The sequence below is a fragment of the Sturnira hondurensis genome, unplaced genomic scaffold (assembly GCF_014824575.4).
Source record: "Sturnira hondurensis isolate 20B ecotype Veracruz unplaced genomic scaffold, ASM1482457v3 Scaffold0024152, whole genome shotgun sequence".
Classification (NCBI taxonomy): Eukaryota; Metazoa; Chordata; class Mammalia; order Chiroptera; family Phyllostomidae; genus Sturnira; species Sturnira hondurensis.
In genome coordinates this window covers 7882802-8026665 of record NW_028096783.1, presented here as the reverse complement: position 1 = coordinate 8026665, position 143864 = coordinate 7882802, and positions in this window count along the sequence as shown.

Below are 143864 nucleotides of genomic sequence, written 5' to 3'. Positions count from 1 at the left end.
AGACACAGGGTTTGCTTCTGCCCCAGGAGGAGGGTCTCAGAGTTGCCAGGTCTTACCATTAACATAAGTACATGGAGGGGCCCCTGCTTGGTGCTGAGTCTAAACCCGAAGGACTTGGCTTTCATGGTGTGAAGGAGGCCCCCAGGCTGGGAATGGCGCCGGTGCCCGCGACTGCCCGGGGCCTGACTCGGCCTGGCTGGCATTTCCTCTGCACTGTCTCCTCCTTTGCACCACCCCTCTGCCAGGCATCTGGCCACCGCACCCTGTCTGAGCTGCGTTTCTGGTCCTCCTTTTTCTAATTCTCTCTGTCTGCCTCACAAAGTGGAGAATTCAATTTAGTTCCATGAGAAAATCAGATTTGACTTAGCTTCATCCATTTCTACAATTGCTAACTGTCTCTGTGAGGAGGGAGAGGCCAACCCAGGTACTTCCAGTGGGGGAGGGGCGCAGGGCGCACCTGTGCCTGAGCCCCTAATCCGGCATGTACCCAAGTGGAGACTCTGCAGGCAGCAGGGCGCCGACCCACACCCGATAGCTCTGTGAGAAGCCGAGCAACCCATGTCCTGCCTGGCAGTGGGACCCAGCACTCTGTATGGGATGGGGCACATCAGAGCCACAGAGATGGACAGGGTCACAGGGGCTGGTGGGACAGGGTGATGATGCTGCAGGGCAGTGCTACCAGGGACAAGGCACCACCATCCCATCAGGGACGCCGGCCCCGTGAGATAAACAGGACTACACAGGCGCAGGGCCAGCGGCTGAGCCCCCCAGAGCGGAGCCCCTGAGCCTGCCACCCCCTCCGCAGAATGGGTGTGGGGTGCTCCAGGGACTGCTGCCCTCCTGTGCACACCGCCACTGCGCACGCCACACTTGCCCCCCAACTAAAGTGGGTGTTGGGGCTGTGTCTCCCCACGAGGGTGCAGCCCCCAGAGGGACAGGTTGTGCCCCTCCTCCTGCTGTATTCAGTGCGGAGCACCTACTGCCCGTATGGAGCTCAGCCGCCTTGGCTCACCTGAGTTGAGATGATGTCTACTACGCTGCTTGCCACCCCGGGCAGTTACTAGTCTCCAGGCTGAGTGTCCGACCTGAAGCCTGGGACCAGGAAACCCTGGACTACCTGGACTTTGTCTTGGGTGGGGAAGGGAGCCGGGGGGAGGGAGCCCTGAGTGTTTACCAGCAGAGCGAGGTGGCAGGCTAGGTGGGGTAAGTAACGTGGCCCCCTAGGACAGAGCCCTATGTCCTCAGTCCCTGCCGCCTCTGTGCTGAATCCCAGGCCCCCGGCCCTGGGGTGCTGTCTGTGTTCTGGGAGCAGAGCCCAGGCTCAGAAGGTTGAGGGGTGGGAGAGAAGGTTGAGGGGTGGGTGTGAGCTGTCCAGTGGCTGAAGGAACACTGAGGGAGGTGGCTTGGGGGCGAGTGTGCACCCTTGTAGGCTGAAATGCGGCCCAGGCATCGGCAGCACCCCTTTGGCATTGCTGGCGACATTTTGGTGGCCAGGATGAGTGGCACTGTGGCGTCGTGGGGTGGAGGCCGGGATGCTGCCGGACGTGCTGCAGCGCCCAGCGAAGCTCCCTGTGACTGAGTTAACAAACAGTCTGAAGTGGCACACATGCAGCGCAGAGGCAACCCTGGCTGAGACACTGCCACACTGTCCTCGTTGCCGGCGGGTCTCCCCTCAGCCCCTCCCGTCACTGCTGCCTGTGAGAATTCCTCACTGACAAACACCTCCGTCTGCACCTCTCCACTCCCCAAACTTCCTGGCATAGTTTGGGATCTCCCCATGGTCGAGCGCCTGCCTAGCGCCTCCCCAGCCCCACCTTCCGTTTCCCTCCTAACTCTCCACTCCAGAAATAGCAGATAATCTTCACTTCCCTGAGGACATCCCACTCTTCCATCCTTCCAAGCCTCAGTTGACCTGGCCCGGTGCCCACCCCCAGCCCTTACGTAATGCTTTAAGGCTCAGCCCAATGTCACCTCCCCCGTGACTTGTATGTATTCTCATATCTACTGCTCACATTTCTGTGGTCACCTCAAGGTCACGGATGGGATTTCATTTATCCTTGGAGACCCAGATCCCTGCACCGTGCCTGGTGAACGACCAGGTAAAGGATGTCGGCTTGGCCAAACTCCACCTCCCTTGTTGCCAAAGAAACCAGGATCGGCACTCCAGCCTCTGAACTCCAAGCTGGGTTTTGCTCACTAGATCTGAGGCCACTTGCAGGTCCCAGCCACTGGACCCCTCTGGCTCCCAGCTGGAGAAGGACGAGGCACCAGGGGGCCTGGCTGCTGCTGCCTCCCTAGCTGCTCCCATTTATTCACAAGCTGGGAGATGAGAGCCGGGCCCCCCTAGCATATGTTTGATCAAAAGCAAAGAACAAAAAAGACTGTGGAGGAAAGATGCTGGGAAAAGTAGCTACTTTGATGCAGGCACCTCTTTGAGGAAGCAACGGAGGCCTGAGTGCGCAGCAGGGGAGGAGTGGCCACCCCAAGGTGAACCACATCATTACAGGAGGGAGGGGCCTGTGGCTGCTTTCCAGTGAACACCAGGACAGGGGGACCTCATTAATCCCAGGGCCTTGCAGCCTGTTCCATCAGGAGACTGGGTTCCTACAGGAACGGCCGTCAGAGCCAGAGGTCTGGAGAGAGAGGAGGATTCTAAGCAACAGCTAGAATAATAATGTCATTCATAGGAGACTATTGTTAATAATAAAATGATTTCACAGTTTATTATAATGCAGTCATTTAGTCCGTTATTATATTGAGGCCAGGGATGCAGGAATGACCAGATGGACCCTGTCTCCTTGAAATAGTCGCTTCTTATGGGGTCACCCTGAGAAATACAAAGTCACTGGGGCAAGCTAAACAATGCTTTACTGCTGGCCGGGCTTGAGCTCAAACTCCAGAGCTCTCTGGGCAGCTTGATGTGACTTCGCTGTGCGACGCAGATGTTGCCTAAACAGTGCTGTGGCTTAAACAGCCAACCCAACACACCAGCAGCCCGTGAAAGTCGGGTCCAGAGCCACAGAGACAGGAAGAGAATGAGCCCTTCTGTCCAGTCCCTGGTCTGGAGTGGCCCTGGGCAGCCTGGCACAGGACGAGGACGCCGTCTTGGGTGTGGCTGCCACCTGGGAGAACACAGGAGAGGAGAGAGGACACACTCTGAGGAAGGTGACCTTGTGCCTGAGGAGAACCCCAGGGAGCACTGGGACCTGGCCCCGGGGGGTGATGGGGCAGAGCGGGCAGCAGTGGGAGCCTCTATCTCACTGGAAAAACAGGCAAACGGAAGTCCGCCTGGGGCTGAGCCGGAAGGGGAAAAAACAGCGCTTCTGTGTTTCCGTTTGGGCTCTGAGCAGCTGGCCTGCCCACTGCATTCACAGGCCATGCGGTGAACTCCGAAGCAGAGGAGGCAGGTCGGCCCCTACGGCGAATGTGAAGCAATGACCCCTGGGCTCTCGAGGCTTCTTGACATATTGGGGGCATTTCGCCCCTGCAGCAGGAGGGCCACCTTCCCACCCCGCTGTGTCATTTCTAGTGACTGTCTTGAACAGCCAGCTATGGTGCTTTGCGGTGTCACTTGGGTGTACACTGCTGAACTTCTCAGAAACTTTAAGGTCAGGAGAGAATATTTTTAGAAATGGCGAGGACTCAGGGGGCCATGAACCTGCAGGAGCTCAGCAGGTGTCTCGCATGAGAAGGACGAGGGCCACAGTCAGGGCTTCGGCGCCCTGTCCCAATGGCCTCTGCATCTCCCACGGCAGGACAGGGCACGAAGCCCAGGACGCCTTCATTGTTTCCCCCTCCCCTGAAGGGGACGTGGTGCTGGGAAGATCAAAGTGGCTTGCTTTGGTCTTTGGAAGTTTCTAGAGTCTTTTCTTCTCCCTCTGAACTGTCACTTGCTGTAAAAATGATCATTGATATTCAGCCATTATACTTCCATAATTATTAACATTCTTAAAAGGCTCTTGGAGACACACTGATACAAGGCTACAGGATCAGTTCCTACATTTACTTTCAATTTAAATCAGGGCTGTAGCCAGAGTTTTGATGTGCTGTTTACTTTAATTACTGTCCTCCCTCTATCCACGTCTCGACACAGTGTCATGTAGCGTTTTATGAATTTCTTTTAGCTCACTTTTCCCCTGATATGTGCAATTCTAAGGCGCTGCTGACACAATTTAAAAAAAAACCCAAACTTGCAGTTTTAACTTTTCCGAGGCTGTCTCTGTAAACACGACGTGGCACGTCTGTGGAGCCTCTTCCCCTGGTGGTAACGGGAGGGAATAAATAAACCAGCAGGTGGTTGCGTTGCCAGGCCGGCACCGGGATGCCAGCATGTTCGCCCTGGTGGGGGCTCCGCCCCACAGCCCAGCAACTTCGGGCGGGGCAGGATGCTGCCCCCGAGAAACCAGAGACGCTTCTCAAAGTGTGGTCTGGCATCTCGGTCTTGGGGAGCACCTGGGAGCCCCCCAGCAAAAACACTGAGTCAGAATCTGCATTTAAAATTAAAAAAATGTTTATCGATAAGAGAGAGAGAGAGAGAGAGAGAGAGAGAGAGAAACAGAGAGATGCAGAGAGAGACATCAATGTGAGAGAGAAATATTGATTGGTTGCCTCCTATATTCTCCCCGGCTAGGGACTGAACCTTTAACTGAGGCATGTGCCCTGACCAGGAATCAAACCCCCAGCCCTTTGCTTCATGGGACGATGCCCCAGACAACTGAGCCACCCTGCCAGGGCTCAGAATCTGCATTTTAACAAGATCCCCAAGTGATCTGTGTGAATGGTAAAGGTTGAGAAGCGCATTACACTAAGGGAAATCAATCACTGGGTAAGAAGAAAGTAGGCTTTTCTCTGACTCTCAAAATTCCCATGGATGGGGTCGGGGGGCTCCACTTTCAGGGTCTATGGCGGATTCTCAGAGCCTTGTGGAAATAAGTACTGTAAATGTTGTGTCTGCTATGTGCCCCAAGGTTTCCCCCCCATTCACCCACTTGTGCTGGGAATTACGAAATGTGAGGAGACACAGAGTGGTACCCGCTGTGACAGACAGGTGTGCCTCGTGCTAGAGACACATGGAGTGGGGGCAGATGGAGAGGTCACAGAGGTTTTCACTGACGCAGCTGACTTGTGACCTGATTCTGGAGGGAGAATAGCAGTTCTCCAGGTGGGAGGGAGGGTGGTTGGGGGGATACTGTGACTGGGGGTCACGGGAGTGATGTTTAGTGCCAGTGTTCGGGGTGGGCCTACGGCTCGGATGGCATCGTCTCCACGCCACAGGTGTGGTCCAGCTCCACTCCCGGAGCACACAGCCTCTGCAGCAGCAGGGCTCCTGAGGGGGTGTTTTCCCATCTCGGGAAAGAAAGGATTTTCCCATCAGGACCCTGGTCGACTATTCCTGGAGAGAGGAACCAGCACTGGGGACTCAGAGTTGATGGTACCCCTTGCCTCTCTAAGATCTGAGAAATGGAATCCTGGGGGTTACTGATGAGAGAGAACATGGCAAAGAAGCTGGATTTGAGCATGAATCTGAGGCTGATGAGTACGAACAGGGAGGTGAATAACAGCGAAGACAAGGAGGGGAACAAGGCCAGGTGAGCGCCTCTGGGACCTGCGCGGCTGGGACCTAAGGGACGACCAGCGGGAGAGAGAAAGGGGGAGTTCCCACCGGCCCCACGTGCAGCCTCCTCTGCCCGCTCTCTTGGTGCTTAACACAAAGCTAGGCCTGTAACCAGCTTTGGGTAAATACTTCCGCTGAAGAATAAACCTCTCATGGGGCTGCCCAGGCCAGGAAAACGATCTCAGGGGTGGGCCTCGGGGAACGAGGGCTTCCTGCGGAAGGTGGCTTTGTGGGTGACAGACAGCTGTCAGGCCTCAGCGAATGGGAAAGGAGAGGAGAGGAAATCACAACCTGTAACTCAGGTTTGAGGACAAGTCTTACTTCCCTGGCTCTTTCGGTAGGAGCTGAATTGCTCTTCAGGCAGAGCCCAACCAAACAGCAGACAAGAACTCATTGCCAGTGAACAAATCCAGCTGTAACTCACGCTTCCATGTTCTTCCCTTCTCACCTATGCTATTTATCGTGGGTAAGATGAATGGATGATACCAACTGACTGGCAAAGGGGAGGGGAATCACTCCCAACACGGACGGCACAAACTATCTCTGCCCTTCTGGGCATCGGCACGCTGACAGGGGTCCAGGTAAATCGTCAGACCCCATTGCGTCCATTGGCTGTGAGCGCCGCAGAAGTTCCGGGCTTCGCTTACAGATGTTAAGGAAACTGTGAGCATGTATGTGGCATGGGACAAATGTGTCATACACGTGTTAGTTTGTGTCATCCCCAAACTGCCGCATCTGGCTGGCTGCCAGTGTGTGAGTCTGTGTGAGTGTGGTCGCTGTGGAGAGAAAGCCGACGGTCTGGTTTACTTTCATCATCATTGCGACAGTACAGCATCATTCACTGGGTGGTCTGCTGGGTGCCTGAAGTTTTATATACTTTTTCTCATTTAAGCCTCCAACCCGCCCTCTGAAATAGGCACTGTTATCTCCATTTTGCAGACAAGCAAACTGAGGCTCAGCAAAGTGAAGCAGTGTGACCGGGTGTAAACGCTGACCTGTGCCTGCCAGAGCCCCGGTGGGACTAGGGCTCACCCCCCTGCCGACGCACCCGACCCCAGTTCACGTCACCTTCTCAACGGAGGGCTTGGGAGTTGGGAGCTGTCAGAGATCAGCTAGGCCAGTGGTTCTCAGCCAGGGGCCATTTTGCCTGCAGGGAACATTTGACAATGTCTGAAAGTCTTGTATTTCAGGCTGTCACAGTAGGTGGAGAGTCAAGGTCAGGTGCTACTGGCATCCGGTGGGTAGAGGCCAGAGATGTTGCTCAGTATCCTAGAGGTCGGTCCCCACAACCAGGGGCTATCCTACCTGAAATGTCAATCATGCTGAGGCTGGGAAAGCGTGTCTGGTGAGAGTCTGCTGAGTGGGGGTGTGCTTGCCGAGGGGAGAAAGGGCGTGTCCTCCTGGCTGGGGGCGGGCTTTAGAGACAGTGGTGGCTGTCAGCCCACTGAAGCTGGGGTCCAGGAGCGAGAGGAAAGCAGGGCAGCTTCAGGGCACAGCGTGTGCGGGCTGTTCAGGGCTCTGGCCACAGAGGGAGGGCGAAGGCAGGACAGCATGGGAGCTGCCCCTGTAGCTCCCTCATCGCCCGTCACTGAGCGTTACCACCCAAGCAGCCCCCACGCTCTGGGGGTCTAGAGGAGGGGCAGGGGCATCTGGGTTACATGTGGACCCTGGCAAAGGACCTGTGTAAGGTTTCAGTGTCTCAAATCTCAGTTTCCCTCCCAGTATAATGAGGGCAGCCTTAGCGGTGTTGGACATGAAGAAGTCATAAGAACACTCAGCATGGTGACGTCACATGGGGCATATCTGTGCATGCTAGCTTCTTCCCCATCTCAGAACTCTCCCGAGGGTGAGGGGCCTTGGGGCACCCAGTGACCTAGAGGGGGCTCTGTGTGCGGAATGTTGGTCTGGGCAGGACGTTTAAAATGCACTGTATGGCCCTGGCCAGAGTGGCTCGTTTGACTGGATCGTTATCCCATAAACTGAAAGATCACAGGTTTGATTTTCAGTCACTGCACGTGCCTAGGTTTCGGGTTTGGTCCTTGGTTGGGGTGCATGAGAGAAGCAACTGACTGAATATCTCTCTCACATCGATGTTTCTCTCCTTCTCTCTCCTCCTCCCTTCTCCTCTGTCCAAATATCAGTAAGCATGTCTTCTGATGAGCGTTAAATATAATAACAAAATAAATAAAATAACAAAATAAAACAAACTACACTGCATACCTAAGGCGTCCTGTGTGCTCGTTACAAAGTGTGCCAGGCCAGCAGCTACGCCCAGGATCAAAACCAGCGCCTTTCTGTCCCTGGGGCGAAGCCTCCAATAGCACCCTCTTTCCCTGCGTCACCCCCACATGACCTGGCTCCTGCCTCTCCTCGGGGCAGGGAGCTCCTCTCGCCCTCCCCAGCCCTGCAGCTCCAGGGCCCCCGAGGGAAGCAGGAGTGCTGGGGGAGAGGGGCCAGGCAGAGCCTGCCTGGCTGTCCTGCCCACAGTGCCGCCACCCAGACACAGGTGAGGCAGGGTGTGTGTGGGCCTGGTGGCAGCCCTTTGCCTTCAGGCTGGTTTCCTGGGTTTCCCGGGCCCAGCATGGCGGGTCAACATTTGCTGGGCGGTAATGAATAGCAATTCACCTGTAAACCGTGAGCTTGTTTCTCGTTTGTTATGGAATAAAGTCAGCATAGCCCCCCGTGTGTGGGGCTTCTTCCCTCCATCCCTTGCAAGAAACATCCTTCCCTGTTTTAGCCCTAGCAGGTCTTAGGAGCAGGAGGCCAAACCAAATGAAACCCCCAAAAATAAAGCCCAGAAAGAGGTTTACTTAGGCAGCCACTGGGAAAAAAAGTTTGTACAAAAAGAGGAGAAGTAAACCCTGCCACCCCCGCCGCTGGCCTGATCTAAGGAGCCCCTGCAGGCCAGGCCTAGCTCCTGCCTCCTCCTCTGTCAGGTGGCATCTGGGGACAAAGCGGCTCTGAGACAGAGCTACCATTTATTAAACGCCCAGTGCGTTCCAGGTGCCTAAATGCACATTGCATTTAACTCGAATAACACCTCAGCAATCTTGAAAGGCAGGGACACATCATCTCCCTTGTACAGGTGAAGGAAACCGAGTTTCTGGAAGTCCCGGTAAGTTGCTCGAGGCCACACGGGCAGAAGGCGGCATCCTGGGCCGACCTCCGGTCCAGACTGGTCTGGCTCTAAGGCGGGCCCTTCCCGCTAAAACTGGACTCCCATCTGTGTGAGTTGTTTGACTTCTGCCTATGGCTGACCCACGGAGGATTAGATGATACTTGTAATAATATCAATTTGACCTCATATTGACAATGGTAGTGGGCTGCTCCACAAATCACTCTATAGCTGTGTAACACCCTTGAGCCACAGACTGAGCAGGCTTTAGTGGATTACTCCCTTTTCACAGATGAGGAAACTTAGGCTGCGAGGCACTGAGAATTTTGCAAGGTGGGGCAGCTCTCGAGTAGCATTTTTATGCTACTCAGGTGCTTCGTATGATAACTTACTAGTAATGTCTGGAATTGGGGGCATGGCGAGAAGAAGCTACTGACAGTGAAGGGCAGGTGGGGTGCCCCACAAGTCCTGCTCCCCCGTTTCACGATAGCAAACGCCGACAGTGGGAGCATAGCCGACGCAGCAAACCAGGCACCATGTATCAGATTTGAAAAACCTCAGGGAGTTTAGGGCCAGCAAATAAAATGCGCTCCATTCTGCCAGAGCTGAGGGGCCTGGGCAAGAAGGAGCACTTAGAATTTTGACACTGCACTTTGATCAGTTTGACGGGTTTAATATTATAGAAATATTTCATTGTTTCAGCAGAGAGGAGGAAATCTAATCATCCATCCAGCTGAACTCCAGATTTGTCGTGCGCCACTGGAGGGGGGGGAGGCGCAGAGAGAGGAGGAAGAAAGAGAAGAAGAAGGAGCTGATTTAAAATCCAGCTTGACCTGAGGGAATTTGGCCCATTCCTTCAAACCGTGGCCCCTCCTTCCTTTTTCAAAGTCAGTGCTCTGTTTTCGAGATATTATTTGTAAAACGTGGCATCTCGTGATGCTTTCCCCCCACATCCCTTTGGAGCAGGTAAGGAAGCTGCCGTGGGGAGCCCCACTGCGGCTCATGGGTGGAAATGTCCATGGGGTCGCTCCCAAGGGCCGAGTTAGACGGGGTTTTGCAAATGGGAAGGAAAGGAACTAGCGTGCTCTGCTGCTGAGCTCAGCGGCGATGGTCGTCATTCTGCTTCCACTCCTGCAGTCGTTTGGGTATCCAAGCCCGCCTGGATATCCCGGGCCGGCCTTCAGTGGGCCCCACGCACTCTGATTTGGGGGTGACGCAAAAGCCCCCACTCAGATCTCTCTCCCCCTGGGAAGCGCTTGGCTTAGATTTGTGATTCATTCCCTTGAGGAGAGCACTGCTCTCTCCCCCAGCGTCCTCTTCTATCTTGGGAGAAGAGACTGACAACACGGTCATCCTGCAGCTGGACTGAGAGTACATGGTGGGGTGGAGGGAGCGCTCGGGGCCTTGAGGGAGTAGGGGGGCCAGGAGCGGGTGAGGGGTAGGGCCGCAGCAAGGGGCTGAAAGACGGACTTAGACACATTCTTAAGTCTTCCTCGCCAGGCTCAAATATACGTTTTTTCTTTTCAGGAGTGGAGACGAATGCTAGATTTACACTGAAACCAGGTCACGCTACCTGGAAAAAGCCAGACTTGTCGAGCAGAAGATGTACACTGTCCCATGAGAATATCTCACGGGACAGCCAGTGACAAGGCTGTTGGCAATATCAGCAGACAGGGCTCACTTCGGCGCTGGGTCAGAATGTGGTAAGTGGCAGGCCAGGGAGAGGTGGCCACCACAAGGAGCTCATCTCTGCGGGCACTGAACGGAAGGCCACCCCTCAGCACTGAGTGACGCGGGCCAGCCCTGCTCATGAGAGCAGGGAGAGGTCATTCGGGTTAAAGTCACAGTGTCCTTTCCTACACAGCAGCCTCTTCTCCCTTCCTGAATTTCATTGCGTGCTCCGTACCCTCTCCCCATGTCCACTTTCACCAGCCCCTTGGAGCACAGGTCCAGCTCAGACCCAGATCCCCCGATGCTCCTCACACACCACCTACATGTGCACATGAATATTCACATGTGTGTAATTTCACTATCACTTAGTCAGCGAGCTTCCACAGGACGAGCACAGTGATGCTTCCAGGGGCTCTGTAACACGGCTGCAGACTGCGCTCTGAACTTGGGTCCCTGACCAGCGTGGGTAGAGGGTGGCCAGTGCTGGTGTCTTACATCTCACCAGAGTGCAAAAACTGCATCCAAGTTCCTCAATGAGACCCCCTGAGAGCCCACAATGGGGGCCGTCAGATGAAGGGGAAAGAGTTCAGGAGCCTGGAAAGGCAGTGGGAGTTGAAAAGGGACCCTTCTGCGACAAGCGGAGAACCTTGGTGGCAGAGAGAAGAGATACTTCCAGGTGATCTAGCCTAGTGTTAGCACACCAGGGCACACACCAGAATTACTTGGGGGGCCCATGAAAAATTCGGAGGCTGAGGCTTCCCTCGTGGAGACGATCATTGAGTAGGTGCAGGTGAGAAGTCCGGAATCTGCTTGTCAGGCATGTCCAATGCCGCCGACAGTGGGGACCTACAGAGGGCCTGGGTGTTCCCCAAACGAAGAAGTGGAAACCCAGGAAAAGTGACTCCTCCAATGCCAGAAGGCTAGTTAAAAGCGGGGAGAGTAAGGTTACCGTTCCCTGGTCTTTCCGTTACTCCTAGCTGCCACTAATTAGGGTTTCACGGGTAGAGAACCTCTGAGGGTCTGAGGACAGCAAGGGGTTGAAGGGAAGACAGTTGGGCTAAGAAGGGAGAATGACTCAGAACACATGTGAAACTATTTACACCGAGCTTTGAAACGAACTTCACATTTCCAGCTTCAGCTTGCAGAATGCAACCTTAATCTAGTTCATTTGCATAAGCTTTAAAATAAGCCTTTAGAACAAATGTAAATGGATGTTCGAAGAACAATATTATGATGGGTTCAGTGTAAATGACTCAAAAACATATGGACAGCATTTCTGGAAGATTTCACAGAGAGTCATGCTGTCTGTCTGCATGCAAGAGACTTTCATGTTCGAGACAAAATCGGGGTTTGGGGAGGGTGGTACTCATGGCAGGGTCCGCGCCCTAAGGTCTCAGTCGTTCTAATGTGTTTTCACGCCCCAGTGGGCTGCACCGACAACTTGGCATGGCCAACTCGAAACGGGGCTGAGCCTCTTCCTCAGGCTGGAGACTTGCCTCATGGGAACAATGCACACCCCAGACCATGGGGCACAGCACACGGATGTCAGAACTGGAAGAAACCAGACGTTTTCCCATTAAACCCCCCTCACAATAGGGATGAGGAAGCTCAGGGTCAGAGAGGGCAAGTGACTTGTCAAGATCACACCACTAGTATGTGGCTGGCTGACTTGCGACATCAACTCAGGTATGTCTAACTCCAAATATTATTTTCCTTTGAATGTATCACCCAGCTGCTAAGGCATCAGTGGACAGTGGCTTGTAGAACCAGACAGACCAAACCCAGTTTCAGGCAGAGGTCAGGAGCCGGAGCTTCTTTGGTCAATGGTTTTACTACATCAATGACACATTGGTTGCCTGGCAACGGGGCTTCTCTCTGAGGAGCCAAGAGGGAGATTCCAAAGATGATGGATCTGCCTTAAGCAAAACCCAATAATGAGGCCTTTCAGGTCAAAGACTTGGTTTGCTGTGGTTTGGAGTTTCTAGGTCAGCTGCTCAGAGGCCATCCCCTGCTCAGCTTATCTGAGATGAGGCCCTCGGTAAGGACCTCCTCAGAGGCGAGAGTCAGAAAAACCAATTTAAGGTTTCCCTGGACAGGGGAGATGGAGATACGGGCTTGTTTCCCACCCGATGCTGGTACCTTATCTCCCAGCGAGGCTGCCCGTGAGAGGGGCTGGCTGAGCCCAGAGAGAGGACATGGCCTGGGGGTGGGAGCTGGGCTGCTAACCTCCAGCAACCATAAACCTCCTCCACTATAACCTCCACTATAAACCTCAGTTTCCCCTTTCACAAAATGGGGTGGGGGTGGGCTGGTTTCGTAACGTCATCAGTGGACAGGTACTGGCAGGTCGCATGCTAGGAAAGTGCCTGGACTCTGTTAACACAGAGACTCCCAGGCTCCGCTTGTAGCCATTGTGACTCAGAAGGTTCGCCGTGGGGCTCAGTGGCAATCCCAACGTTCACTCACTCACTCTCTGGGTTCACCACACACTCGGGAGTCAGTTTGGACTCTGCGGGTGGGGCCGGGGATATAATTATGAATGCACACTGCATGCAGAGCTCTGCAGAAGGCAACTGGGCTGTGTAATTGTTTAAAGAAAAATTCTTGTCTGATGGATGGCTGTGGACTCATGCCTGTGCGTGGTTTGGTCAAAACTGGGTTTGAATCTTGGCTTTGCCACTTCCTAGGGGTATGGCCTTATTTATGCAATCTACCTGGCCTTTTTGATCTCACCTGTCAAGCGGGGCATGACTGTGGCACACACTTCGTGAGAGTGCTGTGATGATGACGAGTCACCTGGCTGAGTTGCTCAGCGCAGTCAGCAGGTGCACACACAGGGCTTCCTGGGGGTCCTCGGGCATGTGTGTGACATGTATGTGAGAGTGTGAGACACACGCAGTCAGGCATGTGCAGTATCTCTACCCCCTGGAATACATTCAGTGGCAGGAGGAACTCTGCACACCTGCCTGGTGCATCAGGGAAGGCCTCACGGGCGAGGTGACGTTCAATGTGGAATCTTGATAAGCAGAGGTGGGGAGGGGCAGAGGGCCTAAGGAGGCAGAAGCCATGAGTGGGGGAGTGGTGAACAGGCCATTCCTGGGGAGGTCTGGGGGGCAGGGCCTTGAGAGCCTGGGCTAAGGAGGTTGGGCTATTTTTAGATAAGTGACACTGATTAGCATCAGTTTCTTCTCTGAAACACACAGCCTGCCTTTTTGGGACAGGCAAGCCTTTTGGTCAATAGTTGTAGAGTAAGTGGCTGAGGCGTTGAGCAGGAAGCAGCCTTTCTGGCAAGTTCCCCTGGAGGAGGTGTGCAGACCAGAGAGGAAGGGCGGGCAGTGGAGGCAGGGAGGCCAGGGCTGTGCAGTATTCCCAGTATGGGTGACAGGCTGCGGGGGACGATCAGCGCAGCGCCAAGGCTTGATGACTCACTGGGGAGGCGTGTGGGAAGGGGAGGCAGATACCTCGTGTTCAAAGTGTGTGTATCTGGAAGAATAATGGTTCCACTGGGGCCACTAAACGGGGCTGAGGAAGAGGACAAAGTCAGGGCTCCCAGTCCCGTGTCCCATGGTGCTGGCAGTGGTGTCTGGTAGGCAGTAAGCACACGATGAACACCCTTCTCATTACCGACATGACAACGTTGATGGTGTTCTGAAGCTGCTTTGCCAGCATGAGGCAGGCACCGTGTCTACCATGTTGCCCACTGTGACCCCGAGACCTAATACAGTGCCTGCCACGGAACGGAGGCAAAGTAGTGATTGACAAAATAACTGAGAACTGGTTTAGTGAGCAAAGCCTCTGTTCGAGACCTAATAGGTTTCAGGGATGGGCGCTCTCCAGGTGGAAATGTCCACTGGATAGTTGAATATTCTGGGGGAGAGGCCCAGTTTAAAGAGGGAGACCCCCAGCCAGCAGCGGGCGCCCCTGAGCTCCGAAGCATTGCATCTGACTCAGGCCATCCCCTTGAGGGGACCTCATGGAACTGCCCTCACCATCACCCTTTCATTCTCCTTGCCTCATATTCTGGCACCTCCCCCAGAGACCCTTTGAACCTGAGCCGTGGGGATACCTCTGTGACACAGAATGGCCTCTGCCTAAAGAAGACTGTGCAATTGCAGGCTTCCCACTGCAGCTTTGAGGTACACCCTATGGCAATTCAAAAGGAGGAAAAAGAAAAAGAAAAGAGAAGCCTGCACAATTTCCTAGCTCATTAAAAACAGCATTTGGTTCAGATTTCAACAACTGAAAAAAAAAGACAAAGTGGAATTTTCCAATGTGGTCACATGAGCTGAGATCAGTAAAACAAGACCAAGATTGGAAGAGAGGAAAGAAAAATAGAGAAAACAAAACCCAAACAAAAACCCCAGGTAACTGATTGCGTTACCAGAAATTCTTGGTATACTTAGTATGGCCACTTCCAGCGGCTCTTGTTTCTCCTGTCAAATTCCCAGGCACCTGTATGAAAACAAACTTGTAAGGCCAGACCCGGAGAACAAGATTGTAAGAGAAAAGGATCCAGGTACTGAGAGGGTCTAACCGCTGAATGGCCGTGAGAGCTTGGCCTGNCTGGCACCTCCCCCAGAGACCTTTTGAACCTGAGCCGTGGGGATACCTCTGTGACACAGAATGGCCTCTGCCTAAAGAAGACTGTGTAATTGCAGGCTTCCCACTGCAGCTTTGAGGTACACCCTATGGCAATTCAAAAGGAGAAAAAAAAAAAAAAGAAAAGAGAAGCCTGCACAATTTCCTAGCTCATTAAAAACAGCATTTGGTTCAGATTTCAACAACTAAAAAAAAAGACAAAGTGGAATTTTCCAATGTGGTCACATGAGCTGAGATCAGTAAAACAAGACCAAGATTGGAAGAGAGGAAAGAAAAATAGAGAAAACAAAACCCAAACAAAAACCCCAGGTAACTGATTGCGTTACCAGAAATTCTTGGTATACTTAGTATGGCCACTTCCAGCGGCTCTTGTTTCTCCCGTCAAATTCCCAGGCACCTGCATGAAAACAAACTTGTAAGGCCAGACCCGGAGAACATGATTATAAGAGAAAAGGATCCAGGTACTGAGAGGGTCTAACCACTGAATGGCCATGAGAGCTTGGCCTGCAGTGGATTCTTCTGGCCACCTCACTGCTTCCCACAATCTGGCTTTTCTTGGCTTCACAACTCAACCCTATGATACAAGGGCTGTGTGGACGTGCAGGGAAAGACCCATCTGAAAGTTCCAGTAGCCAGGCCCAGTGCTGAGTCTTATCTTTGCACCGGCCGGCCTTATTCCTAGAAGGGACGACGTTGACGGTCGTCATGACCAGCCAGAGCCCCGGTGGGCCTCTCTGTGGCTGCCGCAGCTGACGGCCACCCTGCTGTCCCCGGATGTTCCCCCTCTCTTTTGCTTCCTTGCCTTGTGTCCTCTTGCTTTTCCTCCTCCCACTCTAACTACACACTTCATTGGTTTCTTGACAGTCTCCTCTTCTACCTACTTCATAAATGTCGGTGGTCCTTGCAATTAGGTCTGAACAACTTTTCTCAATTTTGTCTCCATTCTCTTTTCTCTTGCACTTACTCAGCACAGCGTTAAAGAACCTCATCACATGTGTCAGGCACTGTGCTGGGCCTTTGGGGATGGGAACAGGATGATGGATCCTTGCCCTTCATTATTGGCCTGTGGTCTCGTAGAAATGTAGGTACGTGAGTCAAACAGACAAACACGGTGTGACACGTGTGTCGTGCTGGTGTTAGGAATGGGCAGAGGAGAACGTGATTAACTCTGCCTGGTGCAGCAGGATCAACTTTATGCAGGGCGAGGTGATAAATCAAGACTCCCCAGTGCATGGCTCTAGCCATGACCTGCCTTTGGTCTTCTAAGCCCCACGCTTCAGTTTCAAATGACTTGAGAGCCTCCGCTGGCACATCCCGCAGAGATATCAAGCTCCAGATTTTCAAGAGTCAGCCCCAACCTCTGTGCTTTGCCATTACCAGCCAGCCAGTCTCCCAAGCTGGAATCCTTAGAGTGACCTTGAACCTCTCTTGTTTTCCCCTCACCCAAATGCACCCTGATGACTGTATCTCTGTAAAAGTCCTGGCCTGCCCCCCTCTGTGTTACCATAGTCACTGTCCAAGTTCAGCCTCTCATTATCTCTCACCTGGAGCATAGCAAATGTTGCAGTTACTTCCCAACTCACTGGGGATAACTACATGCAGACAGCAGAGGAAAGACCACTGTGACCCTCTCTATGGGCTACAGAGTTGTTCTTCCCAGAGGGTCCTCTCACGGGCCCTTGCTTCCTAGGGACCCACGGTCACTCTGACGTCTCCCCAACAGAGGTGCGTGGACCTCCTTTTTGTGCCTCTCCGGCCCTCAACGTGGCCTCCCCCCATGGCTTTCTGCTGCTCTATTTCCTTCCTCCATTGGAGCTACACCCAGCTCTGTGGCCGCTGTCAAAGGCTGCTCTGTTCATAATCACCCCCTTATGACGGATTTATCTGCTCTTGGAATCTGGTGAGGTTGATCTTTTAAGTCAAAACCCGAAAGTCCCCACAAAGCCAAATTGTTCTATGCCATTCCAGTTCTGGTGACTCAAGGAAGGCCCGGGGCCCTCCCACCCTGGGGTGAGACGCTGCTTTGGTACTGTTTGGCCTTCTGGGCGTGCAGTCTTGCTATCTCTCTGTCCACTCTCCTTCCCTTTCCCAATAAGCTGCTCAGGCTTCCGTGGCAGAAGACAGCGTTAGCCTCAGGAAGCTGTGAAAGCAATAAAAGAACTAAATGTTTTCTAGGTCACTGCCTGATCAAGTCCCCGCTTAAACAATAATCTTGTCATTGCATCTGCAAAACCCCAGACTCAGGCCCCGAAAGGTTATTTCATCAATAATTCTTGAGCTTGCCCACGGCTAGAATTATTCCCAGCAGCGCTGCAGACCGCCCCTAGACAGGCTCGGCGGAGGACAGGCCTGGCTCCACTCAAGTGCTTTGGCAGGAGCCATTAATATTGTTGAAGGCGGAGGTGGGGCAGGAGGGTGAGCAAGTGCCTGTGGTGGGGAGGGATGAAGAGGATTATTCCAGAAGGGGGCAGGTAAGGGAGGCCACAGAGGATTGGCCCTTGGTGGGGCGCTGGCTGCCTGACAAGGGAAGCTGCTTTTCGAGTTATAAATGCGGATTAAACAAGGCCAAGTGTGCCATCCAACCTCGTGATAAAGTCTCCCTGACAAACCCAACTCTGCGTGGGGCCTCTGCAGTCTGCAGCCTCCAGTCAGCTCCGGCTCCCGGCTCAGTGCTAAGCTGTTGTTAAGAGGCTCCTTTGATTTACTCAGCGTATTTACCAAGCAATTTGCAAGACCAAGTAATTACTCCTCAGTTCACTGAATCACAGGTGGGGGAACCACTTAGGTCATCCCATCTGACCTCCATCTAGCCTTCCCGGGCCTCCTTGGACCAGTGTTCCTATTAGCATTTAATCTCCTCCCTGCTCCGGCCTCTGGTCTCCTGGCAGCGGTGGAGCGCGTGGCCACTTCCCAGAGAGCCCAACCCTTCGCCTCGTTGCTTCTCTCAAACCTGAACTTTTGACTGCTGCGCCTTCCCCCTCCCTCTCCAGGTGGAGGGCTAGTGCACCTTGTCCTCCCGGCTTTGGAGCCGGTGATTAATTCCCTTACTTCATTTATCCTGTTTTCTTCGTGGAGGTATTTATAGACCATCATTGTGTTCCCTCGGAGCCAGATCCTTTCTCAACTATATAAATTTGGCTCTCTTGCTCTCTCCTGATACGACTTATCTGCTAATCCCTGGAACATTTGTTGGTGTTTATGTCTGGCTTGGCTTTCCACACCTGTGCTAAACAGCACTGCCTCTCATTGCGCAAGCCGCCCGTCCCTGGGTGTTCAATGAGAATCCCCGCCCCCCCATTCTCGTCAGTTTCCTCCTGGGGGCCGCCAGCGGCTGAGAACCAGAAAGATCATGCAAAGGGAGAGAAAGTTAACAGATGGCTCATAATTATATTACAAGAATATCTCCAAAGAAAATAGGATCATTTTTCAAGTGACTTCTGTACCCTGGTACTCTGTTTCGGCTCTCCCCCACCCCGTACCAAGAAGTCCTTCTTAGAAGAAAAGCCAACAATAATTTCTCCAAGGAGGAAATAAAGGAGAACTTCCAAATAGCCTTTACAGGGGAAGGGAGATAAATTCAGGGGAGCGAGGGAGCAGGAACTTGGCTGTTGTGATGGTTTCCACAGCTCCGGCCCGGAGGCGTTCATCGGGCAGCTGAGCCTGGGAAGAAGCCCAGATTTACAGGCACCCATGGCCGGGCCATGAAGGAGCCCGAGATCTTAGTCCAGCCTTGCTTTCTACAGGAGGAAACCAAGTCAGGACCACGACGTGGGACGAGTGCCCATTTTGATGTCATGGGTCTTAGGGTCCAGTGACTGCGCACCCGTTTCCTAGCTATCGGGGGTCCTTGATTAAGTTCCCTAATGTGGCTGAACCCCACTTTCCTCACCTGTAAAAGAAGGCTGTAGTATCTGTGGGCTGATTGCGGACTTTGAAAATAAGGACGGTAATGAATAGATCCCAGGCACACAGTACTTGCAGAAGAGATGAAAATTGTTACAGAGGCACAGAGCTGTGAACTCACCTGCCCAAGGTCACCTTGGCCACTCTGGGGGCCAAATGTGGTTCCTTTACTGCCTGATTCAAGGCATCTACTATGGGGCTCCCTCTTCAACATCTACCCCATGGAACACATTCCTATTCCCCGCAGGTGCCATGGATGTGTTCTCAGGCACGCCACGCTGGCTGTAAAAATGCTCAGTGCTCTAACAGGCAGGGGCCCAGAGCCCACACTGAAGCTGTGAGCGAGGGTAGCCAGAGAGGAGCACCTCTATCCCATTGTATCCTCTTTGGAAACTAGGGCCCAGCCTGGAGAGAGGCTTAGGCATATAGTGTGAACTTGGCAGTGAATCTAGCAGGTAGGCCTTTTAGAGGGCTATAGGGCTGGACCAGAGTTACCAGCTCAAGTGGAAATGGAAGAGGTTCTCTTTTATTGGGAAAGACCCAAGCACCCGGCTGGGTGACTCACAGATGCTACTGAATTGAACCTCCCTCTCCCCATTCCAGGAAGTAGGTGTAATTTCACCTTATATCTGAAGACGTAGAGGCTCAGCAACATCACATGAATTGTACAGGTGAGCAAATGGCAGTGCAAAGATTTGAATGCAGGTTCCCAGCGACTGGTGCACTCCTCTTTCTGTTTCCAAAACACATAGCGGCTGTCACTCTAGACGTGGCTTTCATTTATGTGGCACCTATCTCGAAGGAGCTAAAAACATCTATGGGTTTTTATAAATCCATTAAGTTTGTTATCTCAATATGATCTTGTGTGATACTCCATAGGGATGTGTACACGTGTGATTCGGACGGGGACGTCAGTTTGGACCCTTCAGACCAAACGCATTTCATCTTCTGTCTGGGCTGTGCAATTTGCCAGAAAGTTGATGCAACGTCCACCTCACTTTGACAGTGCAGGCAGGCGGTCTGGATGCCTTCCGTGGCAGGAGAGGATGCGAGCCTTCGACTCAGCTGGCTCAGTCCACTCCCCCAAGTGTGAAATGCCCCGGGAAGCAAACTGTCTTGTTCAGAAAGGTCCTCAAGGACAACCTGCCTCAGTAAACCGTCTCCTCGCCTAACAATTCTTCAGAGCCAGAAAGTTCTCGTCCATAATCAGAATGTCTATTGCTTTGAGCAAACCACTTTGCCTTCTGTTCATTCTTACTAGCAATGAAGAACAGCTGGGAAGGTTTCAATATCTCTGTTATGAACTTGAAAGCTGTTTTAAAAACACTGTTCAAGTGTTTCTTCCCCTGGCTAAATATACTTGATTCGTTTAGTATTTGTCACAGAGAGAGAGAGAGAGAACATTTTCTACACATCTAGCCCTTTGAGAAGAGAGTTGCAATCATTTTGGAAAAGGAGGTGTTGGGGCTAGGATCTTGAGCGCGCTGGATGCAAGCTGTGCCAAGTAATTATTACAATACCTGGCACAAGTGAATTCTTACTAAATATTTTTGTTGTGTGAAAGAGAGAAAAGAGTGAGACCTAGTTCTAACTTCCAGGGTTTAGTTGAATATAACAAGAAGAAAGCCAGAGAGGAAAACAAATTGAAAGGGTAACGTGAAAGAAGATGGATGGGGGAAGGGAGACACAAGTCCGTGCTTCTCTCTCTGCTGGTGTTTATGGGGGAGCGCGGCCGGCAGAGTGTCCCTGTCCGTCAGCACGTGGGATGCAGAGCCAGAAAGAACTGGTTTGAAATATCGCTTCCGCCTTTGTGCACGACCTCGATCAAGGGGCCTCTCCTTGTGGCTCGGTTTCTTCTTTTACAAAATAGAGACCGTAACATTTAACACTGAGCCGTGAAGCTGGATTGAGACATTGTACTCAAGTGTTTCTCGGGCTCACAGGAGGTGCGGACAACACTGTAGCTCTTGGTCTCTGAACCCACACCACCAGCAACAGGTCTGGCTTTTGAAACTACCTTCCGGAGCCCCCTCCCTTTTGGATGGTGTCGACTCCCTTCCCAAGATCTGAAAAGATGGCTCTAAAGAATGTTAGGATGAGTCTGGCGTTCATGCGTTCAAGGGACCCTAGGCGCTGACTGGCTGGTGAGTTAATCATGGAGCTAGAGAATTAAGGTGTTCGTGACTGTGCTAATGATGACGAATGCATCATAACATTGTCCATAGAGCAGAATGTGCCCCGGGGGTGCTGCTCCTGAACGTGGACGCGGAGCTACACGGCGCTGAACCCTTTTCCAGGTTGAGTGCAGTTTACAAACACCTACTGTATGAGTATGGTTGTTGATCTCATGTTTACTATTGCTTCCCCCGAAAGGTTCACATGTCCAGGGAGTATAAATTATATTCTCCAGACAAATAAATGGAAATCCATGGATTCTCCTAGGGGTACTCTAGGAGGAGAATTTGCCAGAAAAGGAGAGTACGAAAAAACAAACAAACAACAGCCAAACAAATGGTCCTGTGTGTTTCCTTGTGGGTTTTAGGGGGAAATGGAGCTGGGATGGGTGGTGTTGGGAGTGGCGATGAGATGTTGGTATAGATAAACCCTCTGCTTTCCCTAAAACATGTTGAAGGAAGGAGCAATGAGCTGCAGAAAACTAAGCTTTCTGTGCTGCTCTGGTCTCCTGTGATAGTATTAAATGCTTGTCTTTAGCAGAAAAGTTTTGGCGTTTTCCTGTGGCCAGTGAGCACAATGCAGTAGCAGAGGTGTGACCCCCCCACAAATGGTTCTGGCCTCCACTAGTCAACATTTAGAAACAGGGAGTGAGTGGACACAAGGAACAGCATATGTTCACGAAAACCACTCTATAAAAGAGAGGAGAAAAACAGGCGGAAATGGTCCACAAGACATGGCATGTTGGTAAGCGTTTGCCTGCCCACTCTCCACGCCAGAGGAGGCCACTCCAATCAGGGGACGCAGCGGCAGAGCACNGCATTTTCCTGTGGCCAGTGGGCACAATGCAGTAGCAGAGGTGTGACCCCTCCCACAAATGGTTCTGGCCTCCACTAGTCAACATTTAGAAACAGGAAGTGAGTGGACACAAGGAACAGCATATGTTCACGAAAACCACTCTATAAAAGAGAGGAGAAAAACAGGCGGAAATGGTCCACAAGACATGGCATGTTGGTAAGCGTTTGCCTGCCCACTCTCCACGCCAGAGGAGGCCACTCCAATCAGGGGACGCAGCGGCAGAGCACCGAAGCATCCCTCAGCTTCCAAGGGGCCTTGGGTCATCTCTCCACCTCTAGGTCAGCAGGCTTTCCAGAACCAGACCTGAGGAGCCACACCCCCACCCTGCCCCGCAGGGACCTGGGGCCAGTGTGGAAGTCAGCTGTCTACATTTACAGAAGCAAATTGGTGGCCTGGATGATTTACGACAAATCACCAACAAAAATGACAAGAAAGGAAAAGAGGCGATCATACTGTGTATTTATTTACAGAATGAAATTAAATAAGAGACAACTGTGGGGTGTGAGTCTTCCCCCCATCTCCCCAGATGGAATGTCTACATTGATTCATTTACTCAGTAAAGAGTCAGTGTTCCTGCTTCTTGGACAGTGCAGACCAAGTTCAGACTCTATCAAGGCCTAGTGAAAGGCTACGGATCGGCAGCATGACCCAAAAAGGCCGAGGGCTGACAAGCTGGGCCTGCAGTCAGACCTCCTGCCCCTCATCCTGGGTCCCCATAGGAGGCTGGGTAGATCCCGTCGCCTCATGTCTCCTGGCCTATGGAACGAGAATCACCACAGCTGTCCCTCTCATGAGGCCCTATGCAGCTTCATTAATTGCTTGGAAACGGTTAGATAGAAGGGTCCACGGACAGTAGGAGTCTTAACGGTAACGGTCTTCATGCCTATTTATGCTGCCCCACAGGGGAGTGCATGGTGTTGGAAGAGTTTGCTTCTATTCCATTTAAGACTGGAAGTGGGAAGTGAGGGGACGCGCCTACCTTGTCGCTTTTGGTCTTTCTTAGTTAACGATGTAAGATATATGATGGCTGCTAAACAATTTGGTGGCAGAACGTTATAAATGAAGTCTGTTTTCCCTGGAAACTGCATAACCATTTGAATTAATTTAATTTGAAATATCAAATTAAATTAAACTGTAGCATAATCCCCAAGGGAGAGCATATTTCATTTGCAATGTCTTTTGATAGAGTGTTCCTTGCCAAAAGTTTTGCTTTGCATCTGGCTACAGATCTAAATTTATTGCATTAGCTTGGAGAAGACTTTTAATAGAAAGTAAGATGAAACAAAAACTGGAGGGAAAATAAAGATGTTCGGTGTTGAAAACAGCGCCCCCAGAACCTGCCCCCTCTAACCTGATGCTCTCAGCATGTCCGCTTCTGGTCTTCACCTTGGCCCATGCGGCTGGGCTGGGTGTGGAGGCGGAGAGCTTCCCTTTGATGGTGCTAATTACCATGGACAGAAACTGTCAGAAGGAGGCGGGCAAAGTACGTGAGTGAAGGGCTGTACCCTGGGTACTGGCGAAGGGGATCGGCATCATCAGACAAGCAGAGCATGGGCATAGAGGTCGATTAAAAAGCTCACCTTCAACATCGTGGGGCTCTGCATGTTTAGTGGTGTCAGGTGACTGTGCTGTGTCCTTCCTGAGTGGTCTCCCTTTCCCAGTTACTCTCTCTCCTCTGAGTGTGTTCTCTATAAAGGCCTTGGGTCTACAGGTTGGAAGGAGGAGATGATGGCGAATCCAATTGTTTCCCAAAATGTAGGCCACCCCAGGTCATCCCTTAGGAGATGACGGGTGTCTTTCACCATCAAGACGGGAGGAAACCGAACCGAGCAGCTCCCTGAAAGTCGACGCAGTGGGAATCATCGAGTCCTTCCCAGGGAGCAAATGCACAGCAGGCGAGGGACCCACGAAGGAACTGTTTGCTTGAAACCCACAAGCCTGGCCCTTTAAGGAAGGTGTGTGCCAAGCTTCCACGGGGCCCAAAGAACACAGATAAGAGTATCTTAATCAAATAATAATAATTAAAAAAAAAGCATTAGGCTTTAATCTCCAGCACTTTGGTTACCTCCTCGTTTGTTTTAAATCTTGATTGGAAGAATTATCCTGACAAGAAAATTAGTAGTAAGTCGATAAGCCCATGGCCCAAAGATAGGGCATTAAGTAACCCGAGGGAAAAAAATCTATTCCAGCTCAAGGCCCTCGGTGGCCCTCAGAACCTGCAGGCAGTCCCTTCCTGATCCTGTGCGCTGTGGTGGGTGGCAGAGGTCATTATGATTTTAGCAAGAAGCCCTGAAGGGCAGGTAATCATCTTTAAAAAGATAAGCGACATGACAAGAAAAAAACCTTGCTTCATGAAGAAATTCTAATTTTCAGCAGTCATGGGTGGGAAATCAATACTACTCTCTAATGCAAAATGAGAACTAGACTTGATAAAGCCACCTCCTTGTGCTCTCTTTGAAAGAGACACACACCAGAAAGTGAGAGAGAGAGAGAGAAAGAGAGAGAGGGAGGGAGAGAGAGAGAGATCACAGAGAAGAAGACAAAGGTGTGCCAACCGGGAAGGGGATGCATACTGAGACTTCCCTGAGCACCTAGCCCCCAGCCCCCACCCCGTGTCTCCCTAACAACTTCAAGTCTCCCTTCTCCCTGCCTCTTATTTTTGCCACTTCTTTACCCCCCACACCTACCACACGTGTGCTTATCATCTGCCATTCGTCGATGGAGAGAGAGACAGACAGACAGATGAACGGAGAGTCTGCCAGGGAGAGAGAGAGAGAGAGAGCCCCTCACCAGCTTTGACGACCCCGCCCCCAATGTTGGCACCTCATTCAAGAATATTAAATCGCAAGCAGTTATTATCCTGACATAAAGGCAAGTTTTGTTAATGGACTAGCCATGGAATTGGGGCTCTCGCGTACTCTGTCGTTAATTTGAGATGGCAGTTTTAGACATATTGGGAGATTGCTGTTTTAATCACCAATTATGTCTTTGGCCAATAAAGCTCATATTGTTCCCATTAATGTATACATATTTATAACTTGATGAAGCTAGACCTAATTAAATAGAATGTTGATAGTAACCATGAGGACACTCAGTCAGATTCAGGTCCCCCTGATGTGGGCCAGCGGCCCACTTCACTCCAACAGTGCCCTGAAAATCGCATGCTGTGGCGATGTCCTGCCCAGCCCGTGTTTCAATGGGAGCCCTTGAAAACAGCCTGCCACATGTAACATGTGGTTCACAGGTTGAAGGCGAGTGTCTTCATGGATTGCACTGAATGCCAACTGAGTTCTCAAAACTCCAGGGTGGGAGGTGTTCTGGAAGAGCAAGGGCCTTCTGGGGAGGTATGGCAGGTCCCTAAGGCAGCCCCCTGGAAGGTTAGGCCAACAGCTGATCGCAAGCCAGACAGATGGAGTGTCAGGCCAAGCCCTCGGAAGGCTGTGGCACTACCTCACGTCCCTGGAAGAGAGTGGAGCCATCTGCCTTGGCTTCAGCCGTTGAATGCAACAGGTTCCCCAAGGAGGAAGGGCTGCGGCTCCACAGGCGGTTCGGGAGACAGGCAGAAGTCAAACCTGTCCTTTCGGTCAAACTGACCTCTGCCTTCCATTCCGCCTCCGTTCCCGCTTGCCTGGGCAGCTCTCCCCTCCCTTGGCTTTGGGCAGTAGTGTGGACTCTGAATTCAGCATGGGATGTATCCGCATGTCCCTGCCGAATTCGCCGGTGGCATCCGTGCTGTCTCTCCTCGGTTAGATGAGAAGTTTTGCAAGGCGCATGCTTCTCCTTCTTTTGGTCCCTGGATGCCTGAGCAGATCTGGGCAGGTACTTTGGGAAGGCTTGCTGAAAGAAGGACTCGAAGGATAAGTGTTCCAGAACTTTCTGGCAGGGAAAGTTGGTGGTGTTGGGATCTGTTTCTTGCAGGTGCGCGTGTACTTGGGGCATAGGCTTCTTGGGTGCCTGGGCAGACACAGCTACTGACACACAGGGGCCTGCCTCCTGCCAAGTGCGTCTCCGATTTCCACCTTTTTATGTGCTGTGTTACTCACATTGTTTCTGCACCTCTTGGAAGCCCATGCATTTCTGAGCATTGGCAATCAAGCATAAAGTTCTGGGGCAAGCTGTGAAATCTCTGAAATGAAAATCAATTCCATCTCCATTTCATGGGGACTAATGTGGCATTTACAACATAAACAACCACTTCTGTTAGGGAGGAAAATTAAAAGCTCTGCTACATAAAGGCACAATGTTTAAAGTTCTGGTGGAAATGAGCACTTGGCTTCGAGATGATTACAAAGGAATTGGAAGAAGAAGGAAAGGAAAGAGAAGAGAAGGCGACCCCAACGACGCACAGGTTTCATAGCCCAGGTTTGCTATGACGGAAGCCATTGCCCTGGGCTCAGAGCTCTGGGCGAATAAAGGAAGACCTTGGGCTTTTCCTAATGGGAGGAAGGTGTTTGAAGGGCTCAGGCAAGTCATGCCCACATCCTTCTCTGAGGGTGTCATAAGGCACAGGGATTTTCTAATGGGAAAAGGCTCCAGACTCACCAAATGACAGTGCGTCCCTCTGGTGATTTCAGAGTCCCCCAAAGGTCTTTTGGATCCTTGACCTGGTGATACATCATTATATCCACCTTCGTTTCCCTGCTGTTATAGTAGGGTCTGGTGAGTTTCTGTGTGCAGAATCTAACCTAAAATTTACTAAAGGAAATTAACATGAAAGGCAGGAAAAAAGAGTCTATAAGAAGTTTAAATGCCTGGGGTCAAGCCTGGTTTTCCCCACCAGCTCACAAAGGAACTCTAGGGTGCTAACCTCAGAAGACTCAGTTTCCTCGTCTATAATTGAGGAACTAGACCTTGTGATCCCCAAAGGAGATTGGCTCTAAAATTTTATTATTCTCTGAGTCTGCCCTGGACTACAAACAACCATTCAGTTGGCCTCATTTGCATGGGTGGTGGGGAAAGACAGAAGCTGTTACCAATCAGGAGGAGCTCATTTACATAATGGCTGTGATTCACTAATTAGCCAGAAAAACTTCTAGTACATCCTTGCAGGGAGGCACCGGGGTTCCCGCTGCGACATTATTTAACCGGGCTCCTGGCTTGGGCTATTAAGACTCCCAAAGTATTAGCCAGTAACGACCTGAGTTTTTTATGAAGCTGCCCAGGCAATTAGGAGCATTAGCATACAGGAATCTTTCTCAACTAGCTAATTTTAGAGTGGGCTGGAAATGCCGTCTTGCAATCTTTTAAAGATTTTTACTACAGTACTCTGCTTGTTGTATCACCGGTGTCACATGGATATTTTCATTCTATTTTTGTTCTGCATCAAATAATTTGTAGTAATTCTATTTTGAGGGGTAGTTATTTTCATACCATTTGAAGAGAAGTTAGATGAATTCCGGTACAGGCAGCCTTCATTAATTCCAAAGTGAACTCAGGACAACCAGGGTCTGGGCTGCATCCGTACGTCAGCCAATCATCCCATCAGACAGCTTGATTTGCAGTGAGCAGAGAGGCAATTTGTTCAACATTCCCTTCTCCATCCCCAAAGTGCTAATCACCTTTTCAAAGGAGAAGACGGAGGGGGAAACACCGCACAGATTGCTTGCCATAGCCCCAAAATGCTAATCGCTTCTGAACATCTAAACGATGACTTGAGACCCTGCCTGAAAAGGCAAGGAAACAGTGTGAGTGCACGCAGAACCATTATTTACCCATGTCAAAAATAACGACCGCATTTGCATAACCGTGGGGCTAGAAGACAATTTCTCCCTCAGAACTGCTTCTGTGGCAGAAAAAGCTTTGACCGATAGGAAGTGTGGCATGTGGTTATTTTTTTAACCCTTACGAAATGGAATGGGACCTCTTAGGGAGAAGCCTTTGAGCACTGATTTGGAAAACAACCTGAAAATGCTTCTGTGATCACATTTCCTTTGCATGCAGTGGGTGCTGTCTTACGTAAACCCGGAAGTCGTTTAACCTTTGGGGTGCAGGAAGAAAGTATTTTACCTCTTAATTCAATAGTGCCCATTTTGTGAGTATGCTTATTAATACCTACAACATGTTAGAACTGGGGTATGTACATATAATTTATGTAGAAAGGCATCTATGTATTCTGGGTGTATGCTAAAACTTTTTACTCACGGAGGTGAGTGATAAAAGAAAAATCCTTTCTTGACAATGAGGAAGAGAAAATACATTGTGGTGCCCGCTGGGAGGATGGCCAGATTTTGAAGAGGATTTTCCAAAAGGAAAAGCTCATTAGCTGTATCCACAAACACACGGTTAGAGATGGTACTTCTATAACATAAAGAAGTCCCACTGTAAGCATTGTACATAAAAACATACTTAGCATTTTATACACCTTTCCATCCAGACTATAAAGAAATAATGCTTTTCTCAAAAACTGCCATTATCAACACGGTCTCTCAAAGTAAAGCATGGTATGGACGCAATTCTCTCTGGGGTAGAGAAATGCATCTGGAGTAAGACAGGACGAGGTGTTTTCAGAGAAGAATGGCAGCGATGGAGAAGGGGCAGGAACTATGCAATTCCAGCTAAGCCAGCCTGAGCACAGGCCTGGAGTCCTCAGGCACCCTACGCTGCCGCCAGCCCCGCCTCGGGCCCCTTGTGTAGACAGAGAGACCTCGTTCTCCTTGTCCCTAATAGCTTCTGCTCTTGCACCTCACTCGTTCAATTGCAAATATTTATTAGAGGTTTCAGATGTGCCAGGCACAGTTCTGACAATCCTGAGATTCTCTTTTCCTCTCTAGTCCTGCCCGGGTCTCCATGCTAAAACATGCCCACTCGTGGCTCCTATTTATCGTTCCCTGCACCCCCACGGAGAAGTCTGGGTCATCAAATGGGTTTCACGCGGCGCTCTAACAGCAGGAGGAGAGGTGAGGACTCAGCGAGAGTGGGCGCCTGCCCTGCCCAGCTGCCTGCGCTGCCCTCACGTCCCGCTGGCAGCTGGATCCTTCAGGGTATTACCTTCCAGCGAGCCTGTTCTTACAGTTGGCATTTCTGCAGACCGTAACAATTATGCCTCCTATTTTTGAGAAGCTCCTTCGTGTTCAGTCTTGAGCTTGACGCTGGAAGGATCCAAATTGGCACCTGAGAGTCAGTGCCTGCTCCCGAGGAGCCTGAGCCACCACGGGAGGAATTAGTACCACACGGGGGCGCTGTCACAGGGCAGCACGTAGGTAAGCGCCGGTGCTCTCCTCGGGACCTTCCGGTAATCGGAGGTTGGGGGCGGGGGTGGGGGGGTGGGGTGGTCATTGAGATGCACTAGAAAAGTCCAGGACTTGAAGTCTGACCATCCCGAGTCCAGTTTTAGCTCCGTCACCTACTAGGTCTGTGACCTTGGGCCAACTACTTCCACCTCTGAGCCTCTGCATCGTCATCAACACAGCAGGGATGCTCACCCCATCGACAGGTAGGGAGCGGTCTCTAGGAGTACAGGAAATAATGGGTGTGGAAATGCCTTTTAAACTTGGAAGTGCTGTATACATTTTAGGAACTCCTGTTCATGGAGGGTGATCACCCTGGTCTGGCGTGGTTAGGGCAATCTTTGTTCTGTTGTCCATGTCATGGACGTGAGGAGCTGAAGGTCACCTCCTCTATGCATTCCTTGATGCTGGACCAGGGACTGGGCACAGGGTGGCCCACTCTCTCCTCCTGCCCCCTTCTTCTGAAAAATCTGTTAGGGCTCGGAACCCCCGTCCTGAACAGCTGGGGGAGGGTGAAAACTGGGCAGAAATGGAGTTGACTGGGGCTCAGGGCCATGCAAGCCCTGCCTGTCAGTCCCCCACGCTCTGCCCAGGCCAGGGCTGCGGACAGGCCTCCTAGGAGGCTCACTGGAGAGTGTCTTACCCACTGACGTCTGTGATGTATGCAGACTTGCTTGCTTGGCACCCACAGAGGGCAGTGTCTAGAGTCTGTGCCTCCTGCTTCCTCCAGCAGCAAGACCACCCAAGGCACCCCCTCGGCTCCTTTGTCCTTCAGGGGGAGGTTTACAGTTGATAATTCAGTGTAAGGGTCAAGACGTACACAAGAGAAGAGGATGTAGAAAGTAAATGCAAGCCAAACTCACAGAGCACGGTATAGGGTTATTATACTGTTATTACCCTAGGACACAGTTACCCTTAATGCTAAGTCATTTTGTAGAAAAGTAATTACTAACTAGGTTCTGTATACCACCCGATCTTATGAGGGAGACCCGTGGGCACCCCACTCAGTCCTTGGGGGCTAGAGCAGAGTCACAATCTGTGCTATTTCTTTTTGGTTTTATCTTCTTTCCCATAAAATCTCTTGGGGAGCCTCCCCAAGAGGTGGCTCCCTGCTTTCAATCTCATTTCCTGATACTGAGTTCTGAATTTCCCGTAATTGGATTGAGCCTGGGTCTCCTGGTTGTTCGTCTTGCCTGGCTCGCCTTCCCTTCTACAGATGCCCTGGAGAGAGCTGTGTCCTGCAGCAGGACCCTCTGGCTGGGGACGCGGTTGCATTGGGTTGCTAAAGCAGACGGGTAGTGTTCGCTAGTGAAAATGACTAGCTGCCTTTTAATATCCGTTCTCTGCTCATTAGCGGTTACTAAAGGACACCTTAAATATTAGTGGAAAATAAGGTTGCTCGAGATAAGCCCACACCCCCCAGGCTCCCTAGCAGCTATGTGATTAAGTACTGGCCAATGGGATGTGAGCAGAAGGGGTGGGTACGACTTCTGGAATGTGCTTTTAAAAGAAAAAGAGAAATGCTTCCTTGGACAGGAATCTGGGCGAGACTGAGGGAGCCGGGGCAGCCACCATGGACCGGATGTGGGAGTCATGCTCTGCCACCCATTTCCTGGCTGGCTGTGACAGGGAAGGGGGCTCTCTTTTGGTCGACAGCGTTGTTAAATTGGGGCTTTGTCACGTGGTCCTAAACGGTGACTTCTGCTCTGGAGATCTTCCGTGGAGGACCCAAGAGTGGGCATCCCTGCCGTAGTCTCCTTCACTAACCTGCTGGGCATGCCTTCTGTGAGCAAAGCTAAGTAGGAGCTGGGACAACATTCCTCTGAGTTACGGGGCCATCGTTGCCACACAACTCTGGCCCCTGCTTGGCCTGAATTCCTCCTCTGTTTCTTCGCTTCCCTTTGGTTGTGGCGAACAGCTCTGGAGACACCTCCGCAGAGCCACACACACTGGGGGCCTGTGGGAATCCAGCTGGCAAGCATGCCACAGCAGGAGGAGGGGGGCAGGAGCCCTGGCGAATGACCCCAACTCCCAAACACACCGCCCTCCTCCTGGCGGCGAGGAGCGAGTGCTGGGCTGAGTTCGGGAGCTGATACTGGCTCAGCCACTCACCAGCTGGGTGACCTTGAACTACTCTCTTCCTCCTGGAGCCAAAGGAGGCAAACAGGCCAGAGAATCTCTAGAATTCCTTCCAAATGCAGCATTCTGTAACGTGACAATTCCATGAGCAGCCTGTGGCTGCAGTGTCATCTTCAATACATGAAGCCAATGACCTGGGGGAGGTCCACGCCTGTGCTAAGAGCTGGGCAGAACGGCGCCACTCACCTCCCATCAGTGCTCAGCACCGAGCAAGGTCTGCAAGGTCTGCTGGGGAGGGCAGCGGGTGGGGAGAGACGCGAGGGGGAGGGGCGAGAGGCACTGCAGAGGTGACAGGCAACAGGGGCCTTCTCTTGAAGACTGTGGTCTCGACATACGCATGGAATCTATGAGAATTGCCTTAAAGTTACTCGGGAGGTGTGCCTGGGCTGAGAGGCCGAAGCACAGGAGGAGGTCGGCAGGGAGTGAGCAGCGGTCCTACTGGTACAGGTCTGAAGCCCACTCTCCCCCAATTCTGGATGTATGACCTTGAGTGAGTTTCTAAGCTTTTGAACCTCAGTTTCCTCACTTGAATAATCAGGATGATAGACTCTCCCCACCCCTCCACGTGCAAAGTGGGGGAGGGAGTGTTTCTAAAGCACACAGCACGAGTGGGTGCTCAGTGAATTCTAGGTCCCCGTTCTCTCCTCCTCATTCCTCCTCTCCTCTGAAAACACCAGCCTTGATTAAGTACCCTGCTTAGTTTCCAGCTGACATCCAACTCTCTCGCCTTCCGGCCCCTGGGTCTTTCCTCTCTTTCCCTTTCTCTTTTTTTCTACAACTATGCACTACCCCCTTCCCCAGCAAATGTCTCCCATCATTCCTCTTTGCAGAGGGCAAGGGAAGGTTGGGTTATCCGCATGCCCAGTGATATTTCAGAAGCTCTAATTAAGGGGAAGATCATGCATGGCATTTGAGTTTTAGAAGAGATTCAAATCAGAATGAATAAAATGCTCACTTCCCCCCTGTCTAACCTACTCGCCCACATAACCCCGGGGCAAAATGAAACATAACTTAGTTTCTCCACAAAAAGCAGGAGACAGCAGGTCATTCTGGTCAATGGGCTGACAGCCGCAGTGCTGATGGTCTTGGCAAATATCGGTTCTGTCCTGCGTCCCGCCTCTCACTAGATATAGATTCCCGTCCTGCAGATAGGTGGCAGTGTGGGCTTGGGCTGTGTGGCCCCTGCATTTGCTCTCTGCAGATGCACCTCTGCCAGAGGTCTTGAGGACCTTTTTCGTATCTATCTCTGATGCCTTCCTCCTTCTCTCTGGTACCCCACTGCCTTAGGAGGGTCCCACCAGCCCCCTGTGAGCCAATGGCAGCTAGATGTCAGTCCCTGAAGCATTTCCTCACACCGTTTATGAGACTTAGTTTAGGTGATGTTTTGCTAGCTCCCTCTCTGTCTCTCTCCCTCTCTCTGTCTCTCTCTGGAAGTGCAGGCCCTGAATGCTGGTTTTGTAAGTTATTTCCCACGCGAGTAGAACATACTCCTTGGCTGCTTTGGGCTTGTTCCGGCAGCCTCTGGGGCCCCAAGAGGCTCTTTCCATGGTCCTTTGGGACTCCCCTTTGGCCTGGCCTGATCCTGGCCTGGTCCTCTTCCCCATCAATACCTGAGCTCTTCCTGTCCAGCACCAGAGTTCCCTGCTCTAGTTTGAAGAACTCGAGAATGTGAACGAGTAGTGTGCCAGTGGCAAAGTAGATGGAACCAGCTTAGACCCGGCACACGGGATAATCACCGCATCCCTAGGCGGAGGCAGGAGACCACTCATAAGATCAGAAGTTAATAAAAAGTGTGTAGGATCTTCAAGCCTCTGGGCCACAGCCTGGCACTGCAAAGCCTCTGATGGTCATCAAACGCTCTGGCCCAACCACACACCATGGGTTCTGCAAACTCTTTCTACAGATGAGGAATCAGTTTTTCCCTCTGTGAAATGGAAACTGTGAGGACGGATGACCTTCTACGGCTGAAATCTTAATGCAGTTGTTTTCAAGTTCATCTACAGACTTATCTGCTTACTAATGTCCCACAGAGCTCAGCGCCTGTGTCCTTTTCTGCTTTCTTACCAGCGTTTCTCCTTCTCAATAATAGACAGCATGGAGCAGAGACAAGGCCCACACTGCCCAGGGAGCTTGGAGCCACGTCCTGGGATCTCTCTCATCCCAGATGCTGGCGAAGCAGTCTTTCAGCCCGACAGCGGCCCCAGCAATCAACTGTGGAATAAACCCTCTTTGAGGTCACCATTATTCACTTCTACAATTCTTTTTATTTAAGAAAGTCCCTTTCCTTGGTGTTCCAGAGAGAGGGCACTACTGAAACTTTCTTCACTGTCTTCCTTCACTGAGGCCAGACGTCAGGCAAAGGGAGTCAGGCAGTGTTAGAAGGATCGGCAAGGCTGCAAAGTCGGCCTCGGCCAGGAGAGTAAATGCTGAATCATTTCTCAGGGCAATGAGTCACTCCTGGCTCCTGCAGCCTAGCTGGGAGGCGAGGAAGTGACTATAGCCAGGTACTCCTATAGCTAAGTTCAACATCACCATTTCTCTCTTTTCTTTTTGAAAATTTGCTCTCTGGATAAGGAGGCACCCCCACCCCCCGCCAAGCCCCATAATGCAGTCCTCTGTAGTGTCCACTGTAAGTTTGCATGGACAGGATCCATGGCCAGCACTCTGGGCCTGGCTGCACTGGACGGATGCTCTCGGTGGAGTAAATTCACCTCTTTGTTTTGCTGTTTGCTCCTAATGTCCACAGCCCTTTGCACTTGTCAGTCCTCCAGGGGTGGCATGGACTGTGCTGAGGGGGTTACAACGATCATCTCCAGGGATGCCTGAACTACCCAGGGTCCCTCTCCCTACACCCCCGCCCCTCGCTTCCTCCCTGTCTCCCTGACGCTGGGCTGGCGGAGAACAGTGGGGGCCCTAACAGACAGCACGTCATCTGGTCCTGACAGCCTCGGCGCTGTGCTGTGGGCCTGCCAAACCCATTACAGTAACGGCAGACTGTGGGATCAGCACGCTCACTCCCACACGGGAAAGGAGAAGATTGGGGAGGCAGGGGGCAGGGTCAGAACCTCTTGCTATTTGGCTTTCTTTTTCTTTATTCCTCCTAACAGATCGTGCGGTTCCTCTTTCACTTTCTTTTATTCCATTAAAAAGATAAGCAAGTAAAAACCATACCCCCCACCACAGCAAACGAGTTTTCAGGGGGACAGGATGGCGTCGCCTGGGTCTCGGGGAACCGTCCAAGCAAGATTATTGTGCCTCACCGTGGAGCCGGCAGCTTCGTTCCGTTATCATTTCCCCACACGGGACGTGTTCACGGACTCTGTTTGCTGGGGTTTCATAAGCTCAGCAGGCACTTGCAGAATTAACTTTGCCTTAGGCAGGGGGCGGGGGGAGTTGCAGAACTTAATGATCTTTCTGACTGGGGATCATAAAGTGCTGTTGATAATTATGATAATTAAAGTGATTTGCTAACAGTAATTAGTCCCTAGGACTCCCTTGCGGAGGTAAGAGAGTGCTCCATCTGGCATCTGGGCAAACTGAGGCACCGAGAGCCGGGCTCCAGGACAAGGCACCAGTCCTGTCTGGTCCCGAGGGACTGGTCCAGGCACAGAGATCGAGGGCTTTGCATAGAGCAAGGGGTGCAGGGTGGCTCCGGGGGTACGGGACAGACTCAGTAGGAGATACACAGGGTATTTAATGAGATGGAGATGTGCCCCCAACAGCTGCTGCTGAGTGTGGACGTTTAGGAGCGAGGCTGGAAGTGTACCAGTGGAAGTGGCGGGTTTTTCATGGAATATCATGTTCCCGAGGGGTGACAGAAGGACCAGGGACACACACTAGGACATAGGAGGTGACGGCAAGCCTAGAATCAGCCTCTTCCTCTCCGGGTCTGCTACCAGGCACCCAGCCTGCAAGTCAAAGGACCTCCTGGAAAGGTCAAGGGTATTTTCTACCAAATCTTACAGGAGGGGGCTGGCGGCACCCTTGGGACGAGAGGCAGAGCTCGTGTCATTAGAGATCAGGCTGCAAGGACGGGAGGGAGTCCGGCCGAGCTCCTGCCTCAGCTGCAGCCACTGAGCCTTCTTCTGTGGGCACTCAGCTTGTTTCCATGGCGTGGCTACATAAGCAATGCTGCAATGAACGAACACAGGGGCGCAGACATTTTTCCTAATGAGCGCTTTTTGTTTCCTTCGGATGAATACCCAGGAGTGAAATAGTTAGATCCCATGGTAATTCTATTTTTGATCTTTTGAGGAGACCTCATACTGTTTTCCACAGTGGCTGCACCATTTCCATTCCCACCAACGGTGCACAAGTGTCCTTTTTTCTCCTCATCCTCACCAGCACCCGTCACTCGGTTTTAGTTTCCTTCTTCTCCTCGTTCAAAGTACTGCATCAGACATTCAATCAGCCAACAGATGCTCCACGAGAACCTACTATATGTTCCATCCAGTGCTAGAGAGGCTTAAGAGAGGAAACTTGCCCTTAAGAACCCAGTAAAATAATGAATATTCAAAGTGTGTAGAATTCTCTGCAGACACTGCTAATACTATGTGGCTGGAAACTACACTGGTGGGCTAGGTTCAGGCATCGGAAACTCTCCTAAGCCAATGCAAGATAAGAGATGGCGAATGTTACCTGGTAAGAATGATGGTTTCCCCGTATCCCCATCAGCGACAGAACGAAGTCCAAATAACCTGCATGACATCCAAAGCTCCCTGATCATCTCTCCACCTTGGAACTTCATGGTTCCTCACTGCAGCCTTATTCCCTGACTGTCATTCATTCATTCCACCTGTCCACCCGCCCATCCATCCATCCATCCATCCACTTATCTCACAGATACTGAGTGCTTATTATAGGTAGGCACTGTGTGTGCCAAGTCTCTGGGGATGTGTGTGAGTCAGTCAGGTAGGCTGAGGATCTCATGAACTTATGGTTTAGTACGTTTAGAAGAGAGAGACAATATGAGTCTAAAGTAAAGAAATAAAACCATAATAGATTCAAGTAGAGAAAGGTGAAGAGAAAGTAAAGCAGCATAATGTGTGACTAGAGGAAGCCTGGAAGGTTATTTTGGATGGGACGGACTCTTGAAGGATATGACACCAGAGCATGACAGTCCTCCCCTCAAAGTGGTGGTGGCAGGGAGTAGGGAGCTGGGGGGTGAGAGGTCCGGGGGGGGGGGGCGGTGGAGCAGCAACTGCGAAGGCCCTGAGGTGGGAATGAGCTGGGTGTCCTTCAGGAAGAGAAGGCTGGACCCTGACGAGCCTGGGGGGACGGGGGGCATGGTGATGTCCGAGGAGGTGGGCCCAGAGGGTGGTGGGGCAGGCCAGCCCTGGCATCAGGATTGCTTTCCATGTCTGTGGGAGCCAGGGAGATATTTTAAGCAGAAAACTAATATGATCTGCTTTGTGTTTCAAAATCTTTTAAAAACGATGATTGCTTGTGGTGTCTGATCCAAAACACCCATTTCTGAGCCTCGGCACAGGCTGCCCCGCGGGATGGCTTCCCACACTGTCTCCTACAGAGCCTTCGAGATGGAACCCAGGCATGTCTCCTCTGTGAAGCCTTCCCCGACCTTCCCGCGGGCCCCATCTCCCGCCAGTCACTCCTCTCCCTTGCTCCTATGCTTCCTATTTCTACTATCCCACAGAGTCTAACACACCGCTGTCACGTGCTTGCCCGTGCCTCTCCTGGTGATGGGCTCAGAACGTGATAGAGGCTTAATAGATTCGATAAGGGCCAGTGTAGTCAGAAAAGCAAATCTTGAAAGATGGATCGAATTTTGATGATCGAGTCCCGAGCGACACAAATCCTGCAGTATCTGCTCACGTCAGCACGAGACATGACTAGAAAGATGCTGTCCTCCCGAAGGGCCGCCCGCAGCAGTGAACCCCTGGTGACCCTTCCCTCTCTCCTCTAGAATACTGGCACAGGCAGTTTATGAGAAGGACAGATGTTGACTTTCGTGTGACAGTCATGCGTTTTGCGTATTTCCAGTTACCATTGAAATGTATGGACAGGCTTCTCAATCCCCCAGTTCTTTCCTTCCTTCCTTTAGCGACTTTTCATTAAAAGTCTCCTGAATATTCGGCTTCATGCAAGGCCCTGCAAAGGGTCGGAAAGTAGACATTGTCTCCGGTGAGCTCAGGCGTTACAGCTCCCAGGGCAGAGGCAGAAGGAATACATACATGGTCTCCCGCCCCGGGACTCTGCAAGCAGGAGATGTGGGTCTCAGTACTCACTCTGACAAACTGATCTTGGGCAATGGACTTGGCCTCCTTGACTGAGCCTTGGTTCTCCCTTTATAAAACGAGGGTAATAATATATACCTGGAAGGGGTGAATCGGCGGGGTGCTGGGCACAGAGCTACAGCTCTAGGAATCACAGCTTCCGGTTATCCCGGCTTCCCCAGCACTTTCTATGGGAGGATTTGCTGATCCCACTGAAGACTTCTGGCTAGACTGTCTAGGTGTGTCCAGCTCCCTTCCCTCCCAAATTCCCAGGTGAAGTCTGAACAATTGCAGCTCAACTTGGAACAGAGGTTGAGCAAGTCGCCAGGAAGCCATTGTTGGGTGCGGGCAATGGCACCGCAGAGCCTCCTTGCCCCCTACCCGTCAAGGGCCACTTCCCCTTGCTTCTCCAGTTGCGAGCAGAATCCACCCGTTTACCTCCTTTCTCTGCTCTTGCCTTAACTATGCCCCAGAGAGACCGTAAATGGATTCCCCCTGGCCTACAGACACCCGGAGAGTCTTCCAATGTGCTCCCCAAACCTCTGCCCTCCCCTGCCAGTCCGTCATTTTCTCAGCCTGTCGCCGCAGCGGCAGCAGCACTTGGGGTCAGGGAGTGGGTTGAACAAGCTCCGACACCACGTATGGTGTGATTCATTTGTGCCAGGGGATTCTGAATAGATGATAATGGTCTGCAAATGGCAATTAACAGAACCTTTTAAAAATGCCTTGATGGTTATAAAACGAAAGGCAAAGCACATCATGCCTCTTGTTACAAGTAATTAAGGAGACGGCCTGTTATGCATAGGTTTTGAACGACCTGATATTTCTGCTTAGTCGTGCCAGACGGGAGAGAGTCCCTTGACTTTCATCTGCCTCCCTCAGGGCTCTGGCCTTGGCTCTGCATTTCATCCCAGGCGGCAAAGGGAACTGACAATCGGCTCCATCCGAGGGCAGAAGGGGCAGAAAGAGACACTAACATTTACCACCGAGTGTCATACACCAAGCCACATGTGCACTGCGTTCACTCTCCTCATCTCAGTCATCCCTAACCAACCTGGCAAGCAAAGGCCCTTTATCCCCTCGTTTTATTATTTTTCAACAGACGAGAAAACTGAGGTCTCTAGAGGTTAAATGACTCGCTTGAGGCCATTTAGCAGAAAAGAGACCTGAACTTTGGAGTGCCTGATTAGGGAGCCCATGCCCTTTCCCACTCTGCCATACTGCCCGCCCTTCTTCTTCACCACGTTTAAACAGTCACTCATTAGCCGTTTGTCTAACTGTTTGTTTGCCTCTTTTCTTGGCTCCGTGCAGGCTTTTCCCAGGGCAGGACGTCACTGTCCTCTCCATTCAGCACTGTGCTGCCACGCCTGTCTCGATGTCTGTGGGCAGTTGAACAATATTTGCCGAGTAAATAACTGGTTTCCTCCGTGGCCATGGATCATTAGGAGTGACCAATGTAAGATCCTCTGGTGGCCAATCGATATCTTTATTAAAAGACATTTTCACGTGAAGCAATAGATTTGGTGCAGGCTAACCCTTGGGATAGACGTGGCTTTTTTACCCCCAATCAAAGGTCTGAGACCCGTGTCTCTACAATTCCTTTGTGGACAGCCATGGGTCGAAAACAGCGCCCTCCCGCCTTAATTATATGCGAATACCCTCAGATGCAGTCCTGCCTTCCTACACCCCTTCCTCTCCACCTGCTTCCTTTGTACGGTGGTGGGCAGGGGCCCTCTATGGGAACCACAGTCTCTCCACCTGCCTGGAGAACGAGAAGGCTCTGCGGACTCTGGGCAGAGAGTGCAGAGAACCAGTGCAGGCGCCCATTGAGGGCTTAGCTGTTAGCTTCCCTAGCCTCTTGAACCTGCCAGAGCAGGTTGGGTGAACTCCCCAAGAGTTAGTTGGTAGAAAAAAGGCACTACAAGTTTGAAACAGAACAACAAGGTAAGATTTTGGGTAGGGGGTTCAGAAGAAAGGGTAATTAATTTCCTTGCTGGTCATGTTCTGGGAAAGCAGAGCCTCAAGCTAGAGGCCACTGTGTCAGTCTCTGGGACAGAGAACAGCAAGCATCAGCGTGCAGGCGGAGCTCACAGCTCCACCCCCAGGGCCGCAGGGTGGGAGGGGCGGGCGAGCAGTCCCCTGTGTGGGTGAGAGAGCAAAGCTGCTCACTGTGTGGGGGAGCGGCAAGCTGCTCACTGATGCTTTTCAAATGGCGCTGCTCTCCTCAGCGCCCACCCCACCACCTCGTGCTTCAGTCTGGGAGGCTTCAGAGGCCAGGCCAGCATTTCTCCAAGTGCGTCCACAGGGACTTGTGGTGAAGTCCCCTGCGGGTTCCTTAAATCAAGTAGCCCCTGGCCCCCCCCTCCTTTCTCCTGCCCTGGGGGTGTTTCTTTCCAGGTCTCAAGTAGCTACTAGCTTGCCCCATAGGTCAGAAGGGCAAGGGTAAACAGCAATGCCTGGGAGGAAGGTGGGGAAAGGGGAAGGGGAGCCCCTGGTACCAAATGCTTCTCTGTGATGGGCACCCTGCTAAGGTACCTGTATGTAGGCTCTTGCATGTAATCTTTATGTCAATGTGAAGAAATAGATAGTAAAGTTTTTTTTTTTAATTAAATGAAGAAGGGGTAGGAAGCAGGGTGGATGTTAGGGACAAATGTCCTGAGTCCTAATCCTGACCCAGAAGAAAAAACAAGCCCCAGGAAGGAGGAGATTGAGGGAGCTTGGTGTCTATGCTGCGGTAGCTTCCATGAATGGGGGCTGATGCCCGGAGCCTGTGCATTAGGTCAGTCTCACGGGCAGCTGAGTGGAGCCCCCGGGGCCTTTGGGCTGGGCTTTGCCCTCAGATACACAGGCAGGGTTGGGGGTTCGCTGACTGCGATGGTAAAATTCTTCTCTGGTCCTCGGAGCTCTGGGCTCCGCGCCCTGGACCCCACCTGTGCCCGCACCCAGGCCTGGTGCCATGCATGTGTGCAGTGGGCTGAGAGGGGTTTGGGTTGCACACGCCACCCCCACCTCCGCATTTATGCAAGCCGCGCCTCCCCCAGGGTGAGGTGCCATGGGGCTCCCGTCAAGTTGTTTCAGCTTTTGTGGCAGAAGTGCCTGTTTGGACAGCTGAGCCCTGGGCTGGGTTGGGTCCTCCAGGGCAGGGCTCTCTGAGAGACGCTGACCCATCTTCTGAGCCAACTGGTCTGTGTCCTCAGTGGAAACCAGGCCGACAGGTGGTGCTACCGCCGGGCAGCTTCTTGGGTCCACCTCTTTTAAAGGTGCTGCCCTGCTCCCGGCTGCTCCTTGACAAATCTTAGGCATTGTTTATAAGCTGCTGTGCCCCATGGCACCCCAGAAGCACCCCCGCTGGACCCCAGGATTCCTAAATGGGGTTTCTCTTAATAAGAGAGTAACAGAGTTTTTCTTTTCCTTCTTTGTTTTTAATCCTCCCCCCAGGACATACTTACTGATTTTAGAGAGGGGGAAGAGAAGGAGAGAGAGAGGGAGGAAAACATCAGTCTGTTGCCTCCTGTATGCTCCTTGACCAGGACTAAACCTGCAACCCAGATACGTGCTGTGACTGGGAATTGAACCCATGACCCTCCAGTTTGCGGGATGATGTTCCAACCAACTGAGGTACCCTAGCCAGGGCACAGAGCTTTTCAACATGCTATTGAAAACCAGTTGTCCACTGGGCTTACGTGTTTCTCAGCAGCGGACATAAACGACAGACACCCCGCTGGCCGGGTCCAAGATCGGCTCTCCAGTCTTAGAAATCACTGAGATCTCCGCAGTTGTTCTACAGAGCACATGCAGGCCACGGGAGGCGAACGGAAGGACCTGTCTGCCAGACGCGCTCACTTAAGGACCCAATCGATGCAAAAATTCAGATGGGTGCGTCGGAAGCTGGTTCCCGGCAGCCACATGGAGTTCTCCCTAGTCCCACTGAGTTCAGTGCCAGGTTACCCGTCTTCCCCAGCAGCGTGGATACCTCTGTGAAGAGTCCACATCAGCTCCCCAGAGGGGACGTGGGAAGCGGCAACGCCTTGACCAGGAGACAAGTATGAGTCCTGGGACTGTGTCACTTTTCTCCTCCCCGTGACAGCCCGGCCCGGCCCATCCTGCCTCCCCAGACTGCCGAGGCAGCGCCGGGCCTGCCTGCTCACTGAGGTCCTCGGGGCCCAGTCTCGTTCCTGGTGCACAGTAAGGGCTCAAGGACCAGTTCCTAGTAAACAACTGTCTTTCAGGTACCAGGTATAGAAAAATATTTCATGTATGTAATTTTAAATTTTTATTTTTAAGCCTAACACGGACCTTGAAGGGGATAAACAATTCTATGATTTGCTTTTTATAGAGGAGGGAGCTGAGCTGGGGTTTGAATTCACCGCTTTTCAAGCCAGGTTTGGAGATCTCACGTACCACACCAGCCACATCCCTGTTCTTTTTCCCTAAAGAACTTGGAGAAGAGGCGGCCTCAAGACGCCTGACTCTGTGGTGTGGGGGAGGTGGGTACCTGCCTCTGGTGGACAGAGCAGCCCTTCCTGAGGACCGAAGGACAGGTGCCCGAGGGTCAGGTCTCCTCCCGGGGTGGGTCCTCCTCACTTCGGGGGCTCTCTGAGTCTCTGCTAACATGGCTGGACTCTAGAAGCTAGTCTGGCCCTGTCCACCATACACGCTGCGGGCAGCTCTGGTCTCTGCCAGGCCCTGCTCCTTCTCCAAGAAGGGTGGAGTGAAGGGCAGTGGAAAGGAAACGTGTGACTCAGAAGGAGTTTGCCGAGGCTGTGCAGCAAGGGTGGGGACAGCAAAGACCTGGGTTTTGGGCTCTGGCTCTGTATCTTCAGCAAAGCCACAGTTTCCTATTGGTGGAATAAGGACGCACTCACTTCTCGGGGTGCCTGTGCGATCCGATGCGATGCTGCAGGGCCATGACAATGCATCTTGGCAGACACGTGGTGTTGCCGGGTCTGCCTCTGGTTTCAGTGCCAGGTGAGCAAATTCTGGGGTCAACCAGGTAGCAATAGATGGAGTCCTGCTCTACTAACAGGCCCTTGCTTGGCCCAGCACAGGACAGCTTTCCTCAATGTGGGGAAAACACGTGCTTTCACTGAAAAAGTGTCTGGGACAAACCAAGGATTTGGAGGCACAGAAGTCAACTGATAGAACTTTGTGGCAGCCCCAACCTGCGTGGGCGTTGTCCTGCAAAGCAAAACTGCTGGTTCGACTCCTAGTCAGGGCACGGGCCTGGGTTTCGGGCTTGGTCCGTGGTTCAGGGCACATACAAGAGGTGACTGATCAATGTTTCTCTCTCACATCTATGTTTCCCTCCCTCCCTTTCTCCCTCCCTTGCCCTCTCTCTAAAAATAAATAGATAAAGTCTTTAAAAAACAACTTTGTGGTAATTTAAACAGAGGGAATCATGCGATGCCCTTTTTTGTTTCTGCCTACTGCTGCTCCTCAGAGGAAGCGTTTTCAGATGAGCCCTGGGTGACAGGTGACACGGACGTACCATGGCCAGCAGCGCCCCAGCCTTCACGCATGGCCTAGAGTGGCCCACCTACCACCCGGGACAGCCAGGTCCCCGTGAGGCCTCCACGACGTCTGGAAGTTAAGACAGATGCCCCATGTAGCTACTTGGGGGATGTCAGCACTGCCACTTGTGAGCAGCACCAAATGCCAAGTGTCAAGAGAGGAACTGGCCTTTCCACAAGGCCCTGGGACAGCGTGAGCAGCTGGACCGCTGTGACGGAATCTCAGTGCCGCAGGCCCGGACTTGGCCTGGACGCTGCAGCCTGCTGCATGCTGACGGTTCAATATGCATAGATTCCCTTCCCCAGGATTCACAAGAGCAGGAACGGGGTGCCCCTGACTCACAGCCACACGCTGGGTGCGTGGGAGGAGCCAGCAAACTCGGACTGAACCGTGAGGGTCGGTCACGGTCATGGTCACAGTCACAGACACAGAGATATTAGTCTCCGTCTATCCACATCCCAACAACTGGTACCCAGGTATGTTAGGCGACTTTTCTGATGTTACTGGCTGGTGACTGCAGTGGTGCTTGACCCAGGGTGACATTGCTGCCAGGGGACTTTTGACGAGGTTGGAGACACTCGGATGGTCTGACTGGAGGGTGCTGGCGAGTGGAGGCCAGGGGCGCTGCATGTGTCCTCCGACACGCAGCATAGCGTGGCCCCGAGGCCAAGAGGGACCTGGCCCAGGTGTCATTGGTCGGGGGGTAAACCCTGGTTCACAGGTAAAGGCAGCAATATGCCTGAAGTCCTCTAGTTGTTCAGGGGTCAGGAAGGTGTAGAGGGCTGTGGCCATGCAGGTGGGAAGCGGGAACGTGGCGCTAATGAAGGAAGGCAGTGCTGGGGGTGGGCTGGGCATGGAGGTTGGAGCCAGAGACAGGTCTCGATCACCAAAGGACAAAGTTTTGCTCCACAGACTCCAAAGCTTTCCTGGATTAGTTGAAGGGCCAGCGGGGAGCTGACTCTTTCCATACGACCCTGCTTCCTCTGCCCGTCACCATGCTAGACAGGACAGAGGCAGGAAGAGCGGAACGCAGCAACCCGATGTGAGCTACTGCTGAACCCGGACAACTAAAACTGACGCCTTGGTGAGCCTGTGCGGCCTTGTAAATATTTCTGTCACTGCTTTATCTGTCACAGCATGTCACAACTGCTCGTCTATTCATCAGTGTCTGTTAGACTGTGGGCTCCTTGAGGACGGCAACCGTGCTGAATTAGCCCTGTACCCCTGGTGCCTTCCATCATGTGGGCAATGTAGGAACATCAACCCTGACGGGTGGATAGAGGAAGGGGTTGGGGAGGGGAGAACAGCCCGCTGCACAGGGTAAGCTCTGTGATGGGTTTCCTGCCCCCGTTCTCTCTCTCTCTCTCTCTCTCTCTTTTAAATATAAGAAATATATGCTTACTGTACCAAAAAAAAACCCAACTAGAGACAATCCAAAAGAATAAAATAAAAATTCTTCCACCCCAAGGATTCCCGCCAGTGACACATTTAACATTTCAGTAGGGAGCTCGCCCCTCTTTCTAGGGCTATATGTTCAGGACGTTTGCATGCACATGTTTTTCTTTTTAATTAAAGCGGGATCTTACTTGGTATGTTGTCTGCTTCCTGCTCTGTCACTTAAAAGTATATTGAAAGCTAGTACAAGGGAGGCCAGGGATTTGTCTCGAAGCTGTGTTTGCATAGCAATCACTCATTTTTATTTAGACTGTGTCTTTGGAGGGGGCAAAGTTGGCGTGAACACCTCTCCTTGCCCGTGAGCACCCTTGCACTGCAGGGCCTCAGGGCTGCAAACCACGCAGCTGTGCACTGGGTGAGCGGTAGTGCATGACACCGGTCCTCAGTTGTTGCAGNGTACCAAAAAAAAAAAAAAAACCCAACTAGAGACAATCCAAAAGAATAAAATAAAAATTCTTCCACCCCAAGGATTCCTGCCAGTGACACATTTAACATTTCAGTAGGGAGCTCGCCCCTCTTTCTAGGGCTATATGTTCAGGACATTTGCATGCACATGTTTTTCTTTTTAATTAAAGCGGGATCTTACTTGGTATGTTGTCTGCTTCCTGCTCTGTCACTTAAAAGTATATTGAAAGCTAGTACAAGGGAGGCCAGGGATTTGTCTCGAAGCTGTGTTTGCATAGCAATCACTCATTTTTATTTAGACTGTGTCTTTGGAGGGTCAAAGTTGGCGAGAACACCTCTCCTTGCCCGTGAGCACCCTTGCACTGCAGGGCCTCAGGGCTGCAAACCACGCAGCTGTGCACTGGGTGAGTGGTAGTGCATGACACCGGTCCTCAGTTGTTGCAGTTTGTTACTTTTATGTTTTCACTATGACAACAATGCTGCAATAATGATCCTTTTAGCTAAATTGTTGCACAAATCCCTAATTTTTCCTTAAGTGGAATCTCTAGAATAGGAGTTGCTGGCTCGAAGTTGCCTATTTTATGGCTTTGGGAAAGCAGCAGGCCACTGCCCTCCTGGAAGTGGTCCTGGTGTGCGGCCCCGTGGCGGTGTACAGAGAGTGCCGCCTTGGCGTGAACGGAAGGGCACAGGGCAACCACGGGAATGCCAAGACTAGCCATTTCCATTCCGTTTTGGGGCCATGCGTAGCAGTTCAGTGCAGAAGGACCGTCCTTCTTAGTCTTTTACCGTCTGCGGGACGTGTGCACTCAGCGTTGGTAGGATGGGCTGTGCGGCTGTCTACGTGCTTCTGCTCACACAGCTGGGGTGACGAATGTAAAGGTCCCCAGCCCTGTGCCCCAGACACAGCAGACACACGACTGGTGCTGCCACCCTCTGCGCCATCCCTGCTGCTGTGGGCGAGCGAGCCTGTGTCCCCCCTTATCCTCAGGGGTTGGCAGTGGTCTCCAGCCGCCTGACTTGGAGACCTATAAGCCGGTCTACACACCTGCCAGAGTGACTCATCAAACAGAAAGATGGGCCCTGGCTGGGTGGCTCAGCTGGTCGGAGTGACATCCCATACATCAACAGCTTAAGAGTTCGATTCCCGGTCAGGGCACGTAACCCAGGTTGCAGGTTTGATCCCCAGTTTGGGAGTGTACGGGAGCCAACTGATTGGTGTTTTTCTCTCACATCGTTATTTCTCTCTCTCTCTCTCTCTCTCTAAAATCAGTACACATATCCTTGGGTAAAGAATTTTTAAAAATTAAAAAAAAGGCAAGGTGGACCATGGCCTTCCTTTGCTCCACTGTCTTTAGATGCTTCCCGCTGTCCATCCGGTAAGGTCAGAGTCCTTGATGAGGGTTACAGGGCTCACGGCCTGGCCCTGGCCCCGCGGCTGCCTGTCCCACGGTCTCCCACTCCTGGCTGCATCTCGGCTGTACTCTGCTTGTGCGTCTCTTGGTGGGATTTGGCCCTTCGTTCCTCTGTGACCGGGAACAGGGCTATTCTGTCGCCCCAGACACGTTTGTTTTCTTTCCTACCTTGTTTGTGTATGACCTTTACTGCCTACCCCACCCAAGCCACGCTGTCCTCTCCTCGCAGAGGCCCAACAGATCCTGTGCAGTCACTGTTCACGACACGTCCCCCACTGTATTGTAACGATTGCTTCCCTGTGTATCTCGTCAACCGCACTGTTGACAATCAGACCCTTGTTTTACTTTATGTCCATATTCCCAATGTCTGATACCAAGATGATCACACAGTAGGTAGTTAATAATGCTTTTTGAACGAGTGTGTGAATGAAATGATTATGTCCTTCCAGTCTTCCTTCCCCCCCCCTTCCATCTGTCCACCACAACACTCACTACGGGAGCAAACTACAGCCATCATAACTTTCTCTTATTCAGACGGTGTTGTGGGTTTCATGAGCTAATGACACGCCGTGCTACTTCCTTCTTAGCATCAAGCAGTCTCGCATGGGAGACAAGGGCTCTGACACCATCTGTACCCTCAGGAGGAGACTCGTTGCTGGCAGGAATGGAGCAAACAAGTTCTAGGTCAGTCACCTGAGCAGGGGAAGACGCTGGGCTGAGTCTGGCTTCATGGCTTCAACAGGAAGCCCGGTGTCATGCATGAACGGGAGGACTGTACTTCTGGGACCAGAATCAGGGGTCACGGAGAAAGGAGGAGATGGAAAGGGATTGGAGAGGGAAGGTGAGCGGGAAGCACGGAGAAGATAGAGAGACAGAGACAGAGAGAGACAGGGAGGGATTCAGAGTCGCAGGAGAACCGGGAGAGACTACAGACAAGAAGAGAAAAACGAGGAAGCAACAGCAGCCCGAGCTCACGTGGGCATGTGCGCGGTGGCCCTGGGAGAACAGTGTCTTCTCCTGAGAGAACGTGAGAGGTGTTGTGCAGGAGATGAGCCATGGGGCCGCACATCGGGACGACTTTTTTTTTTTCTACTCAATGTAATTAATTACTCTGTGGCTTTAAATAAAAGCCGGCTGTTCGTGGGGAAGCCTGACAGGGTTTCTTTTAACTTAATGTTTGCTGAACCAACCTTTCTATCTCACTTACCTGATGTGGAACATACGCGGGGATCAGAGTGACAGAGGATAAATCACCAGATTTGCTTGGCTTCTTTGAAAAATGAATTTGGGGGCTGAGATTTCTCATCAGTATCTATCTTCCCCGAGCAGCCTCCTGACAAGGCCTCAAGCTGGGGGGATGTCCTGTGCAAAGGTAAACAGGTACCCAGAAGTGCCCAGATGGCCTCCTCTGGCAACATATCCATCACCTTGGGACTCGGGTCTGGCCACGTGTCCGAGGCTGGCAGGTGTTTTCCGGGTGAGGTCTGAGAGCCGGCTGCAATCGTAGGCATAGAACATACTTGCATTCTTTACGTGAATTCAACAAGTATATGTGGGGATTTTAATGCATCTGAAACATGTTACAGTAGTGAGGCTCAGGCCAGTGATGCTCAGGTGGGGGCTTTGAACCAGGAAGCCCGGGGTGAGACTTCATCCCAGCTTCGCCACTGGTGGCATGAGTGTGCCTTCGTCTCTTCATCTGCACGTGGGGATGAAGCAACCTTACGGCCGAGTTTGCCAGGAGTCCAAATGTTGGGCATCCTCGCCCGACTCTCCTATTCCCACTCTCACTGTTGGGTTCAGTGTATTGTCAAGTTCTAGCACAATGCCCGCCTTTGTCAGGTGCTAAATAAAAGTTCTTTTTCCCTCCCTAGGGGTGGCCAGAGCTCTCAGGCCTCTGGGCAGACACAGAGGGGAGTCAGGGAAGCAGTTTTAACTGTGGATATTTTGGATCTGGGTAAAAAGGGGGTGCGTGGATGTGCCTGTGGTGTGGCTGCAAGTTAGGTAACGGTGTTTCCCCAGAGCTTGGCCTCCATCTGCTAGACCCTAACTGGACCCAGGGAGAGGAGCACACTCTGAGCCAGCACTTTGGTTCCTGACCTTTCCGTTCAGTATCTGTGTGACGTTGGGCGAACCATTGAATCTCTCTGGGCACTGCTTTCCTCGTCTCTACAATGGGGAGGTGAGTTGGATTGTGTATCTTTTCCATTTTCTTCCTGGCATTTCTGTTCCCATGATAAAAGTCATGGATGTCCATTATAGAAAGCTTAGAAAACACATCAAAGGATGAACCAGATCATTAGAAGCATCCATTTTCCCACCACTCAGAAAAGCCATTGTTGATGTTCTGGTTACTCCACTTTCTCGGGACACAGTATATTGCAGAACGAGATCACACCGTGTATACAATTTTGCATCGTGCTTGCTCTTCCCCTTAACATTAAATCATCATAAGTGCTCTTCTTATGCCATTAGAAATTGTTTGGACCTCGTTGTCAAGGTTCTTTCCGACCTTGAAGTTCTATGAAAAATAGAGCTCGTCTCCTTTTCTAATGAAAACATTTGTTTTCCCACAGCAGCGGAATCCCATGAAGGATGGTGCCCTGAGGGGTGCCTTTTGGTTCCCGGTGGCCCAGGCAGCCACTTGGAGGCCCACACGGGCACCACCACCTCAGCCCCGGAGAATGAAAGGAAATCACAGAGCTGCTTTGAATGAATCATCCACCAGTGATGAAGGTTTTAAAAAAAACTAAATATCATCAAGAAGTTTGACCTTATGGATCAGTAGAGAACGGGGTTATGTAGATGATAAATTTTCAGGGGAAGGGTGAAAATATTTCCTAGATCACCCTTTCCATTCTCCATGGGTACAAGATAAAATTTAAAATAAAACTAATGTTGGGCACGTGAACACACTGACCAGAATTTGTGGAAAGATAAATGCAGAGACCATGCTGCATGCTCAGCGTGTAACCTCCTGCTGTAGGCTCACAGGGAGGCCGTCCCTGCCCAGCCCTTGTGAAACTGGCTTCAGGCCGTGAGACAGTTGTCATGGGCTGTCCCAGGCCTTGAGGAAATCCTGAATGATCTTTCAGCTTTCTCTTGTCTCTGCTTTGGAGAGTGCAAGTTCAAAGTGCTAAAGCTGAAGGGGGAGGAGGGGTGCCCTAGTGGGCCTGGGCATCTGATGTCTGTTATTCTGGGCATCTGATGTGAATAAGAAATAAAGCTTCACTGTGCTGAGTGAAGCTGAGGTTTTGCCACGCATTTGTTCTTGCAGTTTAGCCTAGCCTTTCCTCTCTGCTGTGGAGATACAAATAACCGATAACCGATCCTTCTGAGAGATTAGGTTTGAAAGCAGAGAAGACAAGGGGGAAAGTACAGAGGTTGCCGACTCTTAGGTTTGGCTGGAGGGGAAACCCCGTTTGGAGGGGATGCAGGGACATCCTGGCTCCTACAGCACCTTTTGCGTGAACTGAAAAAGGAGACCCCGGGTTAACAATTCTGAGATGCTACACCTGTACACTGAAGCTGGGCAGTGGAGTCAGCAGGTGGTGGGTGCTGGGAGCTGTTTCTGACTGGGAGGGAGAGGTTACGAGTAAGCAAAGGGGGCGGGCAGCTAGAATATGGAGACAGACCACGTGGTCATGGATTGGAGCTGGAGACAGCAGTATGAATGCATGGTTAGCTTGATGTAGATACAGATGGCTACGTACAGAAACAGTTACAGATATGTGTACACGAGAGGGTCAGTACCAACACAGATATGTCCTTGCCCTGTTTTCTGAGAAGGCCTAGCAACAGCCAACATATCTGGTTGCAACCAGAGCACCCAGTGTCCAGAGTTTGGTTTCTAATCCCATTCTCTCCATCAAAGGAGCCAGGTGCCTCGATGAAATGGCCGGTTCTGGGACTGGGGCAGGTCAGGTGCAAGCTGAGCCTAGAGCTTCTTGCCGTGGCAGGAAATACGGAAGTTCTCTGCGTCAGTTTCCAGGGGCTGCCACAACCAATCTCATCACGCCGGGTGGTCAACACAAGGGGGTTTCTCCTCTCACAGCCCCGGAGGGCAGGAGTCTGAAACCGTGGTGTCAGCAGGGCCACACTCGCTCTGAGACCAGTAGGTGGGAACGCTTCCCCGTCTTTCCCTGCCTGGCCTTGCTGCTCATAGATACGTCACTGCAATATCTGCTTCTGCCATCACACAGCCCCTTTCCTCAAGTGTGTCTCTCCCCTTCTTAATAAGACACTAGTCACGTTGAATTAATGGGCCTCTCTGCTCCAGGATGGCTTCATCTTAACTAGTGACGTCTGCAGTGACCCTACTTCCGTACCTCCGGCCTCCCTGTCCCCCCGGCTAGGCCCTGCTTTGCCGTGAGCAACCTGCATGACCTGAGTGGCTGTCCTAAAATCAGTTACCCATTACCACTCTTTTGCCTTGAGCTTGTCCCACGTTTGAAGGTGCTACTAACTGGTGCTAGAAATAATAATTCCGTGGGTCCACTACCTCCAGAGAGTCACCGGGGTTTCCAGGAGAAAGCCCAGGAGCCACCAGTGAGCATGGAGTCACATTCCAAAAAGTGCCGCCTTCCAAGCCTGTGGAATTACAACTCTGGTTTTCCACCTGCTTGGAGGTGAAAAAGCCAGTGTGTCAAGGGAGATAATAATTCTTACGGAGATGGCATTCTCCAGCTATTTGCTGCCCCCAAAGATCAAATAAGGGGAGCATCTTACATGAAATTCCACTGAACCCCCACGGGGGCAAAGAGGTGTGGAAGGCCTGGGGTGGGGGTGGTGGCCAGTTGGGGAATCTGTCCCGAGCTCTGCCCTCGGAGAGTTGCTTTTCATTATTTACATGTGGCTCCGTGACAGGTAGCCAGGTGTCTCTCTGTCAGGAAATCACTTATTACAGCAGAAACAAGCATTTTGAGTCATGCATAACAAGTCTGACATTAATTTCCTGCTTTTCGCCCTAACAAAGGAACGCACTGGTGTCTCTTCCCGTGGCTGCCTCCACCTGCAACGTGGTCTGGGGACACATTGGTTCCTTCCTTGCCCATCAAGTGCCCTGTGTGTGACATGCTCTAGAGAGCCCAGACTGTCACCACACCAGTGCAGGGCAGGAGGCATGTGCTCCTCAAATTGAACACAACCCTGCTGAGTAAAAGGCCAACAGAACACGGTTAGACGGAGACATGGATTAGAAAGCGACTGTGAGCTCCTGTCAGTAAAGAACGGCTCACACCGTTTGACTCGGCCGCCCCACTCGGGTGAATCTGTTCTGCAGGGTAACTCTAAACACCAAAGGGCCACTTAGTGCAACAGCAAAAACAGCCCGAAGAGTCAACAATCGAGGAATGGTTTAATAAGCTATGGTTCCTAGACTTGACGAAATACTATGGGCCCTGAAAATGATTGTTTATGAGAATTACATAAAATGGAAATTGCATTTGATAACTACGCTAAGTGAAAAAAAGAATGGTAAAAATATAAGTAAAGATAATTATTGCTATGTTAAAATATGCATAAGAAAAGGACTCAAAGGAAATTCACCCAAGTGCTAACAGTGTTTGTATTAGACTGATGGGATTTGAGTTGACTCTTTTCTCTAGTTTCTACATTTTCTATGATGTGGTAATATTACATCCTTATGGAAGAAATTATTTAAAAAATATGTGAAGTCCTATCCCCCATGCATATGGATGGGGTTCCACTGTATTTGTACAGAACATAATAATGGTCATCAATAATAAAAGAACCTTAATAAAAATTAATAACATTAACAAAACACAGCCTGGCAAAGAATGGTGTAAGGATGTTCTAACCCAGTCACACCAACTTTCTCCAGGGTCAGTTTTGGGGTTCTAGTCTTGTCAGAGGGAGAAAGTTTTGCCCAACTGGGCCGACCAGGGGAGCTGCCCTGTGCCCACACTCCCTGCCCCAGGCTCCTTGGCTGGACGATGGAGCTCTGGTTGGGCTGGTCCGCCTTGCAGGGGACTCTGGATGAAGGTCTAGCTTCATTTCTTAATTGGACTGGAGCTTGTGGACAGGTGGCCAGTAGAGATGGAAGGCCCGCCCAGGATGGGGCTGGACTTCCTGAACGAGCAACCAATAGCAGCTGCTCCTGTGAGTGAGGCAGGCCTGAAGGGAGAGGGAGAGGCTCTCTGCACCCCCCTAACGGTAGTCAGAGAAAATCTCGACTGAGGGGGCATGGCGGGCTTTGGGCTTTTGCCCAAATCATAGCAAAGAAAAGGCCGGCATGGGGCCAGTTATATTATCGGTAGGAGGATGGGCCAGAGGTAATTTTAGCTGATCCAGGGGACCACTCACAGGAGAAGGCAGCTGATGTATCGTCAGACAGGCTGACGAAATGATGGTGCCAATCCAGTCCGGCTGGGTGGGTTTGTCTTCCTGTTGCACCTGTGCTTGGGGTTGTCTTTGATTTGCAATGCGTGGACTATGAGGAAACAGCCTGCTTTGTGGATGCGGGCGAGGGGGGGTTGCACAATTAATAACATTACTGGGGCCCATGGCCTCACGGTGTCTGTTATTCACATAAGTCCGATGCTTGCCAAATGCTAAGAATGATAAACTCAAACCCATGCTCCCCGAATCAACACAAACACACCTAAACACACAACAGAACTTTACCGCACGGTTTTCCTCCGGAGCTAAATAAGGGAGACCCAACTTTTTATGCCAACTTCTGGCATCTTCTTTTCATGTTTTTCACTAGAGAAAAAGAAGACTGGCTCTTGTTTCCTGGGGAGATAAATTTTCATGAATATAAATGTTCTTTCAGCTCCTTCGTTTGGTAGAAGGGACGGTCCTGGCCGACCGGCCAGTCTCAGGAAGAAAATGGACTCATTCCTTGTTATTTCCTTTTTTCTCACTGGCGACACATGGATGCTCTTGGCCTGGCCTTTGTCTTCAAGCCTGTGCCCTCAGCCGGCGGTGACAGCCTGCCTTAGAGGGGACACTCCCGATGAACTGGCCTCCCTGGACGGCCCTCTACCATGGAAGCCGGTCTGCCCGGACACATCCGCTCTTCAGCCTGCTTCCTGTGGTATTCACCTAGTGTTTGTCTACGAAAAATTTACCGTGTGCCAAGAACTATCCAATTTCATCCTCTTAACCACCCTCTGCTATGGCTGCTAGCAGTGTGGCCATCGTCATCCCCACTCTACTGGTGGGAGCGCAGTCCTGAGGGGTCACTACAAGACGGACACTGCCATCCTCTCGGCCATGACAATATTCTGCTTCCCCCAGCCTCTAGCGTCTGCCGGGCACTGTGGGTGTAGGGGGTGGCGTGGGGGTTGGGCAGAGATAAGAAACGCCCAGCTGCCACCCCCACAACCTGCAGGGGAATGGCTCTGAGCCAGTTCTTTGCCTTTCCTACAGGACGGCCCTGCAGGCCTCAGCACTTTGCATTCACCTCAGTCTTACTGGGCTTCCATGTCCACTGGCTGACATGTGATTTTTCTCACTGTGCTCATTCACAGAGGGTGTACAAACACATTTTGTGTTTCTGTAGGGTGTGCAGCCCTTGGGTTTGAGCCTGGGGCAGGACTAGGCTCCTTCTCTTGCCCCTCTCCCCAGTCCACAACCTAGCAACAGCTCTGCAGGGGGCAAACACTCCTGTCAAAGATGTCCAAGGGAACAGCAAGGCCACTTCTTAGGATATTGGGTTGGAGGGGAACGTGCGGTGTTCAGCTCACCTTGGGGAGGTCTGCTTCAAAGGGAGGGCCTACCTTCTGCCAGGCCACACTGTAGTTCCTACAATGCTTGGGTTGAAAGCCAATCTTAGCCTCACCCAGCCCATCACCACCGGTTCTCCACACTACCGACCAGAAAAGCCTAACACTCACTATCCAAGGAATGGATTACTTTGATCTGGAGGCAGAGCTCAACGTGGGGCCATCCAGGCAGCGACGTATTATATCATCAGCATTACAGGAAAAGGAGATAATAATAATGGGCTGTTTTATAGAATTCAGTTTCAAAATCATGACTTACATTTGCAGAAAGTCTGAATTCTAAATAGTCATCATCATTAAAGCATAATATCTTTTAAGCACCTATTAGTGTGTGAGGCTGAGTACCTTGCCCAGCAAATCCAGGCCACTTTCTCTGACCCAGGTGGGCTGGGGCGTACCCTGCTCTGCACTGGGTGCCCTGCAGACAATGCCGGCATGTAAGGAGGTTGTAATGCAAGCGCCTGCCTTTCCCATGTGCCCAGGAGCTCTTCAGGGGCAAAGACGACTCTTCATCCCCTTTAAATTCTCAGTGCCTAGCAGCTTTGGCACACAGTAGGCACTTAATAGAGGTGTGTTAAGTGTTGAAGACTCATATTTTATGGAGGAACCAGATATTTCCACCACGCGTCCTGCAAACCCACCACATCTGCATCCGTCTCCTCCTCCGCCCATCACGTTACATTAATGCCTCCTACAGGGAACACCGCACCTTCACACTGAGCCCTGTGCCCCTCTCTTCCTGTCATTTCATCATTTCAAGGAGCCCCTCAGTAACTTCCTCTCTTTCTTGCATTCCGAAGTTCTTTCTCACTTCCTTCGATCCTTTGCATTAGGGCAGAAAGCAAGCAAACCCATACTCAATTATCTCCTGGTCTAAAATCTCCCCTAGATGCCATTCCTTGTTCTGACTATCATCCCATTTCTCTGTCCATTCCAGGAAAACTTCTGAAACAAGGTGTCTATACATGTTAGTTCCACTTTGTCTTCCCCCCATTCAGTTGCAAGCTATTTCTGGTTTATACCCTGTGGTTACAAAAACTTCGTGTTAAGACCACTGTCAGCTCTTAAGTGGTCAAATCCTGGGGTCCATCTGCCTGTCTCCAACTAACCTGAGCTGCAGGAAACATTCCACACAGTTGTCTACTCTCAACTTTTCCAAATATATTTCTTTTCAGTTCCAGCGACAGGGCACTCTCTAATTTTCCACTCACACCTCTCTTTGCTCCTTCTCTATCTCCTTGGTAAGTTCCTATTCCCTAAACATAGGACCTTAACCTTGACCCTTCTCTTTCTGTGCTGTACTCTTCTTAATAATCTCATCAATTCTATCATATATGACCATTCCCATATTTATAAGGAATGTATGGATTTATAGGGAAATACGGGAATACTCCCATATTTATATCTCCAGCCCCAACTTTTCCAAGTTCTCCAACTGCCCACTTGACACTTTCCCTGGAATGTCTCATGGGCATTTTAAGATGACGCCATTCTAAACCAGCCTCTTTAATCTCATTGCTTTCCACAGACCACACCCCTTTTTTTGGTCTTCTTGCTCTTGATACCCGAAATCTCCATCTACCTAGTTGCCCAGGCCGAATTCTGAGTGTCATCTCTAATTTCCCTCACCCACTGTGTTTGCATGGTCCTCTCACTGCCCTACCCACCCACCACCCATTGGTCCATTTGTTTCTTGTCTATCATCTCTTCTCCTAATTTGAGATGACAAAAAACTGCGCTATGTCCGAGTAGGTACAGATTAATCAAATACCTATATACTCAGTAAGTGTATTCTGGATGATGAATGCATAAGAGAATGACTGGACATGAAAAGGAAGACCTGGACTCTTGGATTCCCCACCACACGCTGCAGCCCCAGTCCCAGAAGGAGGCGCCTCTGATAGGTCTGGTGCTGTTGGTCATAGAACTCAGTCTTATTAAGATTCGGTTCCTTGATCTACCAAATGAGACTAGCAACACCTAAGTCCCAGGGTCATTGTCAGGGTCCAAGGGCAAAACACCAAACATAAAGTTAGTGCTCAATTCATGCTTCATTTAAAAAGAAACTTGTAATACACACAACCCAACCATTTGATCAATTATCTTTCTTACTGTTTTGGCATGTTACACCCAGCCCGAGGTGAACCTACACAGCACGAGAACGAATGAATACAAATGAGCACACATTCATGGCCAGTGAGTCAGAAGCAAGAGTGATTTCAGCTCTGACCCCAGATGCAGTGAGAATGATGCTGGCTCGGGTGTGAGTCAGGGGCTCGTCTGGCGTCCCTTTCCTTTCTCCACCACTGGCCCAGGCTCTGCTTCTGTCTCCTGTTCCTGCGCCCACTCCCAGAATGGGCAAGTGATGGATGGAAACATCATAAACAAGAACAATTCTTCTCGTGCTCTGCCTAGCAATGCCCCATGGTCTTTGAAAAATTATGAATAGAATAATATACTGACTAAATCAGGTATGGAGGATTTGCAATTGAGAATGCAAATGCAAATGAGGTCACTTGTTCGATCTGGAGGGAGAAAAACGGTCCAGGAATAGCCTTTTTCTACTGCTAAGAGGGTACAGGAAAACCCATCTTTGTGAACAAAGGATCAGAAATTGCCTCTGAGCACTCTGTCTGCTGCAGTAGAAAGCTCTGTATTTAGGAAGCCTCTTACTGAGGAAAGACTACACTTTTGGGGGACCCGTACTGACAATCTGGTTGTTATTTGTTGACCTGATGAGATGGGAAATAGTTGAAGTACGAAACCCTAAAATGAAGGTAGAAAATGCTATAATAAAAGCCTTAATACAAGGTCCCTGGCCCGGGCCGAATGCAGTCAGCCTCCAGACTTCTGCTCACAGGAGTCTCGTTGGGGCCTCAGTGCATGGGAAGCAAGAGCTGGCCCTTCCTGACATTGATGGCATGGGCAGAAAATTATACATATCATACAGATCTTTTCCTTTTCTTGTCTAGTTTTCAAAAGAAGCCAGTTCTTAGGGCACTTGTGAAAGTGAGGGACTGAGGAAAGGTAGCTGGAGCCAAGGTTTTTGTAGGCACAGGGACCTGGGCGCTGTTTCTGAGGCAGGTAGTCAAGGCTGTGGCTCTGCGCAGCCAACCCCACCCCTTGTCCGTGCTGCTGCCAGGCCCCAGGTCAAGCTGAGGAAGGGCTGACTTTGCCCCTGCAAGCCTCCCTTGATTCCCTTGGACATGAATGCTGAGTCAAGGGTCTGATAAGTTAGCTGGAGGGTGAAGGAAAGACAGAGCAGGAGACAGGAGCCAGCAAGGTAGATCAACCCCAGATGTCACCAGGAGCTCAGCAAAAGGCTCACCGTGGCCCTAGGAGGACATGCTACTCACCTTCAGTGACCACACAGAGGAATTAGTGCAAGGCCAGGGCACGTCCTTCCTAAGAGGGTTGGTGGGGAGGTGCTGCAGGGCGAGGGCGTAATTTGAGAAACTGGATGATTTTATCCAAAGAGACTGAGAGTTAACTAAGGGTCCTGTGTGAATTATTGCATCGGGCCAGGTATACTGGAAGGAACCAAATGTCTGCTCACAAGAGGTTTAGAGAAGGAACAGGTAGATCTGAGAAACTCCAGTTCCTGTGCATGCCTGAACTCTGCTGTGAACAAATTCGCAATCTAAATACATATGTTGCTTCTCTTCACTCTCAGCCAGTCCCTGGGTTTTAATAGGTATGTACTGAAAATCTGGAAAATCATACAAAGTCCTAAATAAATGCATTTTTAATAGTTGAGTTTCCAATGCTGTTGAGAGATATATTGAATAGGGGGAGACTATGGCAAGCTTAACAACTTTAAGAGGCACTAAGCAATGAAAATATCACTGGGTGCCTTTCTGTGTTATTTAAAAAGAAGAACAATCCCAACACATAAAATAATGGCAAAGAAGTTCAACGACGTTCTGATGTTTCCAGGATGGCTGAAGTTAAGGAGCCTCTGGGACATCTCCAAACATACCAACATCTGAATCATAGGGATGCCAGAAGGACAAGAGGAAGAGTAAGAAACTGCAAACTTATTTGAAAAAATCATGAAAGAAAACTTCCCTAATTTGGTGAAGGAAATAGACAATTTCGGAGAGCATAGAGAGTCTCAAATAAGCTGGACCCAAAGAGAACCACACCAAGACACATCATAATGAAAATGCCAAAGGTTAAAGATAAAGAGAGAATCTTAAAAGCTGCAAGAAAAAAGCAGGTAGTTACCTACAAAGGAGTTCCCATAAGACTGTCAGCTGATTTCTCAAAAGAAACTTTGCAGGCAAGAAGGAACTAAAAAGAAGTAGTCAAAGTGATAAAAGGCAAGGACCTACAACCTAGATTACTCTATCCAGCAAAGCTATTATTTAGAATAGAAGGGGAGATAAAGTGTTTCCCAGATAAGGTAAAGCTAAAGGAGTTCATCATCACCAAACCATTATTACATGAAAGGTTAAAGGGACTTATGAATGAAAAGAAAGAAGATAAAAACTATGAGCAACAAAATAACAACAAATTCACTACTATCAACAGCTGAATCTAAAAATATAAATGAAGCAAAAAAACTAAACAGGAACAGAATCATAGATTCAGAGATCATTTGGAGGAATATCATCTGGGAGGGGAAAGAAGGAAAATAGGGAGAAAGGTGCAGGGATTAAGAAGCATAATTGCTATATACAAAATAGACAGGGGGATGTTAAGAATAGTATAGGAAATGGAAAAGTCAGAGAACTTATATGTAAGACCCATGGACGTGAACTAAAGGGGGGAATGCTGGAAAGAATGGGGGTACCAGGTGGAGGGGGGCAAAGGGAAAATTTGGGACAACTGCAATAGCATAATCAATAAAATATATTTTATAATAATAATAATAATAATGTATCAACATTGGATGATCAATGGTAACAAATACACCATACTACTACTGTAAGCCATTAATAATAGGGGAGATGAAATGGGAGAGAATATATAGAAGTATCTGCAACTTTCTGTTCACCTGTCCCACTAAATTCAAAGTAAACCTAAAACCAATCTAGGAAATAAATGTATTAACTGAAAATTAATTACAGAGCTGTTTGAACCACTGGCTCCTCCTCTGCACCTCCCACCCCCTGCATCGAGAGAACCCGCTCTGAGAAGGGACCACGTCAGCTCTCCCACTTGGCCGGCCTCAGCACGCCAGGCTCACCCCCACCTGGGCAGAGACTTCCACAGGCACTGGGAAAAGCATGAATCAAAAATGACAGCCCATATTTCCTGCTGAATTATTACCCTGCCTGGTGATTTTGCTATTCACACTGACAATAATAAGCCCCTCTGCTATCATGTCTTCATTTAATTTGTTACTTAGACTAATCTTTCACTGGGACACTTTAGTATCCAAGGGGGGACACAGGTTTTATTTTATTTTTGCTAATGTAATAAAGTTAGAGTCTTGAAGATACTGTTCAGTCTCTAGAGGTGACTGAGGGAGCGGTGAGGGGGAGGGGAAAAAGGTGAGGCACAAAAAAGACCAGACTGATGATACATTAAAATGAGGAACAAAACCCCAAAGACCTGGTTAAGGGGATAAAGGGGAGGGGCTCGGTCTGGGTGAGCTCCCTGGCTTCCGGGCCCCAAGGGCTGGGCTGGCCGGGCAGGGGCTGGAGAGCCACCTCGGTGGAGGGGTTTCCTTCTGCGGGCGGCCTGTCCTGCAGCCTCGGGGGTGGGCACTGACCAGCGGAGAGGGAGGGAGGCGGTGCACGGTGAGCCAGTTCCAGATGCTGAACGAGGGCACGGGGCAACAGTGGGAGCAGAGCTGGCACGCACCTTTCCCAGACCAGGCTGCCTAAGGGGTGGGATTTGAGAAGCTGCAATGTTTCCATCACTGGGATTGAAATTCTCCCCCCTCCTATGTAAAGCAGGGGCCAGGCACCCACTGGGAAACAGGCCCCTTCATGTGGGCCCCAGGCCAGGTCTCTCTTGGGTTAAGAGCTGCCCTCTCTCCTTCTTTTTCTTTTTTAAAGATTTTATTTATTTATGTATTAGAGAGAGAGGAAGGGAGGGAATAAAAGAAAGGGAGAGAAACACTGATGTGCAAGAGGAACATTAATCAGTTGTCTTTCCCATGCTCCCAACTGGGTACCTGGCCTGTATCCCAGGCATGTGCCCTGACTGGGAATTGAATCAGTGACATTTTGGTTTTCGGGTGGATGCCCAACCCACTGAGCCACGGCAGCCAGGGCCCTCCTGCTCTCGTTAAATGCCAGTGACCCCAAACTGAGCTACAGCTTGGACTGCATGAGTGTCACAGAGCCCTGGACTGAGAAAGGCAGGCCTGATGGTGGGGGAGACCCAGCACGGTGGGGGCAGGGGAAGACAGCAGAGGCCATTTCTGGGGTGGCGTCCTGTCAGGGCTGGGACAGAAGGGCTGACATGGTGCCCATCTGCTACCTGCTGTTGGGGGCAGGAGACAGCGCCTGCAGGGGAGGGAAGAGAAAGTGTCATCCAGAGTCCCTGAGGCCCACATTGAGGAAGGACCACCTGGAATTCACAAACCAGAGCCTGGGGGTGTCACTTCGGCTTTCTGCCACCAAATTTGGGAGGCCACGGGACTGGGCCGGGACTAGGAGCTTAGGCTCTGCCTATCTAACTGAGCCAGATTTAATACCTGACTCTGCCACCTATTTAACGTGACACTCAGTTTCTCATCCACGCCACAGAGCTGTTGTGAGTGTAAAACACGTGAAGTTTGTAGTACAGTATCTGGCACAGACACGCCCTCCATACTTAAGTTTTGATAGCGTGACCGTTGCTGGCGGGAAGACTCTGCGGGTCGGTGTCCTGTGCCCATTGGTCTGTTACCCTGAGGTACCGCCTCACCCTTCTCCCCACTGATCCCCGGAGCAACTCCAGTTTCATTCGTGGCTTCCCGTGGAGCTTAGTCCCTGTCCACCTGGCGGCCTGGGACAGCCAGGGCTGGGGGATGGGGCTGCCCCTCGTGGCAGCCTGAGCCTCAGCTTCCAAGCACAGTCAGCACCAGGCTGATGCGTAGGAAGAAAGCACAGAATCATGCGGTTGAAAAGAACTGTAATTGTAATGGAAATTCAAATCGCTCCATGGAACCGGTTTTCTGCATCACATTTTGTTGTAAGTCAGAAGCACCGGGAGCCATTTGTTTCTAAACATCAACAATTTGGAAGGGGAAAGAGAATGAAATAATTGTATTCTGACTCACTTGAAACAATTCATCTGCATGTACATGCGCATCCAGAGGCCCGTGGACACTGCCGAGTAATGCACGGGTTTGCTCCTGCGTGTCCATCCCCCGAGTGTGCGCAGAGATGAGGAGGGAGGCAGGTGCGTTCCTACTCCCCACTGTGCGAACCTGAGGCTATAGCAGTGATGGCTCATTGCACCCGCCGCAGCCAGGTGAGCAGGGAGGCCTCACTTGTGCTCGGGGCCCTGGGCCAGCATCTGTGCAGCTCCTTTCCGCCTCCCTAATTCATCAGCCCCCAAGGGTGGCCTAGGAAAGCCCACAGTTTCCCCACTCTGGCACTCCAGGTGCACAGCCCCTTCTCTCTTAAAACATGCCAATCCCCCCTTCTCTGTCCCGGCCTTTTTTTTCTTTCCCCGAAAGAACGGTGGCTGCTTCCTGCCTCCTGGGATCCTGAGCCTGCAGACTGAGGTCCAGGGAAGGCACCTCCAAAGAGCCCTGTCCAGGGAGCTGTGCCTGGCCGGCTGCAGGAAGAGATGCTCTGGGTCCCAGAAAAGCAGGGGCAATGAGAGAATCAGGAATTATTATTTTTGGAAACAGTTTGCCATTTGCTATTTTATGAAAAGAATTGGAGAGATTATCATCCGAAAAAGCCGAGCACTGCAGGGGGCGGGTCGTATTAGCTATAAGCCCACATTGGCCTGGGACTCAAGGGGGCTTTATATAATCTTTGAAACATGTAGAGCCCTTAAACATCTCACTCTGGTCCTGCCCTTTTGGGTTCTTAAAAGGCCTTTTGGCTTCTAAGGTTCTAATTGAATGGGTGGGCACATATACGGGATTAGCCGGGGGATCTGTTTAGAGCATCGGTGTGGAGTAGCATTAGCCTAAGAAGAACTTCAGGGTCCAGGAGGAAAGGCTGTGAGAGGAAGGCTCATGGGTTTGGGGTCCAGCGCTGGGTTCACACCCTCAGCACCTCTGTGACTTGAATCACGCCGTGCCTCAGTTTCACCTTCTACAAAATGAAGATTATGGTGGGCCTACCGCACAGGAGAGCCCGTAGGGACTTGTATGAAAGTGCTCTATGAACCCCACAGAGGGCTGTGTGTGTGTGTGTGTGTGTGAGAAAGAGAAAGAGAGATGAAGAGGAAGAAACATTGAATCAACAGCTGCTCCTAGGATTTCTGATTTCTCTTGGCTATGTATGGTTTTGTTGGAAAAACAAGATGACACACCCTGGGAGAAAAGCCGAGAATCCTAGGCACATGAGCCGAGGTGGGTCCAAGTGTTGAGCCAAAAAGCAGGGGAGAATCTGGCGTAGTTCTGGAGGGGGAGCCAGAGGAAAGGAAGGGCTTGGGGAGGAGGAGCGGGAGGGCCGGGAGATGGCAGGGACTTTCCTGGAAGCCTCTCTGCCCAACGTGGATGAATTTCGCAGGGAAGGTGCTGGGCCTGCCTCCGGGCAGGGGGTGGGGCTCATGGGGCAGAGGGCGCTTCGGAAGGCTGGTGCCAACAGGATGAAGTGAGCTGCTGGGTCTTGGGGACAGCTTCAGACCAGTGGTCCTCACTCTGCTCTTCTTTAGAATCACCGGAGTTAAAACAAATAACTATCTGGGCCCCACTCCAGACCAATTTGTCAGGACCTCTGAGCATGGGGCTCCAAGCCCTAGAGTTACTTTGAAACTCCCGCATCTGCCTTCCAGTCTGGGGCCTGGCAGGTTTTCCCAGTAATGCTGAGGCTTGGATGACAGTAATCTGGGTGAGAGAAAGGAGTTTGGGCTGAGAGGAAAACACAGCTCACCAGAGTGTCAGTGTAACCGGCACAAAGGGCAGGGATGCCGGTCTCCGGGGACCGTTCCTCCCTTGACTGACATTCGACCGCGCCGGGTTATCAGAACCCTTATACCTCTTGTATGAGCTGGAAAAACAAGGGCTAGGATTCTGAAATAGCTCAAATAGGCTTCTCTCCTGCTTCCTGCCTGCAAACAGAATGTGTGGGCTTGTGACCTTCAGGATGACCTCAAGACTAATGAGCCCCAGGCACCTTTTCAGCTCCATTAGCGACTGAGATGCAGCACTGTGCCCCCAGCACACACGCAGGCCGCCGCTGGGGGCAGACGTGGACTCTGGGCTCCCTGACGGAAGAGAACTGTTCAACCTCTGGACAATGAGGGGGCAAACGGGAAGCCAAGTACCACTATAGAGGATGCAGCTGTGGCAGGGGATAATGGGATGCTGAGGCAGAGCGGCTGCGTTCTGCGACGCAGCTTAGAAAGCTCCAGTTACCGGGAGGTGGTCGGGGGCCGGCGAGGAGCAGAGATATTCGGGAATGAGGACATCCGAGGGGTCATTACAGCACCTAATGTCTCTGGTGCGTGCCTGCCCACAGACCCGATCCTTGCCACACTTCACATTCAGTCTCACTAGGCTTTCACATTTTTAGGGACAGTTGGATTGATTCGAGGACTTCAAAAGATGGGGATGTATGGCTAAGTTTATTCTGCATAATTGAGGATTACTGCAAACTCCACCCTCTCAGGCCTCACTTTTTATAAACAATCTTTTCTACAAAATACACTTGCTTTCTTTTTGTATCCTAAGAAGTGTCAACGAGTTGACAATTTCAGTCTCTGGGGACGTCAGACATCATCACTGTTCACCGAGTCCTTTATGCAAACGCTTCTCGAGTCTCTGCTTCAAGTCAGACTCCATGCAAGGGGCTGGAGTATGGCTGTCGTGGCCTGGAAGTGGGTGAGGTGGCAGCTGGTGTGCAGCCATGGGGTTTGCTGGGGGGGGGTCCATCCCCAAACCTCTAATAGGTGGGAGTCAGATGATAGGACAACTCCCCCCACCCCCAATATGAGCCATGTCAGCCCTGGGATGCTGTGCAAAGAGGACGAGGTTCTGGGTCAGAGTCCCTGGGTCCCAGTCCTCACTCTGCCACACACCAGTTGTGGGACCTTGGACTGGGGCTTTGCCTCCCTGACCTGTACTCATCTGTAAGACGTGGGACAGGAATAAGGGAGAAACACACATGCCTCACCTAGTGCCTGGCATGGTATATGTGCCTAGCTAATATTTATTTAAAATAAAAGTTGAATCATTCTGAAATCTAAGGGAAGCAGACATAAAACAAGATTCTACTTCACTACCGCCAAACACCCCAAATTTCCAATGGCTCGGTTAGTGCCTGGTGAATTGCTATTCCATGTGCAAATGGGCCACCAGCGTGTGGCCCTGATGGAGAAGAGCAGACAGTAGCCATTCAGAAATTCACTTTCAATGTCAGGCTTATCACTCCCCTTACCTGCTGCCTTGAGCAGCTGCTTGTGGTCTCTCTCGCTTTCTTTGCCCTGGCCAGGCCTCCATTGGAGAGGTTAACCAGCAAGGAGCTGGCCCTAACCGTGGGGCAGGTGGTCAAGGTGGGCGGGAGCAGACGGGAGCAGCCTAGGAGCTGGTGGTGCACAAGGCATGTGGAGGAGTGGCTTCTATGTGGAAGGGAGCTTTGCTCCTGGGAGAGTCCTCACTGGGTATGCCAGGGCTACCTGAGCGATTCCTTCATCCCTCCCAGCCTCGGGGCCTGCTCCATTCTCTAAACGGAGGCACCTATACTTGGCCTTGAATCTTCCTTGCTCACCTTCCCAGTCACACCAGTTCAGACACCCATTCTTTTCACGTATATCCAGGGCCGACTGGAAGCTAAGCACCGTGTCGGGCACTGCGGGACATGGACAAAAAGGACACTCCATGCCCTTGAGGTCAAATGAGGGAGGCGGGCACATAACCAGACACTTAAGACACTAAGCGAGAGTCTGTGAAGTGAAAGTCTGGAATCAGAAATCGGTTCAGATTCTGACTCTGACACCCAGGCAGAGGCTCTGTGTTCTGGGGCGAGCAGCGCGTGTGCCTAGGTTGAGTTTCCCTTTATCATCTTCCTCAGCGACTAATGATGAGGGTTATTTGAGACAATGTGTGTGCATTGACACTTACAGCATCTGACACTCAGTAAGCCTACATAAATGGTAGCTGTGCCTGCACCAATAAATAACCAGGAGACCTCATACAATGACCCTGGACACATATCACAGAGCAGACATCCAGAATAATCTCAAAAGCCTTTTAAAATGCTCAAAAGACAGTCTTGCAAAATCCAGGTGATGGGTGAGGAGAAGAGACATTCCAGGCAAATCTTGGGGGTGGGAAAGTGCCCCGCCGCGCGGGGACCTGTGAGCACGGGGATGTGGCAGACCTCGTGCTGCCTGTTGTGGCGTCTACACATCATGAGGGCGTCCCAGGGGTTCCAGTGTAACTGAAACACATGTAAAATTTTAACAGTTACATGTGTACTTGAATGGTTAAGCATGTGCCCTGGGGGCTGGGGGTGAGCCTGGGGGCTGTCTGCCCGGCTGTGCTCTGCAGAGGGGGTGGGGCAAGGCCGTCTCCCCGGAATTCTCCTTGCTCCTAACAGCGTTCCTACTGCCTTGTGATGCCACGGTAATTCACCTTTGCAATCTGACAGTTTCCTGGGCTGCATTCTAAATGTGAGTTTGAGAAGTTCCCTCCTTAGGTGAGAAGCGTTGGGCTGTATCAGTGGGGGTCAGTGAGGTAAAAAAAAAACACTCTGGCGGAGGTGGGGTCTGGGCTGTCAGGTCCTTCCCCTTCCCATCTGCATGCGATTCCCACACCCACCTACATGCCGGAGAGAGGCAGGACCCTCTCAGGGTCTCCAGGACAGCCTCCCTGCAGAAACCAGGGCAATACCTGATCCTTTCCCAATGATGCTATTCATGTCCCTAAGCTACAGGTGAGGCTCTGAGGCAGAGGAGAGATATATAACGTGCCTGAACTTTGTGCTCGGAGAGCGCGCCACAGAATGAGTTCTGCCCAGGGAGCGGCTGCCAAGGCCGATGAGATGGGACGGCTTCGCTGAGCTCCCTCTCCAGCGGCGGAACGTGACCCCGTCATTACTAACACTGTCCGTGCTCCTTGTCCTGGAACTCCGCAACCTGAGGCCTGAAAAGGACTTCTCCTACCAGACCCCCAGTTTATAGGTGGGGTTCTGCTAGCCCAGGACCGGCGCTACCTGGGGCAAGGCGAGGCAAGGCATGGCATTTGAAGGCAATCTATTCCTCTCTATTATCATCACCATTAGTGCTCGTATTGTTGTTGTGGGTACATGAGGGAGAACATTCTTCATGTTTTTATTATCTCCCCGAGGCTCGTCAGAGCCAAAGCATCAAGACAACAGCTTTCCCTGAAGACCTTAGCTTGCTTTTCATGTTCCTCATTCCCCAGCCTCTCGTTTTCTCTTTTTGCCGTTGGAACTCACAGTGGGATTCAAGGTCTGGGGCGTTTGCACAACTGCTGGGCTGGGGACTGTCCAGGCATTTAATTTGGCACGGGGAAGGTCCAGTGTGAATTTTAAAAATTCGTTGAAATAGTTGGAGGAAGGACTTTGGGACAGACACATTAAGGGCCAGCCACAGAGTGGGTGGCGCTAGGACCCACAGGCCACCCCGCCACCAGCGCTGGCCGGTGGGCTGGTTTGAGCCTCATGCCCTGTGGAGGTGGGGTGGGGGCTTGGATGGAGAAGCCGAGCTGAAAAACTGGAAGGTTGAGTATAGAAATCCTCCTTCCCTTCCTCCTTCTTTCCTTCCTTTCTCCTTCCTTTCTCCTCTGGTTTTGTCTTCCTTGCTTCTCTCTTTCCATCTTTCTCCTTTCCTCCTCCTGTCTTCATTTCTATTGTGAATAAATATTTGACAGCCTTTATATACTTTGTGCTGAGGAGATCAGTGATCACTCTGAAAATAGTCCCTCTTCAGAGGACAAGATGACAGGGTGGAGGAGTATTACTTCATGTAGTCATTCCTGAATGAACAGCCACCTAGAGAGTCCTGTCTGCCACCAGATCCAGGTTTTTTTTCTTTTGATGGGACACCACCCCCGACTAAAGGTCGGAGTCCAGAGCAAAGCCAGACAAAATGGGGTGAGGCTGGTGGGGGGAAGTGTCCCAATGGTGCCCCGGGACCTTTGAGGAAGATGAGCAGAACTCCTGAGTGTTTGAGTCCCTCCATTGAGTGTGGCTTCCAATGGGTTCACCTCCTGTCCCCTTCCAGGTCTCTGTCAGTGATAGGTAACTCTTCTCCTGACCTTCAATATGAGACCTAAATGTACAAACAAGTCTTCCATGGTTCTTAGAACACTCTTCATCGCTGCACTGTTTTATATATTCATCGATGAGGGAATGAATCTGAATACAAGGCGCTGTTCCTGTGCACGCCTAGGTAAACACACACACATGTTTGTAACTCACTACAGGTTAAGACTCAGCCACTAAACCTCCTCAGACCTGATGAACTGTGCTCTTAGAGGATAAGCCAACTTTCAAACCCCAATCCCCTTGCAACCCCTTCCACAACGAAACATCTGCCCAACTCGATCCACCCTCTGATCTCAATCTCTAGCCACGAAAATCTGCCAGTCACTAGGATGTGACCCTCAACCTGTTCTGTATCAGCGATCCACTTGGAAACCGAACTAAATCCTGGAATCCACTCCCTGGAAAATCGCATTCCATGTTGGTGAATGGTCTCATGTTGTCCATCCACTCGGGGTCTGAGCAACCCCAGGTTAGGGGCCCGGCTGGGAAGACAGGTTGGTATGTACCAGTGACTTCCCCTTCCTGTTAGTAATTGTGATCGGTCTACAGTTTTTGGTTTTGTTCAGCCAGCTACTGTCCCATGTCTTTTAAAACAGAAACGAGTGACAGATTAAAGTAGGAGGTACATCTCCGTTTCTTTCTCCTTTATGAAAAGATACTGACCCAAATGCCACCTCCGCCACCTCCTCCCCACCCAGAGACCCGTTTCAGACCCATTTCTCAAGGTGAAGTCCACCAGGGGACTCATTCCCTTCCTCTGACCAATCTGCCTGTAAGCCTCTAAATGGACACTCTCTTCTCACAAGCCAGAGGAGATTTGCCAGAGGAGAGCATATTTTAGTTTAGATGCCCTGCCCGTCTGCCCTCACATGGTTAAGGAAGAAGAGGCCACTCATTTACGCGAGTCAATTGGCCTGTGTACCGTCACGGGCTTCCCCACGCTTGCCTCTGCCGGGAACAGGCCATCCTCAGGCTCCAGCACTCCGCGCGACTCAGTGATCCTTGACAGCAGGAGAGGCGTCTCGTGCTCCTAAACTGTTTTTCCCTTTGTGGATTAAGACCTCAGCAGTCACAGGCTTTTGGCTTCAGCAGGTTTATTTCCTAGAATGTTGCTGGCTATTGCCTGCGATGTAAATTATACCTCCTATGTGTGAAACACACACATATGCAATCACACACACCATCGTGCACACGCATGCACACCTCAAGCACATATATGTACCTATATACATACTTACAAACTCACACAGCCATGCATGCACACACAGACACACAGTGCTTGTTTTCGCCCTTTTCAGTCGGGATAACTTCTATGAACCATGCAGGCACTTTCTACTAGAAAGGGCCCTGTTCCAGTTTGATGTGATTGGCCATTGTCTTGGCAACAGATACAGATGTGTTTTTGGCAGTGTGACCCCCTCCCTCTGGAGCTCTTACCCCAGAGGGCATCTTGTTGATAGCTAAGACCAGGGGCATATACATAAGCAGGTGAGAAAAGAGATAAAGACCCCAGGGGGCAGAAGGTGGGGAGTAGAGGTGACGGCCAGCAATCGCCCAGGGGTGTGTGTGTGGACTGTTGGCTCTGATCCTCCTGGGCCCAGAGGCCTCCATCTGCTCCACTTAGTCATCTATAGGAGAATCTGATAGTAGCCAAATACTACATTTGTATGTATTATAAACCTCACCAGTAGTAGGATTTGTAATGTATCACCTCCTAGTCCTTTAGGAAAAGGTAAACATTTTCTAGCCTCAATTTTCTGTTGACACTCATGAGACTTGCTGCCTCCCATAAAAAGAATCAGGGGCTTTCCTACTTCTGCACTTTGGCATATGCTGTTCCCTCTGTTAGCGATGTTGTTCCCGCCATTCTGTGCTTGGCGGTCTCTGATTCTCACTTCTAGGGCTCAGCACAGTTGTGCTCACCTCTGTGAAGCCTTTGCACATCCCTCTGAACAGAATGGATGTGTTACCCTTGCTCGCACTGTCCCATGGCATTGCGATCGGGCCACTGTGGGGGCAGATGCTCCATTTGAAGAGTCAAACCTAGACTCCCCAGACTGGGTATCTCAGGGGGGGCTGGCGTAGACTCCTTCAGAATCGTCTCTGCTTGTTATCAGACCTGGCATCCTGTCGGGGCTGGCACTTCGTTTTCATGTGCTTAGTGTTTCTGAAAAGCGCAGGATACCAGTGTCGCAAGACAGCTCTGTGCGGGAGGATGTGGTGGTCCTTCCTCCTCGTCCTTGGGGGACAGGTTCCAAGACTCCCCCCTCCACTGGAACCCTGACCGGCATGGCTCGGTTGGTTGGGCGTCATCCCGCAGAGCAAAGGTGGCTGGTTCGATTCCTGGTTAGTGCACGTGCCTGGGTTGTGGGTTCAATCCCTGATGGGGGTGCACACGAGAGGCAACCAATCAATGTTTCTCTCCTTCTCTTTTTCCTTCCCTTTCCCTCTCTCTAAAAAATAAATAAATAATCTCTTAAAAAAAAAGATCCCCCCCTGGATGTCCGAAACTGCAGACTACCAAACAACATGCTGTCATAAAAATAGTGTGAATGGCTCTGGGCCATTACTTAGTAAAATAAGGGTGGCATGAGCACAGGCGTTGGCACACACTCGATCTGGTGGCAGGAACAGCTACTAAGTGACTAATGGGGGCATCTTCAGCATGAAGGCACTTGACAAAGTCCCAGGTGGGACAGAGCCAAACGGTGTGAGATTTCACCATGCCNAGCGCAGGATACCAGTGTCGCAAGACAGCTCTGTGCGGGAGGATGTGGTGGTCCTTCCTCCTCGTCCTTGGGGGACAGGTTCCAAGACTCCCCCCTCCACTGGAACCCTGACCGGCATGGCTCGGTTGGTTGGGCGTCATCCCGCAGAGCAAAGGTGGCTGGTTCGATTCCTGGTTAGTGCACGTGCCTGGGTTGTGGGTTCAATCCCTGATGGGGGTGCACATGAGAGGCAACCAATCAATGTTTCTCTCCCTCTCTTTTTCCTTCCCTTCCCCTCTCTCTAAAAAATAAATAAATAATCTCTTAAAAAAAAAAAAGATCCCCCCTGGATGTCCGAAACTGCAGACTACCAAATAACATGCTGTCATAAAAATAGTGTGAATGGCTCTGGGCCATTACTTAGCAAAATAAGGGTGGCATGAGCACAGGCGTTGGCACACACTCGATCTGGTGGCAGGAACAGCTACTAAGTGACTAATGGGAGCATCTTCAGCATGAAGGCACTTGACAAAGTCCCAGGTGGGACAGAGCCAAACGGTGTGAGATTTCACCATGCCGCTCAGAACGGCACACCACTTAATACTTATGAATTCTTTATTTCCGGAATTTTCCATGTAATCTCTCCAGACCGTGGTTGACCGCAGGTGACTGGAACTGTGGCAACTGAAACCATGGATTGGGGTGGGGGAGCACCACTGTACTTATTTAAAATTGAAATGTCCTAAATTCTTTGGCATGCTCGGGTTTTCGGCAAGCTGTCATCAGAAACAGCTTCCAAGGGGCCCCTTTATCAGCTGGGCCCGTCCTTGCCTCAGGGCAGACTGGCTACCAGCTCAGGCTGGGGTTGGAGAGGTCTGCCAAGTTGAAATAGAGTTATCAAGGCCTTAAAATAAATAAAGTGTTTCATGGGGCTTGTTTTTGCCCGGTGACTTCCCGAGGCAGCAGACTCTCCAGGTCCACTGCAGTCCCCCCAGAAGGCACTGGATGTTCTCGGCGTCACAAATCCACTTAATTGTAACAACAGAAACAGCAGCAGTGGGCGGGGCCCTTTTCTGCACTCTCTAACGAGCTCAAATTAAATGCTGAATTGTATTTTGGGGTCTGAGTTTTGTCATGCAAACGAAGAAAAACAACTTGCTTTCCAATTTCCACATGCAAATATAGAATGAATTGTTGAGACAGAGGATATATTTTGCCATCTCAGTTGGTTCTAGGAAAGATAAGGGGCTCTTGCAAAAAAGTTCTGCAATTTGTCAGCTGGCGGCTTATTAAATACCCCAAACAAATGTTTATGTAGCTTGAGAGGGACACTGTCAAGGTCAGGAGGTTCTAAAATGGACCAATTTGGCTTTTCTCGTAACTGTTTACAAAGTCTCTTGTTCTTTTTCTCCCCAAAATACATGCAGCTATGCGGTTTTCAGCTGCCTTAGGAAAGACCAGGCAAGGAGCCAGCCCTTGCGTACAGGCCTCTCATAATAAGCCCCAGCACATGGCCAGTTGCTCAGCAGTCATGGGCAACACTACAATGACAGTTGCACAACATGGAGCCTTTGGCTTCCCAGAACCTTCATTAAGGGGCGGTGGCGAGCAGGAAGTCCACCCAAGCTCACAAACAAGCCCAACTCCCGTGCCCTGGGAGCCCATGAAAGTAGGCCGGAGGCTGAGGCGAAAAGGGGATCTCTGGACCTCTGCGCTCATGAAAGGGCACCAGGAAGGCCTGGGCCTCCTTATAAGGTGGGACCTTAATTCAATGTATAACCATTTGATCAATATTCAATCAATACCAAGTGCAGTTTATGTTGGGTGACACAGAAGACAACAACTAAGGAAGGCCGTGACTATGCCCCTAGAGGATTTACATATTTTTTTCTATTTTATTGATTCTAGAGAGAAGGAAAGGGAGGGAGAAAGAGAGGAAACAGAAACATGGATCGGTTGCCCTCTCTCACGTGCCCCGAATGGGGACTGAAGCTGCAGCCAGGTAGGTGCCTTGACTGGGAATTGAACTGGTGACCTTTTGGTTTGCAGGACGACACCCAGTCAACCCAGCCACTCTTGCCTGGCCCACACAAGGGATTGTATAATCTCAGGGCAGAGAGGGGAGACAGACGCCTAGGTGACTGCAGTGCTAGGTGGTACAGAGGGTGTGGTTCGAAGATAAAGGGAGGGAGAGGCAGGCGTGAACACTGAAATCGCCCCATTGCTTGTCTTTAAACTGATGATCTATTACTAATCACCCTTGAGAGATTTGTTCTTTAACTCATTAACTAATAAACTCAGTCTCTCTATGCTAACTGGGGAGGTCTCAGCTGCTTAGAGGTCAAGGAGAAGGTGTGTTGGGTTCTGCTCTGTACCAAGCTTTGCAACCTTGCCCGGTTCTAGGGAACAGCCATGCTGTCCCCAAGACTGACAAGGAGGAAGAGAGACAAAACATCCCTGAAATTGCCTCCCATCATATTGCGTTTCCCCCCCTCTTCCTTCCCCACCCAACTTGAAATTCTTTCTCACATCCAGTTAACTTGAAATGGTCTCAATTTTGGCCAAAAAGCTTCTCCGGGGCTCTGGGGACCTAGGTGTGAAAAAGTTCTTTTTCTGTGATGACATGTCAGTCGCCTCAGCTTGCTTCATGGCTAGAAATAGATTTCTGTCATTCTTAATAATGGCCCCGTTGGGTTTGGGAAGGGCAGCATGTTGAGCCACTGATCATAAAGGCCTCTGAGTGGTGAAGGGGAGGGGGAGGGGGAGAGCTGTCAGCCCCTCGCTCACGCTGGTCTAAAAGCATGTAATTCACAACTTCTGTAAGCTCGGGAACTTAACATTTGAAAGTTGTTGCTCTAGAGTGTCTTGACAGTCTAACAATACAAAATAAATCTTCTATTCACGCCTCTCCAGCTAGCAAGGAGTCCAGAATATGCAGCCACAGTGGAAAACAGCGATAAGTTCCTTGTATGCTGTCGAAACTTACAGCCACTCCATGCTGCTCTGATTACTGTATATTAGTTTTCCGCAGGCCTGGAGGACTTTCTCCGTGCCTTCTTTCTAGACATCACTCTAAAAATATTTTGGGTGAGTCCCGTAGGGTCCCTCCAGAATGTCTGATTTCCGAGTTTCCAAGCTGTAACACGTTTTCTCTCATTGGGTTAAGTAGCCTGCAAACATCCCATAAATAGGAGCATGGAACCACAGGAAAAAACAAGCCGAGAGATCTTCTCTGTACTCAGCCCTACACCTGGGGATCGCCAGCGTTTTGGAGGCTGGTCAAAACCAGAGGCATGAATGTGGAGGAGGGGAACTGGCTATCCAGGAAAGGCTCAGGGATGGCTCATAAAACAGACATCTGTCGGAGGAGTAACTGCAAGAGATGAAGACCTTGAGGGCTGTTGAGTCTGAAACACCAAATTAATCAGGGAGGCAGAGCAAGACAGAGCAGTTTCCACCTTTTGTGGCGGTGCTGGCTGCAACCCCGAGTGTTACTGCTGGTCCAGAAGTGCCTTAAGTTCCCCCAAGCCCCACTCTCTTTCCCGGACATCTGTGGTGTTTGTATGTGTGTCGGAGTGTACGCACAGTAATGAGCCACTCAGCCCATCTGACAAACCCAATCCACCCCATTCTACTGGCCCCCCAGGTTCCCTGCCTGCACCCATGGGCTGAGGACCAAACCGGAGTGTTTAAATCTCCGGTTCTAAGCTCCTACTGTGGCCAGGCTGGTACGCTCCCATTTGGCACCTGGGAGTTCACAGTTGCCTCCTTCCTACTGTTCTGAGACTCCTGCCCTTCTCAGGAAGAAGCTCCTTAGGATCCTCTTCCCTTCTGTCCATCATCCTCTTTCTCCAGGGAGAACTTTGAACCAGAAACCAAATGACTTTCTTATGGAGCCGTGTGGTCCCTGTCTAAATCTTCCAAGTGGCTGCTGTTTCGTCAACTCCTAAAGGGTGGGAGGACTGTGTCCGGATTGTTGGTTGCTGTGTCTCTAGAACCTTGCAGAGCTTCTGGCACAGAGCAAGCCCTCAGTAAATAGTTGTTGACGATTTGGGTGGATGGATGGACAAATGAATAAATGAATAGGAACCAGTGTGTGTCGGACAGGAACAGTGCCAACTACAGCCAAGTCTTCTTTCATAGCACTCAACATTAGCATCGAACTTCTTTAATCCCAGAAGAAATCAGACCAAGCCCTCAACACATTAATTTACAGCCAGGAGACTCTTACTGAATGTGACCCTCCCACGGCTTCGACGCCACTCTGGCACTGGGAGTGACACATTGCTGACCTGCCGCAGTCACGGGTATATACGAGAGGTTAAGGCACTTTCAGGATTGGAGGATTTTCACTCTATTTCCATGAGAACCATGTACTGACCAGATATATAACAGATTCTATCTATAAGCGAACAATTTATTTTATACCACATAGCCTATTCTTTCCATGGCGATCTTAAGAGACGGCCGGAGACCTTCCCTCTTCCCACGTTGGAACTTGGGGGCATTGCTGACAGCCAGAGCTGTGTATGGACCAGGCTCTCATTAATATTGTCGTGAAGATGCAGCAGATCTGCATCTGCAGATGAGTCAGCGGGGACTGTGGGGGAGGCACGCCCCCAGCTGCCAGAATCGTCTGGTTGAGGTAGCGGAGCTCCTCTCAGAATTTGTTCCTGCTTTACGACGGCCCTTCTGGTTCGCTCTGACTGCGTTCCACAAGGAATGCTGTCTGGTGAACAGAAGGCTGCTCTCCAAGCATCCCTCCCCCTGCACTGGTAAGGCAGCCAATGTGTCCATGAGACCCAGTCCCGAATCTCTGGACGCGGCACGGCACCTGGCACAGCACGGGCACTTCACAAATGCTAGCGACTATTTGAGGACTAGGTTCCAACCTGTGCACCTGCAGATGAGAAGCGGTGTTAGTAACTAGGCTTCTTAGCCTGCTCCGACGTTGGGCCTCTGGCTGGAAATTCAAGCTGTTTCTGTCAGGATGAGCGGCTAAGCCCCTGTTTCGCTGAGACATAGGCTCACAGCGTCAGCAACACCATCCAATCAGTCTCCACCATAATCCAAGTTCTGGGGTGGGCGTTGCCCCTCAGATCCTGCGTGAACAACCTCCATTTGCTCGCTGGAGAACGTGGCTCTGTCCCGAAGGAAGACAGCTATGGGGCTAGCTCACCTCAACTCTGGCGGGAGGCGGGGGCTCTGATTGGAATCCATGGCCAGTTAGGACCACCCTGCAGAACGTAATGAACAGATCAAGGCAGTAGAGCCCATTTCTCTGTTCCATTAGCCACGGCTCACTACGTGTCAGGTCCTGTTTTCCCCAGTTCAGACTCATAAACGGACTTGCATCATTGAAACAGGACTTGCCTCTCCTTGTACTGAATAATAATGGTAAGACTTTAAGCAGGCAGAAGAAATTTAGCAAAAATAACTCAGCCATGTGTCTGAGCTGGAAAGGACTCGACTCACGGACTGTGCCGGCACACACTGGGCCTCACGGAGACCAAGGTGTTCTCATGCTCTCTCCCCTCTCGGCTAGAGCGCAAGCAGGGCTCCGGGGTTTCCTTCAGAACCATTAAAAGCACATTCATTAGTCCAGAGCCCCTCTCACCACCTGTGTGTGGAGGAAATAAATAAGTGAAAGATTATGCGCCCTCTGACCCCTGTTGCTGCTGCTCCTTGGGTGGTCCCTCATTTATTTCCTCAGCACATCCTCACACCGCCAAGATGAAAGTGTTGGGGAGAAAGTGATAAATATTCTGGACCAAAACATGACCTTGAGGTTTTTGCCCACCTGACTTCCCCTGCAGCGAGTGGGAATTCTGCCCCCGAAATGACTGAATAATGAATTCCCCTGCTCCTTTGGAACTTAATATCTTTGGGACCATCTTGACTAACAATGTCCCCTTTGCCACTAGGACTCCTGGCCAGTTGTTATCGAGGTTTACACACGTGAGCGTGTGAGTAAGTGAACGCGGTTTTTAACTCACAGCTTCTCATTCAGAGTCTACACACTGATAAGATAAACAAGACAACACAAAACAAACCACAAGGAAAAGAAGCAGGTGCTTTAAGGTTACCTCCCTGCAGCTGTGCCCTAAGGGACAGGCCATGGGACCAGACAGACCCAGCTTCCGCCCTTGGCCCTCAGTGTGCTCCCTGGGCGACCTCAGGCACGTGACGAACTTCTCTGCACCCCAAATTCTTCTCTGTGACATGGGGGAAGGATAGTGCCTATTTTATGAAAGGACTGAGAGAAGGAAGGGGACATGCTTTTGAAACCACATAATACGTGACACAATAAATGCGAGAGATTATTTTTATTGTAAATGTATTTCTTGTTCTACTTCCTTTTGATACAGCTCTTATCAAGTCTCGGTAAACAAAAGCCACATGATAACAGCGTTTTATACTGGCTCCTGTAAGGGTCTTACAAACCCCAATGCTGAGCTCACGCACCATAGGAGAGGAAGAACTAGTGTGTGTTTTGAATATTAATGCATGGATGACCTCCCTCCTTGTTATGTATCTGCATTCAAAATGCCACAGTAGTTCTGGTGATAATTATCCAATTTTCAACAGTTTATAGCAAAACAGCACATACAGTATGGAGATAATTGCCCCATTGGATTCTTACGAAGGAGTCAGTTTTCTATAAATAATAGAATTTGGTAATCATCACTAGTTCTCCGTTGTAAAATTAGAAAGTAGGTAAATAACAAAAAAGAACAGCATTTATTCATTATCATTCAAATGAACATCAGCTCAATTATCCTAAAATTGCACAGACAATAGGCAAATTGTTTTTCTCCTCTAGGGGAGAGACTTCTTTGACAAGCCGGCAGCAGAGTGTATTATAATGGCCGCTGTCTTTGGCGGTGGGCTGGTGGCAGGTTTCATTTCTTTGAGTTCTGGACTCTGCCTCAGTTCTGAATCACGTGTGTTAGAACTGTTTAGACTCGTACAGTTAGAGAACCCACAGTGGGAAAAGGAGGTCCTGGCTATGGTTTCATTTATGACCCCAATGCCAAATTTTAAGGTCAGACTCAAAAACAAATCTTAGAACCAGGGATCTGCTAAGTGCTCACAGTTCGGGGATGCTCGTCAGGCCCCCCCCCCCCCCTCGAATCCCAGAAGTGAAGTCACGGCCACATGAAACCAAATTTCAGTCTCTTCTGTGCTCCGAGACTTGCCTGGGGACTGTGAGGGGCTCACGATGATCAATAATTGTCCAGGGCACAAACTCAAAGAGAAATCGGTGATTCATGGAAAAGCCACCCAGAAATGGCAGGAGCAGGGCACTCCCTGTAATCACAGGCCTGGCCCCTAGAGGAGCCGCTGAGCAGAGGCCCCTTGAACCAACGCAGACTCACTGGCCACAGTCAAAAGCAGTTACAGGGACCACGCTACTCATTGGAGGGAGAACCTGCTGCGGTAAAAATGGGGCTGAGATGAAGAGGGCATCGTTATCGCGGTGCAGGGGACAAAGGCCACGCGGGGAAAAGCCAATGGTGCTGAAATTAACAGGAAAGAGAGAAAAACCAAACAGCTGGGCCATGGCTACAGAGCAAAAAGCCAAGTGCATGAGACAGCTCATCTAAGGCCAGAGGAGGCAAAGAAAAACAGCTCACTCTGGAGCTGTTTGCCGTTGCATCTGTCAGTGGAAAGGGGCAGGGTTGAGGGTTTGCCTGAGTCAGAAGGGGTTCCCGAGGAGGAGGCAGCATGCGGAGGGTGGCGGCCATGGCAGAGCCACTAAGCAGAAGCTGATGGTGACTTAGCTGACATTGCTGGCCATGAACTGCGGGGACCAAGGGCCCCAGTCTCCCATCTCCCAGAGGCAGAGGAGGAGAGGGTGGCAACACTGCGTGCTGGGCCGATTAAGGGAGGGGCCCAAGGGAGGGATGGGACGATTCTGCCTCCCCTGAAGACTGGGCATCCACAGTGCCTCTGGTGTCGAGTCACGGGGACCACTGCATCAGTCACCACCCGACCCCACCCCGACCCCCGCCCCAAACCTGGAGGAGACGCTCTGCTTTCTAATTCCCCTAGCCAAGGGACAGCAAGATGACACTCATGAAGAGACATGCAGAAGAGCAGTCAAATGCAATGCTAGGTCTCACAGGGACTGAGAAGTGTCACTGAGCCCCGTGTTCTGAGCTCCCCGGACTTGTTCCTGTTCTGACACATGTAGAAAATGCCAGTGGTTTTATGGAGGACACGGGTGACGGGCTCCTATCTGGTTTGCTGTCTGGAGCTCTGGCTGTCCTGACCCCACCCTGTTCTGAGGGCTGAGGGGGTCAGTGTTCCGAGCCTCAAGGAGGACCTCTGACCGGCCGCCCCGCAGCCGTCCACGGGTGCAGACCCCGCATCTTGGCGCCCCTTCTGCTAGGTTCTGCTCAGCTCTTCACAAATGGCCCTGGTGAGCCAGCTGGCTCTCCAATCAGTGGCTGCAGCAGGAGGGGACCCTTGAAAGAGCCCAGGCTGATGAAGGACTGCCACTGCACTCTGCAGGAGGGGGCATGCGGTGGCATGCACGGCAGCTCTCAGGTGGGCAAGAGCATGTGCCGGAGATCCGCCTGTGAGGCGGGTCTGCGTGGCTGGGCATGGCCACCGCACAGCCGGGGGGGGGGGCAGTCAGCCGCCTGGCAGCTGAGGTNGGGGGGGGGGGGGGGGGGCAGTCAGCCGCCTGGCAGCTGAGGTGTTTCCAGAGCTGGGGCTGTGAGGGAGCCTCGGGAGGAAGAAGAGGCACCAGTGATAGGTGAGCTCTTCTTTGCAATTGCTTTGGGTTCATGAAAAAAGGCAAATAATGACTTAGGAAGGGTGAACGGTGCAAAACGTAAGTGTTTTTAGGAAGACAGTGTGGCAGAGTAGGAAAAGCCAGCTGGCTTTGGAGGGAGGCAGATGACCCTTGAATCCTGCCTCTGCCATTTACTAGCTGTGTGGCTTTGGGCAAGTTACCTAGCCTCTCTGAACCTCCGTTTCCTTACCCAATGATGATGATACCTCTCTCACAGAGTTGTTGCATATATTAAATAAAAGCGTGTATACAAAGCAGCCAGAAGGCCAGAGGGTTTCAGTGAAATGTTAACCATTCCACTCTACTATGTGAGGGAATTGTGCAAAGAAACTGCTTTGGTGCGTGCGTGTAGTGTGTGTCTGTGTATGTTAAGTCTTTTAGACTTACTTGCAGTCTTAAGAAACAATACAGAGAAACACATCCTTGCACATGGACTGACAGGACCCCCCCGGCCCTTGTATGGACTCTACACGGTTATTGTCTTTGCTGATTCTAGACCCGCCTCAACCTAGAGTCTCATCAACTGCTGTCTGGTGCCCAAATTCTGCAGAGGTTTTTACAGCCATTCCACCTCCTCCGACATATACAAGCCACTATTTACTAGACTCTTGAGCCTCCCAGAGGAAGAGAGTGTGCCCAAGACCCCCCGCCCTGATCCAAGGGCTGAGCCATGGTGAAGCGCAGCGGGCGGGTGGGGGGGGCCCTGTGGGTGGGCGGGAGGGCCGAGGAAGCGCCCTGTGGGATAGATTTGAGCTTCCTCGGTCTGAGACGCCATGGCAACACACAATGCTTTTCCCCATTACCACTCAGTCCCCTTAGAGCCCCTCATACAATGTTTTTAAAGAGCTCCAAACATTCCCTCTTTATCTCTCCTGGGACTGAAGGGGTCGAGGCACTGGAACGATTTGTGGCTTCATGGTGAATGGAGGCCCCTAACGCAGAGTTCATTATCGGAGGGCTTTACTGGATATGGGCAATGTTGTTTCTTGATTCTCAGGGACAGATAAGTGAGCAATCTCAGAGGGCTTCTCCCACAAAAGGCCCCCCTTCTCTGTTAGGGCTGCAGAAGCTGGCTGGGAGAACCCCAATATTGCTCTCTTCTACTCTAAAGCTGGTGGAAAAATTATACTTCCAGGGGTTGGTGAAAAGGTATAGCGATTATTCAAGTTTACTTCCATACTATACTCCTACCTTTGGGAAGGATTTATCTGGCCATTTTCCACAACGCTCCTGCTTCTTAGCCTGAGACTCCACAATTTTCAGGTGATACAGCATTTGGTGTGTGTGGCCTTGGAAAAATTATTTGACTACTGTGATCCTCAGTTCCATCATTTATAGAAGAGAAGGCATAATCATTCCCCTCTTACTGGGTGTGATAGGCAGAATAATGTCTAGGCCCCTTTCCCCCCCAAAGATGTCCATGTTTAATGTCTGGAATGTGCGAATGTTATGTCACGTGGAAGGGAGAATTAACCTGGCTAACCAGCAGACCTTGAGGTGGGGAGACAGGCTGTGTTGTCCCGGTAACCCAGTGTCATCACAAGGGCCCTTATAAGTGAAAGAGGGAGGCAGGGAGTTTGTGAGAGAGAGAGTCCGCGGGTCGACATTGACTTTGAAGGTGGACTTAGAAAGCCATGAGCCAAGGCCTGTGGGCAGCTCCTCGAAAATGGGAAAGGCAAGGAAACGGATTCTCTCCTAGAGCTTCCAGAAGGAACGCAGGCAGGGATTGAATTTATCCCCGTGAGACACGTTTTGGGCTTCTGACCTCCAGCACTGTAAATACATGTGCACGGCTTTGAGCTGCTGAGTTTCTGGTAATTTGTTACAGCAACAATAGGAAATTAATACATAGTTAATGGGATCACTAAATACTGTATTATAATGTTTGTCTAGATTTGTAATCTTGAACAAGACTCATGACCTCTCTGTTCCTCAGTTTTCTCGAGTGTGAACTGGGTGAGGACAGTAGCTGCTGTGTGGCGTCGCTGTCAGAATACAGGGCTGGTGTGCGGAGTGTCAGAGGGCTGCCCGGCACCTGACAAGGGCCACTCTGTGTGGGTTGGTGGGATTCCTGCCACATAAGGCACACGCCTGGTTGTGCAGTCTCTTCTCAGAAGTTATCACAACGGTGGTTGTTGTTACGTGAAAGGGAAAAGGGAGAAGGGGTCATGGCTACCGCTCTGGGACCTCCCTTCCCCCGACTGTAGTGGCTCCAGTTACAACCCTGGCATGCAGCACAAGGTCCAGGATGGCCTGCAGTGATGCTTTGCCTGGTTCATGCTTAATTTTAATTTTAACATGTACGTCTTCTTAGGGAAGGTGGTCTGACCCTGGGTCCTTACTATAACTCATGCAAGGTTGAGGTTTTGATTGTTGTGCAACAAATTACCCCCAAAGTTAGTGACGCCCAGCTGGTGCCCGTGTTGGGCTGGCAGGGGGAGGGGGGCTGGCTAGCAGCGCTCTTCCGCCCTGGCCACTCCAGGTCGCTAGTGTGGGCTTTTTCGGAACAGAGATCCCAGAGAATGTGTTTGCAGAGACAGGCTCTTAGGGGCTGGGCCAGGAAATACACAGAACCACACCCACCGTATCCTATGAGACAAAGCAGTCAAAGGTCCCACCCAGATTCAGTGGGGCCCAAGGACCCCATCTCCCAATGCAAAGAGCGCCAAGGGCTCTGTGGCCCTCTCTAATCCACCATATGTCTCTAGTATTCACTAGAGATAACCCAGGGAGAGAGAAGAGGAGGAAGGATGCAAGGGACTAAACTGCCCATCCTTGGCAATACAGGAAGCCCTGAACCCACTGGCCTGCCTCACTCTAAACATTCTGGATTCCGCTGGCATTTACAGAGTGTGTACTATTTGGAATGCATTGTGCTATGTGCTTCATACTCACGATTTCTTTTGCTCCTTCACAAACAAAGTGTTGTGCCGCAGCTAATGCCCAAACCAAAGCCTGGGGGCTGTGCACAGCCAATTGAAAGTTGCCCCTCTACCCTCCAGGGCACTTGCTTGTCATTACAGGCTCATGTAGCTTGGGCTCTGTGCCTCCGTTTTTCTGACTCCAGACAGACAGAGTGGCCTCAGCAGGAATGCAGGCTGCCTTAGACCTGCGCGTCCCCAGGGGTGCCCCGGGACACTTTGAATCCAGGTCCGAATGTCCACTCCTCCCCCTCCATGAGCTCATGTTTCTAGCGTGCTTTGAGTTCTTCAGAGGACAGAAGTTATTTAACTCCAGAGCCTGGCTGATCTCGCTGGAGGGTCCCTGCAATGGGGCACCTGCTTTGTCACGGCTGGCACCAGGCCGGGGCCTTGATAAATAGGGGGAAATTAGTCTCCAGGGTTCTCTGCCTGCCATCTTTTCAGCCACAATAAATTAATTTGCAGAAAAAAGAACTTAACACATGAAGAGGGCGTAGGAAAGAAACCAAGCAACCTGGTAAGCCTGGAAGGAAGAAGAGAATTGCCACTGTCCCGGCTGAACGTGGAGCGAAGGCTGACCCCTGGGTCTCAGAGAGCAGCGGGCCCAGAGCCCTGGGGTCCGGCCACCTCCCGGAGGGCAGGCAGAATGGGCAGAGACCAGATGGAGCTGGCCGGGACCACCTGTAGCCATTCTGGATTCATTAGCATCTCTCCAAATGCGATCAACCTGATGCTGATTAAAGCTGAAAAACCCCAGCCCCCAGCAGGCCAAGCGTCTGACTCTAGGGCCCCTGAACAAATTGTTTTCCCTTTTCATGCTGATCCCTGCAAACGCCTCCGCTCAGCACGGCCTGCCCACGGGGACAGGGCTGGAAAAGGAAGCACAGGGTTCTCCCTGGTGGGGAGCTATCAGAGCCACCCCTGAGCCAGGATCCTAGGGGCCCCAGGCCCAGCAGGAGGGAGACAAAAATGCATTCACACATCACAGGCTGCCGTTGGCATGTGCAAATGGACTGAAGAGCTGACAGCCTTGATCAGATTTACACAATATTTATGGAGGGTCTACCTGTGCCATCAACGGTCTCACTTCAAACCTGTGGCGACCCTGAGAATCAGGTGTTACGACGCTCTCTAAGGTTTATAGTGAGGACCATTTGTTCAGAGAGGGCAACAAGCTCACCTAAAGTCACACATTTAGGTCCAGGTGTAAATATGGGCCACCTGACTCTTAGTCTTTCCACCAGCCAGTAACTACCTGTATCGTGGCTCTCGGCAGACTAACACCAACGGGGCTCTCCGGTATGAAATAGCCTCAGAGTTATTCTTGGAGTCTGAACACGTGACTCAGAAGAGGAATTCTGAAACTCTGGCAACCTGCCGATGCTATGGACTTCTTCTTAGGAGAGACTTTCTGAATATAAAACAAAATATAAACTACAATTGTAAAAATATTTAAAATGATTAATTTGTGTAAGGTGAAGTATGTGCTTCTTTATAAAAAATTCTTATCTGAGGATATGTTTATTAATTTTAGAGAGTGGGGAAGGGAGAGAGAGAGAGAGAGAGAGGGAGGGAAATGTCAATCGGCTGCCTCTCTCACAGGCCCCAACCAGGGTTCAAACCCGAGACCTAGGGATATGCACTGACCAGGAATTGAACCCACAAACTTTTGGGGCATAGGAAGTTACTCCAACCAACTGATGAATCGGCCATGCCAGTATGTACTTTTTTATTAACACAATGAAAAATGAGGTCAAGCAGAGGTCTACTAACTACTGCAATTTCAAGCAGTGACGAGTGTAAACAACATTTTGAGATTTCTGCAAAACAACGTGATGTGAAAATATCCGGGATCTTAATTGGTGACATAGTCCCAGATAAGTGCTGGTTTCACCATGATTGTTCTTTATATTTATGATGAAAGGGAATATTAAATTCCAGTTCAAAGTTAGTGAGACTCTAATGGGATCTACCCCCCAAATCCAAGTTCACTGCCCTCCCTGGATTCCCCCAGGTTAAGCACTGTACATACATTTGTACGTGAAGTAGGTACTTTTCCTATCTCCATTTTACAGATGAAAAACTGGGCCACAGAGATGAAACGCGATTTCACACATGGTCATCGTAGTGGAAATGGGTCCTTAGTTTCTCTCCCTCTCTCTCAGTGGGGACTCTGCAGCCTCTTAGGAGATATCCTTTGAAGGAGACTCTTCCTTTTAGATTTTCCTCAGTTGGGTTCAGCGTGAGAGACGCATTTCAGAGTCTGCCTGCAAGTCCTCCTTTGCCTGGTTCACCAGGGCAGAGGCGTGGTCTCTGATGGCTCCTCCCCTTCTGGGTGGTGCTGCCTCCGGTTCTTTCTCTCACCTGAAGTCTTTTCTGTCCTTCCTCTTCGGAGTTTTTGAGTGCTCTTCCTTTTCCCGGGGCTGGGTAGCTCCTAGGCACCCTTCAGATCCCTCATCTACAGTAAAAACTTCGCTGCATAGGCACCCACCTACCCATTCCGTTAGTCCACAGCTTAAAGGCCACCTCCTCTCGGTACTTACTGTCACCACCCAGGAACATCTATTGGTGTGATCATTAAGTTAACATCATTTCTCTTGCTAGATAGTGAGTGCCATGAGGTGGGAACTCTCCCTGGCATACACCACCTTTATGTCCCCACCCCTCACCTGTGTGCCTGGCACAAGGCTCAGTCACTGTTTGCTTGTGGAATTAATGAATGGAGGTGAATGAATCACTAGTCCTAGAGATCTTACCTGGTTTGTCACTATAATTACTGCGTGACTTGCCCTCCAAACACCCTGCCCATGTTACCATGTGACCAATCGCTAGACCCATCCTTTATGGCTGTGCAGGAGATGGGTTCCTTTGTCTCCCTGGCCTTTGGGTGGGAAACATTTTTTCATTTTCTCTCTCCTCTAAATGTCCTCCAAGTTTTGCAAACATTATGTCTGCTTTGAGTTTCCAAGACTCGGGTGTTCTGGAGAATATCTGTGTGAGATGTTGTTGTGAGACACTACTCAGCACTGGTGCTGGCTTTCTTCCAAGGCCACAGTCTGCCCAGCCTGTGGGGTTTCAGCCTGAGGCCACCATGGCTGCCCACCTCCAGGAATGTCGCCGTGAGACGGGAAGGGCATGAATGGACACCTATCATGATGCCTAAAGAGCTTCCCCAAACAGCATGTTTTCCCGAGAGGACATTTCACTTCTGACCCTGGCTTTCCTAAGCAGAGGAGAGACTTTCTGCTGAAGCTTCTTTGTCATTTTGTGGAAGATGAAGCTGTGGAAGCAGGGGTCACCCTTGTTCCCCAGTGTGTTAGGATATGTGGGAAGAGGGGCTTTTCTTGGTCTGTTTTGGGGGAGCTCCCCACCCAAGCTGTCTTGAGTTTTGTCTATTTTCTTGTTTTACTGCTTGGCATTGAGATAAATAAGAGGGAAGAACCAAATGCCATCTACCCCTTTGTCACTATAACTTAGTTCTTATCCCCCAAGTGACAAGAACTCATTTGAGGGAATAGTCAACAGAGGGTGGCCGGGATTCAGAGGCACCATCAGACTGCTGGTGTTGGACAACCTGGACCCCTTCCGAGGGTGAGTGAGGGTGTGGCCTCTTTGGGGGAGAGGGAAGGACACCCGCACTCACAGGAAGGAGGAGGTACAGCTGTCTTCCTCTCTTTACCTGACCTCTTCTGAAGGAGAAGCCGGCACAGCCTTGCCAAGTGGTCTCCCCTGGATACCATTCCAGTACAAGGCAGAATGTTAGTGTGCTGGGCTATAGAATTTGGCTGACTTGTGCTCAGCCTTAGCTGACTTAGGACTCGGGGGTGGTGTTACTTCTCCTTCCCTACCTGGGTTCTCTTCTACCCAATAGGGGGGCATATTAATTACATTAAAGGGTTATTATGGACAGGGGTGGCATAAAGAATGCAAAGCATTTGGTACAATGCAAGATATGAGGTAAACATTCATTAAAAGGCAGTGATTTTTAAAATGAGTCCCTCATCCAATGCTTCCCCATAGATCCTGGTTTACTGCTTCGAGTTTACTGAGAGTTTCACAGACAGGATCCTGGTTCATCCCTGCACCCGCCCTGGAGAGGAGACATGATGTTTCCCATCTGGAGTCGGAAAGACGTGAGTTGCGGGAGGCTGCATAGTCCGAGGCTCAGAGGGCAGTCCGAGAGGGCAGCGCTCTGGGCCTCGGGGGCACCTTCCCCACAGCCACTCTTGCTCTCCCCTATGAAGACCTCTTGGAGGTCATTGTACAAAGAGTCTGGATTTCTTAGAACATGACAGTTTAAAATGAAACGGGATTCTAAAACTAGGGATGGTTGTCTAAAGTGCTTTGTAAACAGCAGGGCCAGGATGAGGGGCAGACACACGAGGCGCCTAAGCAGAGTCCCCCTGTTCCCCTCCGCACTTCCGTTCAACACCCTAGGCGCTCACTGCTGCCCCCTTACCCAGTCCTACAGAGGCCCTGTAGGCACCTTCAGGAAGGCCAAGTCCAATGGCAGCTCGGGACATGAGTGCACAGCCTTTAAAGGTGGTGGCTTGAAAAGGCACCCTCATGTGGGTGTCTAAGTTCTGGGCCTTTTCATTTACTGTTTATGTTTCTTTCTTGTTTTATGATTGAAGCTGAGGCAGACTGAAAAGTTTGGTTCCACTGAAAGCTGTTCCTGGGGCCAGGGCTGGAGCGTGGGTAGTTCACTGAGAGGGTATTCCGGGAAGCAGGTGTGGAGTGGTCGGGAGAAGCTGGAAGAGGGAAGCGGGTGTGAAGGCAAAGCCAGTGTGGGAGCGAGTTGTGGAGCGAAGCCACAGCTATGGGCACTGCTCTGGGCTCTCCCAGGAAGTAGACAGAACGCCTCTCGGATGTGTCCCCAGAGGAAAGGAGGCTGCAGGGGACATCCACCTTCTCCTGTGCCCCGTTGGCGAGGCTACCCCCAGGAGTGGGACCTTTCTGACACTTCCAGGTACACTTGCATGCAGGCTGAGGAGACTCCCACGGTCGGCAAAGGCTTGAGGCCTCTTCTGTTCTGAGTGGTCACCTAGTAGGATGGGAGTGAGGAAGTCTGAGCAACCACGTGACTGTCTGGACCAGCTGGGGCAAAAAGCAGAGGTCAGCAGACCAGTGAAATGTGACACTGGGCACTAACGGGAAGCTAAACAAATTTTCTTCCACCCCGGAAAGGGCTAAGAATAGAAGTCCCAAGATGAGCAATCCGATGTAAAAATAATCAATTTGTGTGGAAGTTGCTCATGAACTGACAGCCTTTGCGAATCACTCCCAAATGACTTCAAGGTTTCAGTCCATCTTTTTGATGAAGACTTATCCACTAGGTTCCCCAAGTGTTAAGAATCCCGATGAGAGGGAGGGTAAGTGATTTGCCTTTGAGGTGTGATTTCACGTGCTTTAAGGCTCAAACTACCTTCTTACCTATTCTGGTGGTACTTAAAATCCTTGCCCTGTAGTTCAGCTCTTGGCACTGGGGGGTGCCATGTGTCCCTGAGTTCATTTGCATAGTTATTTAAATAAGAAATAGCTAATGAGAACTACCAGGTGTCAGGGAGCAGCCCTGGGGGCTATGGTAGAGTCAAGATGGGAAAAAAGAAGTAAAAACAGAGCACCGGTAACATACACGGGAAGATAAGTCATACACCAGCAAAAGGCTTTACCATAAAAAGGCAAAATACGTTTAAATGCTAAATGAGTAGAACAGAGTCAGATGAGTGTACAGGGAACTTGGGAAGAGCGTTCCAGGGTTGAGGTTGCCAAAATGACTGTTGGGAAAGAATGAGTTTTGACAGGAGCCTTGAAAGATGGGTATGGTCCTTCCAATTTATTTCACCACGCATGCGGGCACTTCCTTTTTTTCCTTCCAGACTAAACCTCTCAGGCAGAGAAATAAAGTCAGAGTGCAGCAATGATGGCCACGTTACATACTGAAGCCTTGCTTGCCTTGCAAAAGAAAAAAGACATCCTGTTCCTGGTGGCAATCAAAGTGCTGCTTTTGTCTGCAAGTCATTCATGAATTAACACCCTCTGCTAATCACTCCCAGCTGATATTTATCATAGGTACATTTTACAAGATGAATTCTGTCATCGATGCTGGCAGCTACTCACCAAGTCCCACCAGCAGCTGCAAATATTCATTAATAATATTTTGTTTGGGTTCCCACTTGCCACTTTCCATCCTCCCGTTTCATAAATGGGAATAGCATCATTACCAAGTGGCACCCACGGAATGGAACACAGAGGCAACTTCGAATTTTTAAGTGAAAGCAGATGTTGAGAAATGCCATTATCCCAGGCAAGCTGCAATAAATAGCATTAACAGTTCTCAGTGACGGCCCTCTGAATTGGACTGCAAGCAGCTCCCATTTACAATTAAATGAGGGACTTATCCTTTTGCATCCCCGGATTCTACAGGTGGCTTGGCGACAGTCATTTCTTAGCGTTTCAATTTTAGTGCGGCTGGTGAGAGCCAGCAAAGCAGGGATTGGCCAGGCAGGCATTTCGGAAGGGGCTGGTGCCAGATGCACTCACTGTCTAACTGCCTGGAAGCAAAACTAACTCCATACAGCAGCCGAAGGGTGAGAGCTTTTGAAGTGATTTCTTTCCCAACAGCACATCTCCCTGTGCCAGGAGTGGCGTTGTGGTTTATGTCACCACGGATTGAGGCCTCTGTGCCTTCTGTCATCAGAAAAAAAAAAGGTCCCATTTTAATTCCTAGAATATTACTTTATGGTCAAAGAGTATATCCACACACATCTTCACACGTGAGAAGAACGCCACCCTGGGTATTATTACATCAAGGCTTTGTAGGTCCAAAACTCAGCAGAGTGACGAAGGGCATGGATCGCCGATGGCACAAAACTGGGGTTGAGTTCTGGCCCCGCCATTGGCCAGCTCTCTGGTTGTAAGCTAATTGTCTACTCTGTATGGGTCTCACTCTCTGCATCTGTAAAACAGGGACAGTAATGCTTACTTTTGGCTTGCTGGGTAGGCATCAAGTACCTGGCATGATACCACTGATGGCTCTTTATTTTTTTAAAGATTTTATTTATTTATTTGTAGGGAGAGGGGAAGGGAGGGAGAAAGAGAGGGAGAAAAACATTGATGTGAGAGAGAAACACTGACTGCCTTCTAAATGCTTCCTGAACAGGGACCAAACCTGCAACCAGGGCATGCGCCCTGACCGGGAATCTAACCAGTGGGCCTGCGTTTTGTGGAAGGAAACCCAACCAGCTGAGCCCCACGAGTCAAGACTGAGAGCTCTTGACGTAAGCTCAGTTTTGAGATCACCGTTTTCCTATTTATTCACTGGAGTGAGACCACCTCCACCAAGATAATCGTTGTGGGGAGGCAACAGTAGGTTTTCAGTGGTGAGTAAGCAAAACACAGGTTATTCTCGATTATTATGTATTAATTATTGTATTACTTTCCCTATGAACAACTGTGTATCTACTTTTGCCCCACCCTGTACTTTAGGAGCAGAGTGATGACTAGAGGAACATTGGACTCAATGAAGTAAGTCAGGGCACAGCGTTCTTGGGGGGTGTGCCGATTATTTGTTAAGTCAATCTCCCCATCCATCCACCCTTCCATCCATCCATCCATCCATCCGTCCAACCTTCTCTGTTCTGAAGAGCCGTCTAGGCCATCAGGTGACCTCCACCCAGCCTGAAAACATTGCCTTGAACTTTCCCCCAAACAAATAGGCCCATATAATTTTGAGGACCCAAGGTACCTCCGGAACAACAAATACAACCCTCCTTAATTGGCTCAGCAATGGCTGAGTGTGTCCCTGAGTAATTTTTACCCCAAACTTATAAGTTGGGATTATATCTAGCAGGAAATATGTGCTTTCTGGGGTTTTTGGACATGTCTTGGGCCTGGAATATTCCCCGAGGGGATCCTTACGCCTTCCTACAAATCAACAGTCTCAAGGTGTAAGTTTAGAGAAACAATTTGAGGAGATGGTTAGATACAGTAGGTGGTCGAAGGACTAAAGACAAGTTCATCCTATTGGCTGAGCATCTGAAATGCCTTATTATTTGTAAAACATCATTTAGAAATTGCCTTCATGGCATATAACTGGTTGACATGCAGACACTAACTCATTTATCTACATATCTATCCACATAATAGACTCCTTAAGTCATTACATTTAATTTGTTTTATATTGTTTAAACCTTGGAAGTTCTAAAATATTCAATGTTATTTCCCATCAAACATTTCTGCGTTTTCTTTTACATAAAGCAAACCAGCCGCACACCCCAGATTTCACAAGTGAGGGTCTCGATAGAACAATCGGGTCGAGCTACTCACTTGCCTGACGGTGCATTGCAAACCATCACAGGTACGTCTGCTGTGTGCATAGATGCCTCTCCACTGGCTTGGGGCCGCATTAAATGAGAGTAAACAGCACCTACTAATGTAAGATCTAGGGGTCAATGCATGTTTGTTTTGAAAGTAAAGCTCATGCACTGATTACGTGCTCAAGAGGTGAAAGTGATGGGGAAAATAAATAGGCAAACATGTGGAAATTATAATTGCTTTACAATAAACCTGTTTCTACAAGGAGGTTCCTGGAGGAGCATGTGCACAAAGGCCACCCTCCTCCCTGGCCCAGTGGTTGAGATTCTCCTACGAGAGCTTGAGGCCAGAGCACGTACCCAAACAGCAGAGTCCTTGCACATTCACAGCTACTCAGAGCTAAAGTGCCTGTCACATTAGGGTACAACCAGATCAAGAGGAAACATGCCCTGGCTGGTGTGGCTCAGTGGATCGAGTGCCAGACTTCAAACCAAAGGGTCACCAGATCAATTCCTAGTCAGGGCACACGCCTGCGTTGGGGGCCAGATCCCCAGTTGGGGGCACTCAAGAGACAAACACACACTGATGTTTCTCTCCCTCTCTTTCTCCCTCCCTTCCCTTCTTTAAAAATAAATAAAGTTGTTTTTTTTTTTTAGAGAGAAACCCACAACGGCATAATACTACTCTTTCAAATCTATGCTCCTAAAGGGCCTCCCACATGGCCCTGGGCTTGTGCGCTGGGCACGTCTTAATGAGCAGATGCGCATTCTGAGAGGTCAGCAGGGCCCAGCGCGCAGCAAGGAGGGAAACAGAAAACCTCTCCCTTTTCAGTCTGGACGAGACTAAAAACAGTGCTTTTGTGTGCGTTTCCGTTCGGTGCATAGACCACACGCTTCTTTTAACATAGATTGGTTCAAGTAGCCTTCACTGGGGTGCACAGATCAAGCTCTATCAAAATAATGTGAAAGGCCTGCACGGAAGCGATCCAACGTGGAGCATTCCGAGCTTCGGGCCGCCGCACCACCTTTAAATCAGCGGAATGTGCCAGGTACGCGGTCGGTAGACTCCTCACTGCTGTTATTCCTGTAATAGGATCGTTCAGGCTCTCTTATCTACTCTCCTAGACGCTGGGCTCCAACTCTCTCAAACAGAGGTGATTTGTCACACACCACCACCCTTCCTGCTGCAAACAGCGCGGGGTGAAGCAGGCTCGCTTTGATGTGGGGCCAATCTTCGCTTCTCTCAGTTAAGCATTTTACTTACAGAGGTAGTGAGCCCTGAAACCCGTGAAATAGGAACACCCTCATATTATGGAAGGGCACATGCGATTGCAAGCACAAATAGTTTATGGCAAATGGGAGTCACGGTGGTCCTGAGACAGGTTTGCCCGCCGCAGGTCCCCACGGCCACTTCCCTGTTGACAAGCAAATGCATGTGTGTGATCTCTACCTGCATCACATTTGTTGGGTTAGCTGAATTCTGTCTCATCTAGCCTTCTGTAGGGGCCACTTAATTACCACCCTTTGAATATCAGCGGCATTCCATTCGAAGAGCCATCGAATGTGTCACGGAAGTGTCTCCTTACACCAAAATATGCAAATTGGAATTCCTTTGCGCAGACAGGTGGTGACATGCTACCGTGTGTGAAGGACGTATGCCCTCACGCCTTTAGGCCCAGCGCTCGGTGTGTCTCCAGGCTGTTGACTCGGAACTGTCTGCCGCGTTGAACACACCCTGGTTGGCAGTCATGCCCACATGGCCCCCTATTGGTGAGTTATGCATTTCTCGCTGCTCCTTGTTTTCACAGGTCTGATTAGGTCTTGCCCTATTGAAAATGCTGTTCGGCCTACATCTGACTCCGGACTTGTGCGGAAGAATTAACCTCCTCTGTTTCCTGGGGTTTCATTCCCTTAGAAGTCTACATTTCCTTTCTGCCTTTAGGGTTCACCGCATATTCTCTTTTAACTTCTATCGCCCCCAGTGTCTCCTCCCAAATGTACAAGCGTTGGGAAGAAAGTGTGTTTTCTATCTACTTCAGATTTTTTTCTGTTATAATTTTGTACCAGAGGCGGCTGGTATGCAGCCATTAAATTGATGGTAATATGTAAATATAGATACATAATTTTAAACTGGGCTTTCAGCTGGGACCCCTATAATCCCTGCAGCCACCCTGTCGGCCTCAGGATCCCACCGAGGGACCTCGTATCATGAGCTGGGTGCTGAGGCTGCCCCAGGTCAGATGACATGGAGTTCAGGTGGGGATCTACTTCCTTCAAAGAGTCCACCTTCTCTCTTCAAAGAGCTTAGCCACCAGAGCAGGGGAGAGCTTGTGTGGACTACTCATTGGTATGACAATGAACCCCCTATCTAATGTGGGGCTCAGAGCAAAGCCTGAGTCACAGATATAAGATGGAATTACTCTGCTCTCAGAAGCCCCACGGATCTTCGCTAACAGACTCTGGCTTTTGGCAGGAGACAGCACAGACTGATGACACTATAGATCATCTCAGCAGCTCACTGTTGAGGAAAAATTAAAAATTAGACCACTCAGGGGCAATTTAAATGCCATTACCGAATATTATTTTGAGACGCTGTTGGCTTGAAATTGTGCCATCTAACAGCTTTGCCCTATGCCAATTTGTAAAGAAAAGAATTCTCATGCCCCGGGTCTCAACAACCCCCTGACTTGCTGCCCTTCCACTCATGTGCACCACGGCAGGCTGTGGGGGTGGCACTGCCGGTGGCACCCTCGCATGTACAGCATGTACAGCTGGCAGCATGGCCCCTAGTCTGTGCCATGGTGCCAGGCACGTTAGGAACACGCCATGGCTGGCACAGAATTAGACGCTCAGTGCAAGCAAATCATTGTGGTGTTTGGAGAGCCATCCTCTCCCTGACCCTGCTTGGCATCGCAGCTCTGACCACAGGACAGCAAACAGGAGGCAGACGTCAGGGCAGAGTTCAACAGGTGCACCCAGCTGTTCATTTCTCAGTGGTTTGCTGCCAGCTCTGGACTTTTTACATTTTGCTTGAAATTTTCTGTTTCTACCATTATTGAATTCTCCAACCAAAGTCCTGTGATCGATATTCAGTGGGCTGAATCTTTCTGCAAACTTATCTTTAATAATGTCACCACATGAGAAGTAATACAGAATGAGAAATAACTACTTTGACTCTCTTCCTCCCAGGGTTTGGAAATAATGTTCTCCTATAACCATCACTGACATGCTTACGAAGGCATCGTGTACTTGTTCAGGCTTAAGAAACTTCTTTGACCATCAACGTAAACTAAGATGTGGCCATGACTTTTACAGGTTGGTAGAAACCTCAAAAAAAAAAGTGTGATGTCCTGCCCTTGGATGTGAGGGAAGAATTACATTTACAAAAGTAAATGTCATCCAGAAAGCAAAAGAAAAGCAGCCAGTAAGATCTAAACTTCTTACAAATCCAAACATTTCCCCCGATCAAATGGAAAAATTCAATGCCACTAAAATGTATTAAACACGTACTATGTGATTGACCCTCTAGGTGCAGAGTGTTAGAGGCAGAATGAGAATTGGGACGTGGTCTCCAGCCATGAGGAGTTTACAGCAGGTCCTTGAATAATGCGATTTCTCAACGTTGATGAGAAAAAAATGGACTCCTGGCTGGGGCACAGCCTGGAGTTTGCGTGTTTTCCTCGTATCTCTGTGGGTCTCCTTCAGGAGCTCTGGTTCACTTCCACATCACAAAGATGTGTATGTGATGTGAATGGGCATGTCTCAACAGTCCCGGTCTGAGTGGATGTGGATGAGGGTGGGTGCGTCCAGCTGTGAAAGGGTGTCCTGCCCAGTGTTGGGCCCCACCTTGTGCCCTGAGCTCCTGGCAGAGGCTCCAGTCACCCTTGACCCTGAACTGGATTAAGCAGGTCGCAAAAGAATGCTCTTACTTGTTTTTATTCATCTTTCTTAGATGATGCATGTCTCGCATTGATTTCAATGTTTAATATTAGAAGAGGATTGGGTTTTTATTTAGAAGTTTGGTGATTTCTTTTTGTTACCAGAAATATACCCTAGGAACTTGACTCTTGTTTATACCAAAGAGCCTGTGGTCAAGTTGGTTTTGTTATAAGTCATTTTGCTTGAAGTTCCAGTTTCCAAGAACCTATCGAGGACACTAAGTGAGGACTTTACTGTACAATAGGATCAATCACACTCAGAAGCATGAGCACAGGACTGTGGGCCGTGGAGCAGGGTGGCAGGCTCTGCTTGGAGGAGGGCACCAGTGAGCTGGGTGCTGGAGGGTGGTGTGAAGAATTCAGGCTTTAAAGGTGGCCAAACCTGTGGTGACAGGATGATATGACCCTGGGTGGTGGATGCACAATGAAATATATAGATCATGTATCATAGAAATGGACACTTGAAACCTGTATGATCCTATTAACTGATGTTACCCAATAAATTTATTTAAAAAAAATTAAAATAATCTCCTTTACTTAAAAAAATAGAATTCAGCTGGGCCCCCAAAGAGGTTTGGCCTTCCCCAGTGACTTTGTCTGCCTGAAGACTTTGTCTCCCTCTGGCTAGTCTAACACTGGTTGAGGGTGGGGACTTTGGGGTGCAGGGTGTTAGTGGACCCGGAGACTGGGACTGACCATATGAGCCATCAACTCGCCAGTCATTCATGCCTATGCCTTGGAGCCCCTATCAGAGTTTTTATTTAGCTCTGAGCATGGAGGCTCAGGTGAGCTCCTTGGAGATACTTACAGTGTCATGTTACACAAAAGTGACGCAGGAAAGTGACACATCATGACAGCGTGGGAAGAGAACAGCTGATGTTCCGTATTGGGACCTCCCCAGGCTTGCCCTGTGCTCTGTGCTTTCCATGGCTGATTTTAATCTTTTTCCTGTGATAAACATTAATCACGAGTGAAATAACTTTCAGTGAGTTCTTAAGTCCTTCTAGAATATGGTCAAACCTGAGCGTGGTTTTGGGAACCCTCCTGAACTTGCAGTCGGTGTCAGATGTGTGGTGGCCGATTGTGGAGACTGTTCCCTTTAACTGGATGGTGGGTCTAACTCACTCAAAAATGAATGGAGTTTGATGGAGAATAAAGATGCCAAAGAATAACTACTAAATATGCTATCTTAGAAGTTCTTGCCTGTTATAAATCCTGACTCTAACAAAGCCCTGATAAAGAGTCTGTATTCACTCCACCAGGATTGTAAGGCACGAGATAAAGATCTGAGGCAAGCAGATATAAGGAAGATGAACAGACTGCCTGAACTTAAGTTAAACCAAACAGTTCAAAAAGTCTTTACTATATTGACAATCTGCTTAAAGATGCCTGTCTGAGACTCCTAGTGGATGGAGTCATTTTTCTTTTTCTTTTTTTTTTAAGCTCATGAAAGCACATGGGAGCAAGGACCCACCTTCATCTTGGCGCAGGTAGACTTGCATAAGGAAGAAAAATGTCCGGAGATTCTTTCCCCTAGACCTCCTCACTGCAGAATGGGCCAACAGGTCTCTCAGTTATGGAGGTCCTAGTGAACACTATGGACGTTGTGTGGGGAGGGGGCTTGCAGGTGTTTCAGGGAGAAACTTGACATACGGCCCCTCCTCCAGGAAGCTCTTCCTGAGCCCAGGGGTCACGCAGACCTCAGATATGCTCATACAGCCTGTGCTTGCCCTAGCTACAACCCTTGTGATAGCACAGCTAACTTCTTGTGTCATTCCCCCTGACAAAGCTTGACATCCTGAACAGCAGGGTCGGTGGGTCCTTGCTTGAGTGTCCTCAGCACCTCAGAAGTGAGTGGGCCTGACATAGAGGAGGTATGCAGTAAGTGTTTTTTGGTTGAACGAATAAATAAGTCAAACAACAGCTTTAGAGTAGTGTGGTGTAGAGGAAACAAGATTTGAGGAGTAAAAAGGAAAACACAGTTTCAAATCCAATCTCCATCTTTAGCTAGGTGAAAGACAACTTCGCCTAAAACCCAGTTTTTTTCAGCTTTGAAATGGACTTAATCTCACCAGCCTGTGAGCCTGAGGAAGATAATCTAGGCGAAAACACTTGCTCAGCGCACAAAAGAGAAAACTTCCAAAGAGGGCTCGGCTGACATTTCAACAGCCTGCACGAAACACTAGGACCCTCACAAAGAAGAATGTGCCCAGCCTCAGAGCAGGGACCCATCAGCGGGTTGGATTCCCTATCGAGTCACTTCCATGACAGCAACAAGGGTACCGGATCTCCTCTGGAACAGGGCCCCTCCCACCCGTTCTGATTCTAACGACCATCAGGGAATCACTCCGCAGTGAGAATGCCAAAGACACACGAAGAATAACGGTTTCACCTGCTCTGAACTGAAGTGCAGGTGGGCTAACGAAGAACACCTTTACAACAAGAATCGGCAGTCTGACGATGGTATCTCCATGGCCAGCCATTGGGATTAAAGGTGCTTTTATTAAAACACAGCACAGTCTCTTTGTTTATTTCACGGAGCACAACAACTCGCTACCTACGGCCAGATTTACATCCTATCCCTCCACCTAAAAAAGAAAATGTCACTTACAGAAATGCATCTAGGATATAATCTATAGTTAAATGCGCAGGCGATTTATCATTATCTTGGGCTATTTGGAATTCACATTATTTATGTTACTCATCTTGTCCCCAGACCTCTAAATTGCTGTCCATCATTCTTCTAACAAAAAATAATCATACAAAAAATCGTACCCCACATTACATTGGAACATCAACTGTCTGAAAGGTAATAATATACAGCAACTACAATGATTGAAATGAAGGGAAAAGATTGTTAATATAATAGAGGTTTCAACCAGGCGTGCTTTAAATCAATGTGCAAAAGCAATTTAAACAACCCATCCTGTCATCTTGTTTAAAACACATTGATTTCTCTCTTTTCCCCCCTTGTGGTTTTTAGCTCTTTAGTTGTTTTCCCCTGCCCGTGGACTTGGAGAGCAAGCCAAAGGAAAAGAAACTTCAAACAAGAGCACTGGCTGAAATAAGTGGAGTGACGGTCTGCCCCTTTAAGAAGATTTCCAATAAATCAGGGGAAAAATAAATCTCCACCGTAGTGCCATGTTTGACACATGGAAATAGAATTGCACCCAATCTGGGGAGATTGAGATGACCTGCTCTGAGGTTTCTTCCCCAAATTAACAGTTAACAGGTAAGAGCAGATAAATGAAGGTTATGTTTTTAAAAGAATTCTCCCTAAACTCTGATCGAAATGTGATTCGAGACCCCAAATCCATATTTAGTGTAGCGTTTGAGTTCAGGGGCTAAAAATAAATATGGATATTTTTGCATGTAAATGTACATGCATTTCCCCCTTTAATTCTAAAATTATTCTCTTCAAGAGAGTGGTAAATAAGAATATTTTGCCAGCAGTGAATTTTCAGTGCTATCAGCTGTCAGGTTGGAAAAATGCATGGCAGCAATAGAGGGGGGAAATACATGACCCATAAATAAAGAAAAATGGGACCTGTTTGGCATTATAAAGTTTTCATGCCTTAAGGTAGAAAAGACTGCAAACAAATCCCCCTCCTTTAACTCTTCTTATGATCTCTTCAGATTGTGTCTCTCCAGTCCCTTGTCCAAAGCATGCAAATGAGCTTGGGCTGGACAGACCTGCAACCCAAGAAGCAGCAGGTGCCCCTTGGCTGGTCGGCTTATGTGAGAACCTGGCTTTTCTTTCATGGGGGTCAAGAGGAAGAGCATGTCAGATTCAAGACCAGCGATAAGCCATGAGAAGGTCTTCATGGAGAGCTATATTTCCATCTCTGCTTTGTAATGTACATACACTGCTGAAGGCAATCAGAATCACTAACAACGTATATGGGTCACTTACAATACGCCCTTGGGATCGGGTGCCGCCATACCAGGACAGGTGGGGCATGGCCCCTGCCTTCAGAGAGCTCATGCTGTCGTGGGGAGACGGGTAAGATACTCCACAAGGCTGCGGAGATAGTCTAGAATTGTCCTTACAAGTGACAGGTGGATGGCAGATATCAGTTAAATGAATGAATGCTAATGGCAGGTTGTCATTAATGAACAATGGAGAGGGTGTTAATCATTTTTGTCTTGTTTTGTTTTGTTGCTGGAGGAGAAGAAATGGTTGTCAGTGTACAAAGAAGGAATCCACTCCTCACCAGGGAGAAGAGGAGAAAGCACTGTGATTCCAGAAAGCTGTTCTTCAACATCAGTTTACACTATATGCATCTGGTTTTTAATGAGAAGTTTGCCTCAGGGAAAAAGACAATGATGAGTCAGCGTATTGCAGGCAAACAATCCCAGGCCATTGTGTTAAGGTCTGTGCTCTGCTGCCAGTGTGTTATCGCCCTGAAACATGCAGGCGGGCTCCATGGCTGTTAGCGTGCAATTTGCATGCTCCGGTGATGTTTTATGTAGTATGCTACTTACACGCTAGAATGTACATGCACACCCCTGCAAATTTAGGTAAATTATGAATAAATTAAATCTTATCTACATAAACAAGTGTCTTTTTGAACCCCAATGCAACCTGTCATGAATATTTAAGTGGACAGGAATGAATCTCTTCCTGCTGTGTGTTTTGCAGAATGCTTTTATAGCCTGGGTTTCAGGAAGCAAAGGGCTCATGGCTACGGCGAGCCAGTCAACGGCTCACTGGGGACAAGGACATGGAGAAAGCAGCTTTGGAAGCGTCATGCATTAACAAGGAAGACCCACTACAGGGATCAAATGATATGGTGTCTACTGATGCTAATAATTGCTGCCTTTTCACGCCATTTCGGAGACACAGGGTTTGAAGAGAGAGTTATTATTTTTATCCTTCTTATTAACAGAAAGAGTCAACTCATGTGAATCACCACTCTCAAACTTATTAAAATCCAGACCGATTTCTTTGTAGTGTGAGTATTATTTCTGTAGGAATCTCATGAGGACTGGCTCACCCCAATCAAAATTGTTAAGAATGTCCCAAAGCTCAGGGACAAGCCTCAGGATCTCAGTTAATGGTTTTTAGTCCATGTCTTGGCAATACTGTTGTACTACCCACGGCCACAGAATTCGAGAATCTGAGTTGAAAGGGCAAATGGGGCTGCCTCTTACACTTCCACCCTCTTACGCTTTCTGCCCCTTCTCTGTAGAGAGCCTGCACCCCCCTGTCTTCTGTGGAATGACTGAGGCTCTTGTCTTTGAGACACCCCTGCCCCTGATCTCATGCAGCCCTGTTTGAGTCCCTGGGGCAGCGAGAGGTGTGTGCATCTGAGCACACGCCTCTCCGAGGGCAAGGTCCGTCTCTGCTCCTTTACCACGTGCCCCCAGCACCTAGCACAGGGCCTGGGTGTGGAAGGCACTTGAAACCAATGTCATACCAGCTCATTGCATAGATCTCTCCAAACGCTGATCAGATGATTGTACTTCATTGCTCATGTGTCTGCCTGGCCCCCAGAGGGCTGGGCCCACAAAGGCCAAATTCCTACCTTATTGATCTGTATTCCCGAGACCAAGCATGATAAGTACTTGACAAATGTTTGCTTATTGAAGGGATGAAAGATAATATCCATCACACTTCAATTAATTGCAGCAATGAACCTGGAAGTTATTGGCTGCTGTGTACCCTATAGTACCATCTTTGTCGTTCAGAGTTGTGCTCAGAGCCTAGGAAGCTTCTCTTTAATGACTGTTGAAGGTGGTCTTCCAGGGCATCTCAAGGGGCTGGAGAGGCCTTCCTCTTATATACACCCACCCCGACAATTGTCTTCTGTCCACTTAGGTCCTGCTGGGAAAGACAGGTCTGCATGCATGGTCAAGGCGGGCCTTTGGGTTGAAACAAGGACGACTAAGGAGGAGTCCTAGGAGCGGCCCTCCCTCCTCTTTTCTCTCTGAGCTCTGATCCCCCTGGGCAGGCCCTGGGCCAGGGAAGGACGGGCAGAGAGGAGTGGCTGGGCGTGTGCAGGCTCTCCTGGGCTGTGCCAGAAGAGGCAGGAGAGAGAAGAGAGTGCCCCCCCCCCACCCCCCGCAGAAGCAGTGGTGGGAGGGCTGCTGTGTGGTGACTCCACCCCATCAGGAACCATATCCAGGCTCCGCACCCAGGACAAGGCACCGAGGCAGCATGTGATACTGAGTCCAATCTGCCCCTTGCCACGTGGACCCTTCTGCTTGCCTGTCTCTGCATAAACTTCTAAAGAAGTTCTCTGAACTTGTTTAGGACTTAACTCTCTTAGTCATGAGAAAACCGTCCCTTGTAACAAACGCAAATCTCTCAGGATTCCCTGATGCAAATTCTTTTCTACCTGCCCGGCTCCAGGTGGAGAGGACAAGCATCTGGGCCCCGTCCTTCTTCTCATCATAAGTGCGTATCCAGGGGAAGACCACGATCGCATGTCTCACCCTCTTCTTTTTCAGACTAAGTCCTCTAATTATCACCCACAGTCACCTTCATTGGGATCCAGTCCTGGGACACAGTGTCAGTGTGGGACTGGTGGTCCTTCGGCCTCAGGCCCAAGGATCTGCAGAGCTTCCAGGTCAGACCTGACTCTGGCCGACATGCGGTGGTTTAAACAGCAAGGCTGAAGGACGCATCCCCACAGGAGGGGCTCAGAGAAGATGGAGCCGTGATCAAGGGGCTAGGAAGGCAAGTCATTAGTGATAGAGATACCCACCTGTCCCCAGAAATGACATATATACTCACAAGGGACCCACCAAAGGGCCAATGTCCTTTGGCCCCTGTGTTAGACAGACGCTGACTGACCATGAATTTGACTCCGTGTAGTATCCTCTCACTCAGACTGACAGCTGGCCTCTCAAGCAGGAGAGAATACGAGTCAAGTTCAGAAGGACCAAGCATCACAGATTTTATTTTTCTTTCTGCCAGAGTTAGGCCTTTACATGGTGCTACAGGGAACTTGAGAGTCAAGGCCACCTGGTCTGTGGACTCCCTGCCTAATCACACAAAATCCAAAGCCAAGCAGAGGGACTGGCCTCATTTCTGTGCAACAGTGTCCTCATTCACTTCTGCCCTTTAGGACAACATCCTGCATGATCAAAGCAGCCAGGGACAATAGCGAACCACTCTCTCCGGGGAAGACCCGGAGTGTGACTCTGGGCAAGACAAAAACAAGAAAACCCACTCATGCAGCTCAAACTGCGTCCCCGCTATACGAACGGCAAGTGCAGGCCGCACGATAGGACTTGGCCCTGCCTGGCAGTCAAGGGGAATCTGGAAGACCTGCCTGTGTAAAGGTGCTTGAGAAGGGCTTCCGGTGGGAGAACTCCCCTGGGCAGTGCAGCGGTGGGTGAGCGTGACCACTCTTCTGTTTGCTGCAACGGGGACGACTCCAGCCCCCACGCCTGCCCAGGATTCGGATCTGCCCAGATCCATCTCAGGAGGACTTTTCACACCCAGGGCTATGAGCTGAAGTGAGGCAAACCAATACTCGGTGTGCTCACTGACTGCTGTGAGCGAGACCACAGAGCCTGGAGAAGACATAGGGCCTTCCTAGCCACCTGCCCTTCCTGACAGAGGGAATCCCTTAATCAGTGGGGATAGGAGTCATCTCTGGAACCCCCAGACATGCTGTGCAGCCACCAACTCTTAATTACAGAGGTGTCAGAGGTGTCGGAGGGAAGAGACCAAAGGCGGAGGGCGGTGGCAGCAGGGTGCCGCAGGTGGTGCTGCGTTCTCCAGGCTGCCTCTGCAGCAGAGCAGCTGCCTGGTGCGTTCGGCGGGGAGGCCCATCCGTTACTGGGGTGCTGACGGCACATGGCAGCCCAGCTCAGAACTTTATTTAGTAAATCAAAGCTGACAACTCCTCCCAAACAGGTATGAAAAGGCTCTTCGGTGTCCATGAGCTGCATATGCTTTACTCTTGCTCTCTAAAGTGAGAGGTGAGCAGTCGTCACAAACAATCTGTCCTTGGCAGGTCACAAGGGCAGCACATCCTTCTGGAGCCACCGGTCACCGAGAGGCCGCCAGGGTGGGCCGGCTCCGTCTGAGTTGCAGAGGCTACAGGTAGGACAGCCACACCTGCAGGATGCTCTGGAATCTCTAAAGAGCTTTCCCTGACAGTGTCTCCCTGGAACTGGCAACCTCCCAGTCAGTGGATTTTATTTTCTCCACTTCTCAGAAGAGGGAGTAGGGATGGAGGGTGGGCGTGGCTGGGTGGCCCTGGGCAGCTGGAGGGCGGGCCTTCCGTAGCCTGCCCTGCCCACTGGAAGGGGGCCACGCTAACCCGGGCCGGCCCATGGGTGCTCCCAAGCCCTCTTCTGCTCAAACTGCTTCCTGCTCCTGCATCTTCTTGCTTTGGGGTCAGGATCCCTGCACCTTCCACGGGGACCGTGAGCTAACCCATCAACTAACAAGGAGCAAGGGTGAGAGTGAGCGGCTGCCTTGGGTACCATTTCTGCTGGCAGCAGAGAAATGTTTCAGGAACTTCGGAGGACAGAGTTCCAGCCAACGTTTATTACCCAAGTCAGAGGATGAAGGTGGGCGGAAGGTAAGACCTCCAGCTAGAAGGTAAAGAAGAGGTAGAGATGCAGGGTGCGAACCGATGACGGTAGTTCACACTGCTGCATGGTGTATTTGAAAGTTATCAAGAGAGTAGATTCTGAGGATTCTCATTACAAAGAACACAATCTTTCTTTTTTCCTTTTTTTGCATATGCATGAGACGACGGATGCCAACTAAACTTATTGTGGTAGTCATTTCCTGATATGTGTAAGTCAAATCCCTATGCTGTCCGCCTTCGCGTGAACGGTGCTGTATGTTCATCAGAGCTCAGTGAAACTGGAAGAAAAAGTAAAATGAGCTCGGGAGAAAAGCAGTTGGGTGGAAGGACTCAGACCGGGAATGCAGCCTGGGAGGGGCCCAGCTGTGTAGGCAGCTGAGGATGACCCCTGAAACCCCTGGGGGATTCTGACTGGGAGGAGCCTCAACTGGTTCACGGGGCAACCCCATGTTCTCAGTCAGGCCCCAGAGGCAGGGCCAAAGACAAGAGGACAAAACAGCCCTCCGCCACACAAACACTGCAAAGACAAGTCTTAACCCCAACTGACTCCCGTGCAGAGTGGCATTGTGGGAAGTTCAGGTAATTTATATGGCCAGACCTTGGTGTCCCTCTGTGAAGGGGAGAGGGCTTGGGCTGTCTCTGGTAGGAGTTCCGAGTGTTAGGAAGCAGAAGGATGCTGAACAGAGAAGACTTTGATCTAAAATCATATTGTCCATGTCCCCACACAAATAAGATCAGACTGCCGGTGTGTGTGAGTGTGTGTGTGTGTGTGTGTGTGTGTGTGTGGTGTGGTGTCTCATGGGGACTTAGTGAATGAACGGGCTGTGCTTTGGGCATCAGAATGTGTGGGGCACTGGGCTGCGGTGGCCAGATGACACTCTGGCCGTATGGTAAAAAAGGCCCTGGACCAGGGTCAGAACATCACTTACAGACTATTGGACCTAACAAGGCTGCTCAGGACATTTGGGGTGCACATGAGTCCATGCGGGGAAGTCACTTCTCTAGATGGCTGCATGAAAGCTTCCTCAGCGGTGCCACACACAAAAATATGGATGGTTAAACACGGGGAAGCGATTAACTGTTGGAGCTGAGGAGGGCGATGCTGTGGGAGTCACTCTGGGCGGCACCTACTCCCTCCCCAGTCCTCAAGCCACACAGTTTGTTTCAACCACAGAGAACATGGCCCGTGTCCTCTCCCCATCCTGGGAACCAGATACATTGCCTCGCCAAGTTCAAGGTGCTCCTATCCAGGTCACCGCCCTGTCTTCCCTGGTGTGATTCTGTCTCTTTCCTGGCTATGGGACGCCAAGGGTGGACTCAAGCCCCAGTGAGGGCGATGAAGACATTCTGGCAGGGAGCTAGGCTCTTCACATCCTCGGTTCTGATGGGACAGCATAAAGCAGGTCTGTCCTCCGGGCTCCTCAGGGCTGTCGAAGCCCACGTGGGCGGAGGGCTTCAGCAAACCGGCGAGGAGACCCACATGCAGCTGTAAAGCAGGTCGTCGCGGCCTGAACCTACGGCTTTCCATCTCCCTTTCTTCAATGAAGCACAAGTTTTTGGAAATTTTAGGAAAAAAGGGAGGGGGGGAAAATGAGTGGGACAAGCACTGGGCTTGGCTGGATTCAGAGAATTATAGTTTTAGTCTTAGTTCTGCTACTTACTAGCTAACAGGCCTGAAACCTTCTCCAATCTCCCCTAAACCCATCCGCAAAAGAACGCGATACTCAATTTGCAAGGTAGGAGAGGGCTAAATTGAGTAGCGCCAGACACCACAGATACGATTTCTCAGTTCTCACCAAACCTAGGACACTAGTATCTGGAAACGAAGTCACTGGCATCAGGTCACCCAGCTTTGTGACTTCAAAGCTTGAGCTCTGTCTTCGTTAATAAGACGAGTTGGGAGCTGCCAGCACAGGGTGACAGCCGAGAAAGCCCCTTATTATTCTAAATCCCGGTGAAAACTTAAGACATTACACCTGAGCTCAAAATATCTGTTATACTTTTACCATATTAATTTTCAGAAAAAGGAAGTGAAACGTGGGGGTCAAGGCACTGCCCGGAAGGCCTGTCTGCATGCCTTGTGCTCCTCATCCAGACCGGGAGGCAGATAAACTGCCTGAGCAAAAGCAACGCGTCCTTAGCTCCTGGACTGGAACAAACGCAGAAACTCTTTCCCTGTCTTTGCCAAGCGCATCTTCGGGCTGAGGAGGAGGAGGTGACCTGGCGGGACAGGGGAGGGGGTGTAATCCCTCTTGGAGAGTGTGAGGTCTCTTCCTCCGGAAGAGCTTAGTGCAAGAGAGACGGACCTCACATAACTCTGGCAAGAGTTTTCGCATTGCTGATGTTTTTTTTTTAAGATGGAAAACATTTCCTTTTTCCAAACGCTATCACTTTCAATCAAATTATTGCAGAACGGAGAAGGCTGCTTACACTGCTGTGCTGTAGGTTTTTCCTGCTTTCTCTCAATCCTTCCACTCCGCTTCGTGAAGAATTAAGGTTGGGCCCTTTCAAATGTAAATGAAGCAATTTACAAAATATGTATTTTGGCACACAGGCAACTTGGCTTTCCAAACAAACGGGAGTTTTATTGATTCTGTGAACTGCCATCTCATGGAGTTATCTTGTGGCTGTAATTTGAGTCTTAATATGAGGAGACTGTTTTCATTTATAATAAGCGGCACATTCTGCTTTTATCTCGCTCCACTCCCCATTTCTGAGCTTTTAAATCGGTAAAAGAAGCCATGTCAGTCTTAATATGCTTTTCATGCATTTAGTTTCTCAAATGCCTTTTTCCTTATCATCTTGTCTATTTTATTTGTTATTAAAACAATATTCAATGCCGCAAAAGACATTAAACCATGGAAAACATCCGCCCACAGCTCTGCCAGCCCAAGACGGCCCTTCGCATTCGTTCTGCGCTCCTTCCAGGCTTTTGTCACCACGCATATGCTTCTAACGGCGTGGGGACAATATGGGAACAATACTGTATAAATAATTCTCGAGACAATTTTTACACAAACTTAGAAAAAAAACCACTGTCTGGACCTCTGTTCGAGATCTCAGAACCTATTTTGCAGAAAACTTGATTCAGTGTTTTGGTATAAATAGGTGATGGGACTCTGCCTATCAGAGGTTCACTTCTCAGTCTTTACTTGGCCACATGCACAGTGGTGCAGAAAAGAAACACATGGCAATGGGCTGCCAAGGCCAGTGCGTTCGCCCCCCTGCACCCCTCCCACGGCTGCTTGAGAGCCCTGCAGGGCGGAGGGTGGTGGCACTTCTGGGAAGAATGTGTCCTCTGTCACACGGCCTCAACCCCTCCTGCGGCCACGGGGTTTGCTTGTTTGTATAAGATGCTACTGCTCATGGCGAATGGCACCAGACTGTTGGGCCTTGGTTCAGCAACCTCAGTTCTTGAGTTGGGCTGGGAAAGAATTCAGAGCCAAGGAACTCAAATACAAGTGAGAGTTTATTTAGAAAGTCACAGAAGTAGATGAAGTGAGGGGTGGGAGAAGCGAGAGAGAAGTTACAGAGGCAAAGGAAGGGCTCTAGGAGTTGAGGAGAAAGGAAGGTAAAGAAAATGCACCTGGGAGAAGGAAAGAGGCCAAGGTGTGTGTGTGTTGGGGGAGGGGGAGGCGGAGGGGGAGAGACAGAGAGAGAATATGGGTCCTCCGTCTTCAGGGTTTTTATCTGGGGGTCTCAGGGGAGGATCTCAATAGAATATTTATTCATCGGCTTCCCAGGTGTGTCTTTTCAGAGTTGTGGTGTCTACCGTTTGGTTGGCACAGGGCAGGGGATCCTCAGCCACTATAGCTGGTCCTGAGGTGGCCATGACTTTGCTCTACCTGCTTTTGCTGCTTTCCTAGGCCTGGAGCTGAGTCACGACTGAGGCCCAGATATCATCCCTAGAGGACTCTGACCTCTGACTCCGTGTCTCTGGGATCCAGTCAAAGCTGTGGGCCGGTGCCCACATGGGGAGCCTGGGAGGCACTGAAAGAGGACCCTGCCTCGAAGCACGTCCTGAAAGGGCCCCCGAGAGTGCCACCTTCCTCCTTCCTTGGCCTGATGTTTCCCAAAGTTGGTCCCTGGAGTGAAAGTCCTTTTAGCTATTGAAACAAGGGTTCCAGCACTAAGGAAGTTTGGGGACTATGTAGCAAGATCTCCATCTCCAGCGTCACCACGGTGCACTTCAATACACCGAATGCTCTGGAAAACTCCACAGTCCAGAAACCTGTTTCACTTTATTTCAACCATAGCATCCGTGAAAACGCAAATACGGAACCAGGATAGCAATTAAGCACCAGAGATAATAACATCTATTTACCGCGCGACTTTGCCTCTGCATCTAGACGCAAGGAGTTAGGAGCAAGTGAAGACAAGAGGCCTCAAGTTCCTTCTCAGAGGATTTAATTAAACTACTCAATCTTTCTAAGCCTTGGTATTTTAAAGCATCTTTTACAAAGAAAAATCACACTTGCTCACGGTAGGAAAATCAGGAAAGCATAAAGATAAAATAACATCCCATAACTCCAGCTCCCAGAGACAACCAGTATTAGCATGTTGCGTGTTTTCTAATAATACTGTAAAGTATGTATGTAGTTTTTAGATTTTTATAAAGTAGTGAACACACCGGGGACACAAGTTTAGGTGCCGATTTTTCCCCCCACTTAACACTGTGCCGTGAGCGTTGAGCTTCGGACCTGAGTGGCCCTGCGGATGGGAGGTGAGGACCGACAGGTGTGTGCAGAAGGAGCTGCACGGATGGATCGGCAGCCATGGCATCAGTACATTTGTGAGCGCCCTTTACTCTCATACGGACTTTATGGCAGGCTAATGGGGCTCCCTCATGCACGCGGTGGGCCGTGAAGCTCAGCGAGCTGGGGGGTGGAGGAGACAGCTGTGGTGGCCCCCCCAGACCCTGCATTCCTTTCCTGGTCCCACGTGCCCATCTCCACCCACCTGTGGGCTTTGCTGCCACTGGCCCACCCCTGTGCCTCCCGTGCACTAACCCCCTCCGGTCAGTGGAGGCGCTCTGCCCCACTCTCGGCCCAAATTCGCAGAGACTGAGAATTGCCTTATGCCACTTGAGGCCCTCAGCCAAGGACGGCCTGGGAGCGTGAGTGTTCCATTCGAGTCAGATACACTCTCAGGCATAATTTATATTCCAGAGCTTTTCCCTCTGCAGGATCAGCTAAGACTGGAGGTCTACCTAAAATCACACTCTTGTTTGGCTTCCCCCTTCGCTTTTCTGATGCCCTTTCTCCTTCCTGTTTCTCCTGGGAGCACTTAACCAAGAGTCCTTGAGCAGGGGCTGAACCTGAGACTTGGACCGAGACAGATGTTCCCTCCACAGTCTCACCCTCCTAAGCAGCACGCAGGACCTAAACAGAGGTCTTCCGGCCTCCAAAGCGGACATTCTCACCATCACAACTCCCTGCTCCATTTCAAAGGCGGCAGCAGAGGTGTGTGGGAGAAGAGCCGGTGGGCAGCCTGGGCCGTCCAGCCTGGATGCGCTAGCCCTTCCTGGGCGAGAATGGAAGGCAACTGTAGGCAGCAGAAGGCTGTGGGGGGGGATGCAGAGAAGCCCTCCTGCCCCCACTCCCATTTGGGGCGTTTAACCGTGTGGGTGCTGCAGGCAGCCTAGAGTGCAGAGCTTATGCTGGAGATGAAATAAGCAATAGACACGCAACTGTGACCAGCTGGCACCCAGCGGGCACTCCACTCACCACCCAACCACCCCAGCCAACAGGCCATGAGGCTCGAGTGCAAACACTTGAGAAATATTACTGTGGGCTCATGCTGGGAAGCAATTTGGTCCATGTCAGCTATCACGTCATGGCAGAGAAACACACAAATGTAGACCAGACTCGTCCAAAGGAGCTTTGCCCTCGTTAACCTTGAAGGACAGCACACACCCCATGGAAGGCGGCTCTGTAGTTGGCGTTCAGAGAGGCTGCCAGGCCAGAGTCGATGGGACAGCAGGACTTAAACAGCAGACGTCAGCTCGGCTAAATGCATTTCCCCGCTTGATACTCTAGCGATCCCTAGTCAATGCAGTGAAGCCGGTGCCGGAGGGGGAGACAGGCTGAGAGGTGTGGCAAGGTGCACACTGCTTACCGCAGAGCGCTGGTGGGCCTCAGCAGAAGAGGTGGATCACACTTCTGATCTCCTGAGAGGTCAGCGCCCTCCCTCCCACACTCCGCTCACACAGCAAGTGGGTCTCTTATCCATCACCCACAAGGCAGACACACTTTGGCCTTGATCTCCCAGGAGGCCAGGTCAGCAGCAGTGAGTGTGTGAAGCTGTGCATGCTGTTTTCTGCCCGATCTCTGGAAAGGAAGAGGGGCAGACCTGGCTGTGGGAGTGGAGTGCAAATGGGCCTGTGTACAGACAGCAGATTCGCAGAGTCTTCTGCAAAGTGAGGCCGAGGGAAAGACCGTCTTCAATGCCGGCTCAGCCCTAGTTCTATTTATGGACAGAGAGGCTGGACATTCCTTAGCTGGGTGTGGGGAAAGGGACTTATGAGAGAATCATAGTTTAAACAAGGTTGTAATGCTGCTCCTGACTGGGGCCCCTGGACTTGGCTGGGAAGCCACAGCTTCTTAGGACAGAGGTCTCAGCCACTGAGGACTTGGGCTCGGACAGGGGCATTGGTTTCCCTCAGACACACTCCATGGGGTGGCTGGGACACAGACGCCCTTTTAAAGAAGTTGCTTGAGGGCCACGGTTGATTTTTGCTGAGCTACCCCCACAGGCGGAGGCGTGTGAAGGAGGCTCCATAAAACTGCAGACAGAGTCCCTGTGCCCTGGTCCTCGGATGGGAGGAGGAGAGAAACACAGGCTGTTGGCAGGTGAAAAATAATGGCTGCCACAACAGCAAATATTCACACACTGTGGATCCTGGGTCAGGCACTATTCTCAGCTCTGCATATGTCAGCTCACTTAATCCTCACAACTGGTCCACAAGGAAGCTTCTATCATCCTTCCAATTAAACCCATGAGGAAACAGAGACATGGAAATGTATACAAGGCCACAGGGCTGCATTTAGCAGAGCTGGGATCTGGAGCCCGGCAGTGGTGGTCCGGAGCGCATGATTCTAACTGTGAGCCGTGCAAACCTCTCTCTAATCAAAGGGGCCATTGGACTGGACGGCAGAGATTAGTCTCAGATGGAGGGAGGGAGCTGTACCATGGTGGGGGCAGGGGAAGGGACTGTCCCCAAAGGGCCTCTCAGCTTGGAGTTTACTCACAATCTAATCGAGGAAACACACACAGAAACACACATGGAAATGACTTAGAGCTTTGACTAAAGCACCCATCAATCTAATTGTCATTAAAGATCTAACTACTGCCCAGTCCCAAGAAGGGATATAGTTATGGAAAGGAGTTTCTTCTCCAGGTGCAGTCCAGGTCCCTGGAAGAGGAAGCGACTTGCAGTTGAACCAGGGTTGAGGAGAGGAGGGAAGATGAACCAAGAGTCTGTGGGGTGATGGACACTGTTTGTCATAGCGCCAGTCTCAACCTGAGACTCGCTACTTCTGTCTCACATAGTGTGTCACCTCTTCCGGTTTGCCCATCTAAATCCCCTCCTTTAAAAAAAAAAAACACAAAAAACTATTTCTGTGCATCTCAGTAGAAAACAAATCTTTCTGGTTTAGGAATTTTCTTATTAATTTCATCCTTCCCTGCTATTATTTAACTGTGTAGCTCTGTGTTGAACTCTGACAATTCACTCCCACCCCAAATCCACTGGTGTCCCTGTCATCACCCAGCCTCACAGATGCTCTGAGGGAGCCTGTCCCAGCCTGGGAGGGGACCGACACTGTGACTTAGAGTGAAGCAGGGGGGATCCAGGAAAGGAGGAGGGGTATGTGGAGAAGGAGAGATGGCACTGGACTCATTTCAACGTAACAAATGTTAACGTGCATCTCATATCTGCCCACGCTTGCTGCTGGGAAGGCAGGAGACTCGCTGTCTCACGCCAGGCTGTGAGCTCTAGGGTGTAGGAGCAGACGCATGGGTGCGTAATGATACAACAATTTGATTAAAAATATTCATGAAAGTGTGGGCAATGGGTTCTGGGGACACAGAGAAGGGTGTCTTTACACAGGGACTGGCAGAAGTAACGCCTGCTTGAACGTGGTTGGTAGGGTAATGATATGGGTGTAATACTTTATAGTTTTAATTTGAACATTTCACCTAAAATGTCACATGGTGTGCTTGAGTGTGGTATTGTTACGGCAATCATAAGAATTGCATGCTTATGATTTTGTAATAAAAGATTTTGTGATAAAACAGGGACATTATTTGTGCCAGACCCTGTGTATATTTTAGGCAGAAGTGCCAGGGAGAGTTACAGAAGTGATATCCCTCAGAGCATTAAATGGTGGGAAAGAATTTTCGGAGGAAGGGAGGAACACATTGGAGGCAGAGGAGAGGGCTTGGGCAGAGGAAGAGAAAGGCGCGGCCTCCTCGAGACCTGATGGTTGCAGCAGTTGCAGCCAGACTGCAGGCTGCGCGGAGGCGCAAGAGCCCGCCTGCCAAGGGCTTTGGATCCAGGGCTCAGGCGTCAGGCCTGATCCTATAGGCAACAGGGAGTCAGCAAAAGTTTTTAGATGGGAGACTGGCCTGGTGTGACTTGTATTTTAGAGAGACTCCTCCTAACCGAGGTAGAGAGAATGGATAGGCAGACCGGCCAGAAGACTGCTGCCTTGGTCCAAAAGAGAGGATGCGAATCTTGGAAGCCATGAGGTGGGGGCCAAGGTACCAGGGCAGGACAGCAGCTGCGGACGGTTTGAAGGTGGTGGGATCCTGTACTTGGTCCTTCTCTGTACCTGGGGAACAGCACCTTCTTCACCTCAGTTCCGGCGTGTTCCTGTCCTAGCCTGCTCAAATGCCGCCTCTCCCACCAAGCTCCCGGCTCCGTGAACAGCCCTCTGCTGCGCTCCCCTCCTGTGTCTGTGCTTCTCCCTCCAGGGTTCCCAGATCCAGCTACTCTGAATCTCCTGTTTCGTGGAATGGGAAGGACCGAGCTCTGGAATGTGAGGACTCATTGTGTACTAAGGACACTGCCCGGGGCTTGATTTCATCATTTCTGGGAACGTAGCAGCTCAGGCTGAAGCAGGTGAACAGACTTGTGCCAGGTGGTCTAAGGGTGCTGAAGGCCAGCATCGGGGGTAGGTGGCCCAGCTGGAGACCAAATGCTGCACATTGGAGACTGGGACAACCCAGGACATGCAAGTGTCCTATGCAAGTCTTGGAGATGAACATGAGCTGCGATAGAAGGGTGAAATGACCTGGCCTCTCTTCTCCTCTGTCCTGTCACCCTTGCAGAGCCTCGCAGGACCGCTGGGAGGAAGCCTAGGAGGTGACATTCGCAGGGAAAGGGGAATGGACTTGAATGTGTCAGCAGGCAAGTGACCAATACAGGAAATTTACAGAATGTCTCTGGCCTTACTTACCTCGCAGGAGATTGGTGAGAGTCAAATGACATGTTATATGTAAAAGCCCTTTGGAAGTCACAGAAAGTGCTGCACATGTAGCTCTGAACTCATTTATGCTTCTACATTGAAGTCTTGTCTGGCAGTCAGAGAAAAGACATGTTTCACTGTTCAGTCATTAATTCCCTCCCTGCCCAGATCTGGCTCGATAGTGTTTCCCTGGAGCAAGTCCACGGGACAAGTCCATCCAGCAGGCTGTCCCCGAGCCCTCAGTTTGCATCAGACGACAAGAAACCGTTCCGCAGAACATGAGACTCTAACCACCCATGTCTAAGCCATTCACATCAGAACTGGTTTCACGTGCGCGCACGGGGGGCATCCGGCGTGGAGAGGAGCTTGGCCGGCCCCCGCCCTTCCCGGCAGTCAGCCCTGAAGAACAAAGCCACAGTCAAACGAAGTGGTTTCATGCTCAACAGGTTAAGGAGGAAGAGAGGAGGACCTCTGAGCAGGCGCTCCCCCAGCTTCACGCTGGCCACTGTACCCGTCCTTCTCTCCTGGTGGTGAGGAGATGCCTGGGAAATAGGGCTGCTGCTGTTGAACCCTGTGGTGTCTTCAGCCCCATTAGCCCACAGCCACCCACATGGATTTTCAGCCAGTCCCATTAAGGCATCCTGTCAGAACCATCCCACGTCATTTGCAGAGTAAAGTGAATATCAATAAAATTGTAATGGGTAATTTTCCCAGCTTCACTGACTCTTACTGGAAATCAAGCCAGCCCTCCGCTGTGGGTATTGACAAAAGCCCCATTCCCCCTGGGAGCTGCTCTTCATCCACTGGGTAGGTCTAAACCCATCGGAGCGGACACCAGGTGTGCAGTTTAATGGGCCATGGCACACGGGCTGCACCTCGGCCCCGCCCCTACTGCTACGAGCAGCCCCCGGGGGGGAAGTCCCAGGTTCTCCGTGCTGGGGCAACACCGGGGGCAGGCGTCTGACTTCCGGTTTCCTGTCACCATCGGCGGCTCCTACCAGTCCCTCTAACCCCAATGGACCTCAGCATTTCATCGATAACACCAAAGGTCCCTTCCAGTTCTGCATTCCATGATTCCGAGAGACAGAGAAGGCACCAGGAGGGCCACCTGCCAGAGGGTGACGAATTTGACACTGGAGACCCTGGAGGCTGAGATGACACCATCAGATGTTCAAGAAACAGAGTGGAAGTTTTGCTGGCAGTTTCTCGCTGTGGCTCTGTGACTGCAGAGAGCCTGGGCATCACACCTGCTCGGCAGCCATGACAGCCAGCGCCGGGAGACCACAGCTCTTGAGTGACAAGGCGTTAATTCAAGGTGCGCGGAGTGTGATGGTGGGGGACTGGCCTCACCTTTTCCTCTTCGCTCCCTTGTGCCTGAAAGGCTGTCAGCAGCTCCTGCCGATGCCTGGTGGTGGTGGCTGGCTGCCTCCCTCCCCTACCCAGAGGTGTGGACGGAAATCGGAGGTGTTCTTGCTGCACCGGGGCTGCTGGTTCCGAATGTGCGACCTTCGGGGAAGCCCTGGGACTGCTCAGCCACTGTTCTGTGCTGGGGTCCCACCTTCTCTTTCCAGCAGCGCAGGAAGACAGCTCAGCCCAAGTCAGGGTTCCGGCAATGTGAGTGGATGGGTGTGTGTGTGTGTGTGCGCGTGCGTGTGTGCAAGTGTGTATGTATGCAGTGGGGGCTGTGGGGAGGAATGGAGTTAGTGCTTCTCAGACCTTGCAGTCTAAACTTAAAGTTGGACTTTCAGGAGAGACTTTGCTGGCTTTTCAGAACCCCCAAGTAGCTGCTACTCCTCGCCTCGAGTCCCTCCTATACCGAGGCTCACAGGACGAAGGCAGGCCTCATGGGTGGCAAAGCTTGCCTGGAGCCAGGCGGTGGGGAACGAGTGCAGCAGGGCACTGTTACCTGGCAGCCCTTGGGCTAGCCCACCAATGGCTGGTTCGGTTTGGAAGACACAGGCGGTGAAGTGGGTGTGGACTCTCTCCCCTGCTCCCTTCTCCAGCATCCTGCCTGACGCTGGACACTTGGCTGCAGAGAGGGGCTGACCAGACAATGCACATTACAGAGCACAGAGTGCACTACGGTTTACAGGAGACTTTTCTTACCGGTTTCTCTTATGAAGACAAGAAGATGGGGTTATGCCCAGGACCAGTAGCTCAGTTGGTGAGAGTGTCATCCTGATACACCGAGGCTGTGAGTTCAATCCCCAGTCAGGGCACATGCAAGAATCAACCAGTGAATGGATATATAAGTGAAATAACAAATCTCTCTCTCTCTCAAATCAATAAATAAAAACAACTAAAAAAAGAAGATGGAGTTATTATTCCCCATTTTATGGGGGAGTAAACTGAGGCCCAGTGAGGCCCCAGTGGCCCCTCCTTAAAACCCAGCCTCCTGCTCCATCCCGGAATCTCTGTCTCCTGCATTTGAGGACAGTGGTTTCCCGAATGATCTAAAGAATTCTGATAATGGAGCAGCACCCCTCCCATGTTCCCCTGTGACATTTGGAGGACGGCAGAAGTGCGGCTGGGGGAACAGACACCTCGTGTGACGTCTGCCTTGCCACGGTGACGTGCGACAGCCACGGTGATGTGCGACTGCCACGGTGACGTGCGACAGCCACGGGCAGAGGGGGAAGTGGTGGCAGAGCTTGGCAGTCCCCCTCCTTGGGAGAGGAGCTGACCCTCCCTGCAGAAGCAGCTGTACGACTGGTGCTGATACCTGTGAGGCGGTTTGGGGCAGACCCATGTCCACTCTGGGTCGGTGTCCCCCCTGCTTGCTCCCCTCCGGGTAAGAAGCAGTGACCCACACTTCACTGCCGTGCACGCTTGACAGGTATTTGCCCTTCACGAGAAGCCCATGAGTTTGGTACAGAATTATTCTCATTTTATGGTTGAGGAAACAGAGGGGCAGAGAGGAGATGAAGGGCCCAAGTGCATGTCCCTAGGCTGCTGGAGCCAGGGCACAAATCCGAGAGCTGGGCTCCAGAGCGCACGCGCAGAGTGTTCTGCGTCCTTCCTCTCTGTCAGAGCACACGCACCATTGGCTGGCTGCTCCCTGGGAATTCTGCACTCACTTGCTGGTTATCCTACTAGCCCGCAGGCTCTGATGGAGGGCGGCCCTAGTCAAGGGGCCTATCCCAGGGCCCCTCATCTGCATCCCCTGCCGCGTGAGCGCAAGGACCAACAGCTCACAGGGAGGGGCCAGCCAAAGAAGCCCAGGGAATGCTGAGACTTGCCTCCAGGCACAGAGTGGGTGTAGCTCCCACAGGTTCCCTAGATCCCAAGGCCTCTTTCTTTTCTGCCCCCGGGCCACACTACTAAATATATCCCAGGATGAACCCATTTACCATCCACAGCTAAAATGCCTCTGGACGACTCTGAGCCAAGATTAGAAGCCTGTCTAAATGTCAATGATTATTCCATCGGCTAAAAGCAAATTGATCAAGCCCGTCCTCCCTACAGACTAAGAAGGCTCTTGGGCTATTTGTAGCTCAGTCGGAGAAGAGAGAGGCAGCCACCCGGACTCGGTGTCTGTGCTGATGGAGCTCACAGAGCGGGTCGAGTTAGCCTGGGGTCAGGGGAGCCAGTGGGGTGGGTTAGGAGGACAGCATTGTCCCTGGCTTCTTAAAGAGGACTCCAGTTGCTGCAGCAACAGCTACCCTTGCCCACCCTGCAGGGCCATGCCCATGGGGCGGATCCAGCACCAAGGCCCCACCCACCCTCACCATCCTGAACTGCCTGCTTGCAGGAGGCGTCGAAATGAAAATGGGCACTGAGGAAGGAACGGAAATGCTGTCAAGTGGACCAGGCTCTGAAGCATCTGACAGAATCTTTGTTTCTGTCCTTCGTTAAAGTTATGCAATGAGAGTGGAGACTTGGGTGAGAGAAAAATGCATAAGGAAGTAGAGAAAAAGTTTTCCTATCCAAAAAACTTCAGCTGAAATTTGGAAAAGAAGAAAAGGAAGTCAAGAGCCAGGGAGAGAGACTTGTATGTGTTTCAGTAGATATATTTTTCCTTGTAATTTTAACTTTGGTTTTGCGATCCAAGTGTCTCCCCTCCCCTGAGTTTCCGGCTGCCTCTAAGTTAAATAATACAGTAGCCAGGCCAGCAGAGACAGGCATTGCGAGGCAGGAGGGTCCCAATACACAGGGAAGGGATTTTTCATTTCATACATCATTTAAAGCTCGCCGCAGTGATTTACCAATGTCAGGCCATCTTTGGAGCACACGGTGAGAAGAAAGAGAAATATGCGTGCTTCCACTGGGAAGCTGGACTGGGATCCTGGGAGAGTGACCGGCAGAGGTGACGGACTGAGGTTTCTTCCTTGTCTGAACACTGCGCAGAAGCCAGAGACTGCTCAGCACTTGGGAGAAGGACAACCAGTGGACCGTGGTTTGTGTCTTGCAGGGAGAATCTGCTTCCCTTCCCACTTGGCCTTGGCCAGGCAGGCCCGGGCCACCCCCCCACCTGCCCCCACGCAGCCTGTGTGGTCTCCTTGGGTTCCCAGGTTCCTGCATCAGACCCATCCCACACCCCCAGGGGAATGGTCTTAAAAGCCCACCGTTATATTAGTCCCTGCCTAAGTGCGCAGGGCCATTTCCCCAGGCAAGTGGACTCCCTCCTTGCCAGGTGTGCTAGGACCCACTCTCCTGACTCTGCCTTGAGGTGCCTGCAAGTTGCATGTTGCACCTGCAGCCATCACTTCCCACCCTTGTGTCCCTTTTGCCTGGAATGCTCTTTTTCCTTCCTCCCATTTTTAAAACTCTTCCGAGGGCCCCACCTACCACTCACCACACCCATTACTCTTTCCACGATGGAGCAGGTCCTTCCTGCTTGCCCTCTTCCCTAAGCTTCCATGGCACTTTGAATCAGCAGGGACTTGAACTAGATAATAGATAACACTAATATTGGATAATAATACGCATACATTTCATTGAGTGATGACAGAGCGCCCCATAGTTCCCCTCTCCCACAATCCCTGCGGGGATGAGCCATTGATATTTTCAGGGGGCAGGGATGGGAATGGGAGGCTGAGCCCCTCCTAGGTAACTATTTAAAGCTGCATTCAGCTGGGAGGTAAGTAAGGTGGCCAGAATCGGAACCTGAAATTTCTGCCTTTTTTAAATGAGCCTTTAACCACTACCTTTACTGCCTCTCAGTCCGGTACTACTTCTGAGGTAATTGATTTTTAGGTTTTCCTTCAGTTCTGCAATAAAACCGTGGGCTCCCCAAGGAGGCCACACGTGCCTTCTACGTCTGCAGCCCCTCCAGCACCTACCTGCAGAGCTAGACACGCAACAGGCACTCAATATAAATTTGATCATTCATTGATTGGCCAGATGGCCTCCAGATGTGGGCGCTCTCCCTCCCCTCGTCCCGGAAAAGCCTCCGTAACAGAGGGCTCGAGGAAGACAGGAGGGGCAGGTGGGACGGCAGGGCCAGTCTCTCTCCCGACCACCTTGCACTGGACCGATCCAGGTTAACCCATTTGACGCACGTGCTGGGACAAATGGAAGACAGGTGAGAATTTAAAACCTTCCTGTCACAGAGGCGGCAAAGCTGAGACTGGAGGAAGACGCAGGCAGAGCGCAGAGCAGGGTAGCCTCAAGGGAAGCGTGTGGGGAACGGGAATGAAAGGGCTCTTCAGATCGATGTGTGACACGCATGTGGGTTGAGGGAGGGAGCCCCAGGAGAAGGTGGGCCCGGTGGGGCTGCGAGGATGGAGCAACCTCGCTTGTCTCAGGTGGAGAGAAAGGAGCAGCAAGGTCTCCAGAAAGAGACTGGCCCCAACTCACCAGCTGCCTTCTTCAGGGACCCCGTAATAGTGGGGTTGGGATTTGTTTGGACTTCGCCACTAGTCACAGGGGCTACCAAGCTACGGTGCTTGCTCTACCTTCCTCACGGGTTGGACGTGAGGGTAGAGTGTGTGACATAGGGGAGCAGCGTGCATAAGTGAGGTCCTGTTTGCAGGTATAGCCTGGTCACCGCTGGCTGCTGTGTTGGATGCTGCTGGTGCCCTTCTAGCAGGATCCGGCTCTGCGCACCACCCTGTTTGTGGCGGGGCCCCCTGCCTGAGGGGTTTTTAAAAAATAGCAGGACAGGCAGAAGTGGTCCTCAACCTAGGACAGATGGGGGCAGAGGGACAAACACCCCAATTCCTTGCCCCTTGTCTGGGACGACTGAGGTCTGTCCTGTGTGGCATGAAGCCTGGCTGCCCCAGTGGAGACCTGCTGGGTGATGAACTCTTTCTTGGCTCCTCCTCCCTTCCAGCTGGCTTCCCATTTGGCCACCATGTTTCTAGGGTTCGCTTGCACTTGAATTGTAGGGTCTATTCCTGGGGGAACGCATAGTAGGGCACGGTTGTCTTTACTCATTGTAGGACTATGCATGTATGCTAATAGATAGGTCCCCCCATTGTCCAAATGGGTTCTGCTCAGACATAGGAAACCAGGTTGAGCCATTCCTAACACTTGGACTCTTCGCAGGGCCTGACATTATGCGTCTCATGATACACTTATCTGGGCATGTGACTCCCAGCCCCTGCCTTACCTCAGTCCCCAGTAGAATTATAAAGTCTTTGAAAGCAGGGGCTGTGTCACATTGAGACTTCACTATAAGTCCCTTGCACAGAACAGTTGCCAGATGAATAGTCTTTAAATTGGATTGTGTTAAGCACAAAAAAAAAAACACCCCACCCCTCTGTCAAAAAGCAGGCTAATCCCTGTGCCTTTCTCTGGCTTCCAAAGTGATAAAAGTTCAGCCCCAAAGCCACTTGTAATGGATTCATTATTTCATTTATCCTGTTGTATCCACCCTGAGTGGTCTTTCAAATGGTGTTACAAGCATCTTTTCCTCAGTCAGTTTCAAATGCCCCCGAAACAGACCTCTCATCTCAAGTAAAAAGCTCATATCAGTCCACGAGCAGACAGGACAGGACCTCCGTTGAAACGGGGTCTGGGAGCACTGGAATTAAGGAACAGGAGCGAGCTAGGCGAGGGTGTGGTCGCTGCCCTGGGGCAGGGCTCTGTCCATGGTCCAAAGCCAAGCCCATGCCCTTTCTGCCCCACCCCATCTCTGGCAGGGCAGCAGGGTGGGTCTCCGTGGCAGTGTGGCCCCCACAGCACTCCCTCCTTGAGATGCCAGGGCTGCCACCACCCCAATCTCTTGACATCTGACCCACTAGGTGCTGGCTGTGCCATTGAGAAAAGCACCAAAGTCTGACTTCTGGGCCTGGGCCCACCCAGTGGGGCAATGGCCGCTGAGAGCCGCTGGCCCCTGAGGGTCAGAGCCGACGTGTAAGCAGAGTGGGGCGCTCTTCTTGAGGCTTTTGCCCTGGCCCTGAAGATACACGTCTCCTGAAAGGCGGCTCCTTCGTGAAAAATCAGACACCACTTGTGTGGGGCGAACCACTCACTAGGAGGCAGCCTGCTGGCCCAGCCTGAGCCACCGCCACTGGGGTCCCCCACATTCTCGTCACACCAGACCTGGCAGGCCCAAACTGGGTGGACAGATGCTCCCACAACCTCTCTTCCAATGCCACCTCTGACTGTGAAGGCAGCACCCACAGAGTGTGCAGAAACCCCAGGAGGCCCACCTGTGCGCACCTCCTGCCATCACCTCGGAGCAGAGCCGGCTGCAGAGCCAGGCAGACCCTCTTCAGCCCATTCTCAGGGGGGCCTAGGAGCTCTGCCGGCCCAAAGCAGTGCTCTGGGCAGAGAAGGAAGGACGGCCCGGAGGCCTGGTGCTGTGTGGCCCTATGGGGCGCATGTGGTGACAACGGGGCTCCTGCACAGGCAGTAGGGTTCTCTCCTGCCTCACAGAGAGATCCGGTGTCTTTAGGAGGCACAGGACATATTTCTCCCCATGTGCAGGTCTGCCCATATCCTGGGCAGGCCTGGTGTGGGGTCTGGAGCCAGGGGCCGACATCAAGAGCACCTGTGGAGCCTTTCTGGGAAAAGGGAGCAGATAATGCCTCAGACGGTCTAACAAGACTGCTCAGACGCCATGCCCACCCCTCGAACAGCGTGCTCTGCAGCCTGGGGGATGGAGGAGTGGACAGAGGCGGGAGAGTCTCCCCACCCCTTAGGAAGACCCTCCAAGTCCATAGGTCTTATGGGGAGGCACCGGGCCAGGCCACCTCTGACCTTGAGGGGATCACGGGGGAGGCACAAACGGCAGTCACTGCACCTCAGCGTCCCAGCCTCCGAGCATCGCAGATGCAGATCCACCTCCTGGGGTGTGGGAGACAGTGACGAACAAGGGAATAGGAAGCGTTAGCTGAGGGAGGATAGGAGGGCTCTGCATAGAGCTGAAGAGGGTCATTCTCCGGGCCTCTTATCAGGAGAGCTGAGCCACCTGACAGACACACAATGGGAGAGTTTGGATGATCAAAGGAAAGAGACTTTTGGTCTGTACTAGTCTCCTCCTGGAAGAAGAAACCCTAGTGCAGCGTTTGTTCCAGCACCTCCACGGGGACAGGCTTGTCCTTCTCAGGTCAACTGTATGTGTGTGTCTGTATGTGTGCCCGTGTGTGCACGCATGCTGCGCTGTGTGCGTGAGCGTGTGTGTACGTGTGTCTCTGTATGTNCAAGACTGCTCAGACGCCATGCCCACCCCTCGAACAGCGTGCTCTGCAGCCTGGGGGATGGAGGAGTGGACAGAGGCGGGAGAGTCTCCCCACCCCTTAGGAAGACCCTCCAAGTCCAAGTCCATAGGTCTGATGGGGAGGCACCGGGCCAGGCCACCTCTGACCTCGAGGGGATCACGGGGGAGGCACAAACGGCAGTCACTGCACCTCAGCGTCCCAGCCTCCGAGCATCGCAGATGCAGATCCACCTCCTGGGGTGTGGGAGACGGTGACGAACAAGGGAATAGGAAGCGTTAGCTGAGGGAGGATAGGAGGGCTCTGCATAGAGCTGAAGAGGGTCATTCTCCGGGCCTCTTATCAGGAGAGCTGAGCCACCTGACAGACACACAATGGGAGAGTTTGGATGATCAAAGGAAAGAGACTTTTGGTCTGTACTAGTCTCCTCCTGGAAGAAGAAACCCTAGTGCAGCGTTTGTTCCAGCACCTCCACGGGGACAGGCTTGTCCTTCTCAGGTCAACTGTATGTGTGTGTCTGTATGTGTGCCCGTGTGTGCACGCATGCTGCGCTGTGTGCGTGAGCGTGTGTGTGTACGTGTGTCTCTGTATGTCTCTCTCTGTGTATATGCATGTGTGTCTCTGAATGTGTGCCTGTGTGCACATGCACATGTCTTTGTGTGTACACCTGTGTTTTGTATGTGCTTTTGCATGCATGTCTGTGCGGCTGTCAGAGAGAGCGCTATCTCTGGTCCAGAGAGGGCAGGCCATTGACAAAGGAGGGAGGAAGAGCCCAGGGGGCCCTGTGTGCCTGGAACTGAAGCCAGTGCTGCCTTCATCAGCGCATGGGGGTACAGAGGAACAGCACCTCCCGTGGTGCCTTCCTCGAACCCGCACCCCAGGGCACCCTGCCATCAGGGATCCGGGGAGGAGGCGTGGTCTGCGTGTTCATGGCCCCACCCCCAATCTGATCCAGCTGCAGGGCTGGTGACAGTGCTCCCCCCACTCCCGCAGCTTTGCACCAAATGCTGGGAGCAACTGCCTCAAAGACCACAGCAGCCCCTCTGAGGAACCTCAGGCCTGTTGCTTTGAAAAAGTTTTATGGGACATCTAGCTTTTTTCACTGTGTCTCCTCCCCATCCTATCCAGCCTTGTCTTCATCCTCCCTGTGAGTGTGGGCGCCTCCCTGCCCGGTGCTGCCAGAATGCTGCTGGACAGGAATGAGGGAGCCCATTAGAACCTGGTCAGCCCTCTCTTTTTTTTGGTGTGCTGAATAACACCCCAACGACAGCTACAGGTGTTTGGAAGGTGGTCCACCACGTGAGCAGGCCTCACAGGTGTCTAGATCATGAGCATCTAGGTGAGGCCAGTGTGTACCTGCCAAAGCTGACTTATCCAGCAGGTAGAGATCAGCTGCCCCTCTGGCCACCACACTTGAAGGCCCTGGCGATGCACCTCCACCTGTAATCACCTGGACGGAAAATTAAAGCAGCCCTGCTCCATCAAAAGTTACCCACTCTATCATGTAAATTAACAAATGCCTCCAGAATCTATAAGACATACCTTTGTTCGGCCAGAAAACTTTTATGTAAATTGTAGCTTTTTAGGATGGCCCTGTCTCAAGTGGAAGATATCATGGAATAGCAGACACAAGTTCAAAAGCACATATGATAATATAATTAAGATAGCTTGACAAGGATGTGTTTTAAAGGTATAAAATACCTGCAGGTATAATAGCTTCGTAAAGTCTGTCAGATTTACTTCTGCTGTGAAGAAACTGAAAGTGTTTTACTTTAATGTGATGCAAATGAAGGCTGAGGTATGCATATTGCACAGTCCTTAAAAAATAGGTAGAGGGAAAAGGAATAAAAGTCAGATTCAGGCCAACCGAGACATCGACTCTGCAAGGGACTCGGTGATAGATCAAGCCAACAGACTGGGGGGCGGCGCTGGGCTGGTTGTGGAAAGCACCCATTTCGCATTTCCCTCCCTCGTTGGCACCAGGAAAGTAAGTGTTTTTATTCAAAATTAATGATTTCCCCCTGCACATTTTTCTTCTTGCTCAAAAGGTTTAAGCATAATTCTTGTTTAAAGCAAAAGCAATCTTTACATAATTACCAGCTCACGGAAATGTGTTTTGCAACACACTAAATGCTAAGGAGAGGAGGGACTCACATCCAGAACAAAGGGCTTTGGGGACCCCTCCAGGTTCCCATGGACGAGCTGCTCCTGGACAAGAGTGATCTCCGCACTTGTCCAGCCCGGCTCGGCTACCTGTGCCGGGACAGAAATGCTGTAAGGAGCCAAGAAGCAGGAACCATTAACCTAGTATACAAGGATGCCAAGATATTAAATTACAAGGTTAATTCAATCAGCAAAGCCACAGATTGGAACACACACCCTTCCCCTGCCAAAAAAAAAATCACCCTAAGGAATACTATCTCTCCAGCCTGGTTAAGATGGACCTAATAATGCCCACAGCTCCGCACCTCTCTGTGTTGTGTCCGTCTGATACACCAAGGTGGCCCAAGGTACTGACCCCAACCACTGATGACCCAATAGCATTCCGGAACCTGGTGGCGATACCCTTGTCTTACTCCCAAAGGGCACCAGAGAGACAGGACCCTGTGAGGGAGCAGCTACGTGGCCTTTGGAAACTTCACTCGCCCCCCCAGGTCCAGGCCATGGTTCAGAGTGGGGCACGACCGAAAATCCTGTATTTCGGATCTCTGGCTGTGCTTATGAGCCAGGCTAGGTGCTTGCCCACGCTGAAGAGTTAAACAATCAGTGGGGGGCGATGGGGGGAGCATTCAGTGACAGGCACCTGTTACTCAAGGTGAAGATGACACGCTCGAATCACGAAGCAGCCGAGTTTTCAAATGCACAGACCCTGTGCCTCTCACGCCGGTGACTGCGCCCAGAAGGACTTTGAAAGGAAATGCACTTTTCACCATTTTCTTGCTCATTTGCATTCTGCTCTGTTTGGGTTCTGAAATGTGACGAGACACTTTATTTTCAGGGTAGGTCTACAGGATGGCAAACAGACAGTTTGGGAAGGAATTAGCCATATGGGCCTGGGCATTATTTTCTTAATGTGGGAATTGGGTCAACCCTGCAGAACGTTTCCTGAAATGCTTACACTGGCACATTTTCTCGTGGAGAGGGGAGGTTTTCCCGAATGAAGCCTCCCAGCTGCCTGCTCGCCGTCATAGCTGCACAGCCCCAGCCTCCAAGGCTCGTGAAATGTTAAAGGGGAAGCCCCCTCCAGAGATGCCCAGTCCAGTCTCTTCACTGTGTCGCTGAGACACAGAGGTCCAGAGAGGAGAAGTGACCAGAGCAAGGTCACCTAAGCTGGCAGTCCAGCCTATACTGCCCTGCTCTCTTACCGTCCCCAGATTGGCAGAGGTCCGAGTTGTTCCCTCCTTATGGCCGGGAGCACCCGTCGCCCTCTGGGGCACCCCCTCTCAATTGCTGGCCCCTTTCCACGTTCTCCCAACCCGGTGTGAATCAGAGGTTGTGAATTTATAGCAATCAAATTTATAGTGGATTGATTGATCAACCAGCCGACCCACCTGCTCGCCCGCACACCTCCGTGTCTGACTCGACGCTCAGGTCACGGGACCGCGGGCTGACTTTCCCCTCACCCTCCCTTCAGCACAGTCAGGGGCGAAGAGAAAAAGCACAGACGAGACCCTGGAGATGACTCCTCCCCCCTGGGAATTAGAGGGAGACACAATGCTGGGAACGGCACCGTCAGGGGTGTCACAGGGAAGGGTGACAATACGTGCGACGGACCTTTTAAAGGCAACCTATTATTTTTGTAATTTGTTTAAACAAAACCAAGTGACTCTTTAAACTCTAATTCCCCTCTCAGAAATCCAGTGCTGCTATCTATCGCTTCTCTCCCTGAAGCCGTGGTGGTAATTTTAATGCCAGCAGAAGGCATTAGGCGTTAGAGGTGAGCGGGGCAGAGGGTTCTGGCTTTTATCAGATAATTAAGATGCTACCAAAGTCAAACTTTTATCAACGTTAGACTAAAAATAAGCTCCTTCCACCCAAGTGGAAGAGCATTCTACAGAGCATTGGAACTGACAGCGCTCTGGAGAAGGGTTAGCTTTTAAAATGGTTCATTGTTTTTCAACTTTTATTGGCAATCCATTCTCATTATGCTCAACACATTTGTCTTCATAATATGCACTTCACAATTATAATATCAAAGAGTTTGTATCTACATAATGAAAATGATCTATAGAACAGCGCAGGGAAAGCATAATAACACAGTGTGATCATTAACGAGTCGGGTGCTTGGAGGGAAAACACGGCGTCTCATGGGAGAGCCCGTCCCCTGCATCATACCACATTAGACAGAGGCACAGGCTTGGAGGGGAAGCGGACATGAAACGCTGACCCCCTGGAGGGGACGGCACCGCCTGGCACTGCTTGGTTTTGGTGACAGGAGAGGCGCATGGGGCGGGGCGTGCCCGGAGACCTCCTGTTGGAAATCATCAGTTCAAAGTGTATCGATCATGCCTGTCCTTCAGAACTTTCTGGCCCAAGTACCGCCAGCCTGCAGACCACTGAGATGAAGGCGCGGATCTTCTCCCAAGAGGTGCTGGGAAAATTTCCCTCAGAGAACTGGAACCCGTCTCCCAAGGAGATGGGCCAAGAGACCAGACAGAGAGGCTGATGATGTCGGCAACCGTGAAGAGCTGGTGAAGGGGACTTAGGGACGGAACAGAGCATTGGTCCCGGTGAGAGAGTGGATCTCTCCGCCCACCTGAGAGGGGGTGAGGGCTTGATGTACATGACCTCCAGGAACGTGGGGAGCCTGCAGCCAGGCGATGTGTGCTTATTAAGAGCTGTATATTCCAAAGCAGTAAACAACTAATCTATGTAAGGGCATCTCAGGCTACAGGGGCCCCCCGCCCCCCAGGGTGAACTGGCGGGCGGTCACAGAGAACAACTTGCTTCTTAGGTCGTGTCAAGCATTGGAAACCATTCTGCCTAATGTTTGTGCATTTTGATGTCTACAGCGCTCTGGGAAAAATAAGTGCATAGCTGGTTAGTCAGCACAGACCCCTGTGTGCTGTTCAACTATCGTAGTGTTCGGCTCTCAGAATACACTCAGTAAACAGTTTTTAATGAACACGGAACAAAAGGGTGGCTTTCGCATTCCGCCACAGCATTTCATCATTGGTAATCCCTACAGCAGGTCCCGAAACCCTTTAAGGCAGATGGGCACGGGCATGATGAAAAGGAGTGGTACTGATGAGGGCCTCGGAAGGGGGACCGCTTCGCTTTACAAGAACGTGGAGATGGCTGTGGCGCCTGATCAAGGCAGAGCTGGGAACCCCTTGCTGGGCAGATAGATAGGAGGCTTGGCAGATGTTCTGAATGGGAAGGGGTGGAGCCGAGCAGATGTCCAGCTCTGCTGAAAGACCATCGATTGAGAAGGAGAGCTATTGTGCTTCTCAGCTGGTAGCAAAAGGCATGGATCTGCTGCAGGGAAGAGATGCCTTCCTGGCACAACCAGCCAGGAGCTGAATCACACCAGCAACTGGGCTTCGATGTGAAAATTGGATTTCATATATACACACACATATGTTCCGAAACTTCCTGTGGCTTCTGTATGTCCAAGTCAAATGGCAGCCTGAATGGGCAGGGTTTGGCCAATAAAGGGGCAGGGGGAGCAGAGCGCCTCACCTAGGAAACCAAGCAGTCCAGAACAGCCAAGGTCTGCAGCACTGCTGCGGACAGTCTCCCCTTCTCTTGATCCCCCAGATATACCCCCATGCACACGAGGGCTGTCCCAGAAAAATGGGGCAAATCACACGGACAGCCAAAATCATCTCAGTGTCAATAGGTTTTGAGAAAACCTTTTTTTCCCCCTTCGTTCATTTGAAAAAGTATTTTATCTGGCTGGCATAACTCATGTTTGTGCAAGTATAACTCTGGACAGAGAGCGTGCTTGGTTGAATTGTTGCTAAAATGTACCTGGGCACAAAATGCTGAACAAAAAGGTAGGGATGACAGAAACAATATGCTGTCTCGTGCACCGAGGAAGTGACGTGCACTGCTGTGTAGCAACAGAGGGATCCTGAATTCACCAGTCCTTCTGTGCACGAGAAAGCAGAATATGAACCCGGGGCTAAAAAGTTTCAACATCGAGGTTGAAATTCTTCTCAGACACACAGTCCAAGCTTCTCATTTTTCTCAAAGAGGTGGACACGACTTGTCCAAGGTCTCAGAGCTGGGATTCAAGTCTGGGTAGCTCGACTCCTAACTTTGTGCACCTCCACTCCAGGCAGGCCCTTTCGTTCACAGGGAGAGAGGTGGGAAGGCATGTTCATGGCTAGGAGACAGAGGGATAAATACGCATTCTCGAGGTAGGGTTAGTTTTTAGATACAATTATTTTGTCTTCAGATTGAACCTCCCATAGGGACATCAAAAGCTCCCAGTACGACATTTAACCTTGACTGCCGAGTTAAACACGGTGGAGAGTTAAAAGTCCCCTGCAGCTATTAAAGTGGCATGTGATGAGAAGCACTGTGTGGCAGGTGACAGACGGGACTTCACTGCTGCCCACCCCACTACTGTGTTTCCACACAGAGAGAGATATCGATACCTAATGTTACATTTCTAAGCAAGGTGTCCAGTATTTTTACTCCTGGGAGAGGGAACCACTACTGACTACATTCCCACTCACCCCCACCCCCCACAAAGAGAAAAAAAAACAGCATTAACTTTGTGAGAAAAACGAGGGGAAAAAATCAATGGACGAATGGACATGAAAAATGCATTTTAACCCATACATATATTTTCTAGCAGTGCAATTTTTAAAGCTTTCTAAAAAAAAGCAGTCAATGTGATTCTCAAGGGGAAAAAAATGCAACACAACCCCGAACTCAGGGGTGAAGTTAAACGACCAAGAATAGTGAAAATCTAAAGATCTGACCTAGTAATTCGAGGCATGGATAAAAAAATGGTATAAACTCTGGTTGCCTCTGGGATTGGGAGGTCGAAGGGCACATTAAATGTGAAGGGGAACAAATCTGGTTTGGGGGTACTTCACCATATATCCATATTAAAGAGGTTAAGCCTCCCAGCTCGATGCAATTGCTCCAGGGAACGGGAAGCTGCCTGGTGGACCTCGGCGCACCTCGGCGCACCACTTTTCCCTCCGACTAAGAGCGATGGGGCGGCACAGGCTGTGAGACAACCCTCCCGGGCCTCCGGTGAAAAGAGAAGGGGAAGAAGAGTGCAGGTTAAATGCAATATTAAGAACAATCTCTCCTAATCAGTGTATCTTCCTTCCTTGCAGCTCAGCAATCTTTGTCAATTACAGGGCATTACTCTGCCGGCCAACTGGCAATTACAACGGCATCTTTCTGCTCGTCCCTGACAGCAAAAAGGAGGAAGTGTTCTGAGTCCGGCTGCACGGGAAGAGGGGAAGTGGTGCTCCCTTCAGAGGTGATATAGAGGGAACCTATACCCAGGATGCAGATGCTACATGCAGCTGTTATGCAAAGAAGCTACGGCTCCAAGAGCCGATGTGTTTATTTAGACTAGTGCTAAAGCTGAGTTAATGTGGGTTCCAGAGAGAATTAGTACACACTAACGTGAAACCGTTGAACCGCTGTACACATCTGGAAACACGTGTTTTCCGTGGCTGCCAGCTGCACTAGGGAAGCAGCTGATGAGGTTGCCATTGGTTTTGAGGCCCAGCTGAATGAAGGGCATGCCGTTGGGGGAACTGCTGGCCCTTCGGATCAAGGTCACGGCCCTCACTTCCTCCCGACCCTTTCACAGATCCTCGTCGTCTGTGTCCAGACGTGAGTGTCCCACCTTCACCTACAAGATCGGGCTGTGGCCTCTTCCGCATCGCCCAGTGCTCTCTCGGCCAAACCACTTTTCACACAGTCGTGTGTTCCCCCGAAAGAACAGAGAAAAAGCCTGAGTCTCACAAGGCTCTGGACTTCACCTCAATTTTTGTAACCCTGTCATTTAACTGTGGCACAGTGCTGAGCGGGGTGGTCATCTGGAAAACAACCCTCTGGCAAAAAGACCACTTGGATTAATGGCAAAGGCCACCTCAAGGACACAATTGATCTCGTGACCCCGAAGCTTCAGTCTCCAGGGTCCCGCAGCACCGAGTCCCTTGCCCAGTGGCCGGTTCATTTTTGATGCCATTTCAGAACAGACTATTGTCCCTTCACTCCCCCCTCAGCCTCTTTTAAAAAGAAGGAAGCCATGGTGTTTATTAAGAAGTGCTGTGCCTAAGGAGAACCCTCGAGGTCCAAGAGCTAAAGGCATGAGCTGTTGAAAAGTAGCTGGCCCACCCTACTCCTCCCTGTCACCGCTCCACGCTCACCCTGTCTTGGATGGAGGCTCACCTAGACACGCAAGTGACCTTTCAGCATCCCGGAAAAGCTTCGTCGACTTGACTTTGGCTGCTGATGTAAGGATCTGCTCACCAATAATCACAAAGCACAGGACAGCACGAAGGGCCCTCCCAACACCAGCCAGGAAAGCAGCTCATAGTGTGAGATTCTCTCGGAGGTTTCAACAGCTGCGTGCTTCGAACCCTCCGCTCCCACCTTTTGCTCCCTGGAGTTCCAGCCATTCAGACACCCCACGGCATGGACATCAGTGGAGCCGTCCCTTCGTCTCCGGTTCCCAGGTACCCTGCAATCATTTGTGCTTTCCTCTAAAATACACCTCTTTCAGTGCCACCTCTGAAGAGCTCTTTAAACACTAACAAGAACCAATATTTTAGATTCTACTGCTAGATGCTTCAGCTAAGTTCACTTTATTGTAAAATTAGATGTCATTGTGAAAAGCACGGATATAAATATAAGAGCAAAAGGCCCTTTTTTCTTAATGTGGAAACCAAGGCAACAATATCCTATTTTACCTTGTTGTCAAAAGTTGTTGTTGTTCTTTTTTTTTGATAGCTCAGCCAATATAACGCACTGAATATTTACTCTTAGCATTAAATAGCTATTAGGCAAAAGTACTCCACAGTAATATCTACGTATATTTATGGAAAGCTAAATTATATTGCCAAGTTTATTTTAAACCAAGGAAGCCCCTGAGAGGGGGTATTGTGTGTTTTAAAGAGTAAGTGTAAACTCTTAAATAGACAGAGGCTTTGTGGAATGTAACACATTCTACCTGGGTAAATCACAGAGCAATTACGCGGTAAACTTTTCTTTGATGAGGCGCTGAAGTGATGACATGTAATTACTTTTCCAATGCTGCACCGTGCGTTTATCAAAATGTTAATGCAAGCATAATAACAGGCTGCAGGTTTGTGCCCGGAATGTCAGAGCTATCCAGCTGTCAATCACATCTGAAAATAAAATCCCAAATAAGCAGGCAGCCTGAGAACAGGCGTGACAGCCAATACTCACTCAGCTGACAGGCACTTTGCTCCCTCCACCAACCAGCATCGGTGTCACATACCTAATGGGAGGAGTGTATCTTTTATGGGCCCGGATGAAAGCAAGTGGCATAAACCGGAGGGACTTTTGGTGGGCTCCCCCTCCCCCCACCCCATGTTCTGCTCATGGGCTGCCTCTCCCAGGTGCCAGCTGATCCCATTCCCTTCTCCTTGCTCCTTCAGGGCAGGGCACTTAGTGAAGGCCGCAGAGACCACAGAGTGGCTAGCGTCACAAACACTGCGCCTACACCAAGCTTCCTCACCAAGGGGCCTGTTCGACCAGTGAAGAACGCACCCTGCCGGACTCTCCACAGTCGTGACACAGAAAGTCCTGGGCGAGGGCCTGTCTCGGCGCCTGGCTGAGCTGGTGTAGCTTAAAGCTCTTACGTAGAAAAGAAAAAAACAAATGTGCGTAGTTTGGAAAAACGAGTGTCAAAACTACTAGGGAAAATGTATTCACCAGTTTTGACTAAAAGTTGGCTGAGCTAAGTAGGCAGTGTCTCCTGGGGTGTGCAGTCGGGGTCGCGTCCTAACCAGGTCCCTGATAAGGTCATTTTCTCTACCATTTCCTCATTCCCTGGAACATCTGGGAAATGAGCATTTGGGTTCTGGAAGCTCGTGTTCAGCCTGACTCGTGCCCTCTTGACATTTCCTGAGAACCGTTTCACTGAAGGATCCTTTCCAAACTCTCCAAATACTGCCAGCCTCTCGTTAAAGTAGGAGCAGGTGCATACCTAAACTTCCTCATCCTGACTAGTACCTCCAGACCTTTTCAGGAGGGGCACGCTCTGGAATTTCCTGGTGCAGGGGCCCAGGAGGGCAGTCTGCTGGGAAGAGAGCTAACCCTATAGTCAGAGCATCCTTTTCCCTGGTTTGCTGAACTCACAACGCCAGCCAGACCTATTGCTTGCCTTTTACTGTCGTAAGTGCTGGGATGACTTGTCCATCCTGCCCTGTGTGAGTGTATGACTGTAACCAGAAGAAATCTCTCTGGGTTGCAGTGCAGAGAGAAGCTGGGGGAGCTGTCTCCACAGCAAGCAGAACGTGGGGAGAGACTGTGTCCCTAAACCTTCTGCTCTAAAGTAGTCTTATTTCCATTATGTTTCATGACTTCTGGCGATGCTGAGGGATGTTGCAAGGGCAGCAGCCAACCTTGACGTTCTTGGCCCTGGACTGCCTGAAGGGCAGCCGAGAGCCAGGCTTACCCTCCTTCTGTGACGACCATGGCCAGTGGAGGAGTTTCTGTCACATTCCTCAACAGACTAATGGATGCATTTTGAGGGCAGAAGCTTGAAAAGTCACCCAAACAAAGAAAACTCTGGTTTTTCCAGGGTCAGAGAGCATGCATTCAGAGACCCTCGCCTCCCTGGACATGCCATATTCTCCCGGGACACGCCGTATTGGACAAGAGGTGAGGGTTCAGACAGGCCTGGATGTCTGCCTGCTGAGCCCATTTGCTAACCCCCTAACTACAGTGGGCATACGCCTCCCATTAGGGCAAATTGCATTTTAATTAAAAGTAATAAATCTCCTCTTGTTTAAATGAACACGTGCAGAGTTGGTTACTTTCATTTTCTTCCTAATGGGACTGAGTCCGATTCTGAATCTGGACCTAACTCCTTGGCAATTGCGCAGGAGGCGGAGCATCTTGGCAGGCGGTAGTGGGTCCTGGAGGGGCCTCAGTGGCTTGGGGGAAAGCGAGGCGACTGGGAAAAGCAATGCAGGTCTGCGGAGGTGGTAGGAGAGAAATGTCCTAACCACATAGCATTTGAAGCCTTTTACAGTCCCTGCAAATGCTTCTGCCCTTCCTGGCCCCTCCTCTCCTGTATCCCTGGCTATCTGTTTCCTCCGTGCATAGGACTTCGCGCTACTCCCTAAGCACACGGTCACCATCACAGTTGCCATGACTCTACTCATGTTGGCACCTCTGCTTCCAATGTCCTCTACCTACTTTCTCCACCCAAAAAAATCCAATCCTCCTTTCAGGTTTCATGAAGGGCGCTTTTTCTGTGCCTAAAAATTTATTGTTTTCACCCCAGCATTTCCACGACACCTCTAGTTTAGCATTGACTCCCTCCACTCTTAGTTTTCTCTTCCCTGTGTCACACCCTGACAACCTCAGGGACTAGCATGAGGCCCAAAATGCAGGTGTGGAATTCCAGCGCCAAATGCCAGTTGGCTAATGGAGTCACAAAAAGTGCTCAACAACGCTTGTTGATTTCAACCCACAATTCAGTATTAGAAAGCATGTTGTGTAAATACGGGCTAGTATGTATTTGTTCACGGTCCAAACCGGAAGCCAGAGGCGAGGATCTCCGCTTCGAATCCGTATGAAGAACGTTCTGGCTAGTCGAGCAGCTCATCAGTGGAAGACTCCCAAAGAAGTCAGGGGCTCCCCGCCTCTGCAGGGGCCAACACGGAGGCCACCAGGCCTCCTCGGGAGACACGACCTCGGTGACTCCTGTGATGACGTTCGACTTTAAGGTTCCACGATGCATCAGGCCCAGACAGGGGAAGACACAAGTGTTTGGGCCTATTAGTTAGAATAAGTGCCCCTTGTACTCCGGGTCTCCTGTGTGTCTAGGGTTCCCCCATGGAGCTGGTTGAAACCACCCCCAGCACTTCTGTGAGGTGATGTGCGGGCGGTCCTGGGAGCTGGCCTTCCACACAATCACCACTGCTGAGGTCGTGGGAAATAGTCCCAGGACTGTGCCTGGAGAAACACTGTTCTACAGCATGCCAATCAAGGGCCCCTACACCCTGGGCCATTTGCAGACCTTCCTGTATGTGGACATGCGTGGGGACAACTTTTCCTGAAAGTCCCCTCGTTTACCACGGATGAAAGTAAACATGCATGACATGACCTGCTTGGGGAGGAGAGGTGGCCAGTTTCTCAGGGGAAAAAGGCCTTGAGCCCCTCCCTCCAAGGGGTTTTACTGGGTTGTAATACACAGGAATACAGGGTGGCAAGGATCAAACAGTAGATAACATTTCAAAGAAATCTGAGGGCTTGGTCTGAGTCAGTGACTGTCAGGAAAGGGGGTTGCAGAAACTTTGGGAGACATACTCATTTCCTCTCCGACCCTTATCATATGAATGAAAGCCCTCTTAGCAGAGCAGATTTCACAGGTTTATCAGGAATTCTTTGTGATGCCAGATTTTTCCCCGGGACACGCTCTGATGAGGCAAGGAGCTGCACCCCTCCTCATCAGGTTTTCAGGCTTAAGGGGATTAGAACCAGGAAGCGCTTCTCCCAGAAGACATTGGGGCTTGGGCTATGTTACATAGCTGGAGGGCATGGGTCCATTGCTTGCTCTTTGTTGCAGCCCCCCGAGTCCTTCCATGATGGCCTCTCAAGTGGTCAAGTCTGGCTTAGGTTGCCCCCCGCTGTGAGGAGACTTACCCATTGTGGACTTCCAACCAAGCTTTGGGGCAGGGAGGAAACTGAGGCAGTATTTGCTACCAGAGACAAGCTTTGTCTCCTATGGTTTGAATTCCCGAGGTCACTCACAGCCTTAGCCATGGGGCAGGGGGGAGGCGGTTAGGGTTACAATTCCTGAAACCAGGCAGAGCGGTCCACAACAGACATGGAGACCACTGGACCTTCGGGTCCCTCCCAACACAGGCCTGGGAATATTGGATCACAATCCAAGTATGGAGAGAAGCGTTAGCGTACAGTGGCAGACTGTCAGGATGAAGGGCTGTCCCGGGGCCATGTGCTCGGAGGGTCCCGAGGAAGCCTGGGCAGGTGGGTCACAGATGCATGCACCCCAGTGACACCGGTCTCATGGCTCTGAAGTTGAAGACAGCACAGCCTTCCATGGGACAAAACAACAAGTAGATGAGCAGACAAAGGCCACTACGCAGGGAACTAATGAACCTATCCACCAGATGACAGATTTGGAGACATACTCCTAGACATGCGAGACAAGGAGACTTGCCAAGGTTGTGGGCCAGCCCAGCAGCAATGATGTCACCTCTCAGAAGAGTCTAATGAGGTGGACTGGTCCCCCAGAAAAACACAATAATCTGTTAGAGCACAAGGCAGTGTGGTCAGTAAGTATCTAAGTACTACAACCCACAGGACATCTCCACGTTAGACAATCCACAGAACAATATTTGCAAAGTTCAATATCATCTGGAGTTGAAAATTTCATCCAACTCTTGGTGGAGACATGTTGGGTGAAGGAGCAATGGGTTAAGAAGGCTGTGCATGGTTTTTACCTATAAAAACCATGGATTCAATGTGAATACAGAAGCCCCACTTTCAGATCAGGTGGAGCTTGAGAAACGGAGTTATAGCAAAGACCTCAAGTACAGAAAACAATCTGACGGCAATAGATGGACATGGTGCGCCGCATTCCTCGGTCTTGGACACCCATCACTCCATGGGCAGGTTCTAGCAGGGAGAAAGGCCCCCCCCCTCACAGAGGTGTGTCAATTCTGAGAAGATTCACTGTCAAGTGCACCCGCACCCTAAAGTGGGAAGGTGGTGGGGAGTACGGGTCCCTCAGTATAGCGGCAACTTCTGCCGTTCCCATGTTGGAGTCATTATTTGCACAGCCTTCCCAGAGATGAGGAAACGAGGAGCGTGTTCCTCAAATTCTTAGAAATGTTCAGGCACGTTCTTATCAAATGTGCTGAATTTCTTAGGAAAGACAGCATAAGTACCAATCCCTCTTGGATCCCAGCATCCCTCAGACTGCTGTAAGTTGTGTTTGTGAACATGTCCATCATCATATTAATCTTTATCGTCATCATTGCCAACACCACTGTTGGTATCATCATCAAACATTCTTCTCCAGAATGAGAAAAAGCCAGAGATCCCGAAACCGCCTTATTGCTTTCTTGCAGGGAATCCTTTCACGGTATCTGGGAGTCCGCTCCTTCATGAATAAGACAGTGTCAGTGAGCCGGAGCCCAGGGCAGCTCCAGAGCTGTCTCACGTTGCATGCCTCACGCCTGCCCCATTGTAGGGTCTAATTCTAGGGTAGGTGGGGCTTTAAAAGAGGCTTCTTTTTTTTTCTATTTGGCAACGAATGTTTCATCTAGAAATTGTGAGTCTCCCAGGGTAGGCATGATTCACCACTGTCTGAATTCCCTGATGATGGGTTGTTGAAGGTGATCAGTAAAAGTGAGGACAGGGACTAAGAAAGAGTGTCCTTTCTTCCAGGTCAAGTGGCTTCTCGCCTCACTTCAGGGGTCTCTCTTCTGTCCCAGCCCTTGCTCTCTGTTCTTTTCCAGTTTGAGATTCCGGACTCTTCTCCATCTCACCTCTTCACTGTCCTCGGGCACCTCTTGTGCCCAGGTCACTCCCACGCATCTTAATGAAGACGCTGAGTGCTTTGCCCCACGAATAGCCGAATAGCGTTTAATGGTGGTGCAAGCCCAGTTCTGAGGGAGGGAGTCCGATGCAGAGATCGCAGGAATGTGGTAACAATGTTTGACTACAGCCCTCAAATACACAAGTCCTAAGCATCGTTTCCTCCCAGACACCAATGTACTCGGTAACATGCACTTTAAACGGTCCCTTTGTTCCCCTTCGGAAGCTCTGCTGATGTCTGACTGGATGGCTGTGTCATTTACTGGCATCATTTGCACAGCCTCAGGCCCCACTTTATCAGCCACCAGTGCCCATAGAAAGCATCGTTCAGCCCTGGCCAGGGTGGCTCATTTGGTTGGGCGTAGTTCCGCAAAGTGGAAGGTTGTCGGTTCGATTTCCGGTCAGAGCACATGGCTGGGTTGTGGCTGGTCCCCAGCTGGTGTGCACATGAGAGGCAACCAATCGGTGTTTCTCACATAGATGCTTCCTTCCCTCTCTCTCTCCCTCTCTTCTCCTCTCTGCAAATCAGTCAATCAATCAGTCAATCTTTTTATTTAAAGTGTGGTTCATCAGACAAGTAGTGGGCTTCACTTTTCTCACTAAAGGCAAACTTTCTTTCTAAACGAATGGTCTTCTGCCTGGAAACTCGGCCATGTTTCCGAGCCACATTCCAAAACAGGTGTCGGGTAATGCAGTAATTAGTATGCACATCTAACTCCATGCAGCCTCTGTTGATCTCTCAATTACAGTTAGCTGGGTCCTCTGAAGTTTGCGGTAGTTAATTAGAGCATTATTGAGCAGTGGAGCCAGAGAGCCAAGCTCCGCCATCAGCCGACAGCTTGGTTCCTTGCACTGGGTGAGCATCATCGGGCCATCCTCTGGCAGGCAGTGCAGGTCTGCAGGGTGACCCGGCGCCGGGAGGGCTCAGAGAGCAGGTGGAGGGAGGCCTGCTTTATGAAGAGGGAATAATATTCCCATTCTTCATCCTGTCCCCTCCTTGATAGGAAAATTCACATTCCAGGGGTGACCACTTTCATCAATATCTCCTCAGGGGGTAACAAAAAAACCCTTCAGTGCTCAAAAAGTGGATAATGTTCCGAGCAGACTTGGGGAAGTCCAAATTTAAGGCTAGCACATGAGTTAGAGATCACTCTTTCTGTCCCTCACTACTTCACCTTGCCTACCCCCAGAGAGTTTGGAAAGGGCAGAGGGAGATGGCGTAGGAAGCAGACAAGGTGAGGTACATACAAAATTACCGAAGGCAACTGGGGAACGGTTGCTTCTGAATAATCGAGGTATTGTGTCATCTGTGACATCGGAGCCTGACTCCCCCAAACTCCTGAATAACTGCCAGCATGAAAGGTAGCCCATGAGTATCAGAGTGAGCTTGTATTCATCGTGCTAAGACTAGCGGACAGCAGGTCTTGTCCGCGAGGCAGTGGAGAGATGCCTTGGGGACCGGAGGCTAAGGAGTAAGAAGCATTACAGATTACGGTCACAGTCAGTGTGCTTTCCAAAGAGCATTCTTCTATCAGCCCCAATTTAGCCTCCGTGCTGTTCTCTTTCCAAATTCATAAAGTGGCAAGGACCACTGCTCTTTCCTCAGTAAGCTCTGAGGCACGTCTTTCTGCAGCATGTCCATCACTGCAGGGAGGGAGTGAGGGGGCGAGGGTTTGGGCTGGTCCACCAGGCAGGGGGTCTTCATTTCTCAGCCCCTCCTCCTCTCCCTGAGGTCCCCAACACTGGCCAGGAATCTAATGGCAACAGAATGATGCACACACAGCTGAAATAATGTTTAAGATGAAGCAAATCCTGAAGAGGAAATTGGTACAGTGGAAAGAAGGCTGCATTGGGTGGGACCTAATCTCTAACTCAGCTGTGACCTTCCTCAGGTGTGACCTTACGGAAGTCACATTCCTGCTTTGGGCTGCCCATGAGAAATGGGAATGGATTTTCAGGGTGAGGTAACCAGAGGTGGGGACATCATTTTCCCGGCATGGCACGAGGAACAACGCAGTGGGATCAGATGTTAGAAGGCAGAGGCTGGCTTCACTCCACTCCTTGTGCATTGGAGGACCTCGGGCAAGTCTTATATGACGTGGACGTCAGGTCCTTTCACTGTAACCAGGATGCAGCCTATCCACTCCGCCAGGGGAACTATGGGAGTGATAAACATGGGCAAGTACCTCGGAACCTGCCAAGGGGGGTATAAACCCAGGCCCAAGGCAGCCGGGAGTGAGGCAGGTGTGTGACCAAGTGGGCTCAGCTGATAGTCAGGAAGCCAGGGGGAACATCCTGAGAGCAGCCACAAAGTCAGGCATCAGATGATTTGCAATTCAGGGCTCTCTGGGGCTTGGAAGAGTCTTTGAAGTGAGGGAGCTCAGGGCAGCCCCCCCCCCCGCCCCGCCCTTCTCAATTCCACTTTGCTGTGCTGTGACTTTAAAGGGCTCTTCCTGGGTTCTTGGCAGGCTCTCTGCAGATCAATTTCTGCAGGAGGAAGAGTGCAGGGCAGCACACCAAAAGTTCTAGGATTTTTATCTCCATCACCTACTAGCCACTATCTCTTTCCTTAAGCATCCTTTTCAGAAGAACTGGCCAGAGGCCCTGCCTCAGGTACTAGATGTCTGGGTCTCCCTGGCGTGGACCTGGGAAGTGGTGTCAAGGTTCTCTGATTCCCTCCCATTCTAAGACATACCTGCCATTTCGGGACTCTGTGATTCCTCACTGGAACTTCAATGAATACATAATAAGAGGACTCTGAGGTGTGAGTGGAGGTTTGTTAAATGCTAAACATCAGAGGTCCCCTTTCTCCAGGCCACGTGTAAAGTAACAGGCTGGGCTCTGGGACAGGAGATCGGTTCCTATCACTTGTGTTGTGATTAAAGTTGAGGAACTCCCTTTGTTAATTTGGTAGTGAGCACACGAGGTCTGTCCAGAAGGTATCCAACCATGTGATAGGAAAAATAGAGACATTTTCTAAAGAAGATATGAGATACCAGAAACTTGTCCATAGGACAATGACACCTCAGTCCGCTTCAAAGTAGGCACCTTGGGACCTCACAGTTCTCCTAGTCGCCATCAGCTGCCCCATCATATTTTCCTGAATCTCATCAGCAGTCTGAAATCTCTTCCTTTTCAAGGCTGGTTTTAGTTTTGGGAAAAGCCGGAAATCACAGGCCACCAAATCTGGCTATAAAGGAGCTGAGTCACCTGGGCGATTGATGTTTCACCAAAAAACTCTGCATGAGATGTGATGCATGAACAGGTGTGTTATTGTGATGAAGCTACCAGTCACCGGTCGCCTGTAGCTGGGGCCTTCTGAATTATCAGAATAGTTTCTGCAGGGGAATGAATATTCAAGCTTAAGGCAAAATTTGATGCAGATTCATGGCTCTGCTCACTCAGTCATATTGAATGTGATGACCACACAGTACACATGCGCACTCAGTGGTGTCTACTGCCCCCACTGACTAGTACAGTGAAGTCATCATTGTTCATGCATGCGCATTCCAGTCCACTCTCCTTGGCTGCCAGGTTACATTGATGTTGTGTAGACCATTCTCTTTATATTAACAATGGCTTGACTTTTCTGGGCATACCTTATATATCTAGATTGTTGTTTCCTCATGCTGATATTCCTCCACCCCTCTATCATTCCCATTGTTCATATGAGTAAGCTACCACCTAGAGAGGCTAAATTGTCGTAAACGTAAATGGTGGAGCTGAGATTTAACCAAGGCAGCGATTTTCACCCAGTGCACTGCAAGAATTTTTAAAACATGCAATACCTATTTTAGTCAGGGGCACTGACCTCTTTTTCCTTGGATTATGAAATTTAAAAAAACGACAACAGCCAACACAACAATAGCCATCAGCTTGAACGAATCAAAATCGTGCCTATTTTTCATCATATTGGCAAAAAATATACTTTCTGGTGTGCTGCAGAATTTTAGTAATTAATTTATGTGTGCCATGAGACAGAAAGGTTGAAAATCCCTGAACTAAGGGGCGTGTCCATTTTAGCAGGTTTATTGAGGTATCATCAGCATAGGACAAGCTACACATCTGTAAAGTGTGCGGTTGGGTAACTTCTGCTGTGGTCACTCGTGACGCCATCACTGCAGTGAAGATAAGGGCTGTTTGGATCTCCCACCCCCTGCAGGGCTTTCTCCCGCCCCTTCCCTCTCACCTCTCCCTTTGGGCTGCCCCCCCTGACGCAGGCACCGATGTGACCCCATTCTCCTTTTCACTGGTGAAAGAATATCGGCCTCTCTCACTTGGCGTAACTGCTTTGAGACTCCCCCGTGTTGTTGGGTGTATCGATGCTTCTTTCCCTTCTAGTGCCCAGGTGTACTCAGTGCAGGGAGGCACCATTATTTGTTTCAGCTGGACACCCAGTGATTTTTTTATTCTCACCTGAGGACATTTTACGATTTTAGAGAGGGGGGAAGGCAGGGAAAAAGAGAGAAACATCAATATGAGGGAGAAATATCAATCGGTTGCCTCTCATACGCACCCAGACTAGGGACCAAACCCACAAGCCAGGCATGTGCCCTGCCTAGGAATCGAACCCACAACCTTTCGGTTGACGGGATGACACTTCAACCAACTGAGACAGGGCCCCAGTGATTTTTTAAAAAAACTGTTCCTCTTAGGAAAAAAGGAGAAAAATTTAAGCGTGTCAATTTCCTTTCCTCCTTTCCCAGTCGTAGATGACGACAGCAAGTGGTTTCCCTAGTACCTCCTGATTGGACCGGCAGACCTGAGCGCGGCGCCGGGAGGGGCCATCGGCGCAAGGCTCGTGGGCACTGCGCACGGAGACTGCCGCGGCCTCCTTGCCTGCAGACGAGGAGGACGCACAAAGGCATAAACAACAGAGAGCTTTGGAAAAATTATGAGAGCAATTTAGGAATGGATAATTAGATATCTTTTTGCAGGGTGTTTGGGAAATTAAATTAGCTTTTTGTTTTTAAATGAAGGTTTGGGAGGATCACTTCATAAAAATATTGCTGTGACGGATGATTTTCTAATATTCTTCGCTTTTCTTTATGTCCAAGGAAGTGGCACTTTGAGCCCTTAGCTGTGACAGCCAATCACAGGCTGTAATTGCATTCGCTGCATAAACTGGGAGTGTCATGAATAATAAAATTAGTTTAATAAACCCCCAGCTACAATCACTAGTAACTGTCTGGGGGAGGATCCCAGCCCTATCATTCCAGAGGAAGGGTCAGTGTACTCGCTGTAGTTAACTTCCCGAATTGAAATGAAGGTATAATTACTAGCGGGGGAGGGGGGTGCAGGAGAAAGCTGAGGGGAGGGAGTGGGAGGGGAACCATTCGCGGCTCAGCAGGTTCATGAGCAAAACAGGCCTCCTCACAGAGAAGCCTTCAGAGAGTGTGTCATGCCTGGGACGGGCAGCCTGGAACAGCTGGGTGAGGGCTGTGCACTGGCGGCCCCGGGGAGCAAGCCCTCACACAACCAGTGCCCTGGGCCTCTCCAGCGGGATGAGTCCAGGGGGAAAACCACGGCACCCGAGTGGAGCACTGCAGTGTCCTAACGAGGCCTCTCTGTGTATTACCCAGCAGTCTCCCAGGCTCACTCTGAGAGCTTCACGCACAGGCCTGCCAGTCTGATTGGCCAGTGTGCTGGCTGGTTTCCGAGTGAACCTCATGATGGGGTGTCCCCTTTAGCAGTGACTGACCTCCAAATTTCCTGCTTCCTGACTGCAGACAGGGGTACCTTGAAGGGTGTCCTGGAAGTCCCTGCTCACCTTCTGTTTGATAGAGGGACGATGGCACATCCTGGCAAAGGGTGTTAGGAAGTTCAAGTTGATGGCCAAGCAGTTCCTATCAGCTTCTCTCTTCTTTTACACACCCTCCTCAAACACCGGGCCTTCTTTAGATGAGGCCAAAGCTGCTGGGGCTGAGTAAAGAGCCAGCTCACTGTCCTGCATGAGACTGGCCCCGCTATGTCCACTGAAGAGGCCAGCCTGTGCCCTGTGCTCCCCCAGTGTCCCCCTCACAACTTACCCTAACACTGCTTCTCTTGGAGTCATGTGATTCTTTTCTTTCTTTTTTGAAAATCCTCACTGGAGGACATTTTTTTCATTGTTTTTAGAGTGAGAGAAAGGGGGGAGAACAAAACATCGATGTTAGAGAGAAGCATCTGCTGGTTGCCTCCTACATTCGCCTGGACTGAGAATCAAACCCGCAACCTAGGGATGTGCCCTGACCCGGAACCGAACCCACAACCTTTCAGTTACACAACGACGCTCCAACCAATTGAACCACACCAGCCACGCGGGGTCATGTGATTTTTTTCGAAACACACTCCTTTCAACCCAACCTTGGTCCCCTGACAATGAAGTCTCAGGCTGATTCTTGCCCCTCCTGTCCTCCACTTGCCTTATTACATTTCTGAGCCCACTCTGCTGACTTTAATGAGGTTTATTGTTTGTGCTTAGTAATTTTCAAAGCCCCATCACCCTTTTTGAGTTCGCCCTTAGATCTCCAGCCTGGCAGAGAGGGGGGCTTTTGAAGCTGCCTTCATTAATTCAGTACCTAGCTTCTGCATTTAGCCGCACATGGGTTTGAAGTGTACATAAGCCACAGTGGGAACATCTGAGAAGTGTCCCAAGATACTGCAAATTATAAAGGGTGGTTAGGAGATGGCACAGCGCTCTATCTCCTTCTGCCTCAGAACTTTATTCCTTATATCAAAAAGATCACGGGAAATCAAAATATCACTGTCTGGCTCTGATAATGGCTTCTCAGAGTTCCAGACATTGGGAGAGCAAAGAATTAATTTTAATTATCAGCAGGCCCATTTTTTAAAAAATCATCAGCTATTTAAAGGACAAGAGGCCTGAGAGGAAGGACAGAAGAGGAGGAGGAGGAAGGCGGGGTAGCAGTGTTGCTACAGCACCGTGGAGTGGCTGCCTGTGGCAGGGTCCCGCCTTCCTGGAGGGAGGCACAGCCTCCTGGGCTGCAGGCGTGGGGCGCTGGGGCGCTGCCATGCTGGCGCTGACACTGCTAGGCGGCAAGTGGCTAGTCTGTCCCCTGAAAGCTACGTGATCTAACAATCAAGGCAAATGGGAAGACTCCGGAAATCACATGGAGGCAACGGAGCTTCTAAAATCCAGCCCCGACCAGCTGAATCAAAGCAGGATGGCTCCCAGGACTTGCAGTCTCTGCAGCCCAGGTGTGGTGGAGGCAGCACTGGGGTGGAGCTGTGGGGCGGGGCATCGTCGTCGCGGGGCAGCGTGGCGGACAGCATCCAGCTGCCCCAGGGAAGTCCCTGTTCTCTGTGAAAGGTACCAAGGAGCCTGGTGCTTTTCCTTGGTAGACCTACGACTATGTGTCAGGTTGGGGCTTGGTGTCCTTTAGGAAGTGGCCTATTACTGTGCTAAGCTATCGCCAACTTTGGGAGAGGCTGGAAGGCTTTCCTTTGCTTCCCCCGCAACCTGGGGACAGGGTCCTGCACTCCAGCGGCCTGAATTCCGGCCCTGGCCCGGCTGGCGTAGCTGGGAGCAGCCCCGGGTGGGCACAGAGCCCCTCCCGGTCCTCGCCACCTGGAAGCCTTTGCCTTTCCAGATGAAATTTTGCACGCACACTCAATATTTAGCACGGCTAAGCAGGGCTGTCGCCGCAGAAGGAGGCCCTGCCTGCTCGGTTTTTCTCTGTTCCCTCCTCCCATCCTGGCACAGCTCAGGCTCAGGGGCCTCAGAAGACCCCTAGCTCTTCTCAGAACCCTAGGTGGAGACAAAGGCCTAAACTCTCTATGACTATGTCTGGCCATAAAATTTTATAACCTGATTTTAATCTGTACCATTTAGGATGCACTCAGGAGGGGCCTGAAAGAAGAACCTTGCTTTTTTGGGTAAATCATCCATCATTTATCTTTAAGGAGAGAAATGACAACCCTGAGAAAGTGATCTGCCTTTCACAGCCTGTTGTGGATGCTGAGCACAGCGGCAAGCCAGCACAGCTGTGCGCGCGCGCGCGTGCGTGCGTGTGTGTGTGTGTGTGTGTGTGTGTTGTGGGTGGGTGTGGTTGGAACCGGTTCTGGCTATTTTTGGTTTTGTTTGTGGTAGCAGGTGAAGATGGACTACGGTCTGATAAGGGTTTTGTGCCCTTGGCAGGGTGATCACGGTGGCCCAGGGTAGGCCCGGGGCCGTGTACTCTGTCCCAGCCCCACGTGGGTGCACACAGACCACCGGCTCTCCGGGAGAGCAAGCTGGACAGGGCGACTCCGGCCAAGCACATCCAGTGCCCTGGCCTCTGCTGGACCCAGAGTGCCGGCCATTTGTCTGTCGTCCTGCCTGTAGCATAGGGCTGGGGGACAGCTGAGTATTCTGATGGCCTGTGGGCTAGGACGTCCCTGCA